At 37.7% G+C, this 121,896-nt stretch overlaps 1 protein-coding gene and 1 long non-coding RNA gene across 2 annotated transcripts; one reads left to right on the forward strand and one right to left on the reverse strand.

Annotated features, from left to right (window-relative positions):
• Window positions 1–2,482: 2,482 nt before the first annotated feature.
• LOC124875880 lies at window positions 2,483–3,248 on the forward strand. The gene is made up of 3 exons (XR_007040159.1): window positions 2,483–2,575; window positions 2,735–2,857; window positions 2,957–3,248. It is a non-coding gene; the product is annotated as an uncharacterized LOC124875880 (long non-coding RNA).
• Window positions 3,249–54,090: 50,842 nt separating this feature from the next.
• On the reverse strand, window positions 54,091–121,566 carry pdlim4 (PDZ and LIM domain 4). Its single transcript, XM_047378913.1, has 7 exons — window positions 121,320–121,566; window positions 108,609–108,760; window positions 90,158–90,239; window positions 71,582–71,847; window positions 69,869–70,026; window positions 63,003–63,141; window positions 54,091–57,986 (listed from the first exon to the last, which is right to left on the reverse strand). Exons 1-7 carry the CDS (start codon window positions 121,410–121,412, stop codon window positions 57,782–57,784), a joined length of 1,095 nt encoding a protein of 364 aa, XP_047234869.1. The 5' UTR covers window positions 121,413–121,566; the 3' UTR covers window positions 54,091–57,781.
• Between the last annotated feature and the right edge of the window lie 330 nt (window positions 121,567–121,896).

The following is a 121,896-nucleotide window of genomic DNA, read 5'->3' on the forward strand; positions in this document are numbered from 1 at the left end:
ACAAATACTTAGAGTAGGTAATGTATACCTACTCTAAGTATTTTATACATTTATATATGTTTAAAAAGTGCAAAGTACTTCTAGTGACAATATTTACTTTTTACTTTATGTTTGCTTGACTTTCAAATGGCACAACAGTCTCACCCAAAAAAATAATAATAATAAAAAAACAATTTGACCAATTAAGTTTGTTTTACAAGCCAGAAGTCTCATCAGACACAGACTGGTGTAAATGTATGGTTCTGGTGCCTTTTTGGTTAAAACCTGTTTGTTCATCATTCAGTGAAGTAATTCGAGGTGGGTAGCCAAAAAACATTTACTCAAGTATGAGTAGCATTATTTCAAATTAATATTGATTAATATTTCTCAAGCAGAAGTAAAAAGTAGGGTGGGGTAAGACTACTCCAGGAAGTGTACTCAGGTACATGTAACTGAACATAACTAGTTACTACCCACCTCTGATTAAAACACAGGCGATATGATGCAATGACTCTGTCTGTCCTTCCTAATTTATAGAAGAGCCAGATAAGTCTTCTTTGCTCAGCTTTGTTTTGACTGTGTGTCTTAATATGTTAATGTCTTAATATGTTAATATGTACCTTTCTGCAGATGCTAGCTGCGGTGTTACAAACATGGGAAAACAAAACTGCTCTCACTGTCTTTTAAATGAAAGACAACAAAATAATTTTAGCTGTGCTACGGATGCCCTCTTGTTAATGAGCATGACTTTTTCAACTAAACTTTGACATTAAATAGGCAACATAAGAGTCTGATTTAGCATAATAGGCAGCTCAACAATCCAATTTTTTATTTTCATTTTTAATTGTATAAATCCTTAGAACAGTGTGACATGAAAAGGCAGAATAGACCTTAGCCCACCCTGTGAAGGCAGTACTGGTATTATCACCTTCCTATTATTTAATTCCTTAATGCTTTAAAACAGGACATCCCAGTGGTGTTTATATACAGCATATAGTTGATTTAACAGATAAATGTGGAACCCTCAGGATCTGTAAAATCTACCCATTGATAATCCTGACTTGTAGCACTCCATAATTCTCTTTCTGACATCTTGTGTCATTTCTTCTGATATTTCCATGATGTCACTCAAAGATGCAGTGTTTTTGAGGTGCAAATACATCCATTTACTTAAATACTGTTTACAGCTGTATGTATCTTAGCATTGTCTATGTCACTTCTTAGCCCATGTAAGCTTTTGAATTTGAATAAATGAATTAAAAGCATAGTTTTAAAAATGGTAATTCATGTTCTCTGTTTTGGCATTTAGGAAATATAAATCATTTTGGTAATTGTAAATGAACTAATATGGGAATAATTTAATTTGGTTGAATTTCAGTGTTTATGTCTCATTTTATACAATATATTCAATAACAAAAAGGGCTACATTTTTGTTCTTAACATTTTGATCATAATTTTTTGTGTCTTCACAGACAATGATTTTCATTTACATAATAATGCCAATTCTGGTTCTGGCAACCTTGGCAACTGGTACGTTTCATACAATTAATGAAGTTTAAAGTTATTGAAATCAAATATTTAATAATAATGTTAAATCTAGGGTAATAAATAAAATATAATTTGGGGAATCTTTTTCTTACTGATCTTACTGTTGTCAGTAAGTAAAAATATTTAAGACAAGTTTCTTATATTTAAAATAGCTATTGTAACAGATCTTTCTGCATTTCAAATAAATATCAATGACAGAATGTTTATCTACTATCTTGTGTCCTTGTGATTTGCTTGTTTTTAATCTTTCTCTGTTGGGAATAATGGAATGCAATTTAACTCAAACTGAGAAAGACTACAAATGTTATGGAGCACTTGGACAACCTCTGATTATTCACCTTCCTGTTCGTGCAAGGATAGTGTTAAAAAAAAATAAGAATGTAGTTTTTAGGTCCACAAACAATACATCTTTTGACAAAAGTTCAAGGTGCAATACAACCTGCAAATTCTTCATTAATGGAATATTTATGTTTGACAACACCATGAAGACTGACTCTGGAGATTATCGGCTAGAAGCATATGATAATGCTGGTATTAAAATTAGGACAATGATCATCATTCTACAGATTTTAGGTAGGAACAAATTTATTATTTTGTGCTATGTATGTAATTTAGTTTATCTTTAAAGGTATATAAATGCATTTTAAAAAATGAATGTGTTTTACAATTAAATCCAAGACACAGAATGTTAATGTTAAAAAAATGTTTTGTTTTTAATAAATAGAAAACAAAGAAAGGTGACAGACCTGGTTGGTACTGCATATGTGTCAATGTGACTTTGAGTTTGTCTTTCAGTTCCAGTATCAGACCCTGCCATGTTTCAGACATGTTTGTCACCAGAAAACAGGACAGTCAACTGTTCAGCAGAGGGAGACAACACAGAGTTTTCTTTTTCTTTAGAAAATAACCCATTAATACAGACTAAAGCTGGCAAAGAATAAAAGTGTCACTATTAGCTTGAATGGTCAGCTGACAGGAAACTTGCATTGTAAGGTTCAGAACAAGGTCAGCAGTAAACAGACTGTTATCAACCTTACAAGCTGTGAAGGTAATGTGTTTCTTCTTTTATTTTATTGTTACTAAGTTCTATTGTTCCTTATCTCCAGAGTGCTGTTTGCTAATAAATTAATTTGTCTGGGATGTGGTTTTGCTCATGCCTATAAAAGAACATATAACAATAATAATTTCTCACCTTAATGTTTTCTAGACACAAGTGTCCAAACCGTGGCTTTGACAATACATGTGATCTGGGTTCTGCTTCTCTCTTTGGCCTTCTTTTCGTTTATTAAATGTTTCAATAAGAAAAGGAGCCCTACAACTCTTAGAGAAGGTAAAAGGTTACAGTTATAGAATGTATGCATGTATAAGTGTGAGCTTTGTTATGTGGATAGGTTTGCTGCACTGATGTGTCTAATTTTACTTCTTTCAGTCAGTACTGAGGTTGCGTACTCAGATGTTCAAGAGACTCGAGCTGCTTGCAAGCTGGAAGGTTAAGGTGCTAACCACAATGCCTAAAATGTCAGAGTAACGCCCTTTGTTTGAATGTTGGATGGCTAAAACCTTTTGTATTTCTTGCCCCCTTTACTTGCTTGTCTGCCTAAAATATATCAGTGTTTGATCTGTTGTGGGATTCTTCTGTTGCAAACTGCAGGTCATGTGATGATGAAAAGAAACAATCCCTTTAACACTTTGGCAGCCTTGACATTTACGTATTTCTTTAACTTTGTATGTGCTATGATAGAAATTGTATTAAATATTTTACCGTGCCACATAATAAATGCTCCATGACATATTTTCTTCCTGTAATAAAAAAAGGTTCTATAAGGTATATGTCAGATCAGACATGTGTATTCACACCTTTTTCTTTCATTCGAAAAATTTGCTTACTCCAAAAGACATCAACTCAGAGCTCCCCTGGACTGTTTTTTATCAACTTCGACCAATCACCGAAATTAAGTGACAGTGAACTGATACTTCTTGTTGCAGCACCCCTAATGATAGAGGAGAAGACCAACTTAATATGTAAACTGTTGATGTTACTTTTCAGTAGGGTACTTATTGTCTGCATGAACATGTTTTTGTTTCAGCTGCTACAGTGATTGTTGAATTTAGAACTTGGCCATATTGCCATCTAGTGATCATGCCAGCCTGAGACAGTTATCAATAAAGAATGATCTAGACGGTCCCCAACCCCCCAGGACTTCCTGTACAAAATTGATATATGCACAAACGCTTGGTGTATGCTCTTTCCCAACCAAGAGTAGAGATGTATCAACAATACCTGCCTTTTGTGCCTGTATATGAAACTGAAAAGCTCAAATAAAAATTTTAAAATCAGACCCAGGGAAATTTTCATGTATGGTCTTGCATATGTTGGGGCCCCAGCCATGGGTTGAAACATTAAAGGTCAGTAAGGACTTTTATGGAACTTTCGAAATAAATTGCATTAACCTACTTCCAGCACAGCCAGGAACAGGAGTAACAGCGGACTTCCAGTGACGTCACTGTTTGAATAAAAACCGCGCTTTTGAAACAGACTGACCTCTTCCACATAGGTCCCCAGTGGAACTGGATGAAGGGACACAGCGCGCTAAGGTCTCTTTCCTGGCAAAAAGACATAACTCTTCAAACTGGATCCAAGAGTGTCATACGATAACACGATCATATGCACTAAGTTAAGTAGGAATGAATTGCTGTTTATGTATCCGGTAATCATTCATCCATGAACGGGGTACAAGCGTGGCTTGACTTTTCTCTCTGAGGTCTACAGAAGCAAACTGTGTTCCAGAGACTTCCCTGCAAAGACCCTATCTCTACAATGCCAAGTGGAGCAGTTTTTCCCAGTCTGAAGGAAGGACAACATCACCGTGGCTACAGCAGTAACGTGCAGTTCAGCCAGCCCAGCAGAAGGAGCTGCCCTACCCCGCAGCGGCGGAGGTTAGCTGCAAACTAACCCTTTGTTCACTATGGATGCTTTCCTCAACTTTGCTGCTGCGGACAACTTTTCCTCAGCATGGTTCACCTAAGAGGTAGTGTTTGGGCGGAGAGTTTAGCTTAGAATGAAATAGTCTAAACATTTTTCATTTTATGATGTTTGGTTTTGTTTGTGTTGAAAACTCAGCCATCTTAGTGCTAGCAGATTAGCTGTTAAGCACATCTGCTCAGTTTATGTGTTCTGTGTTTGTGTTTTTAAAGTTAAGACAAACTTTATTTAAAGGGTGATTTTCAAACACAGAAGCTTGGCCATAACGCGACATCCATGCTTATGCATTTTAACCCTTTTATTAGTGGTATTTTAAAGGTATGTGTTTGATTCTGATGATAAGCTACAAGTTTCTTTTGTTAGCCCCAACCGCTAACAGTTAAGAACATGTGCTTGCCTACTTTGAGTAAGCTAAAGATCATTTACTCAAAAAGGTTGTTAGTTTTCAATCTAGGAAATAATATTTCCCTAAATATTATTTTACTAAACTTGATAACTAAGTAAACACCATTAAGACCCATGTATCCAGAAAGATTTGGGTCTTATTCAGAATAATATTTCTTTAAACATTATTTTAAGAAATAAAGGCAGCTAATTAAACACCGTTGAGAATTGGTCATCCAAAAGGTTGATTTTATTCAGCAAATCCTTATTTAAAATATTATTTTATTAAAATAATGTTTTATCTGATCTTGCATTGTAAATGGTTACTTGAAGGTATACCAATTATTGCCTAAGTTGGTTCCAAGACTAACTTCATTTCAGATAATCCTTGGTTCTCAAACAGAAATATTGCATCACTCATGTCTTTGGACTGTGGGAGGAAGCCGGGGTACCTGGTGAGAACCCACACATGCACGGGGAGAACATGCAAACTCCCCCGGCTGGGAATCAAACCCAAGATCTTCTTGCTGCAAGGCAACAGCGCTACCAACTGTGCCACCGTGCAGCCCTAAATATTAAAGTATTTACCTAAATATGAAATAATATATTCATAATCAAATATAAATGATGGACGAAACATGCATGGCACTAATAAAAAATCCCATCTTCTAAGTAAGATGATTACCAAGGACTTCCCATCACCCTTTTTTTTCAAAATATTCTACTCAAGAGTTCAAGGAGATAGACAAAATTGCACAATACACAATTATGAGCTGAGGGCCACTAATAGAACATGGGTTTCCTTAACACCTCAACAGTGCCACAGGCTGACTGCCTCTATGCCATGCTGCATTGCTTCAGTAAATCACATAAACGAAGCCACAGCTGAGTATAGAGTGCCTGCAGTATATACACATAAGTTTCTATTTTATTGGGGGTACATAATATTAAATTTTCTGAGAAACTATATGTTGGGTTTTTATAGATGTAAGGCATTGTCATCATGCTTGAACTCTATCACACTGTGTTTTAATTAAGCTGTATGAGTTTTACTCTTTGAATTGATGTGCTGAAATAAATGGCCTTTTCTATGATATTCTAATTCTTGAGTTGTTTCACAGCAGTAATTTGAAAAATGTTTGAAGACTCAGGTTTAAATGTATCAGATGAGGATACTGTTTTAGGAAAAACATCTCTCCACACTTGATCGACTGCCATATCCTTCACCTGTATAATCTGCAGATGCTTAAAAGGTAGCCATGGAACAAATGCTATCACTCTCAATCAAATTACAAGGTAATGTTTTTGAAATTTAATCAAAGTAAATGGACTGGAGGGGATCCATAGATAATTAGAAATCTACTTGCACTGGAGTCATAAGAAAATGACAACAAATGCTCAAAAATAAGGGAATCTCAGACCCCCGTTTCCCATAAGCTTTAGATATTCACATTACTCACATTTTTGACCAGTGACAGGTGGTGATGTTTTATGGTTTAACTTAGTCATATATTATAAAATCCAATTGACAAGCTCATAACAAAAGCATTCGACTGTTTATATAAAACTATAATACGAACATTTTTTTTTTACCTAAGGTTCATCTATGAGATTAGAAAAACAACTAAAGAATACTGAATCTGAGAAAACCAAACAAAACCTGAACAGTATCAGTGTCAGAGAGGATTCAATTCTGGGTTTCTTTACAAACTGTCATCTAAATAATATGATTACCAAGGAATTTCCATCACTCTTCTGTTGCAAAACATGCTACTCAACTTTTGACTTCTTAGCCCTAGCTAGAATGAGAACACAAATAATGTGTGCTTTGAAAAGTGCACAACTCACCATGTTTAAAGAGAAGCACATTTCACTCACTGATCTGCAATCCAAAAATATTAACCCTGTGACCTTTGGGTGTCGTTTCTGATTACTATCATGTCTTTGTCCTTCTGTGTGTGTCAACTGCAAGCAAGGATGCAACAAATGTGTGCCTGGATTAGATTGCAGAAGATAACATCTGTCTCAGAGTCTTAAATTTTGTAAATCAAGGAACAGCTATTTTAATATAATCTTCAACTTAAGCTGTGGATCTCTGCAGCTCCTCAGAGTTAGCATGGCCCTCTTGGTTTTTTCTTTAGCTTCTGCTCTCCTGCGCAGCCTGTCAGTTTATGTCTTGGTAGGTTACAAGTTGTCCCTTACTTCCATTTTTGGATGTTGCGTTTCAGGGTTGGGATGTTGGTTTATAGCCAGAAGCTGCTTTAAACATTTATTAGGTGACATCTGAAGGCAGTTAGTGGTACTGGATCCTATTTCAGGTCACCAGAATTAAGAGTAGTAAATACTGTACATACATAATACATTTTAGAGTTTCAATTGTAAATAATTTTAAATACAATACATAATTTTTCTTTTGCTTCACAGTTATTCACTGTTTGAGTTGGATAATCACATCAAATCCAAAAAAATACATGTTTGTGGTTGTAATGTGACAAAATGTTCAGTAGGAATGAACACTTTTGAAAGGCAGTGTAAATGCATTTATGAAGTTCTCAGTTTCTACATTTGCTAACGTTAAAAACCCCACTGCGACATTTCCTAACTTTTGTGCATCAATAAAACGTTCTGTTCTTCTAAACACCTAAAATAAACCGACTGCTATGATACTTAGCAGGAAGCAAACACACAGAGAATGGAAAAACTTGTGGTTTTAACAAGTATCAGAATAGCTTCTCATTTCTGAGGTAGCACTTCCTTTATAAACAACTAAATGGTAAATGGCCTGTACTTGTATAGTGCTTTATCAGGTCCCCAGAAATCCTAAAGTGCTTTACACTACAATCAGTCATTCACCCATTCATACACACATTCACACACTGACAGTGATAGACTACACTGTAGCCACAGCTGCCCTGGGATACACAGGCACCACCAAGCCCTCTGACCACCATCAGCAGGCAAGGAGGGTGAAGTGTCTTGTCCAAGGACACAATTGCTGAGACAGACAAGAACTAAGATCATCTAATTTAGAGGAAATGAAGTATGACAATATATATCAAACCTTTAATGCTGATTGACATGCAAAATAAAAGTCAATTGTTTAAAGTTTTCTTATGTTAACATGCATGTTTGATTGTATAAATGCATGCTGATTTGAATAAAATTGTATTAAATAAATACAAATGTAGATTATTCATACTTGATTTAGTCTCTGAAAAGTGAATAGTCTGACGATGTTACCATAATGAGGTGTTAAAAGAACACTCTTAAGAATTAAGTTTGGCTGTATCAATAAGGATGATTTTAGTTACTTACTGTCGCGTTTCACATTATAAATAGACTACAAGCTTTAATGATCATTCAATATTACTTGTAGCCCACTATAACCTATGTTATTTTTTCTCTGTATTATTCATACAGTATTATACATAAAACTTTGTCCAAAGCCAACATGTTGTGTTCATTTTATGTATTTTATGTCTAATGAGATACTGACCTTCAGTTTTTTACCTGGCTTGATATATCTTTCTGAAAAACTGTAGTGATTGGGATGTTATGTGAAATTAAATAGTGCCTCATTGATGAGCGTATTATATATAGTGGGACACTCACTATATACTGTGACTGCCTGGCACTAACAGCCCATAATAGAAAAGTATTCACTTGTTTTTTAAACACATTTTGATGTTTTTGTCAAACACAAAAGTTAAAGAAATGCCCAATATTCTGTCATAAATATTACACTCTAGGAACTGGGATATGTTCAGTTCTACCTTAATGATTAAATATTAAAGATGAAGATACAACAATTGAGTCGTCATTCACTGAATGGCTTTTTCAGTTCTGTCCAGACCACAGATAAGAGGTTCTGCAATACCTCCCTTCAGTCAGTAGAAAAAATAACCAGCCTGTTTACAGACGACAATCTTCTATAGCAAGTAAGTACAGAAAACTTCAACTCCGATGATTTATACTTTTTATCATAGATCTGCAGACAATCCATTGTTAATGTTTATAGCCCAGCCAGATAATTTATTTCATTGAGGACATTACTTTTATTTTCCTAAGTTTATTTTTCAGTTTTGTTTTTTTTGTGTGTGAATAGTTCAGTTTAAAAATCAAACTAATAACTAAGATTACTAAAATTTTGAAATATGCAGATGCAATTTAGTTGAATGAAATTATTCTATCACAGCAAACTAGATTTAAATATTGTTCCTCTTGTAATTTGTGCAGCCTATTTTTGTTCAAAAGTCTTTCAAAAATTAAATGATTTTATATATTTAAAATATAATAATGTTTACAGTGTAAATCACTATACAATATATTACAATTATTTAATCTATGTCACAACTTGTGACATGTTAAACATGATAGCCATCTTTGTATGTCACCTTCTGAAGTACAGTCAACAACAGAGGTGTATGTCACCTTTGGTAATTCATTATTAGAAAATATTAATAAACATTAAAACATTTTCAGCAGTAAAGAAGCAATTTTTAACTTTCCAAAAATTTGCTAGTAAAGTCTAGTTGCTGTGGCCAGGAAGGCAGTGGCAGAAAAGTCATGCCACAGAGTATTTATAGCCCAAAAATTGAGATTAGTATAATGACACTTGGGTGCATACAGGACTCATTATCGTATATAAATGTTGCATGGATTGATGAATGCAAGCAAGATAAAATGTGCACAATAATATGCATGCATACATCAATCACAACTATGTGAAATAAACATATAAATAGGAAGATTTATAAATACATTTTTACAGAGAAATGTTTGCCCTAACATGACTGAACAACTGCTGACATATTTCAGAATACTGTCTGACAAAAACAATTATATTAACCCCCCACCCATCTCCTATAACAATATTCCCATCACTTCTTGTTCATCAAGAAAACATACTTAATTTTCTACAAAATTTGTTATCCAACTATTTAAAAGTGAAAAAATAGGTGAATTACATAAAGTAGAACCCCCATGACTATCATCTTAAAGAAATTAATACAATGAACATTAAAATTAAAGATAATAAATGGCAATAATGACAGTAATAATACTAATGATTATAGAGTCTTAATTTCGTACCTTAACACGTAAATGTAAGCTATTATGACACTAAATATCCTTGAATTCTTGAATCCTAAAGTCTGATATTTATCTATAATAATTTTTTTATTCCGTGTTTTAAACTATTTCATGTTGGGACTTTGCTTAAGCGTCACGTTTAAACTGTTCCAAGGCTTTACACCACAGACAGAAATACAGAAACGTTTTGTTTTATTTATCTGTTTGATATCGACATATACGTCTTAATTCATAAACTCCGTCCCTTCTCTTGCATATTGTTTGAATATATTTTCTCGCAATTAGTTACTTTCAGCTTTATACATTGTTACAGCTGTTAATAGTTTAACTATGTTAAAATTATGAAACATATTTGTTTTATAATTTAGATTGCATGAGTAGTGGTTTAGTATGATCTCATTACAGAGCCTTGTTAATTACTCTTAGTGCTCTTTTTGAAGAATGATTAATGAGTGCAATGTTCTTGCGTAGGCCCAAAAACTGACCCCTGGGGAGCCCCACAAGCATTGTCCAAACACTGCGAATACACATCACCCATTTTCTGCACGTCCTGATACCCAGTGTAATAAAATAAAATAAATTGTAAAAATAAATTACATCATTAAAAACTAACAAATTCAGGCAGAAGAAACATTTCCAAATGTCAGTTTTTCATAACATAAAACATTTGAAACCAATACTTGGAGTAGGTAATGTAGACATCTTAGAATAGTGTAAAATACTTCCACTGACAATATCTACTCTTTACTGTATGTTTGGCTCAGCAGATAATAAATTAGAACAATTAAGCTTGTTTACAAAGCAGAAGGCTCAGCAGTCAGGTGTATACGTATGTGTACGGTTATGGTGACGTTTTGGTTAAAACTTGGTTTTTTTCATCATTTAGTGAAGTGACTCTAGGTGCGTAGGGGAGCAAAACAATTTTTATCAAATAAGAGTTGGGCTACTTTAAAGTAATATTGCTCCAGTAGAAATAAAAAGTATGGTGCTGTAAAACTACTACAAATATTTTTAAGTCACTCATGTACGCCTAAATGTAACTGAATATAACTAGATACTTTTTGGTTAAAAACTAGTTTGTTCATCATTCAGTGAAGTAATTCGAGGTGGGTATTTACATTTACTCAAGTATGAGTAGAATTAATTCAAATTAATATTCATTAATATTGCTCAAGCAGAAGTAAAAAGTAGGGTGCGGTAAGACTACTCCAGGAAGTGTACTCTGGTAAATGTAACTGAATATAACTAGTTACTACCCACCTCTGACTAAAACACAAGTTACATGATGGAATGACTCTGTCCGTCCTTCCTAATCAATAGAAGAGCCACACTAGTCTACCTTGCACAGTTTTTTTTTTTTACTTTGACTTTGTATAAAGGGGAAATAAATATCTTAGTGCAGATGCTAGTGTTAGTGTTGTGACATTAAATAGGCAAACTAAGAGTCTGAGTCAGCATAAAAGGCTGCATAACAATCTGATCTTTTGTTTTCATTTTTAATTGTACAAATCTTTAGAATAGTGTAACATGGAAAGGCACAATAGACCTGTGCCTAACCAGTGAAGGCAATACTATTATTATCACCTTCCTGTAACATCCTTGCTAAATGCTTTAAAGAAGAATATTCCAATGGTATTCATATACAGCATATGGCTGATTGAACAGATGAATGTGGCACCCTCAGGATCTGGAAAGTTTACCCAACAATGATTAATGATTTTTCCATAATGTCACTCAAGGATGCAGTGTTTTTAAGGTGCAAATGTATTCATTTACCCCGATGTTGTAAATATCAATATCAGAAACTTCCAAAACCATGACATCATCTTTGATTTCTCATATTTAAAGCCCTATTTATCATAGCACAGTTTACACCACATCAGAGAATTTAAGTACACCCTTTCATCAAACTTTTTGACAGGTGGGTGGGACTTCCGGTGAGGGCGGGATTTCCGGTGGGGGGCATATGGGCGCCATGTGGTTGCCACGTGGGCAGGAGGTCACGTGGTCAAGCAGGTGGTGTGTCCAAGGGGGGCGTAACAGTGGATGCTGATTGGTTGTCGTCATTAGGGGCAATATCTTAAATGAGTCAATTAAAACACAGGGGTGTGTTTGTTATAAATAGAACAAGACAAATATGGTATTATCGGAAACTGTTTGGCATCAGCACCAATTAAAAATAGAGGGGGTGTGTTTGTAAGCATCGTTAAACCTTGAATAACCCGATGAAAACAATAGGGCGTGCCTTAGTGTTTACTTTAAATACAGAGTTAAAACTCTGCACTTTACATGCAGCATTCGTTGGAAAAAAAAGGACACCCGTTCAACAATGGCTAGAGTTAAGAAAGTTTATCGTCAAGCGGAGGAGAAACGCAACGCGTGCCAAGATGATGATGATGAACAAGCAACTGCATCATATACTTCCTCAACGGAGATACCTATCGGAATTCCCGTCGTGACATACTCTACCGATGATGAGGATCCAAAATCAACTTCAACAACCATGGTTGAAAATCAGACCTCGGTTCGGCCAAGAGGTATGTCAGTTCTGTGCGAAACCCCAGTGACCGTCTACCAGTATTCATCCCGTGAATTGAATGCTCCTAAGAAATCAACATACTACATCTGCAGGGTACAAAGACCCCCGTTCAAGACTCTGCAGGAAGAATGGTCTTTGGAGCCATATGGCCTGGTTGGCAGCTGGGGTTATATTTTCATGTATGAAATAGGAGAGCTTTGCCTGTATCAATTGGATCAAGACGAGGTATTTAATGGATCACTGGCTCTGTGTACACTCACCCACAGCGACTGGGCTGTGTTAAAGCTTGCAATCCCGCACCTTAATGATAGCCCTGAAACAGTCTCAAGGCAGGAGAGGGAGAAAGAAGAAGAAGAAGAAAATGAACTGTCTCCTCGACCTGTAAAACGGGCGAGAATGTTTCATATACCATCCGATGTTGAAATAGCTGAGAGAGAACCTCTCTTTAGCGCAGTGTGGGGGTCAAAAACCACAGCAAATGGCCGCTGGTCTTTTCGGGCAAGCAGACGCAGGAACAACCGGACGAGTCCCTCAGATCTGTTTGTGTTGGAGGCTTTCAATCAGGACTGCGGCGTATTCAAGACAATGCTGGCTCTGCCGTTTGAAGCTTGGGCAGAGAAGATGAGTGAAATTGGACATCGTCTTTCCGACCTTTTCCAAAAGTCACGAAGTTGGATCGATGTCATGTCAGTGAAAAAAACGCTGACGTTTCCTGTTTTACGTTTAGAACGAACCCTCTTCTGAGGACACGCCCCTTCCTATGATATATACGGGGGGATAACTGCAAGCTCACAGACACTGAGAATCGTATCATGAGAATGAGTGGACCGACACCATACAGGGATCTCTACAACCACCGAGCAGAGATCCACTTCTCTCCTGAGCACGATGAAAGCTTCAACATTGGACCATATCATCCGCCTTCCCCTGACCTCTTCTCACCATCCACCTCAACATCCTCATTCTCAGAGAACCACTACAGTCCTGCATCACCTACAGGATACAACATGAAATATCTACCGCTTTCTCCAGACCTCTGCTCACCATCACCGCTATTCATGGCTGAGTCTGTAGACGCGAATGTCCTGCCTGAAGACATGAAGGTGGTCGTGGAGGAGGAGGTAGCCACCGGCTACTCACCCTCTACCGAAGCCCCTACACAAACCCTGGAACCGATGGAGGACCCTCAGCCTTCAGCAGAGGATGAGAGTAACCAGGAGGACGAAATTGACGGTTGGTTCTCAACCACCCTCATCAATACGGTGAAAACAGCGATACTTCATTTATTCAACATAACCTCTTTGAACTATCTCAGAGAAACCTGCTATGGATGTATAACGAACCACCCAAGCCAGCGTCAACACCATTGCCTGGAGGTACTGGGGGAGGATTATTACCAAGTCAACTTTCAACGCATCGTACGACGACTCGTAACCCCCAAACTCATTCCTGCTATTCAGAATCTTCTGGTACTTCGAAGCATACAAGCGGATGACTTCAGAGTGAAGACGATTGCCAAGACGGTTTTATATGAACTGAAATCGGTACAAGGCATCCACAGTGCAATAGCGCACGTTTATGATCGCATGGTCGATGAGAAACATCTCAAACAACTTAACTCTGTTTCAGAGTGCTATGGACTGACAAACTGATCTCACATGTTTGATGACTTGTTGTTGTATCATTTTTTTTTTAGTATTCCAGTACTTTAGTTAATCTGCATTATATGATTTTTCTTCTTTTTTCTTTTTTACTATTAAATACAATTAAAGTAGGAACATAGTAACCTTTCCCAAAAAGTGTTGTTTAAAAAAGCTAGTAGTGTTTGAATTCATCTGCATTTTATCTGATTTTGTTTTCTGGTTGTTTTTTGTTTATATTAAATAAAAAATAAAAAATAAAAATAAAATAAGGATAAATCTACCCTCCTGTGTGTTTTTTCTCATTATTTAACAAGTAATCGGCAGAGATGGCAGGAAGACGGCTGATGAAGAAAGTATATTATAGCCCTTCAAATCCGGGAAGTTTTGGGGGTGTAGATAGGCTGAGGAGGGTTATGCAAGATGAAACGGGAAAGAAGGTTGCGGTTGAAAAAGTTAAAGATTTTTTATCAGGAGAAGATACCTATACTCTACATAAACCTGCAAGAATAAAGTTCCCGAGAAACAGAGTTTTTGTCACCAGACCATTGAGGCAGTTCCAGGCTGATCTCTGTGACATGCAAGCTCTGGCCATGGAAAATGATGGTTATAATTATTTATTAACAGTCATCGACATCTTTTCAAAAAGGGCGTATGTACGAGTTTTGAAGAGGAAAACAGCCGCTGAGGTGGTAAAGGCATTTGAATCAGTTTTTACAGAAAGTCAGATCCCCAAAAAACTTCAGACTGATGCCGGTAAAGAATTTTTTAACAAGAAATTTAAAGTTTTAATGGAGAAACACGGTATTGAACATTTTGCCACAGCGAGTGAAGCCAAAGCTTCAGTGGTCGAGAGATTTAACCGCACATTAAAAACAAGGATGTGGAGATATTTTACAGCTAACAATACCCGGCGGTACGTTGATGTACTGCAAAACCTAGCTAGAAGCTACAACCATTCCTACCACTCCAGCATTAAAATGAGCCCTATGGAAGTGACCCCAGAAAATGCCTTTCAAGTGTTTCAGAATCTGTATGATGTCAAGTCCAACAGATATTGCAAGGACTCAGTGACAACGTTTAAACAAGGGGATCTTGTCAGAATATCCAAGGTCCGTGGAGTGTTTGACAAAAAATACGAACAGAGTTTTACGGATGAAGTGTTTACAGTCTATGACCGGATACCCCGTTCTCCTCCTGTATACAAACTCAAAGATTTGGATGGAGAACCTATCGAGGGTTCCTTTTACGCTGAGGAACTTCAAAAAGTAAAAATATTTAACGACAAGATGTATCAAGTGGAAAAAATATTAAAACGACGTACGGTCAAGGGAGTCAAACAGGTTTTTGTAAGCTGGAAAAACTGGCCTGAGAAATTCAACAGTTGGATCAAGTTTGATGAACTTCGAAACGTATAAAAAAGGTTTGCACTAAACCTCACAGTTGACACAGCATCATGAACCGTCAGGTAGAGGATGATGGCTTTTACGTTACTCTTCCATCTAATGCTAGCATGGAAGTGTTTAAAAATAATACCAGTTCAAGTTTCCGTGTAAATTTAGCTCAACATATTGATTTAGAAGGCCAATGGATGGTTGCATTAGCCGAGATTTCATACCCTCATACATGGCATAATTTACCGGATTATGATGCCTACTTTGAATGGAGGAAGGTTGGTGATGTGGAGATCAATACGCAAAGGATCAGAAGTGGCTACTATAACAGCGTTGTTCAACTCGAGACAGAGATGGAAATGTTTTTCAAAAAATTGAAATCGGGTTTACGCATTAAATTCAGCAAAGTTCAAAAGAGATTTGCATTTCAAGCAAATAGTCCGTATGAAATACGCTTCTTCAGCACTCTAGCTTATATGATTGGCGTGAAACCAGGGGAATGGATTCATGTTTCTGAACCAAAACTGGCTCCTTTTCCGGCGGATATAAAGGCTGGTTTCTATCACCTATACTGTTACAGCGACGTGGTCAGCCCACAAATAGTAGGCAACACTTTTGCACCTTTACTGCGGACCGTCAAAGTACAAGGCACATTCAGTGATATGATTACTCAGACGTTTAACCCCGCCCACTACCTTCCAGTCTCCAGAAGACATATTGAAAATATCAATATAGAAATTAAATCGGACCAAAACGTTCCTGTAAATTTCGTCTATGGAAAGACCGTCATAAGACTACACTTCAGACCGGTGATATCACAACGTAGCCTGAGATAAATTTTATTTGTATAAACTATTCCAGAGATATGTATATAACCTCTAAGATTGATTGGTTATCATTCATATTACGCTGGTCATTCAACACTGCATCAAGCAGGCAAGAGAGAACATGGCACATCTAAGTCTGAGACGTGATCCAAATCGCTTTGTAAATTACTATGTAAGTCAATCAGGCGGTAATCTGCCAGGGTTTTATGGGGCCCCGGTCATGTACGGACGCGGAATTGGATCATTATTTTCAAAATTATTCCGCTTCGTATCCCCTCTGGTTAAAAAAGGATTTGCAATTGCAAAACCCCATCTTCCTCCTGCTGGGTCATTAACAACCTGAAGAACAAATTCCATGTTATTATCTACAGGTATATTTGCATTCGATTGTACTAAATCATCGAGGAAGTTTTCGAAAGCAGGCAGGATCATATTTCCATCATCTGTAACAGTAAATGTGATGTGACGATTGAGATTTTCACCCACTAATTCCAGCTGCACAACGTCGTTACGTCTGGTTAACGATCTCGCAGCATCGGCTAATTCAATTATAATACGCATGATGTCTGTATAGAATGCTGCTAAATCTGGAACGTTACTTGGACAGGGCGGCGGTATGGTAAAAGGTCTCCTTATTTCATGGTTATTAAAATGTTCACGTTCAACCACAGCTGGAGGATCTCGCTCTATTTGATCAGAACTAACCGCTACTCCCGTATTGAAATTACCCCCGTGATGATCTGCGGAGTGTGACGTAGAGGGGTTATGATGAGTGTCAGGTGGATCATTTTCCTCAATGCTGCTGCTGTGTGGAGACGGTTCGCTGTTCAAATCGGAAAGAGCCTGATTGATTACGTTTAAAACGTCACCGTGCCGATCTGCGGCGTGTGCAGGTGAATCATTTTCCTCAATGCTGCTGTGTGGAGACGGTTCGCTGTTCAAATCAGAAAGAGCCTGATTGATTACGTTTAAAACGTCACCGTGCTGATGTTCATTTATTAAATTTTCACTGTTAGCAGGAGATGCATTAACGGGGATTTCGTTAAGTTCATTAACTAAATTTCTTATTTCATCCAGGGCAAGTCTGATTACTTGATCAGAACTAACCGCTACTCCCGTATTGAAATGACCCCCGTGATGATCTGCGGAGTGTGTCGTAGAGGGGTTATGATGAGTGTCAGGTGGATCATTTTGCTCAATGCTGTGTGGAGACGGTGTGCTATTTTCTTCTGCATTAACGGGAATTTCGTTAAGTTCATTAACTAAATTTCTTATTTCATCCAGGGCAAGTCTGATTCGGTTATCCATTTTCTATGAACATAAGAAACGAAAATAAAAAAAAAACTAACCTACAGAAAAAAAAAAAAAACAAAAAAAAAAAAAAAAACACAGTGATCAGTTCAGTTTAAAATCACCTTGATGTCACCAAAATGCTTCTTTAACAGAATCTGACATGCAGCCAGAAGCGTTAACGATGAGGTCTTATTACGAAGATTCCGTGAGGCTGTAGAGACTGTCTTCCTGCGCTGTCCAGGTCTCGATGAAATCTGCTCCACCATCAACGTTGCCTCTGGAAAGATAAAGAAAAAAAAATAAATAAAAAGATAATAAATATATATATATATATATATATATATATATATATATATTGAAATAATCACATTAAAGCTGAAAAAAAAAAAAAAAAAAAAAAAAAAAAGGGGAATTAAAATTAATTCAGTATGTATGTATGAATTAAAACGTACCGTTCATTAAACCACTCACTAGCGTTGCTCGGGTTTGTAGCGCAAAGAGTCGCTGTCTTTTGGCCGGGGTTAAATATTCTGTAAAAACAGAAGACAATAAAAAGTTATCTTACGCTGCGCAGCACAGCGTTCATAAATAAAACGAAAATAGTTTTTAAAATACACAAGTTTTTTTTTTTTTTTAATCTTACTCCGATTCTTTGCGGTAAAACCTCCAGATTTCACTTCTTGTTGGACTGAAACTGTGCCGTTCTGCTGAAAGCTGTCTTGATCTTTGAAAAGCGACCTTCTGGTGGGCGGATTTAATGTAGCATCTTTGGATGTATCTGTAAACAGGTTTATATGACATTTTTATTGAACTATGCTTAAAATACATATATATATATATATATATTGTTTTTATTTAATTTTTATTTCCTTACCTTGCTCCTGCTCGACAACTATGTCTTCCACAGAGCTCTCAGTCGAATCTGTAAACAGTTTTATCTGAGGTTTAAAACAAAAGTCTCTAATAACACATAAATAAAATACATTCACTCTCAAAGAAAAACAGTTAGTTCTTAGGACTTACTTTCTGGAGGTGCCGGTAACTTATCCGGTGTGTCTTCAGGGGAAATGATGATAATTGGCGGAGGAGTATTCAAAGAATCTGTCGTAATTTCTGTGTTAGAAGAAAGTTCAGATGTAGTTGGGAGTTTTTCTTGTTTGGAGATAATTCGCCTCCTTAATTTGGAGTGTCGATTCCAGCGGCTGAACCCTCCAACTTGATCATTCGGGTTTACCTCTCTCATCAAATCTATAAATTGAAACATTGTCAAGGGTTAACTATAATATATATATATATATATATATATATATATATATATATATATTTTATTGCATTTAACATTTACTTACCATAATCTGATTGTGTCAAGATGAAATCATCAAGGTCATCAGCGGTGGGTTCTATGACAAAGAAACAAATATATATATATATATATATATATATATATATATATAAACAATATATATAAACAAAATTTGAGAACATTCACATGCATTTAATGATACTTACTTACTTACTTACGTTTTAAGATGTCATTGTGCTTTTGTGAATTATCAGAAGAAGAAGCCACAATTTCCGGGTTTCCTGAAATATTTACCGACATTTTTTCTTGTCAGTACTGGTATTTTTCAATGTAACAAGTGTTATGGTTCAATGACATTCAGCATTTGAAGACCCTGACACTGAGGTTAACCAGTGAAACAGAGCCCCAACATTTACACACAGTATTTATACCAGAACATGACAGTGTTATCTCAACTGCAAAGACTATGTTTTTAAGACCAAAACCCTTCTTGAGTTCAAAGGTGATATGTTATCTAAGAAACAGACGTAACTGCCCCTTCCTGACATCGCCCCTAACAGTTGGGATATAGAATAACTGTAACCCTGTAACTCTAAGATGAAAAAGTAAAATGTTTTAGAAAAGCTACAGGTAACTAAAATTATCATTCCTTTTTTCCTAAAATGGAGTCTCTCATGATTCAAAAAACAAACACATCATTGCTAGTCAATTTGTAACTTGGAAACAGTATACTGATGTTCTTTTTTTTTCTGTTAATCTGATATTCGTCTTACCTATTTCAGCTGCCTATGTTTTTAAGACCAAAACCCTTCTTGAGTTCAAAGGTGATATGTTATCTAAGAAACAGACGTAACTGCCCCTTTCCTGACATTGCCCCTAACAGTTGTAACCCCCTGTAACTCTAAGATGAAAAAGTAAAAATGTTTTTTAGAAAAGCTACAGGTAACTTAAATTATCATTCCTTTTTCCTAAAATGGAGTCTCTCATGATTCAAAAACAAACACATCATTGCTAGTCAATTTGTAACTTGGAAACAGTATACTGATGTTCTTTTTTTTTTCTGTTAATCTGATATTCGTCTTACCTATTTTCAGCTGCTTTTCCAGTATGTTGACGCAGAAGCTGAAGGTTTTTCTCGTTCCATCGATGTAGTGAAGCACAATTTTTATTTATTTACTTTTTTAGGTCTTTTCTATTTTGAACGGATTTAGACTGGCTCATATATTCAACAAATAGGTCCTGCTGTAAAGCAAAAATTAACTTACAATTCTGTCAGGTTACACAGTTCCTTTATTAGGATTTCATGTGATAGGTCAACATTAAGTTGATTATACCTTTAAAAATATAAAAGGATGCATGTCTTTTTTTTTGTTGTTTTGTTTTTTAGATGTATTAACGCCTGAAAAAAACATACAGATTATTAATAACACCCTTAAACACACCCCTGTGTGTTTTAATTGGCTCATTTAAGGCCTTCCCCGTAACACCCTTAAACACACCCCTGTGTTTTAATTGACTCATTTAAGGTATCGCCCCTAATGACGACAACCAATCAACATCCACTGTTACGCCCCTTGGACACACCCCCCCTGCCCACATGGCAACCACATGGCGCCCATATGCCCCCCACCGGAAGTCCCGCCCTCACCGGAAGTCCCGCCCACCTGTCAAAATGTTTGATGGAAGGGTGCACTTAAATTCTCTCTCACATCTTAGCCCATGTAAGCTTTTGAATTTAAATAAATAAATAAAAAACATATTTAAAAATTATCTTTTTTTTTCTTTGTTCTGGCATTTAAGAAATGGAAATAATTTTGGTTAATAATAATTTTAATTAACTAATATGGGAACAATTTATTTTGGTTTAATTTCAGTGGTTATGTGTAATTTTATACAATATATTCAATATCAAAAAGGGCTACATTTTTGTTCTTAACATTTTGATCCGAATTTTTTGTGTCTTCACAGACAATGATTTTCATCTATATAATAATGCCAGTTCTGGTTCTGGCAACTTTGGCAACAGGTACGTTTCATACGACTAATAACATTTAATGTTACTGAAATCAAATATTTAATAATATTGTTAAATCTAGGGTGATAAATAAAATATTAGTTGGGGAATCTTTTTCTTACTGATCTTACTGTTGTCAGTAAGTAAAAATATTTAAGACAAGTTTCTTTATTTAAAATAGCTATTGTAACAGATCTTTCTGCATTTCAAATAAATATCAATGACAGAATGTTTATCTACTATCTTGTGTCCTTGTGATTTGCTTGTTTTTAATCTTTCTCTGTTAGGAATAATGGAATGCAATTTAACTGAACGTGATGAAGACCACACATGTTATGGAGCACTTGGACAACCTCTGGTTTTTCACCTTCCTGATCGAGCAAGGATAGATTTCAAAAACAAAGAAGATATAGTTTTTAAGTTCAGAAACAATACATATATTGACCTAAGTTCCAGGTGCAATACAACCTGCAAATTCTTCAATAATGGAACATTTAAGTTTGACAACACCATGAAGACTAACTCTGGAGATTATTGGCTAGAAGCATATGATAATGATGGTAAAACAATTATGACGATCAACATCAGTCTACAGATTTTAGGTAGGAACAAATTTAGTATTTTGTGCTATGTATGTAATTTAGTTTATCTTTAAAGGTATATAAATGATTGTGTTTTACAATCCAATCCAAGACACAATGCTAATGTTACATTTTATTTTATTTTTTTCTAAATAGAAAACAGAGAAAGCTAACAGTCCTGGTTGGTACTGCATATGTGTCAATGTGACTTTGAGTTTGTCTTTCAGTTCCAGTAGCACACCCTGCCATGTTTCAGACATGTTTTTCACCAGAAAAGAGGACAGTCAACTGTTCAGCAGAGGGAGACGACACAGAGTTTTCTTTTTCTCAAGATAATAACCCATTAATACAGACTAAAGCTGGCAGTCTAAAGAATAAAAGTGTCACCATTAACTTGAGTGGTCAGCTGACAGGAAACCTGCATTGCAAGGTTCAGAACAAGGTCAGCAGTAAACAGACTGCCATCCACCTTACAAGCTGTAAAGGTAATGTGTTTTTTTAATGATTCAGCTATGTTAGGTGCTTGAGTTTTGAATTTACTTCTTGCCTGTTTCTCTTCAGTTCCCTGTTTATGTTCTCTAGTTGCTGATATTTTAGTTCATTTACACTAGATTAGGTTTTTTGGTTCATTCTTGCATGTTGTTACATTTAGATATTTCTGTTACTTCACTGTGGTTCTGCTCATCTATGTAATTAGCCTCCTTCCTTTTACTCTGCATTCTCCAAGGCACAACTGCTCCACATTTCATCTGATTAGCTATTCTGGTTAATTGGTATTTTCTCCACCCTGTATCTGCATAAAAGCTGTTTGGTTTTCATGGTTCTTCAGTGGATTCTATTGTTTGCCCACCTGCTTCGTGCCAGTTACTCATGTCCTGACTATCCTTGTATGTTTAGTTGCTCAGCCTCACTAAACGTTTGTACTTACTTTGCTGCTTCCAAGCTCCTATTTGCATTTTAGACCTACAAACAACCCTCTCAACATGACAGTTTCGTTCTTTAATTTTGTTTGTTTTAGTTCTATTTAGTTTATTTCTATTTTCTTTATTTTTTTCCCCCATTGTGCAATTTTGCAAATGAAAATGCTCTGGCAAAGTTGTGGTTTGCATAAAACAGTCTTTGTGGTACATAAAATTTCATATGACTTGATATCTATTTATTTTCCTAGCAGCGGGTTTTCAAACTAAGACCATTCTACCAAGTGTGACCATACCGCTTCTTCTTTTGATTGTGCTTCTTAGTATCAAACTGTGTAAAACAAAAAGAAGCTCCACAACTATCAAAGACGGTGAGAAAAATGTCACTTAAGTTATTTTTTTATACTGAAGGGCACTAAGATGTTTGTTACAAAGACAATATACTGAAAAATCTTACAACATGGATTAATATGATTATTAAAATAACATTAACATTTTAAATCAACAAAATTGGCAATTCATTATGATTTTGTGTCCATTTTTGCTTCTTTTAGACAACGCTGAGGATGAAGTTGTGTACTCAGATGTCAGAGTGACTCGGGCTGCCCAAAGGGTGGATGTTTAGGGTGCTGCTGACCACAGAGCAATGAGTGGATAAATGTCACCTGTGAAGCATGCAACTTTACATTTCAAGTGTAAACATAAATGTTGTAAATTAACAGAGCTTCAAGAGAATGAAACACACAGTGCTCACAAAAATTAGAGATATTCGGCTTTGGGGTGCAATTTATGGAAAACTTGTCATCCAACGTGTCATCTGCCTTTTAGTATTAATTACAGCTTATTAACGACGTCTCATGCAGTCCACAAGTCAAATTATTGTCTGCTGAGGAATGGCATCTTACTCTTCTTGAAGGGTCGCCCTTGGGTCATTGAGGTCCTGGGGTACAGACGTACGAGCCTCTAGACATCAGCTCAGCTGATCCCATAGGTTTCTCTGGAATTCAGGTCTAGAGAAAGTGGAGGCCACTCCATTTAAGGTACCCCAGTCTCCAGCAGTCATTCCCTATTGATGCGACCTCAATGGGCCGGAGCATTGTTGTCCATGAAGATAAATTTAGGTCTGTGTTGTTAATGCACAGTGTCACAGTGGATCCCAGCAGTCAACAGGTTAGACATAGGAAAACCAGTACAGAGATTCCCCCTTTAACCTTTGGGATAAACTAGTACCCAGATCTCATGCACACACGACTAAAAATATGATGGGAATGTGACTCCTTTGTTAAGACTTTAAATTCACAAATTTTCAACTGACATAAATATTGATGAGTTGTACTTGCTTTTATCAAAAAATATATTTTAATTAGATTTTTTTTTCAGAGGATTTAACTTTGCTTTTGAATATACAGAGTATGGAATTTAAAATGTTCATAAATTGCAGAACTGTCCAACATGCCTCGCACCACCTTCAGATGGGTTGAGACAAATGAAGCGCACAAGAGGCGGAATACATGAATAAAAGTTAAAAACATTAAACAGTTGGACCCGAATTCAAATGTTTAGAGAAGGCCACATTGAGATCACCTGTAAAGGTTATAGTTTATTTTAGGTTCAACCTGAAATTTCAACCCAAAAGCTGAATATCTCAAACTTTTTTTGAGTAGTGTAAATGCTTGTGTATCGATTAATTATTAGACATCCATGCTGCAACAACTTCCTTTTACTTTCTAAGTATGCATACAGTAGTACTGTAAATACTAAGTGCATTTCTAATAATTTTTTTATATTCAAATATAATTTTGTCTTATGTAATATGTATTGCTCTTTGCTTTTGAACATAGAGAATATGGAATTTGTAATTTCCATAAATTACATTATCAGATTAGTCCAATATGCTTTCAGATTGGTTTTTATTAAGATGACTTTTTTGTATGAAGATTACAAGATGTTATCATGACTTTATTTTATAGTAGCTTTAGATTTGACAAAACGTATAAAACTTATACCAAATCAAAATGGTTATGAAGGTATTTTTATTAACAGTTTTAAAAGGCATTGCAATATGAAACAAAAATTTTAAAACTTTTTTATGTATGTGAATGGCTGTTTGTCTCCTCTGCCTTTGTTTCATGAGATTAATTTTTTTTTACTGTACAATAAAAAGCGGCACATTAAATTTCTGAATCCATAAAGACAGATGTAAACAAGTTATGCATTGATCTGTGATATGGAAAGGATGAAGGAGATGTGAGGTCTTTATGTGCTTCTTACATATTCTGAACCATTGTCAGCTTGGTCTCATTATCAGGAGGAAGTATATGACGAACACTTAGAACTGTGACAGAACAGCTGAACGTAAATATAATAAATAGCAGAGGGGAAAATAAAACTAGAAGTAAAATCCAAAATTACCATACAGTTCAGACGTCAAAGTGCTTAAGATATTGCTTTAGTTCAATGTTAATTTAACTCATTAAACCTTAGAAACCCAAAGTTAGGTGAACATTTGTTGGACTGAATAGTTTGGTTGTAAAAGAGAATTATTTTGTTCAATAAATTTTCACACAGATAAAGAGAAGGTGTATCTTCGTATTCTGTGTAAAAGTGATGTTCTATCAAAAAAGGTCAGTGCTCGTTTCACCGCCTTTTGGTAAAATGGTTTGATAATACAGTTACATTTAGTGTGGGTTTGGTTGATAATTATTTTTTAATAAATATTCATAATCAAATAATTATAACTGCTCAACAGGTGAAATTCAAGTGTATTTACAGCAAAGTTAAAGTCAAATAAAAACATGCAGATACACACAAATGTAAAAAAAAAAACAACAAAAAAACATAAAAAAGAAAAAAATAAGAACAGGGTACTGCACAGTAAGGACACAGTGTTGGGGTTATCTATTTTGGTCTGACAGACCGACCAGGCTGCGCAGTTCGACATGCGCAGCTCAACAGGCATATCTGGAGAGACAAAAGCTCGCAGGCCATTCGCGGAAGAGCTTGAAAGCTGGGAATCTGTCTGATACAAGAAGGTCAGAAGATTCATAACCAAGACCCCGCTGACACTCTGGCGCAAGTACAAACCCACAGAGGTTTTTTGCCAAGGAGATGAGTTTTCCTCCTTGTTGATTCAGTTGACTTCAACAGTTCCTTGTATTTTCCCCATTCTGGACAGAGGAAAAGCTGACCGTTTTTAAGTTGATCATGGACGCATGACACGCTGGTTCCCTCCCCTTCCCCGTTTTTCTTCAGACCCATGACCCATCCTCAAACCAGTGAAGAGACAAAGTCAACGTCAAAGTTATTTCGTTCTTTTTATATTAAATCGGATAGGTGTATTTAGAGGTCTGGGGAGGATGAGGCATAGTTAGGGTGATTTAGAATCACCAATAGTTAATCCACGATATCAACTTGTTGCATGGAATACTGATTTAAATGTTTTATGCTGAGCTGTTTGATTTGATGTGCAAGTGTAGCTTGATTGTGGAGTGCGGATGCGATCAGCAAAGTGGATGTTCATGTTTTTGTCCGGCTGATCCCAAATCAGCCAGGAGTTAGACGTTGGGGGTGGAGACAGGCAGACTACCCCAGCAACAGCCTAGACTTGTGAAATAATGTGTTTTTATTGTTAAGAATCAGAATCAGAATCAGAAAAGCTTGATGTTTCCTTCAAGTTTAATATGAAAAATTCAGATTTGGATATTAAGAGCTTTGACTTTTGCACAGTGTTTGGTCTACTTACCAAGAACAATATCTTTCTGGATTGAATAATTAAATATATAGACTTGTGTGCTGATTTTTTTCTATTACATCAAACAATAAATTTGAACATTGCTGTATTTCATGCGTTATTGACACAAGTTTTTACCAGTAACAACATTTCAAGTAATGCTCCTTTATATCTTAAGAATCAGAATCAGAATCAGAATCAGAAAAGCTTTATTGCCAAGTACGTTTTTGGACATACAAGGAATTTGTTTTGGCGTAGTCGGTGCAATACAATACAAATTAAACAGTATAAACATATCTACAATATAATATAAATATATGTGCACAGTTTTAAGTGAGTGAGAGTAAATGTAGAGCAGTATAGGATGCCAGAGCGGTACAACACTGCAGGTGATCAGTGTGCAAGTATGGCAGTGCAAGTAAACCAGGAGTCCAAGCTGAGCGTTAATGTAACGCATAGAGTTACAGTTTACAGGTGTCCTGTCAGCAAAAAAAAGGGGGGGTGTGGGGGAAAGGGAGAATGTCAAGGTGGTTTCCGGGCTTTGTTAACAAGGCTGGTGGCAGATGGGAAAAAACTGTTCTTGTGGCATGAGGTTTTGGTCCGGATGGACCGCAGCCTCCTGCCAGAGGGGAGAGTCTCAAAGAATCTGTGACCAGGGTGGGAGGGATCAGCCAGAATCTTCCCTGCCCGCTTCAGGGTCCTGGAGGTGTACAGTTCCTGGAGCAACAGTAGACTGCAGCCAATCACCTTCTCAGCAGACCGAATGACATGCTGCAGCCTGCCCTTATCTTTGGCTGTAGCAGCGGCATACCAGATGGTGATGGAGGAGGTGAGGATGGACTCAATGATGGCTGTGTAGAAGTGCACCATCATAGTCTTTGGCAGGTTGAATTTCTTCAGCTGCCGCAGGAAGAACATCCTCTGCTGGGCTTTCTTGATGAGGGAGCTGATGTTTGGCTCCCACTTGAGATCCTGGGAGATGATGGTTCCCAGGAAGTGGAAAGATTCCACAATGTCAATTGTGGAGTCACAGAGGGTGATGGGGATAGGTGTGGTTGGGTTCTGCCTGAAGTCCACAACCATCTCCACTGTCTTTAGAGCCCATTCTTCCTTGCAAAACAGCTCGAGCTCAGTGAGGTTGGATGGAGAGCGTTCGTGAACAGCAGTCTTCAGCACTTTCCACAGATTCTCAATTGGATTCAGGTCTGGACTTTGACTTGGCCATTCCAACACCTGGATACGTTTATTTGTGAACCATTCCATTGTAGATTTGGTTTTATGCTTTGGATCATTGTCTTGTTAGAAGATAAATCTCCGTCCCAGTCTCAGGTCTCTTGCAGACTCCAACAGGTTGTCTTCCAGAATGGTCCTGTATTTGGCTCCATCCATCTTCCCATCAATTTTGACCATCTTCCCTGTCCCTGCTGACGAAAAGCAGGCCCAAACCATGATGCTGCCACCACCATGTTTGACAGTGGGGATGGTGTGTTCAGGGTGATGAGCTGTGTTGCTTTTACGCCAAACATATCGTTTTGCATTGTGGCCAAACAATTTGATTTTGGTTTCATCTGACCAGAGCACCTTCTTCCACATGTTTGGTGTGTCTCCCAGGTGGCTTGTGGCAAACTTTAAATGAGACTTTTTATATCTTTGAGTAATGTCTTTCTTCTTGCCACTCTTCCATAAAGGCCAGATTTGTGCAGTGTACGACTGATTGTTATCCTATGGACAGACTCTCCCACCTCAGCTGTAGATCTCTGCAGTTCATCCAGAGTGATCATGGGCCTCTTGGCTGCATCTCTGATCAGTCTTCTCCTTGTTTGAGATGAAAGTTTAGAGGGACGGCCGGGTCTTGGTAGATTTGCAGTGGTCTGATACTCCTTCCATTTCAATATGATTGCTTGCACAGTGCTCCTTGGGATGTTTAAAGCTTGGGAAATCTTTTTGTATCCAAATCCGGCTTTAAACGTCTCCACAACGGTATCTCGGACCTGCCTGGTGTGTTCCTTGGTCTTCATGATGCTCTCTGTTCTTTGAACAGAACCCTGAGACTATCACAGAGCAGGTGCATTTATACGGAGATTTGATTACACACAGGTGGATTCTATTTATCATCATCAGTCATTTGGGACAACATTGGATCATTCAGAGATCCTCATTGAACTTCTGGAGTGAGTTTGCTGCACTGAAAGTAAAGGGGCTGAATAATATTGCACGCCCCACTTTTCAGTTTTGTATTTGTTAAAAACTTTTGACACATCCAATAAATTTCATTCCACTTCACGATTGTGTCCCACTTGTTGTTGATTCTTCCCAAAAAATTTGAATTTTATATCTTTATGTTTGAAGCCTGAAATGTGGCAAAAGGTTGAAAAGTTCAAGGGGGCTGAATACTTTCGCAAGGCACTGTATGTTATCTGAGTCCAAAACATGCATCTATGCAATGCAAGCGCTGTGGTGTGGTTTAAAGGCTGACTGGAAGGTACTGTTGCAGCTCTTCATTTCATACCAGGAATAAAAGGGCCATCTGCAACAGAAATAAGTTGAAGGAGACACAAAATGTAAGCATATAGTTGCTCAGAGGTTTTTGCGTTCTTTTGTTTGGTTAACACAACAGATAAGATCCGATAACCGTTCTTCTGTCTCTGGAAAATTTACAGGCCAGACAGGGACAGCAGATCTTCCACTAAAGGTGAGTGGAATTCGAATTCACATAGTACTAAGTGAGAATTGCACGTATAATATTGTCAGTCAAATGACATTTTCAATCTGTGATACATGAAATTTCATGTACATGGTCAAAAATATGGCAAACTTTTTTATTATATTTTGTAATTGAAGAAACTGAAGGTCATAATAATCAAACAGTGCAGTCAAATTCAGTTTATTATTTAAATTGGTTAAAAAGTTTTTCTAAGGAAACCCAGCAGATTACATCAATTCAGTGACTTGCAGCATTCACTCCTCGTGGATGAGCAATATAAATATCTATGTAAATACAGAATGCCAAGAAAAAAAACAATATAAAAGAACTCAAGATTTATGTCAACCGGGTTTTTTTAAATGTTCAGTGGATACTCAATACTTCTCTAAATATTGCATTGGTAATATTCAAATGTCTGTTTACAACAGCTGAGCAACTGAGTTCCTCTGTTATTTTGACTATCCTTTGACTGTCCTATTGAGTAGGAAAGAGGATTCTACTTTTCAGTGCTTTTGACCCACATTGTTTTAGTGTTATCTCAGAATCACATCCGCAATTTTTTGTCTTACGTCAAATCTACAGGAAATGGTGTGTTGCTGGAGATGCAAGCTCAATACATTGAACAGCCTGTATTTTATTTGTGTAGTAGGTATAAAATGTAGATGCCGTTTGGCTGCAATGCAGTATAAGCTATAGCTGGCATATATAGTGTATATATATATAGCTGACATGTAGCAAGCGTGGAAGCTGTGATCTGTTAACACTGAAATTCAAATACAAAACAGGACTTTTTGCACAAGCAAAACACATCACACTGCCACTGAAAGGCCACAAAAGGCTTTTAGGAGAACAGTTGGTACAACATGTTGTTGTAGACATGTCAGCTTCTCTTATGTTTTTTTGTTCTTGTTTTTTTACTTCAGAGCCTTGGGCTTGGAGTTCATTATTACAAAAATGTAGCAAGTAGAAATTTAGTTTAAATTATATAAGTATCATGGAAAGAACTTTTACCATCTTTATTGCTGAAGTGAGCTGTTTACCCTTTATATCATACATTCAGTTTAAAGAGAGACATTATGCATTTATTATGTTTTCCGAAATGCATTTATAAAGTTTTCACAGTTTATCACCCTGCTGTTGTCTGATTCAGTCACACAGCACAAACATACATCCTTCAGAAATATATTGAGCATTTTATTTTAGAAGAAAGGTGATCATGAAGTCAGTAATACAGAATTGTGTTTTTCTCTGGAGTACAGTTTGAATATTGAGCCATCTTAGATTTGAACATAAACAGACTGAAACATTAGTCACAGTGAAAACAATTGAGCTTTGTATCAATATGCTTAAAATGCCTATTAGTACTTATCAAATTGTACCTGTAACTTACAGCTCACAAGACAAAAAACACCAGAATTAACACAGTCAGGAATTTGTAAACAAAATAAACTACAATTTTAGAAAAAGTTAGTATTTTTAAGTGTACATATTTTTGTTGTCCGATGAGCTAACCCCTCCCTCCTACTTCCCTATGTCTAAGGGAATTGCTCAATCCAGCTCTCCATCTAATGGGTCTGGACTTCCCTAAACCTGAAAGATCTTACTAAGCAGGTTTACTGAAAGTTCTGTTTAAGCTGGTGTCGGGAAATGACTTGCCTAGCCTCTGACCGTCTTCATCCAAAAGTCTCGCCCTTCTTCAACTGGAGGTCATCCACACCCTCGACAGTCACTTTTGTTCATGGCTGCTCATTCCCTAATTTACAACTGGCTCTTGATATATGGGTTAGGTTCATTTTAGTAGCTCAGCACGAGCCCCAAGGGCGCTGTTTTAACTAACTTGGCTGAGGCAACCTATAAAAACCTCCTAAAATATCTTAGAATCAGGCAACAAGACTTTTTACCACCAATGAAAAACCAACAATATGGTGACTCAAATAATTGAATGTCCACGATTGAACTAGAATTATATATGCTTTCTTTAATTAGTAATGCTTTTGCAGGGGTCAGTAACAGCTTAAATTCGGCAACACAAAATAATTTCAATAATAGAAATGAATCAATCAACTCAACCTGTCTTTCCCTGATGGTGAAACTAGTGAGTTTAAAGAGGCTTTGAAGACGGAGGCTCATCCATGCACCTGATGGAGAAGATTCTTCTGGTAACAACGAGTGGTTTCTTGAAGGGAATACGACTTAATCTTCAGTCTTCTTCCTTTAAGTGGCAGGTACTGATGCTCCAGGCTTTGATGGTTAAACAGGATCTTTGTTGTTATTTGTCTCAGAAGACAGTAGTTTCCAGAGGCTGAAGAGTTGAAGGAAACCCGGGGACATAAATGAAGTTGATTCAGGACTTTCAGAAGCCTGAAACCTAGAGCAATCAGCTGCGAGGAAACAACCCCGTTTCTGCTCTCAGCATTGTTTTTATAGCGCTTAATGCCTTCACCGGTCAGGCCCTTATTAGGCTTCTTAGTTATTGCGCAATCTTTTCAGCTCAGCTTCTTGATCATTGCTCAATACTTTAGTCATGGTCATTGTGACCTACTGATTCTGCTTCTCAGCCTTGGAGATGCCAATAATAGCCATGCTGGTCTGTAGTCGCATCCTCCCGTCGCTGTCAGCATGCAGCCGGCTCTCGTCACTTCTTGTCATCCTCCAGTTTTTTCTCTAATCTGCTCAGTTTTAAACTTTACACAGTATTACACATTTCATTCTTCAGCCTTCAGCATTCTCTTTAAAACACCGTTGCAAAACCATCACTTCATTCTTTTTATTCATGCTTTACAAATGATTAATGTTATATTTCTTATGCTCAACTCTAATTTGACAAAATGAGACAGCAATGTTGGTATCAACACCAGCTACTGATTCAGGAATATCTGATGCACTAAGCATTTATTATGTTGATATGTTAAATGACTAAGCATTTATCATATTGGTTTTCAGTGTTGTAAACGTAAATGATAATGTTACGAGGGATAGCTTGACAGGTTTAAATTGGATGTTATTTAGCTTAACTACTGTTCCTTTATTCTTTCTTTATAAATGAACCTATGAATGGACCTACAGCATGCACTGGGACGGTCACAGCCGGGTGCAAAGCAGCAGGGATGTGGATGAACTCCTAGAATATGTGGAGTGTAGTCAAAAGGAAGATGAGAGACACCAGACCCATTAATGCAGACAAGTTGAAGAACACTTTTAAAGCAACCTGGCCTCTCAGCACAGCCAGACTGATCACCTCCATACAGTGCTATATTGATTTATTCAAAAGGTGCACTGACTAGCTACTGACTGCATGTACTGTACAGTCCAAGGACATACATCCGAGTAGGCAGACATTTTTGTATTAAAAATCCTTTAATTGTTCTATGTATTATTCCAATTTTCCAAGAAAATAATTGTGTTTGAGTTGTAAGCCATAATTATCAAAATAAGTAGAAATAAACACTTGAAATAAATAATTTTGTGTAATGAACATATTTTATATTATATGGATTCACTTTCACATTTTGAATTGAATTACTGAAAAGAGGGGAAAAAAACCATTCAATAATATTCTGATTTGTTCCTATCTGGACAGAAAAGTAGGGGTAGTTGGGTTAGGTAAGATCTTAGTGCAGCTTTCAAATTAATATTATTCCCTATGTTCATGTTTTTCAATATAGTTTTCAAAACTTTTCCATTTTGCTATATACAGGTCCTTCTCAAAATATTAGCATATTGTGAAAAAGTTCATTATTTTCCATAATGTAATGATGAAAATTTAACATTCATATATTTTAGATTCATTGCAGACTAACTGAAATATTTCAGGTCTTTTATTGTCTTAATACGGATGATTTTGGCATACAGCTCATGAAAACCCAAACTTCCTATCTCACAAAATTAGCATATTTCATCCGACCAATAAAAGAAAAGTGTTTTTAATACAAACAACGTCAACCTTCAAATAATCATGTACAGTTATGCACTCAATACTTGGTCAGGAATCCTTTTGCAGAAATGACTGCTTCAATGCGGCGTGGCATGGAGGCAATCAGCCTGTGGCACTGCTGAGGTCTTATGGAGGCCCAGGATGCTTCGATAGCAGCCTTTAGCTCATCCAGAGTGTTGGGTCTTGAGTCTCTCAACGTTCTCTTCACAATATCCCACAGATTCTCTATGGGGTTCAGGTCAGGAGAGTTGGCAGGCCAATTGAGCACAGTGATACCATGGTCAGTAAACCATTTACCAGTGGTTTTGGCACTGTGAGCAGGTGCCAGGTCGTGCTGAAAAATGAAATCTTGATCTCCATAAAGCTTTTCAGCAGATGGAAGCATGAAGTGCTCCAAAATCTCCTGATAGCTAGCTGCATTGACCCTGCCCTTGATAAAACACAGTGGACCAACACCAGCAGCTGACACGGCACCCCAGACCATCACTGACTGTGGGTACTTGACACTGGACTTCTGGCATTTTGGCATTTCCTTCTCCCCAGTCTTCCTCCAGATTCTGGCACCTTGATTTCCGAATGACATGCAGAATTTGCTTTCATCCGAAAAAAGTACTTTGGACCACTGAGCAACAGTCCAGTGCTGCTTCTCTGTAGCCCAGGTCAGGCGCTTCTGCCGCTGTTTCCGGTTCAAAAGTGGCTTGACCTGGGGAATGCGGCACCTGTAGCCCATTTCCTGCACACGCCTGTGCACGGTGGCTCTGGATGTTTCTACTCCAGACTCAGTCCATTGCTTCTGCAGGTCCCCCAAGGTCTGGAATCGGCCCTTCTCCACAATCTTCCTCAGGGTCCGGTCACCTCTTCTCGTTGTGCAGCGTTTTCTGCCACACTTTCTCCTTCCCACTGAGGTGCCTTGATACAACACTCTGGGAACAGCCTATTCATTCAGAAATTTCTTTCTGTGTCTTACCCTCTTGCTTGAGGGTGTCAATAGTGGCCTTCTGGACAGCAGTCAGGTCGGCAGTCTTACCCATGATTGGGGTTTTGAGTGATGAACCAGGCTGGGAGTTTTAAAGGCCTCAGGAATCTTTTGCAGGTGTTTAGAGTTAACTCGTTGATTCAGATGATTAGGTTCATAGCTCGTTTAGAGACCCTTTTAATGATATGCTAATTTTGTGAGATAGGAATTTTGGGTTTTCATGAGCTGTATGCCAAAATCATCCGTATTTAGACAATAAAAGACCTGAAATATTTCAGTTAGTGTGCAATGAATCTAAAATATATGAATGTAAAATTTTCATCATTACATTATGGAAAATAATGAACTTTATCACAATATGCTAATATTTTGAGAAGGACCTGTATTGTGTATGATATGAAAATAATACCACAGTATAAAGCAATAATACTTTTTTTTTAGACTAAAAAATAGTTCAGTTTATTGTATTTTAACACATTTGTGTTTTACGTTGCAAAACATATTTTCTGTTTAAAAATAAAATACTGGTATCCTGAAAATGCCAAATTTCATGTATTAAAGTTTAAAAGACAGAACAAACCAAGTAATCTTTTCTACATTAGCCGTTATTTTCTATTGGCATTTGTTTCAGATAAGTATGGATGTCTTTTGGAAAATTAGTTGTAGCAAAAAAAAATTGTCTGTAATCACCTTGCAGCTTTATCCTTTGTTGTTGTTTTTTTTTTTTTATATACAATGATCATGATTGACCATTTGGTGGCGACAAAGATCGCCACATCTAACTGAAAGAGGATAACTGGCATGTTTTGGTTATTTGTATCACAGCCTTTTGACAGCACCTGCATCGAGTTTCAGTTTTGTTAAGAATGCACATTTATGAAAGTGTTAAACTGACAAACTGAGATTAGACTATTAGAATCACCAACATTAAGAATAGGGTAGAACATTTTGCGATTTTGCAAGTTTTTCCACTTGCAAGCATGTAGAAGTCTTTCATTTTTATCATAAGTACTCTTCAACTGTGACGGAATCTACAACAAAAATCCAGAATATCACATTGTGTGATTTTCAAGTAATAAATTAGCATTTTATTGCATGACATAAGCATTTGAACACCTAACAAGCAGTAAGAATCCTGGCTCTCACAGGCCCTCCTGTTCGCCACTCATTATCTTCATTAACTGCCCCTGTTTAAACTCATCTGTATAAAAGACACCTGTCCACACACTCAATCAAACAAACAAACTCTGACCTCTCCACAATGGCCAATCAGCTTGGTGAGAACAACAACTGTTGGTGCAAGTATAAGAAAATGGAAGAAGTTCAAGATGTCGGTCAATCTCCCCCGGTCTGGGGATCCATGCTAGATCTCACTTTGTAGGGCATCACTGATCATGAGGAAGGTGAGGGATCTGCCCAGAACTATACATCAGGACCTAGGCAATGACCTGAAGAAAGCTGGGACCACAGTCTAAAAGAAGACCTTTAGTAACACACTACGCCTCCATGGATTATAATCCTGCAGCGCATGCAAGGTCCCCCTGCTCAAGCCAGCCATGTCCAGGCCCATCTAAAGTTTGCCAACAACCATCTGGATGATCCAGAGGAAGAATAGGAGAAGGTCATGTGGCCTGATGAGACAAAAATAGAGATTTCTGGCCTAAACTCCACTCGCCATGTTTGGAGGAAGAAGAAGGATGAGTACAACCCCAACGCCACCATCCCTACTGTGAAGCATGGAGGTAGAAACATCATTCTTTGGGGATGTTTTTCTGCAAAGGGGACAGGACGACTGCAGCATATTGAGGCGAGGATGGATGGGGCCTTTTATCGGGAGATCTTAGCCAACAACCTCCTTCCTCAATAAGGGCATTGAAGATAGGTCGTGTTTGGGTTTTCCAGCATGACAACGACCTGAAGCTCACAGCCAGGGCAACTAAGGAGTGGCTCCGTAAGAAACATCTCAAGGCCCTGGAGTGGCCAGGACCTTGAGCCTCGATTGGGTTCAGTCTCCAGACCTGAACCCAATCGAAAATCTTTGGAGGGAACTGAAAGTCCATATTGCCCAGCTACAGATCTGAAACCTGAAGGATCTGGAGATGATCTGTATAAAGGAGTGGTCCACAATCCCAGCTGCATGGTGTGCAAATCTTGTCAAGAACTACAGGAAATGTCTGATATCTGTAATTGCTAACAAAGGTTTCTGTACCAAATATTAAGTTTTGTTTTTCTCAGGTATTAAATACTTATGTGATGCAATAAAATGCAGATTAATTACTTTAAAATCACACATCGTGATTTTCTGGTTTTATGTTTTAGATTCCGTCACTCACAGTTGAAGAGTACTTATGATACAAATTAAAGACTTCGACATGCTTTGCAAGAGGGAGAACCTGCAAAATGGGCAGTGTATTAAATACTTGTTATCCCCACTGTACATATATACACGTTACCTTGCAAAAGCATTGATAACCGTTAAACTTTTGCACATAATGTCACATCATAACCAAACATTTCAAAGTATTTTCTTGTGTTTTCGTGTGATAGACCATCACAATTTAGTGCATAAATGTGAAGTGAAAGAAAAAGGACAGTATTACATTTCTTTTGGACTTCTTTTGGAAATCTGAACAATGTAACTTGCATTCATAATTTGCCCAATTTCTTCTGATATACATAAATAAAATACAGTCCAACCACTTTCCATCAGGAGTCAGCTAATTCTTATAAGTGAGGAATTTAACCTCGGTAGAAATATGGCCAGAAATATGTCTGTTTTGTGAAGGCCTCAGATTAATATTCTGAATCTATAGGGAGTTGAAGATCTAAATTGGCTACATATAACTTGTTTGAAGATGTTTGGAAACAAGACAAAAGTTGGAACTGTGTCTTAGCTTTAGAAATTGCTTTAAATAAAGATTGACATTTCTTAAAATATCAACTGCCAATACCAAAAATCTATAAACCTGACAGCTGCCACCATTGGAATTATTAGGAAGTAATTGGCAACGTTTCTTCAGTCAGTTTTCCCTGTGTGTTCAGAGAATATGAATGTCATCACATGTATTAATACCAGCTCACTGCATTATATTTCATTACATTTTCACTGACCTTAAGGAATAAATGCCATGTCTGTCATTCTTTCATCTCAGAGAGTGACTGTGGAATATGGACATGGGTGGTTTAACATGCAAGGACTGTAAACTCACCCACACATCTGTGGAACAAGACCTTATCCTCACATCATTAATTACCCCTCACAAAAAACTCAACTGCAAACCACATCATTCTTCTTCTCTGGAGCTGCCCTGCTTTATTGATGTTAGGGCTGGAGTCTCCTTTAGTTTAAATTGTGTATCATATTTTACACTGTGCATTTTTCTTTTCTTTCCCATCTTCATTCATTTTTTTTTTTAACATCTTTGCAAAAGTACATTTTACTATTCTTAAAAAAACGTGACCCTGGGGATAATCTTTTATTCACACCCTTTTTATGAATCTGGCAGTGGTTGTATTTCCAAAGAGAAATTCCAATGATTAGTAGAATCCTCAGTCAATCATCTTTCCATATGCACCAAACTGCGGTATGTGCCAGCATTCACTCAAGGCCAAAATATTTTAAGATGATTTTACACTGAAGTCATGAGGAATAGGGCTCAGGGGTTTTTAACTTTCTCTCCTTGCTACTCCAATTCTCTCTTTCCCTGCTCTGTTTTTTATAGGGTGACTGCAGAGAAAAGGAGGGCTTCCCTCTTATGCTTGATGTCCCAGCTTTGAAAACATGTGGCCTGGGAGTAATTGGGTTACAACTGCAGCAGTCCAGTGAGCTGGCCCTGATTTGGAGAATGACTCCATTTACTTTTGTCTGACAGCCTGCCGCTTCCACAGCTGCAGCTTTTATCCTGCTTTTAGGCTCATGCTTTGCCTGTATATAAGTGGAAAAAGGCCAGATGAGAGAGTGGAATAGTCCTGTATTAAAATAAATACCCACATTCAGCAAATATGGTGGCAGAATGGATTAGGCCATTTTTAGAAACAGTATCTGCTAAATGGCACATTGTAATTTTAAAATGGTGTAAAGCAGTTCCAGTTAATTTGGAAATAATGCAACCTTATCAGATTTTTTTTTACTTTACCAAAAAGCTAAATCTCAAATAAAGTGGAGGATAGAAAGCCAAGTTCTGCTACTCGCTTGTCCAGGGAGTGTGCAAGTGCACTCTTGTGTATTTGTAGAAATGCTTATTAATGTACAAAGTCACTGTCAAATAAATTTAAATTAAAGTTTGTCATTGTATTAAACAATATAAACGGAATACACTGCTCTGTCACCTATGTATGTTTTTATGTAAGTCTGAGAAACTGGGTGAGATTTTAAACTTGGTAATTCAGCAAAGGTGATTAATCTGTGGAAAAATGTGAGCTTTCTTCAAATAAAATACATTTGTTTCAAAAAAGACTTTGCTTTATTATTCATAGCCAAAGTTCAATTCTCAATTGAGCCTTCAGGTGTTGGTAAATAGCATTTTTAATGGAAATTAAACGAAAATTCAACATGGAAAACTCACTATCACCTCCAGCTTCGTCTAATTACTCCTCCATGCGGCTCTGCTCCACCAATCAGTGTCAAGTCCGCATTTCTTCCCGGCCAATTATCCTTCAAGGCTCCGCTTTAAAAGATCTTCATCCATGGAACCCAGCTTCCTCTCTCCGCTCTCCTGGCGCCCAGCCCGCTCCTCGGCCTCTCCCACCAGGCGTTCACCTCTCTAACGCCCGGCCTAGCTTGTCTCTAAGTGAGATGCATCACTCCATTTCGTTTTCCATCCCTTTCTCAACCTTCACATTCAGGCATTCAGTGTTTCTCACTTCTCTTTTGCAAATATTTTCTCCACTCAATCTGCATAAAACAAACTGATTTGAGATGGATTAGTTATTCTGTCTGGCTGAATTCCTCATTCATATTCATATCATTGGCAGGTTTTAACTCTAACATCTCATTTATGTTGGGAATCTGCGACACTGTAGGAAGCCATATTTGCTCAGTAGAGCAGATCTATCTTTGTATCTTTTAGAATGGTGGCACTTGCAAAATTAAGTTTGCACACTTGCAGCGTTGTGCATCTGCCCCTCGGTGAGCCCCTCAGAGAGTCAGAGGTATGGAAGAAACAATAACTAAGAAACAATAAATCATTTAGAAACTCTTCCACTTATCAGTTAAAGTTTAGAAAAGATTACACCTTTACACTTTGCCTACATCAATGTCCTTATGTGAGGGTGTGCAATATTTCCTCATAGTTGCTGAGAACAATAGATGATGCACTAGATAACCTTTCTTCCAAGTCAATATTTTAAGAATGACATTTTATCTTGTTGCTTTCTAGGTTTTTTTTGTTTTCGTGGTAACATTTCAATACACCCTACCAGCTGATCATCTCTTTCCACATTTGTGAAATCAGAGGTCAGCTTGCACATCTTGCAACAATGAACAGTTCACGAGCCAAGGTTGAGGCAGTGTTTCCTTCTGCCATCCATCTTCCTAACCAGAAATGTTTCTACCAATTAAAACAGGCCGAGCCCTTCCCAGCCTTTCTCCTGTTTCCCTTTTGCAGCACAGAAGCTGTTTGACCTTGCTCAGCTGAAAATACAATTAAAGAGCATTTAAGGTCAGTGAGCACGGTTTTCAGTGTGACGTTAAAACAGTTTTGCCCAAGATGGTATTTAAATGTTTCAGGGTATTTTCTATACAGCTAAGTATACAGCTAAGAATCTCTTTGATAAATAATTATAAATAAAAAAAGGATAAAATGGTAAAAAAAAAAAAACACAAAGCACAAGGGACATGGCAGCACTGCTTTATTGTCACACACCTGCTTTTTTTGGTGCTTTAGGTATGCTAACTTCTTTTGCATGAGGCTTTTTGCTTTCAATAAAAATCTTATAAAAAAAAAACAAGTAGCTGAAAAAAAACTTCTCAAAGATATACTATAGCTAAAGTAAGAAAATACTTAAAATGCCATCATTTTCATGGAATTTCAAGTTAGAATGAATTCTGGCCAGTATGTTGCAGCCAAGCTTGGTCTTCAGCAGGGTCACCATCTGTTGTGGTACACACCCCTGTTCTGTGTCACGTTAACAAGCTGATTGAACAAACCAGCCTCCGCCAATCAATAGTCACCACTCCCCAAAAGCAAAATGACATCACATTGTCAAAATAAACAAATAAATTAAAAATATAAAAGATGCGTACAATCATGCACAAATAGGAAAAAGAAGAAAAGTTGAAGGAAAACAATTATTCCCATACCTGGTAATTATAAAGAAACTAAGCATACAAATGTGAGAAGGCTTCCTCACTGGTTCCTTCCTGTGGGACCAGTTGTCCAAACCGGCTGTCATTTGTAGAATGGAGCATCAATCAAATCTGTCTGAACAACTAAAATATATGTGAAAACTGTACAGTTGATCACTTAAATCTTTGCAGCACTAAAAGTTTTCAATGGCCACAAACCTTGCCAGCTATTTTCATTCTAATTTTAGCATCTACTTATTACTGTAAAATATTGGAGACCACTTGGTTTGGACTACAGAATCCTTTTTGGGTAGTGTGAGTTATTTTACTGCCCATTATGTGCTTTTAGTTCTTGTTATTGTTATTTGGTCTTGGCTCCAACAGTATGGCAGATTTTCTCATTGATGTTTGCCGATGACACTTGTGATGTATCACAACTGTACTGCATTTGTCCAGAATTGAAGCATTATTTGGGGGTTTTAGTTAATGCTAGTGTTAGAAAAGGAACATCCTTAATGTCTTTTGAATATTTCTTTTTAGGAGAGCTTACCATGTATTTTGGTGATATCAACAAACATATGTTGTGAGTCTTCATGGTAAAATGAAGAATTACATCTCATTTTGTGAACTGCCAAGCCCTAACACGTAAATGGTTTGTGTAGCTGCCACTGATTGTTTTGGATTTGTATCAAAGTGCACAAAGGAGTAGGCAAATCTTGTAGCTTACATTATTTCATTTTAAGAAAATAGTGATCAAACTTCAGATGAAACATGAAGGGGACATCAAACCAGAAAAGAATACAAGAGGAACCCACTGAGCACTGGCATAACAGGACAACCAACTGGCAGACAGGAAAGAACTGCCTAAAATCTGGCAATGAGCCGAGTGAACTGAAAGCTGTTTGCTGAAGAGGTGATTAGTGAACACAAAGCAGGTGGTTGATTGTTAACAGACTGCAGCTTAAGGGGAAGGCAAGGAGCAGATGCCATGCAGTAGATTAACCCATACCAAAAACTGTCTGAATCTGTACATCACATTTTTCTCCCTTTTTTACAATTAAAAAGGTTATTTTCAGTTCTATACATCCTCTAAAGAGTTGAACCGGGTCATAAGGATGAACAAAATTAAAAAGACATAGATTATTGATGATGTGAGATGAAAAACAGAATCATTTTAAAAACAAGTAGGTTAATAAATGCGTGAGAGCACAATAGTTGTTTCACAGTTTGGGTAAACATAACAACAGATCAATCATACTGCTTTTGGATGTATGATTTATAGCTCTATCATCTATCTACTAATTACTACTCTGTGTTGATGCACAACATTTTAACTTTAACTCACATTAGTTTAAAAATCCTCAAACACATCATCTCCCAACTGGAAATGTGAAGTTTTATTTTGAAAATAAATCAACCTTTGAAGTGATTTTGACTTGAAAAGAAGAGACAAGACTACAGTGAGATTTCTGTTCTTATTTTAAGGCCATCAGTCAGCTGGAGAATGAGGTCGTTCATCTGGACTGCAGATCCTGCTTTCATTCATCAACTTTTATGGCCAAAATTTACTCTTGACTAAAAGTGAAAACTAGCAAGAGTTTAATGGAAGTACTTTAGAGTGCTCCTATAAAAATGTTATAACATCAGTTGTCCAGTTTCAAACATCTTTAGCAATTGCAGTACGATGTCCTTCTGAAAACAAAGTTTGATAAATAAATTGCTTCAGTTTACAGTAGTTACTGTGATCCTTTTCCAAGAATAACACATTTGCAGAAATTAATAGCTATGCCCCCCTAAAAATGTAATCATTAACCTCTGAACAAAGAATGTGACATATATACTAGGTCAGTCCATTGCTTCTTTTAAGTAATACTTTCCAGACTTCAAAAATAAGACCACCATATTATTTCAAAAGTCACTTTATGAAAACAAATCTGGAAAACCTCAGTTCTGTGTGAAGGCCAGCATCACTGTACTACACACACAAGTTAATACCTGCTGCTTTCCCAGCCGTCCTATCACGGTTTTACGTCCAGAAGTATCACATCTGCACAAGGATGCTTCCTCACAAACACAATTTATGGAATTCCAAGAAATATTGGAGGATGAAACACAGACCGACAGTCTCTTTAATCATCTTAACAGCAGGATAAGAGGATACAGGTGAGTGGTTTTCTGTGCATATTCAGTGCTGACTGTGGCATTTGTGCAACAATTTACACTGTATATACAATTATTTACACTATGTCTTTGTAAGTCATCCACATGAATCCATAATCTGTGGCTTTTACAGATCTCTGAACTTATCACGATGAGGTTTTAATGCACGTGTTAAACTCAAGGGCTGTTATCCTGCAACCTTTTCATGGGTCTCTGCTTAAACACACCTGAAACATATAATTAGGTCCTTAGCAGTACTCTCTAGAACTTGATAACATGCTGAGGAAGAAATCAGCCATTTGCTTCAGGTGTGTGGGACCAAGGACATTAAAAAGTTTCAGAACAACGGCCCATAAGAACTAAAGTTTGGCACCCCGTTCTAAAGCATGTTGACCTGAAATGATTAAAATGTCATACTATAAGTTATATAAGCTTCTCATTTTCCCTCCCTCATAATCACTTAACAAATACATTTTGCATTTGAACCTTTGAACTATCAGGTTCCCTTGGTCTTTCAGTAACTACATGAGCAATTTGGAGCTGTGTCATCTTGTTTTCCTCATCTGGGAACCCTATCATAAGGCCTGATTATAGAGCATTTTTCAGTAGCCAGTGACAGGATGGTCACTAGCTACTGAATGGTAGTTCTTCTTTCAAAAGACATGCCAGTTTGAAATGCTGCCAGATCAGCATGTTTTCTAACTTCATCTTTCTATTTTCACAGTTAATGTATAAACAGGTTTTGACAAGATTGCAAAAATAAATCATTTATGAACTGGAACTGTCCCTCAAAGATACTGTAGTTTTCTTGACAGCGCTGGTTATCTTTTGACACAACATGATATAACCTGAAACCTCTATTAATGAATGTATATTACATACTCTTTGCTAAGTGTATGCTGGTTCCTTAGGGCACCCTCGAGGGCAATTCAGTGTTTGCTGTATAGCCACCCAGAACCTAGGACAACTTTGGAAATAAACATTTCCTAGAACCTCTAACAAAATGATCATATGTGGAAAGCAGATTAAGTGTAACAGTGAGCTGTTTCACATTTTTATGTGTGACACAATCTGGCCTGTGGTTCTGTAAGCCTCATGTTTACCTCCAAGTAGGTTAGCGGAGTTTCCCAGCTGCAAGTCTAAATTTGATTTGCTGAATTGGAAAGCCAAAAGAAAATTTGGACTCTAATACGCATAAATCAAATTGAAAGTTGTAAATTTAAGTCATAAGACTAAATATGAAAATGAGCTCATGGTTTTGGGTGAAATGATGTAGCTCTGTGGCTTCATGCAGACTATTTCCCACATGTCTCTGGATGCATTCAACATTATGTCATCTTAAAACAACTACAATTATACAATCCATGAAATTGACATGCAGATTAATAGCTGTAAACTGTGTGGGAGTGACTGGTTTCAGAGCCCTCATTTCTCTTCATTTAATGAAATATGCACAATAAGGCAGAAACAAAAGTCGACTGCTTATGCCATGCCTCAGGGTTTTTGACCTGTTTTGTTAGTAAGGCTCTAGAGAAGCTGAAGCCTGTAGTAAAAATCAATTGCAGGACAGTCATAAAAAGTGAAAAAAAAAAATGTTTAAAGAAAGCACAGCAGCAGCCAATATTATACTTGCATGAAAACTAGCTGCCTGTTAAGTCAAACATTAAGGTGTGCATTAGCCTGTGTTGTGATAGTAATTTAGAGATTAATTGACTGTACAATTCTAGCCAGCTATGCAAAACTACTATATGTGCAGGCAAGATAGAATCGAGATTAAATAAGGCAGTTAATGGACTAAAATGATGGAAATGTATGTCTTGGACTGTTGCCATGCTGATCTCATATCTCAGTCCTCTGTTTTTGTTAGATTTCACCTCATTTCATTATAGCTGGTGGGATTTGAGAATGTCAGCTATGTTTTCTAAATTCTGATTTTAAAAACATTTTCGGCCCAATTTTTCTTTATTTCAATTCAATTTAATTAAATAAACATTTTTATATAGCGCCAATTCAGAACACATGTTGTCTCAAGGCACTTTACAAAGTCAATTTAATAGAATCATACAAACTGTTTTTCTAGTCAGAAACATAAGCCTTGTCCAGCGAACATCTATATGAACTCCAGGAGTATTGGTGAGCAGCAAAGATAGCAGGCAACATTCTCGGGTTTAGCTTCAGAAATGTCTACTAAAGGCTGATAGTGAGTCCTTGTTGCTGAGTGATACCCTGCTGTTGGAGGACACACACATTACTAATACAGTATGAAATACACTTAGGAAAAAAAATTATCCTTAACTCACATCTTGTTAAAATAATTAAGACTTAAAGCAGTCCTCCTACCAATATACTTACCTTTCTCTTTCCACATGACTAACAACCAAAAGTATTTAGCAGATATATAACAGAAGCCAAGTCTTCCTTATCATTTAATTTCATATTTCGCCTTCCTTTTAATTTGTCTGCATTGATATCTGCATATAAAATTGAAGACTTATGTCTCTTAGAAAAAAATGATGGCACTGCAGCAGGAATACTTGATTTTCTATGAATGAATACTTCTCTTTGGCAAAATATAACAAAAGAGGTCTCAAGGTAATCTTGCAACCAAACTGATCCTTTCATGGGGTTTGCATGTTCTCCTCTGCATGAATGGATGCACTCTGGCTACTTACGATTTCGACTGTTTTCTTCCAAAAAAAAGGACAAATGCAATGATTGTTTCAGAATCAATCATGGGCAATGTGCATCCACTCAAGACTGTGGAAATGGTGGTGGACTTTTGGAGAACACCACCCATCTACAGTACAGACAAAAAGTTTGAACACACCTTCTCATTCAAAGAGTTGTCTTTATTTTCATGACTATGAATATTGTAACTTCACACTGAAGGCATCAAAACTATGAATTAACACATGTGGAATTATATCCTGAACAAAAAAGTGTGAAACAACTGAAAATATGTCTTATAATCTAGGTTCTTCAAAGTAGCCACTTTTTGCTTTGATTACTGCTTCACACACTCTTGGCATTCTGTTGATAAACTTCAAGAGGTAGTCACCTGAAATGGTTTTCACATCACAGGTGTGCCCTGTCAGGTTTAATAAGTGGAATTTCAAGCCTCATAAATGGGGTTGGGACCATCAGTTGTGTTGTGCAGGAGGTGGACACAGTACACAGCTGATAGTCCTACTGAATAGACTGTTAGAATTTGTATTATGACAAGAAAAAAGCAACTAAGTAAAGAAAAACGAGTGGCCATCATTACTTTAAGAAATGAAGGTCAGTCAGTCTGAACAATTGGGAAAACTTTGAAAGTGTCCCCAAGTGCAGTCGCAAAAACCATCAAGTGCTACAAAGAAACTGGCTCACATGAGGACCGCCCCAGGAAAGGAAGACCAAGAGTCACCTCTGCTGCGGATGGTAAGTTCATCCGAGTCACCAGCCTCAGAAATCGCAGGTTAAATGCAGCTCAGATTAGAGAAAAGGTCAATGCCACACAGGGTTCTAGCAGCAGACACATCTCTAGAACAACTGTTAAGAGGAGACTGTGTGAATCAGGCCTTCATGGTAAAATAGCTGCTAGGAAACCACTGCTGAGGACAGGCAACAAGCAGAAGAGACTTGTTTGGGCTAAAGAACACAAGGAATGGACATTAGACCAGTGGAAATCTGTGCTTTGGTCTGATGAGTCCAACTTTGAGATCTTTGGTTCCAACCACTATGTCTTTGTGCAGCGCAGAAGAGGTGAACGGATGGACTCTACATGCCTGGTTCCCACCGTGAAGCATGGAGGAGGAGGTGTGATGGTGCTTTGCTGGTCACACTGTTGGGGACTTATTCAAAATTGAAGGCATACTGAACCAGCATGGCTATCGCAGCATCTTGCAGCGGCATGCTATTCCATCTGGTTTACGTTTAGTTGGACCATCATTTAGTTTTCAACAGGACAATGACCCCAAACACACCTCCAGGCTGTGTAAGGGCTATTTGACCAAGAAGGAGAGTGATGGGGTGCTGCGCCAGATGACCTGGCCTCCACAGTCACCACACCTGAACCCAATTGAGATGGTTTGGGGTGAGCTGGACCGCAGAATCAAGGTAAAAGGGCCAACAAGTGCTAAGCATCTCTGGGAACTCCTTCAAGACTGTTGGAAAACCATTTCAGGTGACTACCTCTTGAAGCTCATCAACAGAATGCCAAGAGTGTGTGGAGCAGTAATCAAAGCAAAAGGTGGCTACTTTGAAGAACCTAGAATATAAGACATATTTTCAGTTGTTTCACATTTTGTGTTCAGTATATAATTCCACATGTGTTAATTCATAGTTTTGATGCCTTCAGTGTGAAGCTACAATATTCATAGTCATGAAAATAAAGAACTCTTTGAATGAGAAGGTGTGTCCAAACTTTTGGTCTGTACTGTACACCCCCCTCACCATCCTCAACAACACCGTGTCGGCTGTGGACCACTTCAGGTTCTTAGGAACCACCATCTCTGAGGACCTGAGATGGTCTTCACACATAGACACTGTTCGAAAGAAGGCCCAGCAGAGACTGTACTGCCTGAGGCAACTCAAGAAGTACAACTTTCCACAGGAGCTGCTGGTCATCTTCTACACTGCCATCATTCAGTCTGTCCTGTCTTCATCCATCTCAGTGTGGTTTGGCTCATCCACAAAACAGGACAGGTCCAGACTGCAACGAATAATCAGGACTGCAGAGAAAATAATCAGGGCTGACCTTCCTTCCATCCAGGACTTATACAGGTCTAGGGTCAGAAAAAGAGCTGCAAAAATCTCTGCAGACCCCACACACCCTGCACATAAACAGTTGAGTTTTACCCTCAGGCCGCCGCTACAGAGCACTGTTTACTAAAACCAGCCGCCACAGAGACAGTTTCTTCCCCCAGGCTGTTTCTCTGTTGAACAATTAATAGAGTACCAAACAACAGCATACAGATGTTGCAAATGCACCTTTTTTATTTATATATATGCATATTTGTGTAGTATATATATGTATATTCTTTAAAACAAAAAACAATATATGTACAAACTTGGCAATAAAGCTGATTCTGATTCTGACAAAGATGCCTGTGGGTAGGACACCAAAGCTGGCTCTAGCCCATTAAACCAAATCCGCCTAAATCCGGCCCTCAGTGCGCCAGATGGACCTAATTTCTTTTTATTTATTGAGCCTGTTATCCAGCTTTTAGATCATAGCTTTCTTTTATAACAGAGGAATGCCCCAAATTCAGGTTATCTGCAGGGACAGCGATGTGGTAAACTGTCTGTAAGCACAAGCTTTGCACTGGCAGATAAACATAAAAAGACCATAAATTTATACAATCACGACCCATGCTGGAAACCACAATAGGTGAACAAGACAGTGATGAAAATACAATCAGACCTATAGGACTATATATTCACCTGGAGGCAGATAACTAAATTGATACAGGTCGGCTAATTACAACAGCTGTGTAACAGCTTTCGCTGTGGTGAACTATACAGGAAGCAAATATAAATACATGGAGAGACATTAGCTGGCATTGTTGGACAGTTGCACATAAAAGAAAAAAAGGGTGAAATGATTAGTTTCAGGTATACTTGTAGGAAGATTATATGTTTGCAATGGCCAGTCATGGACTAAATGTCTGTCACTTTCTGTTTTTCTCTTATTATTATTACTGAAACTGATCCAAGGCTTAAATCAAATAGTCTTCGAAGCAACCCAATGGCCAAGCAGGATGTTAATATAGACTGCACGGCTGGTGATCGATACTGTGACATAATCTGTGGAAAACCTCCACTTCTCGACGAAAACAGTATCGTGTCCAAATGATTTAGAAAAACTTTATATCCACTCAAGTGCACGCAGAACCACTAAAATGTAAGTATCCCCGTCTGTCTCTCCCAAAAGGTAAAATGCCATAGATAGAAAAGAGATCAAACACTGAAAGAAAGAGTCAGCAATTATTTCTTATAGGGTTTGTGACTCGCCACGCTTTCTGAGATTTTTTTTCAGAATAATGCAATGGTTACTGTTCAGATATCAGAGTCCCTGTTGTTAGGGTTAGTGGGGGTTACTGAGGCCGAAGACAGACAACATAAATATGAAGAAACAATTAAATTATATTGTTTTTTTTATAGCTGATCCAAATAAAAACTGTTTGATAAAGTCACCGTTTACGACAATATATTATTGGCATTCTTTACCTAAACTGCAAATTCATTTTCAGATTAATTTATGTCATCCAGAGCCAAGTTCTGGTCAGAGCACTAAAACATATGTTTGGTTTTCACATTTTTTTTCTTTTTGTTTAAACAGACTTGAGAGGGTAGATATGTGTTGCACATGTCTGAATTCCAGCTGATATTGTAGTAAGGTCCACCTGGCAACTTGTCGCAAGTCACTCAGGTAATTTATATACTTTGAGGTAGCCCGAAGACCTCCATACATATACAGAAATTATATATTCTCAATGTCTTTGGCAACTCTCTAATGAATAAATACAGTCTGCAAAACCAAATCAATCTTTTCTTGAAAATTGTTTTAGAAATCTCATCCAATGTTTGTGCATTTTCAGTAGTGCTAAATCTATTAAATAAACCTAACAGACAAGTTGTCAGGACCGTTTCCAAGCACATCATTTTTATAGGGTTGCAATTTTTCTTTCTCTTCTGCCTGACAATGTAGTATAAATAAATTCAGTTCAAAACAGGGTCAAATGGGGAAATAATTCTGTTACAGTTGCACTTTAAGCACTCTGATACATTTAGTCATGCAGCATTAAAACAATGATGATGTCCACAGAATGGATTCTGAAATGTTTCTTGTCCATACAATGACTTGTAGGCTTTCAAATTCATGATCCGAACTGGAGAAGCTATTCAAGTGTGTGTTGAAACTTCTTCAGGAACAAGAACTGTTCTGGATAACTCTACACCTCTGTATGGTTGAAGTTTGTTCTTGGATGCTATGTGGAAAAAAATCATCATTTCTTGAGAAGTCAATTTTTCTTGCAGAAGAAAACACCAAATTAATCAGCCACAACATTTACATGCCTAATATTGTTTAGTTGACGCTGTCATTGCAGCGGTGAGTCATCAGGGCATGGACACTTAGTGCCCTGCGGCGTGTCTGCCACCACAATGTTAGGCTGTAGATAATTTAGGCCCTGCTGGTTGTGGGTGTAGGATCAAATAGAAGCTCAGTGTGAGCCTTATCCCTTCAAAGGGCCAACTGGACCATGAAAAGGGTTAAAAAGAGGAGCAAAAATGTACATAAGACCCTTAAGAATCAAACTGAAGGCCTGGTAATCTATCAAAAGAATGCCATTACAAACAGCTTGTAAGGGACCTAAAAATCGTTCAACATTTTTGTTGAGAGACAAATGTATAACTGTTTCCATTAGTATTTGCAGTTGTTAATTTCAGTAAATGTATTTATGGACCCAAGAACTCTTCCACAATATAAAACACGTGCTTTCAATGCTTTCTGTTCTTTTGGTAATGCTCTTTGACCACTTAGTCTTCTTCTAGAAGATTTCACAGGGGTGGAGCAGAGAGATATTTGACCATTCTTTTTTTATGCAGTGTCCTCTCAGCTCACCTTGCAATTTTCCTATATGTTCCAGGTCTAGGAACTGAGATGGCCATGTAAGAAGGTTGATTTTATGTCTGATTAAAATACTCCTGTGTTGATATGGTCATATGTATTGTATTATCGTACCTGTTGATGACTCATTGAGAGGGTTTTAGAATTGTATTTAAGTTTTATTTGAGTTTATCACTCTAACTAGGTTCACAAGGCCTGAAAGAAGATAAACTGGCAAACATCAAAGATTCTCTGCCATATTGACCAGTGGATGTGGGGCTTGTCTCACATATTCATCTTTTCTTTCATGCCACACCAGCCTGGGCTTTTTTATTCTTAAAAGCTTGGTTTTAGTGTTCCAAACACTCATTCGCCATATACCGTATATGGAGACTAATAGTTGCTGTGGGGACCTGTTGACCCCAAAACGCACTCCTTGCTACAGTTCTCTAAGTTTAGGTAAGCCGCAGTATTTTCTTGTACCCATTTCCTGACAAACGAAGATCAACACACATCTGCCTTACCTTAAAAATGTCTAAGAGGTATGGCCTCCTCTCTCAGGCCATATTTATATCACATGTTCGGTTACATTGATTTTGGAAACTGATGGGGTTGCCGATTAGTGTGATTTTGTTCAATAAAAAAGAAAAATCATTATGAAGCAACGGATTATTCAAAAATTTCCAGAATTCAGTTAAACTAGGGTTATTTGTAATTGGACATAAGTTGTTTCGATTTGTCAGATTGTCGTGTATCAGCTCTTTGGTCAGGGGAGTCAACATTTAACTTTTTCGTAACTGTGAGGAGACGGCTGAGCTATTTATTATGGAATAACAAGCTAACCAGTGTTGCACAACGACCTATTTGAGCCAAACACGCAATCTCTCCTTCACTGCACACACTGGTAAACATGAACGGTATCTTTTTGTATCTGATCAGTTCAACAATATTAAATAGCTTGTATAAATCCTTTATTACAATAATGTAAATCCTCTAAATATAAAAAACTGTTGGGTGCTGTAAAGCTAAACATGATGACAGAGGTCTGGACCATTGCAGCCTGATAAGAACTGCTTGAATTTAAATTTTGTTTGCTGCTTATTTGGCCTTTTGATTATAGAATGCATTTTATGAGAAGGCTTAGAAACCTGTACGTGCAATCTTTTTGACCCAGACGTTGCAAATCAATCATTGCAGCATACTGGAACCACATGTAGCTTCAAACCTGGAATGAATACTATGCTCTATAAAGACAGAATGAGGTACAAATTAGAAAACTTGAGATTTCAGGTATTTTTGTCACTAAAACCAAAGGAAGAAAGGAATTGTTCTCATTTCATTTTTTTTATTAATTAAAGTCCACAAGTAAAATGTAAATTCACTTAGAATTGATGCGAAAGATACATAGAAGATTAATACAGTAAGTTAAACTAAATTTGGTTTAAGATTCTTTTTTTTTTATTTCATTTGTGTATTTAGACAATTTTGAGAATGTAGAAAAGTATTAGGTATAAAACAAACAACATAGCTGACCTTTTCATTTTTTCCACAGAGGTCAGTAGTAAGAATTTGACCCCAGCTGAAACAACAGCGTGATGAAAACTTCACAAGATTGTGAGTGAGTTATGCTGCAGACTGCAAAGCAAAGACCTGTTTTTTAGTGTTTATCTCCAAATTGAACTAAATGTTTATAGATGTCAGAGGAGCTGGGGTTTTGCATGCCAAGTTCTCCTTCACATGTTTTTGTAAATGAATGGCTGAACGTTTAGGAGCACAGAAGGTTTTGCCATGGTCAGTGCCTCAACCTAATGCAGTAGTGGTTCTTACTCTGAGCGAGCCCCAGTTTTTGCAGGGGTGGGATAGAAGGCTGTGCAAAGCAGGAGTTCAGGTACACCCAACCCCATTATCCAAGAAATTACTTAAATACAACCTGTCTAACAACTTGAGGTATGCTAAAAGATTTTACAAACCAACATATTATGTTTGGGTTTAAATAAATTAAAGAAAGGATGAAAATCAAAGTCACTTTTTCACTTAACAAAGAAAAACATTATTTGAAAACTGCTTTTTGTATGTACTCAGCAAAAAAGCAAAAATGGAAGAAATCTTTAAGGGGGCAAATACTTTCTCACAGTACTGTGCAACAGTACCTAAGCTGCACAATTTATGAGGCCATAACAGTTTAATCAATGCCTGTTTGTATTTGTTTTCTTATATCTTAACCACCACACATTTGACAAAAACAAAAAAGAAGCACTTCCCAGACCATATATATTTGTTTCATGGAGTTTCTTCGGTTAATCCATTGTTTAATGTTGACTGACTGAAAGTCACATGATAAAATTAAACAGGCAGATTATCACAGTTCTGCTGTCTCAAATCTGTTTGTCTTTTGCCTCACAATCACTGATATCAGAAATGCTTTGCTTTTCCTACTAATTACAAAATAAAATGACTGGTCGAAAGACATTTGTGAGAAGGTTTGTGTACTAGTTTTTAAAAGAAATAAAGAGGGGCTACTATATTTCTATTTAAGCTGCTGTGCACAAACAAACATGTTTAAAGAAACATATTCTAGTGTCTTCTATAGGGCATAATTGGGAAGTTAAATGAAATAACACATGGTTTTAAAAATATTTTTCTGATAAAAATCTGGAACATGTACCCCCTTTTCTGATATCTCTAAATAAAATCTTCTTTTGCTCTTAGAAGCCATGTAACTAGTTTTTAAGATGGTTACAGCTAAATATAAAACAATCCTGGAATAAAACCTGTTAAAGGTTGCAAAAGACTTGACACTGGGGCAGAGGTTCACCTTCCAGCTGGACGGTGATCCTACAGCCAAAGTGAAAATAAACTGGTTTAAACCAAAGCATATTTGTCAGAGGGGCTAAATCAAGGTCCAGACCTAAATATAATTAAGAATGTGTGGTAAGACTTGAATATCACTATTCACAAAACACTATCTAATCTAACTGAGGTTGAGACGTATTTTAAAGAAGGAGCAAAAGTATTCAGTCTCTAGTACTGGAAGGTGGTTCTCTAAGATTTGGACTCAGGGGGACTGTGTACACACTTTTCAGATATTTTTAAAACTTTTACCTTGTATCATTCAACTTCCACTTCACAATTTTGCAAAACGTTCTATTGGTTTATCACATACATTCTCAACAAAATACATTCTGCTGTGTGCTTTAAACATTACAGAATGTGAGGAAGTTCAAACACTATTACTTTTGGAAGTCACTGTATTTCAGTGGGCACATTGCATGCCCTTTTGTGCATTTTGGTAATCAGAAATGTGTGCCAGCTCAAACATTTTAAGGCCTGCAAAAATCAACGATTTCCCAAACACGAGCCAAGACACACATATTAATCCAGGAATATTTTTTTGTTTTGTTTGGCCAGCCCAACACATCCCTGGGAGCCATAGGCCACCTGACGGGAGCCCACCACTCTGGGATGTGGCCCGAGACCCCTCGCAAACAACACCCCACCAATGGGGGACAGTTCAGAGACCCCCAGGTTTTTACCACACCTCCTGTCCATGCCGAATAAGACGCCGGGACAAAAGCAAAAGAGGAGCACGCCGTGTGCCCTGAGCCAAGCCTCTGTACCCCATGGTGTTTGCATGTATGTTTGTAGTACACCCTACTAAGAGGGGGCGGCCCCCACCAGTTCCTCTATGGCGCATTCAGAGACACCCGGGCCATCCCCACACCTCCAGTCCCTGCCGAACTAGCAAAAGTGCTGGAACTTGAGCAAAAGAGGACAATGCTGTGTGTTATCTAAAGTGTATTAAAATTGGGGTTGTGGTTGGGATGTGTGTGATCCCACTGCTTATTAAAAGCAGTCTCCCCCATCCAAACCCCATAGCCCTGTCTATAATGTACTCAAATTGAGGTGCAGGACGGGGTCAAACATAGCAGAGGGGGGCACTGCACGGTGCTACAGGATTAAATGAACGTGTTGAATAAAGTTGACTACATAAAATGAATTAGATTGACTGTAACTGTAATTGTATTGAGCACCTATTGTGATTGTTTTCTAAATGAATAAAGTGAGTAGAACTGATGTAACACATCTTTTTAATCCTGATTCTGTCATTCAGTTTCTTGAAACAGTTTCTAAATATTATTCTACAAATTTCTGCAGTTTTTCCTCTTTTTCAGCATGGTACTCCATGCGCAAGCAGTCATCAATGGTAACTAAAACACATGGGTAAAACCACTTTAATATGATTGGTCCAAGACTCAACACTTAAAAATATACTGCACCAATTACATCATTTCAAACAGTCCTTTTTTAAAACAAGGGTTAACTATTGTAAGACAAGATCTGTGTGGTTTTATTATCAGATTTCTGGCCTCTGTGCATGTCTCAGGAATTTAGTTACAAGACACAAATACTGTAGCCTCGTGGTCTTTACATTGTGAGGTATACAGAAACAAACGTGTCACAGACAAGGTGTAAAATGATTGAAGGGCTTCTGTTTTAGGAAACATTTGTAGTAGAAAATCCTTAAGTTAGGTCCAGATTTTAATGATCACATCATAGAATTGCAGCTTTAATTTTATTTAAAACCAAGAATGAAGAATAAATGGCAAAAAAAAAAAAAAGAAAATGTGTTGGCAGGACAATAAGTTAAATACAAGAGGAAAAAATACAAATGCTTTGAAGAAAATTTTAAAAGATCCATGAAATGCAAAAGGTTTGTGACTGACAAGTTACACTATGATAACGCAATCCCAATAGAACAAAATATGTACAAGACCAAAGGTAAAATGTGGTAGGGTTAAAGTTTTCACATAATTTAAACAAATTACAAGCAAATAAGCTAAAAATAAATGTGTAACTACTGCAAAACCCATTTTTATTTCAGATTAAAAAATAGTTTTGTTAGTAATTTTCTAAAAGTAAGAATGTCATAACTCTTGTCCACTCATTTCACTTCACTATTCACAATAAGATAAGACTGATGGTCACAAAATTACATTGTTCTTTCTTCTTCCAGGAAAGGAAATGACATGTCATCTAACTAATTTTTTCTCCCTCACCCCCTTCTGACACTTTCACCTGTCTCCTTAGAGGAAATGTTGAAATATATTTCATTTACTTTATGACCCTGGCTCTAATCTGGCTCAGGAAATCTTGGTAAGATAGGGACAAAAGCTGTGCATATTTCCAATTTCTGTCTTTTTTTCTTTTCCAAGGAGATGTCATGGCTCCAAGAAAAACTGAAACAGTGGGTATTACTCCCACATTTTGCAGGCGGTGGGATCCCATTTTACAAGTTTTTAATTTTATATTAAGCCGTTTTCCATAGCTTTGTGTCTGGTCTCAAATGCACACAGCCATATTTTTAAAAACTGTCAGAAGAAGTAGAGGATACGTGTCAGCCCGAGGAGGTTTAAAAAACACCCAGGGAGCTCTTGTTTTTATGAACAGGAATTTTTCAGAGTGATAGCTGAAATTTCTTTCCCAGTCAGGTGCAAAAGAAAGAAAACATTCTCAGAATAGTCTTTTTACTCTGCTCCAAATGACCTGGTTCCAAGCATTAGGACAGAGAGTTCATTTGTCATAAAACTCTGATTTCTTGTCATTTTCTTGTCGCATATTTAGCTTGCTTTTAACCACATTTTAAGTTGTTTATTAACACGTTTTAAACAGGTTATTCTGTGCGGGGGTATTTAAGATACAACACTTTCTACAGTCTATGGCAACCATGGCAAATATGTTTATAAGCCAATCAATATCACCCCTTAATTTCCTTCTAGAATAAATAAACTGAAGACATTTTTATGTGTACTTTACTTTTTTAAGATTAGAGAGATGGGTAATGTTAAATTCTTTATCCATGATGTCCTGTTTCCCTAGGATATAAAAGCTAAGTAAGAAACAGTTCCATTTCCCTTCTCCAATCTTCAAAATGGGAAAGACATGAATCATGTGTTGATGTTCATAGTTTAGGAAAGGCTAAAAAATTTGCTAATTGTTTGAGGTAACATTTATATCAACATAGGCTGAGAGGGTGTTGACCAAAAGAATATCCCTGCTGTGAAATCAACAACTTCAAGCTTGAGCGAAATTTGCAGCTGTCTGCATGGACAGGCCAAATGTCTTCTGGAGAAAAGCTTTATGATTAGGCAGGACAAAAGTTTATAATAGGATGTTTGTTTATAGTAGTCAAGATAATGATTTCAAACCTAAGAGCACTATACAAATTGTTATGCATATTGGTGGCAGCATCATGCTCTGGGAGTGTTTTGTGCTGCCAACAGAACTGGTGCAAATTTGGTATAATAATGAAGGAAGGAGGACTAAGCCCTAATTCTTCTACTTCACCTTAAATCAGCAGGTTGATGGTAAAAACATTGACACAATGTGGTTTTCAACGGGACACTGATCCAAATCATTAATCAAAACCAACTGACATTAGGCTTAAGGAAAGCCATTACCTCAACTATTCTCTGGTCTATGCTTCAAAGACGTGTTTAGGTTTAAGAGTGGGGCTAGGAAACCATCTAATTTCATGGAGGGTCACCTATTTTGCCAAGAAGAAGGGTCAAACATCCAGCCAGAAACCTACCAGAAGCCTGATCATAGCTATGAAAAACATGTGTTTAAGGTGCAACTTACTAAGTGACATTTAAACAAGTATTACCAGTAATGGATGCATTGAGCTGTATGCATAATTCTGAGCCTATTTGGGATAAAAAAAATCTCAACTTGTCTATCCAGTTCTTTTCCTGAACACCCCCCTCCCCCACCGCCAAAAAAAGCAAATCCACTACAACCTTAAAAGCCCAAAATCACCATGACACTTATGGACACTATAAGCAGATGTAGACCTCTGACTGTTTTCAGAACCACGACTAAAAAGTCTAAAACAACTGGAACTGTGACAAACAAAGCTGGATGAGGGCATTTAGAAGAGGAAGGTAAATGAGATAAAGGCAAAAATCCCAAACACGCTGTTAGTGAACAGTAGTATTGTTTACACTCTGAGATTATGGTACTGCAGTAAGTAAATAATTAATCTATTTTAAGGCTGTCGAATGTTTTTACAAGAGGTAAAAAAAACAAAAACTGTGTAGGGCAGTGTAGTGCTTTCTGTACACAGAGGCATTTACCACAAGGTGCATTCCTGTAAATCTGGTCTCCAAGCTTCTTATTGACATTAGTGACAAATACCATGAGAGAGCTGTCGTAAAGTGGGATAATAAGAGAAAAACAGCATTATTTACAGAACTGAAAAGTAAAAACTGCCAGTAGGTTAGAAACCGTAGGTTAGAAACAGCATTACAATATTTACCTGTGACACTGTTAAATGACAACTGCACCACTTCCACCAAAACATAAACCACAGATCACTGCAAATTACATGGAAGTGCAAGGTGTAGATCGGTGATAGAAAAGTAGAAAACATAAGTAGTTTTTGAAATAAGTTTTAGATGTCTTTTCATTTTTGCAATGTGCACTTGTGAGTTTTCTAAATGACATTAAATATTAGGCTACTGAAGTGCCTGTGATTGCACATCTGAACACTGTTCTCTGAGTATGAGCGCAGCTGATTCTGTAGTTTTCTTGGATTGGGTTCAAGCAAAATTGATGAATGATGGCGGTTTTCAAATTAATGGTTTTTGGAGATTCATCAGTTCCAGGCCTTAACCTCTCATCATATTTCAATATGCACTGCATTTATCAAACCTGTCAGTGTGAGAGTACTGATCTGGGATCACTGAAACTTCACACAACTCTCTCCAACCAAATAAGGCAAAAGGGATCCAACATCAGCAGTCCTACTTGACAAGGCCTGATCAGTGCTGGCTAGGATGCTCAGTAGCCTCATTCTACTATATTTTGGTTTCCCATTTCTGTTACAAATAAAAGCCAGTTTCTTCATCTTAGACCAGCTCCACCTTGGAGTTGGGGTACACAGCCACAACATCATAGCCCTCAGGTGGCTGGACACGAGCCTTGGCGTGGGTCTCGCAATACAGATTGTCTTCGATAAAGAAGTAGCCTCTCTGCTTTAGGTTGATGCCACAGTCGTCACACATGAAGCAGTCTGGATGGTAGAGTTTGTCCCTGGCCTTTACGATGGTGCCACTGTGCAAAAGTCAAGAGAAACACAAGGGGTTAGCATTTGTTTCTTTCTACAAATGTTAGTGCCTTTGCAATCCTTTCCCTTTCATCAAAGATACATAGCTCATGCCTCATGCTCATTTCTATAGCGCATATCTAATTACAGCACTAAGTCCGTCTGTGTGTAGTATCTAAAGGTAAATGTTTCAAACTATATGTTTTAATAATAATGCTTAATAGTAATAGTAATGCTTAAAGTAGTCGCCTTTTGCTGTAATGACTGAAATGTTAAACTTTGGCCGTGTCTCAATGCACCTCTGGAGAGTTTTTTCAAGACTCTTTGGAAAACTATTTTAGGTGGCCACCTCATGAAGCGAATCAAGATAATGCTAAGGATTCAAATTTTGAAGAATGTAAAACATACATTTTTTTTGTTATTTTACAATTTTGTTTACTATATAATTGCATGTGTGTTCATTCACAGTTTTGTTGCCTTTGGTGAGAATCTGCAATGTAAATAGTCATGAAAATACAGAGACCCATTAAGTGAGAAAGTTTATCTAAAACGTTTGACCGGTAGTGTACATACTCCTATTGCCAGGTTTTTGTGATATAAAAAATAAGACTAATAAATAATTTCAAACCCTTTTCCATATACAATGACGTTTATTTTGCACCACTGATCTGAAAAACAAACAAGTGTCTTAGTGGAAGAAAGTGCAATCACCTTGTTGCCTTAGTGTGGCGCCCCGCCCCAAACTAAAACCTGTGATTCTTAATCAGCATTCAGTCTTGTTAAGTTCACACCTACCATCAATAATATTGACTCTAAATAACCTAAAAGGAAGTTCAGCTGTTTTAGAAAGTTAGAAAACGTATTGAAAGTTTTAGTTGGATTTTCCTGACTTTTCACATTTGCATCCTATTTCTGAGGTTTTAAAGTATCAGAAGAATCTCATTGTACAAAGGTATCAGTCAGGAGAAGGACAACAGTGACATTACTAAATCTGGACCTTGCTCCAAAATTATTGAAAGGACAAGGACAGGTTGCGTTCCACCTGCTAGCACCATTTTATGTATTCTCCACATGTCTATGCTAAGCAGTATGTCTACAAGACAGACCTTGTGGGAGCATTTGTTGATGTTTGATGAAACAAAAATGTTTTGGAAACAATTCCAAAAGGTATATTTGGAGCAAAACCAACACCAAGAATCACCAAAAAAACACTGTCAAACATGGTGGTGGCAGCATCATGCTGTCATTTTCGGTTTCCTTTAGAAGGAAGGTTTTTTTATTTTTCTTCAAGGAGGTAATTGAGATAAGTTGCTAATATCAGCCAGTTTTGATGCAAAACATTCAGGTTTCTGCTAGAAAGATGACAATTAAGAGGGATTTTATTTTTCAGCATCACGGTGAGCCCAGGCATGTATCAAAATAAACATAAGACTGCCTAGTCAGAGAACCTAATCAGAAAACTAAATTTGACACATAATCTGTGGGCTCATTCAAAGAGTCAGGAGGTTGGATGCTTGTTTGGTAAGACAAGCATTCAGTCTTGTTTTACCAAACAAGACTGAATGCTGAAATAAAATCAAAAGGTGCTTCGACAAAGTATTAATTTAAGGTGTGGACATTTATGCAACCAGGTTAATTCATCTTTTTTATTTTTTTCAGACAGATGTTTGTTTTTTGGTTGAATTGCACAGGATTGTAGGATATGTCACTTCATATTTGGAAACGGTTTCGGGAATAATTTATCATGGTTCATTTTCTTTAGGGGTGTGCACCCTTTTGAGAGCCACTATGTCTATGGGTGTGTGCTTATGTTTTGGTAATTAGGTGCTTAAACTCAAACAATTCATTTCAGGCCTTAACCACCTCATTGTGTAGCAGCTACACCTTTATTTTTTTTTAGAAATTACAGGGCTGCACTATTGAAATACACAAAAATGCCTACCTGGGGAGTGCTACACTTCATGTGCAAACAAAAAAGCTTTTGAAAAATTGTTGAGTTGTCTTAGGGAGGTGACATCATCACAGTGACTAAGTATGAACACTTTAAAAGGTAATAAGTTATGATAACCTGACACAGTTGTTTATTCAAACAATATCTATGCAAATCTTCCATTATCTTCATTTATAGCAACTGAAAAGCCTGCACATATTTGGATATATAGCTTCCCACATGTCATTTATCATGGAAGTTCTGAAAGGACACATTATGAATGTGTTTATAAGCAATAGTATAAGTATATTTTTCTAACTTTTAGTCAAAACCTCTCATCACTCTTAAAATAAGTCAAAACCATCTACAGAGGTAAATTTAAGTGAGATATAACAACTTGTTTGGGATAATGCATCTTGAAAATCTTGATAAATGAAATAGTCTTGAAAACATCTTGTTTTGAGTAATTTCTTAAATGAAACAAGCTTTTTTTTTGACATTTCAGACGAGTTTGAAGGTCCTGTGAGGTTTGTAAAACATAAAGTCTTGTTTCAAGAAATTTTTTTTACTTGAATTAAGACAAATGTGCTTTTTTGATAATCAACAACGATATCAACAACATGCCCAACTCACAGTGGATTACAAAACATTCGATAAGTGTGGCTATTTTTAATACATTTCTGTCAAACCAAACATTCAAGTGATTTGGAAAAATAGACAGCTAAAATAATATTTTATTCTCTGTTCTGTTGCACTCTGGACAGATTCCAGCATATTATTCCAAAGGTAATGAGTACAAATACTGTTCTATACTACAGTAATTGGCAATACTCTAAAACATCGTTTGGTCCAAATACCCAGACTCACCACTGAGACAAGACTGACATTTGATAATATCTGTGAGGTCATATTTCACTGCAATGTAATTGCTGTTATTAAAATTCACATAAGAGTATGGTGTATAATCAATACGCTTGTCTGCATCCATGAAAATATTGGCTTGAGCTAGGGAGGGAAAAATACTAAGATGAAAACAGGTTGGAGAAAGGTTATAATGCTGCGAATGCATTTCTTAATGCAAGTCAGGAATGCATAATTAAAGGTAATTTGTCTTAAAATGCAATGTTGAAATCTTAATTTAAGTTGGTTTTGGAGCTGGATCTAGAGCATTGCCACAATTATGAAACTAAGAATGAGTTAAAGAAATTTTAAAACAAGAGGATGACATTCAAGCTGAAAAAAAAGATGCTACCTTTGAGGGGAAGGACACTACTTTTGGGCATCACAAGCTTATTATGAGATGCAAAAGCTCACAATTGTAGTAAAAATACTGCTCAGAATAAGTTTTTGTGGCTAGTTTCAAGATTCTCTATATGTACCTTGTGAGGCTTTAATGCAATGTCTTATTTCTAGAAATGTTGTAAAGTTAATTTTCACTTGTTCCATCGGCAGAATTCTTTGCTTATTTCAAGCCATAAAATCTCATTTAAATTTTTTTACTTATTTTTGAAGAGGCATTTTTTCCAGTGTACTGTGCAAGGACAGAGCTTTGTGTTTAAGGACACAGAACAATACATAGCTTTAAGTAAGATAAGCTGAATACCTCCCTTTCTACACAACAGATTTTAAGACATTAATCGCGAAATACTGTGGCATGAGTGTTGCAGCATACAGATGCGGACAACGTACAAAGGCGCCACTGCAATTATAAATAAATGTAATTGCTATGCAAAGCTGCAGCTACAACCCAATATTAATGTTAAGCTGCTCTCATGCTAACTAATGCAGACACTCTGTCCAAAATTCAGTTTTTCAAAAAAAAACTTTGAATTTCAAAGACCAATACAAAAATATCTTTAATGCAGAAAGCCTTTGGGGTCGCCTACTCAGTCATGGGGAAGAGTGCAGACTTGACAGTGTCCCAGCAGACAGTTAATGACATTCTCCACAAGGACATTAAACCACAATTGCTAAACAACCTGGCTGTTCACAGACTGCTATATCCAACCCTATTAATGAAAAGTTGAGTGAAAGAAAAAGGTGTGTTAGAAAGTTTAATACTTTACCATGGTTTTCTAATTTACTGAGGTGCATCTGTGTAGAGCATTAAACATTTAGACCAAGATGTTGAGGCAATCACTGGGTTAGGAAAAAAATAAAAACACATCAGGATGTCACAGCAAATGTACCTGCTTCTGCCCTTGCGGAGGTGTACACTGGAATATATAAAATATGGCCAAATCATATTCGACACACATAGGTTATAATTGTGGCAAGACATTGTTTCACAAAATGCCCTTAATTGCTTTACTTTTAGACGCACATAAAACATGTTTTCAGATACGTCAAGATGAGACACAGTGAAAGTGCAGCTTAAGAATTATTCTGTGGACTCTACCATAGTGATCATTAAATAAGACTCCTGCTTCTTTTTTTTTACCCACAATTAAACCACACATGGCTGGCTGTATAAACTCCGTCACAAAACTCTATTCATGCTCCAAAAAGCTGTAAAATGCAGAGATTATAACAGGCTTTTGTGCCTGTAAGCCCCCACAATGTTTTCTTGTCAACCAGTAATGGAAACCTGTGACATCATCGCCTACCTGTGGCAGCTTTTATAGAGAGGAGGGGGTTACTAGGGCAAACAGACTGTGTGTCTGTAGGGTTATGCATCTACATGTAGGCATGCAACTGCGAGGTATTGGGTACATGGGAAAGGGTGTGGATTGTGGCTTTAATTAATCATTAAAATAAGCTTTCTGAGAAATGATGGCCTGTTGGTGCAGGTCGACTGGTGTGAGTTAACCTCTCTGATTCCAGCCAGAGTAAAACCTTGACTCACCTAGCATAGTTTAGGTCTTAAAACTTTATGACCTCAGGCGACGTGACAAAACAGGCAGGAGATATATGATTTCCAGATGCAGTTTAAGCGTTTCAACAGTCAGACCCTTATATCTAAACCGTGATATTCATCATAGATTTTTTTCTGTGGAGCGTTTAAATACGTTGAGTTAGAAAACAAATTTTATTAACAAAGTATAATACAATTTCTTTGCCCTATTTTTTGTACTATTTTATGTAAAATACTTACACAATGCCATTACAGCAGCGTGTGCACTGGGGTAGCTTCTGTAGACCAGACATGGGACTGGGAATTGGGCTACCCAGTTTTGGTATCGGAGATCTGACAGGAGACCTTAAGCTTCTCATTCTTTCTGTTGGTGACAAACCTGTTGGCAACAAAATAATAAATATAACTTTGCAATGAACCATAAAATATTTAGATGTCAGACATCTTACAAGCAAGCCACTCATACTATAAACATGAAACATTTTTCCAAGCAAATAACATAAACACCTTCTCTGTTGATCTCTGGTAAATATTTACCTTACATAGTTAAGTTTGGTTTTCTTGATGTGATTTACTGGTAAATAATCTCCCGATTCTGTCAAATTTGTCATTAGGTTGACTGGCGCTCACACCTCACAGTTGAGCCGGGAGAATAGTGTCTTTAGCTTCTCCTAAAGTCTTGAAAATGCTCACTATTAGTATATCTGTATTAAGCTGGAAAATGTGAGTTTTTCTGGTGTTAAAATAAGTTTGAATAAGAGTTAATTGCTGTTAGAAAAGCAGAGTGCAAGTTCTGTACCTCTATAACAAGTTTCTACAAATAATGTTTAGCCTGGCAAGATGCACATCTTTTCTTTTCTTTGAGCTTGACTGCAATTGCAGCAACATGAACTTGGAAAGAGACAAGGCATAATAAGTGATTAATGCTTCATGTACCATTGCTTTGGTACAATAAATCTATTATATTAGTCTTTACAAGATATGTGATAAATGCATTAAACTACAAGATGTTTCTATTGTGCAACAAAACTACTTTGTAAAATCGCTGGCTACATGCTGCTGTCTACATTGAACACAATTAACCGTGCTGAGAAGTAAGATTAAACAACAAAACCAGACAATTCTTTTTTTTTATTTAAGACCAGTGTATGTAGTTCTTTTTTTTTTTTGCTCCTCGGCAAGCTGAAACAGGAGACCAGAATGACACCCTGTTTTAGACTGTAAGGCCTAATGCTCCTTTTCACATTTGAATAGAGGGAAAGTGTTGAAATATAAATACAAACTACTTGTCCTCCACATTCTTCTTCACCTTACATCACTCTTAAATTTCACTCTCCTTTCTCTCTGTACTCTTTGTCCTCTCCATGATTCTCATGTGTAGTCTGTTCAAGTTTGCGCAGTGGCATTTCCTGGTAAGAATACATCAGTCAACTTGGCAAAGCCAATAAAGGGAAGATATCCCATGCTGAAGAATCCGCAATTTAATCATTTTGCCATTATGCTACAGTAACATCAGTTGTGATGAAATTTATCTTACTGGCAAGAGTGATTGGAGCCAGCTTCTTCATGTTTTTGTTAACTTCAATTCAAAATCTCGTTACAATCCGTTAAAGCAATGACAAGTGATAGGGGTTGGTGATCATGGATAGTGATCGTAGTGGTGGAGGCGGGTTCCCACAGATGCTGTGTTTAATGAAGAGCTATCAGCTTGGATCATCAGGTTTTTAGTTATGCCTGCTTATAGAGTATGAAAGTGTCGTGCTTTATGCTGGATATCTGATCCACTTCGGTAGTTGAAAGTGCAGTAAGACAGATCAGAGAAGCTCATGCCTTTTTTTTTAGTGATGATGTGCCAGCAGTGGATATTCAGGCCAACAGGGCCGGTACAGCTATTAACCACAGTTTAATTATCCTGCATCTGGAACTGGGCTTAAGGTACCTTCCATCCCTCAATAATAGCAGGCATGTAAGTACACTAACTGCCATTAGTCATTATAGGTGGCTTTAATATCTCTACTTCATAATAAAGAACTGTAATGGGAAAAAGCTAATGTGCTGGACAATTCTAGTGTGACATTCTACCAATTAGGATGACTAATAAATGGTTTCCAACCACACTCAAATGCAGAAAGCACAATGAATGAGGGCTTGTTTCGTCTTGCTTGAGTTATAAATATGAGCTACAGATTGTCAGATGGTGGGTCCGCATACAGTGGTCTGGTTACAGTCCATTGCCTAACAGAATGACATTAACTGACTTACGGTACTTTGGTTGCAACACACATTTTGCTTGCAACATATATCTTACTTTCTGTAACACTCAAATCGCATGGTGTGTATTTTAGCATAGCTTAGTAATATCATAGTAATATCAACCAAACACGTTGTATGACAGCCAAGCACAGAACTTTTTACACCCATATGGTCCATCCATATTTAGTTTATATAAAGATGTTGGAAGTTGGGCCTGGTCAGCTCATTTGAACAACCCCTACCACCTTTCAAACACATTTAGGCAACAATAGATGGCTATATGAAGATGTCTTTTTGTCCTATATGTTTAGTTCAAACTGGTTAAAAAATTTTTTAACGTTTTTTCTTATTTAATGCTAATTTACAAGTACATGAATTATGACTTGCTGTATACAGCTGCTAACCCACAGCCTTCTCTCTAACAAGGATAATTTAGTTTTTCCGTTTCTGTAATAGTTTTTTTTTTTCTGTTTAAAAGAAATGTATTGAAAGCTAGCTTTCAGTATTTTCTTGTTTTGAAGTTATACTTTAGATGGATTTGAAATGAGACCCAAAAAACCAGAGGTATGAACCAAACTATAATTTAGGTACAATAAAATCCAAACTTATACCTCTGGCATAGTTAGATTTAAAATTATATTTATTGAACCAAAAGTAATCTCTTAAACAATCATAGTAGATAATAAACAATGTAAAAACAATTTTGATTTCTGCAATAAAACCCTTAATTTAATTCCTTGACCTGCTGTTTGCATGTGTCAACTGGTACTTTGACGAATTATGATGTTCAAATTTTTGAGGGTGGAACTGCTCCTTGTCATCACCTTAATCTTTAGCTCTCCACAGAATCTCTATCAGACTGCAGTCAGGACTGTGCCCCTCCTAAACATTAATATTACTTCCAGTCACAAGAAACATGCTGGTAAAATTAAAAGATTCCTTTGAATCTAAATATGTCGGGGGGCATGAATGATCTTGAGCTCAAGTATATACCATTAATAGTTATAATGTAATATTACTCTAAACCTAGAGTTATCACTTGCCTCCTAAATTTCTGTCTGAGATAGATAGGTTACTGCATTACTCCAATAGTAAATTGCATTTGTGAAAACTTCCATAAAACATGCAGGGACAGTTAAGTACACATTTAATTTCCTAATATGTTACAGATAATGAAGACTTATTTCTGCAGGAGTTTTATCCCAACTAAACTCCTCTGCATGACATTTCTAGCAGACTGATATAAATGAGTGAAAAATAATCACACATCTAGTGAATCCTCCTCTTTTTATTATATCTTTTCATGATTTATATTTTTGTGAGTTTCTTCTTGCGCAAAAAACAGTGTTGAGCTATTTTCTTAAAGTAACAATCCCACGTTGCCGTTAGCAGCTCCACTTAGAGACAGAATATTTATTATTACAGCCACTCCACCTATATTTCTATCACACTGGGTTAGAGCCTGTGGAATTTCACGTTAACTGACACTCTTGTTTACTTTAACTTTAAAAGCCCCTTAAAGACAACATGACCTCTGTAGGAGCTTACGCAGTCGGTGACCAACTAAAGAGATTTAAAAGCCCGACAACGAAGCATGCATTAAACAGAACATTGATTTGACTTAAACAAGAATGCCAAATGTCAACTTGACTTGTTTCTTCATTAGGGGGACTATTTAAAAATGACAAAGACATGGGCAACATCTTTGGCTAGATTTCAGATTCTCACACAGATTAAAAGACACAGAAACCAACAAAGAGATCTGCAGCTTTTAAAAGGGTCTCCATGTAAACTTGGAGCAAGTTACTATTTCAACAAGGGCTTTAAGTGTCAATCAACCCTTCAGTCCCCCAAGCTGAAAGACAACTGGCAGCAGACAAAGAGGTGGCTTTTAATCTCTAAAGTCCATCAGTGGTGTTAGATTGACTCTGCCTCCAGTCGCTTTCATCTGTCGTTAACATCTGCCTCCTTTTTCCATGTTATGAGAGGTGATAAATTAAAGAAACTGTGCGGTTTGGCTTTGCTCCAGGCCTCACTGCAGGAGCACTTTGCTTTGTTACTGGTGCTGTGAATTATTCTGTCAGCTCTCACTTCAAAGGTAAAGCCTAAAATGTTGTGACAGTATTTAAGGCAGAGAAAATCATGGAGATTTCTTCACACTAAACCTGGGAGATACAAACTAAGCAAAACATTTTCTTTTTTGCAGTAGCATACCATCTGTCATACTTTTAAAAACAAATGAACAAATGTGGTAAACTCTGAAAGCATTTCTAAAATGTAAAGCAGTCTTAATACATATATATATATATATATATATATATATATATATATATTAATATATATATTTATAAAAATTTTTTTCCCTTAGGTCCTTTATTGCATTCAGTTATTGTTCCACTAATCCTTGTTTCTCAGTGTCTATTTTGATTATTTCCCTGTATTCTGCTTGTAGTATATTCTCTCCAGTTAACTAGTCTTATCTGTTCAGAAATCCCTCCATTCCAGTTTATATATCCTCCCGAAGTTATTTAGCTCCCCAAGTTTTTCAGTCATTGTCAGATCCTCCTATTGCCATCATTTAATGTATTGCTGGTTCTTTCACTATGGTTTTTTCCCTTTTGGGTCATCTTTTTTTTATCATAACGTTCTGTTTCCCTGGTATATAAAAAAATATGTGAGAAAGGGTATTTTCCTTTTCCACTTTTAAAAATGGGAAAGACAACTGACATGTGCTGATGTTTATTAGTCAGGAATTGGCTACAGAAATAGCTTGTCTAAACTTGCCAATATCTCTTTATCTACAGTTAGAAAAATAGTAAAACTTTAATGCAACTGGATGAGGAGCCAACCTTATTTTGCCACCAGACACAATAAACTGTTCAAAGCTCACTCTAAAACTGCAGCAAATGTTATTTGTGAAAATACTGAAATAAAACACGTTTAAATCAAGGCTTTTTACTTCTCATTGGGGGGGGGGTTGATACAATCTATTAATTTATAGGAACGATATATTAATGTTTCAGTAGACAGCCATAAGTCCTCACAATGAAAATCTGTACTTGTCATGACCCACTCGTGTTTGTGTTTTGGTTTTCTTTTGTGCTTACTTTCTCATCATCTCTGTTTTTTATTATTGTCATCACAGTCTTTGCAAATTAGCTCATTGCTTTGTGTTTGTTTCTTATTCACTTCTTGTTTTCTGTTCCCTGTGCATTTTAATTAATTTTCTCAGATCTTTTCCCTCTTGGTTGGTAAGCATTTTGTGTTTTAGCTCAGCTCCCTTGGTGTTAATTAGTCTCCCTCCCTGAGTTTACAGCTCTCATTCCTCCTACAACTGTTCCACATCCCGACAAAAAGGAAATTATCTGTTTAATAATTCTCATGCATTAATCCCAAATATGTCATTTGTTCTATAAAGGTTCACATCTCAATTTTATGATTTTGTTTGTTCATTTTACATACATGTACAAAGACACACGTATATGTTTTTTATTCTTTATTTAATTAAACACAAGTCAGAATGTGTTAGCAAATTAGAAATTATCTTGTGTTGCATGCTGTAATTTCAACAAGCTGGGTTTCAAGTAAAAATATTTATCATCTAACGAGACCATCAGTGGCAGTAATGGAATAAAAAATCCAGTCAATAAACAAAAATGATCAGAGCTGGAAAGGTAAAATTATGGGGTATGATTTAGGTTGTCATCTTGGAATCAAAACCAAATGTTTTTTGACATCTTTTCGATCTGAAAATGTACAAAAATGACATTTATTTAGCATGACTGATGCAGTTGAATTTACCACGCCACTAATTGTAACTAAGGTTAAAGAAAATACTTTTTCCCAAGGATCTGAATGTGTTAAACCTTGAGAAAAAAACATTAATGACTAATGTTTTATGTTGCTGGTGTATAAATACACTGTGGATTAAACACACTGAACTCCTGTCTTATAATTACCTCTCCCATTCCCTAAACCTTTATCCAGCTTCAGTGGTAAACATGGACCATGAAGAGAGGGTTTTAGTTCCAGGGATTAACCTTCTTCTGCTTCTCTCAGCATCACATGACTCCTCCTCAAATGCAGGAATGCCAAATAGTTGGACAGGACAGCCATATTTCTCACTTTTATTGTCTTCTGTGAAGTTGTTTTTGCAGTAAATTGCCTTACCAATACTTCCCTTCCCAGCATTTTTATCTGTGTCAGAGCTATTTCAAAGCATTTACTTTCTATTTTCTTTAGTTTTTGTTTTTTTTAGGTCTACTCTCTGTCTCTCTGCCTCTTCCTATCTGTCTTTTAACTTGGCTGTCTGCATTTTTCTATAAAAGGAAAACTATGCCACTAAGATAGAGGAGCTTCAAACATTCAGAGAGATGTTGCCTGTGTGAGAATCACAAGCCACATCTGCAAAGCAGGAACTATTTATTCCCAAATGCCTTTTGTTTATGTGTACTGTTTTAGAGAAATGCATTGATGTATCTGAGCCTAACCAAATGCTTATTTTATGCCCGCTTAGCATTTCGACATAACTGTATTGTGATAGTTGTTAACAGTGTTGCGCTGAAAAATAATTTTTTGCATTTGTTTTTTTTAACTCTTAAAGCCACAAATTGAATTTTATAACTAACTTTAAGACATTCTGTTTGTCATTCTGAACAATTTCCTGATATTATTATGGAGACAGGAAATAACTAACTTCAATAGAGCACAACTGTATTCTTCAACCTTCAACCATCTAAAACTAAAATAAGACTTTCCAAATCCTCAGTTTATGGTGATCGTTTTGGAAAGGTTGGAATAAAGCCATGGCCATTTGTTGCTCTACTATCATGTACAAACACTTGAATTCCTACCTCCATCTTCAGCGTCCAGGATCTCCTGGAGGTATTTGAAGGAGCCAGACTGTTTAGGCGCAGAGACAGGCTCTTCATAGTCCTGAAGCATCTTATAGACATCTGACTGGGGGTCGAAACCGTTATGGCTCACTGGGGATTGAGGAGGAGGCTCTGGACTGAAAACCACATGAGAAGCGTGACTCAGTAAAAGTTTTTGCAAAGCCACCGACAGATGATGATCAGAAGACGGGTGAAGAATGACATGTTTAGTGATGAGTGAAGAAGAGAGAAATAAATCTCTAAAGCATCCTGGGTTTTTTTTAACACATTTTTTCCTACAGCCAAAAGCTGAATTTGAAGCATTTTTAAAAACTGAACAAACACAATGTTTGTCAAATACATTGAAGATCTTCTATCTTCTAACATTGTGCAGCACTAGTGTAATGTATTTTCATATTTATTATTTTTTACTATCTATCTACAGTCGACTATCAGCGGATAAAGAAAATGACTTTGACAGACAAACACCAATACAAAAGTGGAGAAAATATTTTTTCTTGTAAAATTGTGCTTTTCACCTCAATGGATGCACCAAAAGCAGAGGTGTTTCCATTGCACTCTAAACTTGATTCCATATGCATTAGGTCTTAATCCCAACAGCCCCATGCCATGTCTGTGCTTGCTCATTCATCTACCAGATTACTCCCAGACCTCGCTGGCCAGATTTAAAGCTTCAAACTTCACGGAGATGGTGAGCAAGGCTGTCGACAGATGTGTGCAAATCCAGACACACTTAACAGTGTGTTTGTCTGCAGAATCCTATTCAGGAGCATTAGTATGTTTTATACAATGGAAAAAACCTGAGCTCCATTGGAAGTGAAACTGGATGTTAGACAAAAATAACAGTAATAAGCTCAGTTGGAGAAGGAGAGTGATAGAAGTCAATAGATACCATTGAAATTGTTTTAAATATTGTGTTTTCCATTAGGTGCAGGGTGAAGTCCTGGATAGGATTAACAGGAACTCAGAGTTCTGCAGAGGATGTTCACCAGGACAAAGAAGATATACATACATTTATGGCCCGCTGGAAGGAACACACAACAGCTTATAGCTTTTCCAGGCTATCAGGGGTTATCCACACAAGTGCGTTGAAGGATATCCAAAGTGTGTCTGTTTTAGTGTCCACACATGCCTACATCTGCAATGTGTGACTGCAGCTCTGTTTTTAAATAAAATTATACCTTGAGCAGTTTTAACAAGCGAAAAGCTTGATGGATTTCAGAGGCAGTCACTGGAGACATGCTCCTATTTCCTTGTGTGGTTTTCTCACAGCCATGGTGTGCAATGAGGCTCATCTGGGAAATCTCACGGAGAGATGTTCTGAAAGCTGACAAGCCTTAACAGCTAGCACGGACATGGTTCACTGTTCTCCATTCTTACATGTTACAACAGGAAAACAACATTGATCTTTTTGTTCTTTCTTTAATCTGGGTTTTATATGGAACAAACACATCAAAATAAGCCCTCATTATTTTGATGACAGCCCTGCAGATAAGCACAGAAAAACAGAAAAAAAAACTAAAACAGCAAAAATGAGGTGCAAATTACAAGAGACTGAAACACAAAAACACAAGACACCTTAAACAGCTAATCCACATGAGCTATTGATCCTGTAAATTGTGGTTTAATGTTTGTACTTACTTTATGTTAAAATGACTTGTACTGTCTTACCTGTGTGTGGCACTGAGGCTGAGACCCCCCATCTTGCCTGGAAGGGATCTGTCCCCGTTGCTGCCATTGTGAGCATAAAGCCCTGCTGGGTTGTTGTACTGAGCATGTCCAGCTCCATTCCCATTTCCATAGCTGTGGCCATTGTTAGGTCTGGTGTGTCCATTATTCAGGTGAGTGGACTGAGGAGCAAGAGAGGAATGCGGTTCAGAGGTGTATGAAGGTTTACGGCTGTAACTGCCAGAACCGCTGGTGATAGGACGGAAATTCTGTAAATAGAGGAAAAAAAAACAGGAATTAAAGACATGACAAAATGGATGTCTTAAATATTTTAAATATAACAAGAATGAATGCCATACATAAGAAAAGGAAAAAGTGGCATTGTTGCATGGAGAGCTTGAAAATTCTTAGAAAAGTTTAATGGCTTCATATTTGAAAGCTCATATTGTGAATTATTACATTACATTTTCTCATATGGTTGATATACTGAACTTATTCAGCGGCTTTCCAGGCATACCAACCACTCAAAGCTTTTTACACTTTAGCCACATTCACGCTCACAAACATACACTGATACTATTACTGTAGGCAATTTTAGGTTAGGTGCCTTACACACTGACAAGTGGCAGAAAGAAGGTGGAATCGAACCCACAACTTTCAGATTGTAAGACGACTACTCCCAATGAGCCACAGTCGTTTCTATATACAGGGGTTGGACAATCAAACTGAAACACCTGGTTTTAGACCACAATAATTTATTAGTATGGTGTAGGGCCTCCTTTTGCGGCCAATACAGCATCAATTCGTCTTGGGAATGTCATATACAAGTCCTGCACAGTGGTCAGAGGGATTCTAAGCCATTCTTCTTGCAGGATAGTGGCCAGGTCACTACGTGATACTGGTGGAGGAAAACGTTTCCTGGCACGCTCCTCCAAAACACCCCAAAGTGGCTCAATAATATTTAGATCTGGTGACTGTGCAGGCCATGGAAGATGTTCAACTTCACTTTCATGTTCATCAAACCAATCTTTCACCAGTCTTGCTGTGTGTATTGGTGCATTGTCATCCTGATACACAACACCGCCTTCAGGATACAATGTTTGAACCATTGGATGCACATAGTCCTCAAGAATGGTTCGGTAGTCCTTGGCAGTGACGCGCCCATCAAGCACAAGTATTGGGCCAAGGGATTGCCATGATATGGCAGCCCAAACCATCACTGATCCACCCCCATGCTTCACTCTGAGCATGCAACAGTCTGGGTGGTACGCTTCTTTGGGGCTTCTCCACACTGTAACTCTCCAGATGTGGGGAAAACAGTAAAGGTGGACTCATCAGAGAACAATACATGTTTCACATTGTCCACAGCCCAAGATTTGCGCTCCTTGCACCATTGAAACCGACGTTTGGCATTGGCATGAGTGATCAAAGGTTTGGCTATAGCAGCCCGGCCGTGTATATTGACCCTGTGGAGCTCCCGACAGACATTTCTGGTGGAAACAGGAGAGTTGAGGTGCACATTTAATTCTGCCGTGATTTGGGCTGCTGTGGTTTTATGTTTTTTGGATACAATCTGGGTTAGTACCCGAACATCCCTTTCAGACAGCTTCCTCTTGCATCCACAGTTAATCCAGTTGGATGTGGTTCGTCCTTCTTGGTGGTATGCTGACATTACCCTGGATACCGTGGCTCTTGATACATCACAAAGACTTGCTGTCTTGGTCACAGATGCGCCAGCAAGACGTGCACCAACAATTTGTCCTCTTTTGAACTCTGGTATGTCACCCATAATGTTGTGTGCATTTCAATATTTTGAGTAAAACTGTGCTCTTACCCTGCTAATTGAACCTTCACACTCTGCTCTTACTGGTGCAATGTGCAATCAATGAAGACGCCACCAGGCTGGTCCAATTTAGCCATGAAACCTTCCACACTAAAATGACAGGTGTTTCAGTTTCATTGTCCAACCCCTGTATATGTTGATGACACAGAATTTTACTTGTGCTACTGGCTGTCAATATGGACAGAGAGTGGGAGGGCAGAGTGGACATATAAGAAAGATGAAGCTCGAGGCCATGGAGTCGGTGGTAATAATAATAAGTAGAAGAAGAAGAAATATTATAAAATATTACTTTTAAACATTTAAAAATAGGAAAATATCCAAAGCTGAATTTAGAAGATTAAATATCAATCACAAATCATGCCCTCCCCCACCCCATCCCGGTCCGTGAAAGCAGACAGAACCGAGGGATATGACTTCCTTAACTCATTGCTAACAAAGGCCCGTAATAACACGTTTATTTAATTCAACATAAATGTGCTTCGTATGGAGCCTGTGAAGGAACGTTGAGGAAGAAAAATAAATAAAAATCTCTCATGGTGTTTTTTCGTTTTGGTTTAACTGCATAAAGATTCTCTGCAGTCCCATGCAAACATGTAGCAGACAACTAATCTGCACCACCTTTTCCTCGCAATATAGAAGTGCTCCTCAGTGCATCAAGACATTATGGTGTCGTCCCATTAGACATTTTTGCATGACAGTTTGCACCTGCCTTTCAAACGTGCTAAATATAGATACAGAAACTGCATACATTTGTGCATTTTGTTGATTAGGATATGTTTTGCATGAAGGCAAACATGCTAAAAAGTTTGCGCCCACTGTTTTGCTGATATTACACACAATTCCATTTGCATCTGGTTTGTAGATCAGCTTTGCACGTGTTTTTATACACACAAACCTTTTGAAGATCAGACTCTGAGTGTCCATAATATCAGCGAGTGGATTAGACAGAATTTCCATTAGCCAAATGCAGAATATACAGAAGCAAGTGTTATTGGTCCCAAAAATGCCCTGTTACACATACGTACTCTGCTAGATTAAAAAACTCCACCGAGCATGTTAGGAACCGAGATGTTATTATAGTCAGATCTAAATTTTACCAACCAAATAAAGTAAACCACAACATAAGTTGTGAATATTGCCAGACTAAGGGGTATCCCATAAAAACAGGAAATAGAAAAACCAGTGCAAGCTTATATTTTCAGTCAGTCAGATTTTTGTGACGGTAAAAAAAAAAATCAGTCAGCGACAGCTGATCCTCATGCTGCTGTGTGGAAAATATCACACCCATCCTAAGGCACTGTCTTGGACCCAAATGCATTTCAGAGTTGCTTGACAGATATGAACCATCTAGACCTCTTGGGTCATCAGGGACCTGTACCAGGATCAGAATTAAACCAGGGAAGTCAGAGTTTAGTTTTTATACTCCTTTGATCTGGAACCAAACCACTAAATACCTGAGATGTCCAAAAGTTGTAGGTTCCTGAAAACATAACTGTTTACTTATGGGAAGAAACTGAATTTGAATTGCTAAGACTGAATCTATATTTGTGTAATTTGAAATTAAATGCATTGACTTGAAACTGAATTTCACTAAACTGAAACTGAATATAATGGTTTAAAACTGAACTTGTTTGCTTTGAAAATGACTTTGCTTTGTATTAAATATTCAGTTTGATTACTTTCACTTTCAGGTCTGAAATTCAATTTCAGTTCCAAAATTCAGTTTTTTGTGTCACACATCCGGGTTCTTGAAGCCACAGATTAATCAAACACAGATTTACTGATTCACGGATGTCATTCACTATTTCTGTGTCCAAATTAAGGTCTGCATCCTTTGAAGGACGCATTCGTAGGCCGACAACGTCCTGAATGAGGTGACAAATGCTGTGTAATCTCCAAGGTTCCAACAAATTCGTCCTTCTTTTCCCCAGATTTGAAGGATGTGCCCGGTGTATCCTCCGTGGCCCACCCTATCCCATGATTCATTGCGGGTTGAAGTAGATTGTTGAAACGGAAGTATCAAAGGCCGGAGGAGAGAGAAAAGTTGTGAATAAAATTATATTGCGAATTCTGTGAAACAACTGAACTTTTACAATGTTTTTAGACGAGAATGTAGATGTGTAAACCTAAAATATCTGATCAGTTTATCAAGATATTGCTTAATTGAACAAATGCGCCGATGTGTTCGTCCGCTGCCCCAGCAGCCGGCTCGCCTCGCCAGCTAACAACTGTCCGGGAGGTTGAGGTGCGCTAAACCCCGAGAGAACAGCTGACTCCCGGCACAATGTTTTCAAAATCCTGCTGGGTTTCCCCAATGGGTGGAAGTGAGACAGATATAATTCAGTCAGATGAAATCTAATATTAATGTTTGGTTTATTTATAATAATAATAAAAATTGCAAATAAACTGATTTAAACTTTGTTCCTAAAGTTAATATGTTAGTGTTTAAGTTGTTGAAAGCTTTACAAATAAATTAAACAAATGGTATTTGTCATCGGTGTATTTTATCTAGTGTTAGATTTATATTTATGAACACAAAAAATATTTTCAACATTTAAATGGCTGAATAATGAACAAGATCATAAAACAATAACATTTTAAAAACAAAACAGCATTATAAGCCATCAGTAATATGTAAAAGGGTAAATAAAAACCATGTAGTTATTTATAGTAGAGACAGCGTTATTAACCTTCAGGCTCCATTTGTTCGGCTTCACAGCTCTGCGCTTCACGCTAACACGGTTGCTAGGCAACAGAAGTTACACTGAGATAAGGGCAAGAGAAACGCAGACCGACGCAACACCGGCGGCAAACTAGGCTAATCTGGCATGTTTAGCTAATAGCTACAGGTAGCATAAGTGTTACTGTTTGATCATCATTTGTTTACATGACGCTTCTTATAGATGCTCATTTGATTTGGTGACTGACATCCGCCAAACTCACGTATGCTGCACTGCTGCAGCTCAACATGCCATAAAGGAAGTTTAACCTGATGTGAAACGTAAATCGATGAATCTGTGTTTGATTAGTCTGTGGCTATCCTCAAGGACCCGGATGTGTGACACAAAAATCTGAATTTTGGAACTGAAATTGAATTACAGACTTGAAAGTGAAAGTAATCAAACTGAATTTTTAATACAACTAAATACATTTTAAAAGCAAAGGAATTTAGTTTCAAACCATAAAATTCAGTTTCAGTTTAGTGAAATTCTTTTCAAACCAATGCATTTAATTTCAAATTACACAAATACAAATTCAGTCAGAGCAATTAAAATTCAGTTTCTGATGGCACAAGTTTATTCCCATATTTATTGCAACTTTCCCTTTAAGGTCAAGTATTATTTTTTTTTAGCATATTTTGGTGATTTATTTGTTTAAATTTACATTATACAGTAACATTTCAGTGGATGCTTGAATTTCTCTGTGACTGTTTAACACAACCTTTATAAAATTTCTTTCTTTACTGCCTTGTATAGCACTTTCCAATACCTTGTGTATGAATGGTGCTACAATAAAACTTGCCTTGTCTGGCATAGACACCTTTATTACTCCACTAGATATTTAGTGTTTTTGCTGAGGTCAACGCCCTTTTCATGCATTTGCACAAACGCAATGGTGATATCATCGAGCTGCTCTGTGTTTACTGCAGCTATCAGCGCACTTAAGAGATAATGCTTGCTTTGCAGCCTGGCTCATAAGTCTCAAAGACAGAATTTTCCAGATAAAGTCTTACTGCAATGCTCACGTTGATGTCACCACTTCTGATAGCATTTCAGAGCTTTAAATTTCTAAGATAGCCAGCAGTTTTTGAGGGACTAAACAGGGCTGTGCATTATCACAGCTTCAGAGTTTTTAAACATTTTAGCTGAGATGGAGAAAGTTGTTACAAGTTCAACCGTGCATCATCATGAAAGACAGACTGCTGTAACTCCAAGCCAGTGGAATAAGAGTGTGTGTCTATGCATGTGGTAGGTCTGTGTTTTAGGCAAGTTTAAAGTGCCTTAGCCACACATGTTGGAGGCTCACTGCAGCCAAACTTCTGTTATTTCAACAGATGGATCTCCTGGATGTCCTCTTGTTCTCAGCCTTCTCCTGGACCACACACATACACAGGTTTTTAGTAATCATGCAATCAATGCTTTCAAACTGTATTTGGATTCCCCTCTACAGTAGCAAGCCAATGTTCTTGACATAGAAATCTGTCTAGAATGCATACCCCTTTGTCAGTCTAAAGTGTTTAACAGCCACTAACAGGTTTTCTTCCAGGATATCCCTGTATTTAACTACACCCAACTTCTTATCAAGTCTGACCAGCTTCCATATTCCTGCTGAAGAGAAGAATTCTCACAGCATTATGCTGGCACCACCATGTTTCCCAGTGTCGCTTGTGCGTGTCGAATGATGTAAAGTGTTATATTTACTCCAGGTGTAGTGTTTTGGATGTAGAGTAAAATGGTTTATTTTGGTCTTACCTGACCAGAGCACTTTCTTTCTGATATCTCCTGTGTGGATTGTTACAAGCTGCAACAAGCCTTTTAATGGCTTTGTTTTATTACTTTCTTCTTACCATTTTAACAAAACCCAGACTGGGGTTTCAGGGCTACTTATCCCATCAACACCTGGATTGTTGTAATGAGCATGCCACCTGAGTTGTGGATCTCTGCAGCTCCTCTAGAGTTACCATGTGCCTCTCAGCTGCATCTCAGATTAATGCTCTCCTCACCCAGCCAGTTTAGGTGAGCCATTCACTTTCCATTTCAGGATGATCATTTAAAAAGTGCTCTGTGAGATGCTCAAAGCTTGTGATACTGTTTGATAACCTATCCTTATTTGAAACTTCTCCACAACTTGAACTTGAACTCCTCAAGCTTTAGCTTCACCTGGTTTATATTCTGTAAGAAATTTCATATTAAGCACCTTTTTGGTAATTTCTTTATTGTATTTGCACTGATAAACAAGAAGAGCGTAAATTAGTCCTTAGGCATTGTTCTGTTTTATCTGGATAACATTATGCTTTCTGATATTAAATAAAATCTCTTGCCTCACTTTTCAGATGTTCATTTGTAACAAAAAAAAAGAATCTTTCTTACATTTTACAAAGATACATTAGTTTGTGTTGGTGTATCAATAAATCCCAATAAAACACCTTTGTGGTTTTAAAGTGACTAAATGTAAGAAACATGAAGAAGTATAAATTATTTTCAAAGGGCAGTTTAAAAACCACAAAGAAACAAAAAGTTCTCAGTGGCTCACATGCCACCCCTCCAACCCTACACACTCAGGAGTGATTAACACAATGGAACTAAACCGGTCAAACTAGATCCTGCTTGTTATCTAAAGCTTCTTATTCTCACGTTGCAAACCTCATGGAAATCATGTGAAACCTCTACTTCGATGTTTTTATGAGTTTGCTAGTTTTTGCTAGTTTAATTTTGTTCGAGAGTAGTGTGAAGATTCTTTGAATAAATTCAAACCTGAACTCAGGTTTATGCCACAAATTGAGCACTGGCATGAATTTGGATGTTCTTTTTTTGTCTAATTTCTACTTCTTACCAAACCCTTTTTTCCAGTTTCAGAATATTCAACTTTAGTTTCACATGACTTTTGCTTCTGAGTGCTGTCCTCATGTGAACTTTTTCTTCATCCCCTTAAATCTTTCTAGATCTCTCAATTTCCTGAGAATATATCCATAACCGAGTCTGACTTTCTTTAAAAACAAATGGCTGTCCCTACATGTCTTTTTTAGTCTTCATTATTTATTTCTCATACGTAAACAAGGTTAAATCTCCAGATAACAATCAGAAGAATAACTGATACAGTCAGGCAAGCTTAGTCATGCCTTGGCTTTTAGAATAGGGAAGAGGAAAATTCATGAGAGGGGATTTTGTTTCATGTTGCAGTTGAAACTTAAGAGACATTCGATTAAAGATACCAATCTGTGCAAACATAAGTGGAGAGCGACAGGTAATCCTTTGTTAACTTATATAGTGATGTTTTCAAAAGAAAGATAAAGGATATAGAATCAAATTTTGTTTTATAGACTAAGAGGGAAATGACCGAGAAGAAATAAGAAAAGTTTCCTTGCTCTGCCCATGGTTACAGATTTGCTAAAGATTAGATGCTGTTATCCTTGTAATAAAATTAATAAAGGTGAAGGATGTGCTCATATCTTCCAGCTACGATTTGCAGCAATCTTCTCGTGCAGAAATACAGTACATGCTTAGCTGTTTACCCGTTTTCAAGCAAACACACCTGACTGAGATGGGGTGACTCCATCTGTTTCAACTATTCCTTTTGTCTTTTTATTCTTGCTGTGCTCTTTCCGCTCTTGCTGTCCACGCCCGTTCCACAGATATTTTATTTTGATGGTAAATTTATAAGGCTGCACATCTGGTGCGTGCCTTGTAAAAATGCCAGTATGGTTACATTCAGAACCTGTAAGTCCCATTAAGCTGTAGGAACAGTACAGCAGCTTGCTTTCTTCAAGTTCTCTGCAGGGAGTTTACCATCCCTTAGTGGGATGCATTTTTTTTTATTTTACTACTGGAGCAGAGATGTTAAATGAGGCTTTTGTTTAAAAATAGAAATTGGCCTTCTTTTGCGCTTACATAACAGTGAAATTTGTTGCAACCTGCCATTTTAAAGAAAAAAAAAGACTGAACTGCACTACTTATTTTTTAGGCCCAGCTTTGTCCAATGTTTATAAATCCATGAATCCACATGATTTCATTAGCATGCTTTTCACTGGTAGCCAAGCACGGCTAATGTTTCAGGAGGACTGGCACTGTAAGGGAGTGTGTACACAAAGAAAGGGCCAAGAAGAGGGATGGTAAAGGGATACAAGTCTGTGTTTGTCTATGTCTACCTAACATACTTGGAAATGTGTTACTGAGGTCATTTAAGCCACAACACACTAAGGTTGTCCACTCTATAAAAGACAAAGAGATGATCCGGTCAATGCAAGGCTTTAGTGGCAGACAACAGTGCCTTACACCACAACTACAATTGGGTCATGGCATGGTAGACAGACTCCAGCAGAAGGGGTGATTTGGAGCCGGGCGACAGACGTTGGGGGTTGAAAGGTGGAGCAGCTTAAATGAAATCATATGTTTGTCTATAACTGGAAACTGAAACCTCAGCCTACTTGCCTCACCACACACACACACAAATACACGAAAAGTTCATGACAATGCAGAAATAAGTACTTCCTTTCTTTGTTCACTCCTGCATGGTTTAATCCTGCTGGACATTCAAAATTAAGCTATTCAAATTTCTCTCTGCACTACTAATCAAACACAAACCAAGGCTTTATAGTTCCCTGGGCCTGCTCCCTGTATGCATTGCAACTAAGACTGACGTGGGGAAAAGCAAATGATCATTCTGGCCTACTAATTTTGTAAATGCCCTACTGATATTTATTTATTCATTTTTTAGCAACAGTTTCACTGTCATGGGAAAAAAGAAAGTCTACCCTTCCTTATTCAATACAATTTGAAAAGAAAAGTAGCTGCCAGGAGCTGCTGATCAAATTCAATAGATTAACTAATCATCAGTCACTGTGAGCACCTCCATATAAGCATGAATCTTGGCAGTTTGCTTGTCTGTAACATACAGTTGTACATAAACAAAAAGCCAAGAAATGACATCCGCAAGGACCGTTGAAAAGCAATGGTTGCTGCTAATAATTCTGGGAAGGGTTTTAAGATCATTTCAAAATTATTCAAAGCCCATAACTATACAGTAAGTGATAATTTTCACAAGTGGAAAACCTTTGTTACAGCTGTCAGTCTTCCAAAGATTGAACAACCTGAGCAAATCCACACTGTGCAATGCCCCATCTTAGAATCTACTGGCCTTAGCATGTTATATGTCAAAGCTTGGGACAGTACAATTAAAAAAGACTGAACACGTATATGGTTTGTTCTCTTCTTTCTTTAAAATGTTTATGGCAACATGATTTAAGTTTGGTTTGCAGCACCTGAAGGCAACTCCAAGGTCCATTGGACAGATGGGACCAAAGCAGAGATATATGCCTATAATGCACAGCAAAAAGGTTACCAGAAATCTGACACAGCATATAAACAAATCCCAAGAAGCATGATGACTTCGACTTGTTTTGCAGCCATAGGGCTTGGACAACTAGAAGTCACTGAATCTGGCACAAAGTCCTCTGTATAATAAATTATTCTCAGTGAAGAAAAAAATGCTAATTTAACACTTTATTATGTTATTTTTTGGGCATACCAAGTAGTTAACGTGGTTACTGAAAGACCGGTAATCCACTGTCATTCATTCAACTTCTGAATGATTACAATTTAAAGCCACAGGCAATCCTTCCATTTTTCACTAAACCAGCGTTAAATCAAAGCTATACCAGTTCTTGATTTCAATTAAAGTTAATACACTCTGATGTGTCAGGATCTGGAGTTTTGTGTGTGTTTTGCTGTTTTGGATTTTTGACGTCTGGAGAAAGGTCTCCTATTTTTGTGGATTAAGATCCAAGATTCCTGTTTACTTCGTCTGGAGAACAACCAGCTGGCAGCTTCCTGTTTCACCATCATCTGAACCAAGGCACAAGGGTAACCTGTTCACCCTCCAACGCAAGTACCTCCTTCCTGAACTCCTCATCATCCCTCACAGATCTCTCAAGCCTTACCGGAGAAAAGTCTGTGCCGAACACTCTAACTCCGAATCCCTCAACCCCCCCCCTGGCGGTTTCTATTACTCCAACATAGTAAGCTTCATCTCACAACTTATTGATCACGTTAAGTGTAGTGTTTTGATTTATTTATTTCATGTTTTCTATAGCATTTTGATTCACCTGCATTTTCTCTTTCTTTGTACAGTTGGCAATTTACCAGTTCCTGCACTTTTCCCATTTTAACATTGTTAAACCAAATAAATCTTCTTCATAATCCAGTCTCATCTTCTGAGTGTTCATCTGTATGTGGGTCAGAACTATTTCGAGCATAATGACACAATGTGGGTTTGCTATTAGAAAATGGACCGAGAGGGTGAAAATGGGAACCTTTCAGTCTGTACAAACATGAAAATGAGAGATGTCTAAATCAAATACATCTAAATTAGTCCAGACAGGTGCAGCCTTTTTACCCATGAGCAACACACAGTTTTTAATGACTCCATCTACTCCACAATGTGCCGACAGCTATGCAGCTGACACTGATATGGACATTTCAGGGGATTACTGGATGGTTAGTGAACACAAATACACACATAGACATAAATGAGGGGTTGCAGGTGTGATGTCAAAAAAGATTAATTTGTGAATTATTGAACCATTTGATACACTGAACAGTCAAGCTCATTTTGGTCAAAAGGCCTTTTACATCCTGTGAAATAAATGTGCGTCTTTAAAGTACCTGCTTCTTTAACAACAAATACTTCAAAATAACTGCATTGTTCCACTGACAAAACAATGTGTTTTTATGTGCCGACTTTTGTTTTAAAAGGATAATTTAGTTCCAGGCAGAGCAGGAATTATGGCCTGCAAGTCATGCAAGGAGTTTATCTGTCAGCTCCTATTAATGTTTGCTTGGAGAATTTGCTTGCAGTTGCCAACCCCTGGGCTGAGACTGGAAGCTTCAAGTGACGTGTGATACAGACCTCTCGGCTTCCTCATTGTGAGGCCCCATTCTTTCCACAGGGCCATAGTTCTTGACCACAATAGCTAACAGTATAATGATAGGTTAGATGCCATGAATGACACTGAGGAACTACGAGCCAAAAGGACTGCTGTTTGACTTAAACACTGACGGCAGGAATTTACCACTTACTTGAAGTTGCCACTTTATAACTTTGGTGTAGAAACGTTTTCAAATATGAGTAACTGATACATTAGTATGACCATACTTGTGTATGAAAATGTTGAAAATGCTGTCATGAAAAAAGATGACAACCACGTAATTAAAAAACTGTTATAAGAGGAGATATATATTTCACAAAACCTTTTTTTTATCTTTTAAACACATTCCCTTTGTTAGCAGACTCAGATTTTTATCTGACAATGCATTCAAAACTGCCACTGTATTATGCATCATAGCAAGTTAATATTAGCTGGTGAATTAGTTGGGTTATCTGCCAGGGTAGCTGACCTGCAGTCTACTGCTTAACAGACATGCAACTTGTAGCTTGCCAACTGTAAATACATTTAAGTGTTAATGTATAATAAGAGTGATGGCCGGTGCTTCTTTAATTTTTTACACCATGACAAATTTTGTAATTGTTATTACAGCCAAATATGTATTTTCTTTTAAGTGTGGAAATATTGTAGGAACCTTGTGTCAGTCAGGTGACCAGGAGTGTGAAGACACGAGTGGTGGAGGAACAGTGGTGCATTGCCCAATATACTTACAGAGGTAGAAAATGCCAGCACTTTATCGGTAATCTCATTACGAGGACTGTAAAACATTGGAATAAGGATCGTGACCAGAAAAAACAAGATCCCAGACACTACAAGCAGATGAAATGTGCTTCCTTCACAGGGTTGCTAAACTCAGCCTTAGAGACAGAGTGCAGAGTTCTGTCATTTGATGGAAGCTTAGAGTGGATTCACTGCTCCTCAATATCATAGAGAGTCAGTTAGGGACGTGTGGGCATCTGATCAGGATGCCCTGTAATTGCAAGGCTTTGAAGGTTTCTGAGAACATCCCACTAGGAGGGGACCCCAGGACAGACCAAGATCTCATTAGAACTGTATATCCCTCCTGGAGTGGGAACATTTTGGGATTCCCAGGAACGTGCTGGCGAGTGTTGCTCAGAAAACTCTAGCTTTCCCTACTAGATCTGTTTCACCCACTGTTGGATCTCAGCTAATGCATTGGATGTTCAACTAATGCTGATGTATTAGCAGTTTACTAGAATATGTTTGCCCTAAATTTCCAGAAAGGTGATATTTTATCATAGTAAACAATGTAGCAAGACCTCTTACGAACTCCAGGGTAATTTCAGCTTTTTTTTCTCTCAAAATGCCAAGTGTGCTCTGTTAAACACTGTTTGAATTTAAAAAAAAGTTTCTCCACTCTTTTACTGAGACATGCCAAAATGGCCACTTCATGGCGAATATGTAATTTGGATTCATGATGATGCAGACTAAAAATCTGTCACTTAAAAAGGAGTGGCAAATAAGTATGTAAAACAAACATTGCAAAACATTGAACAAAAAGGAAACACCCAACAAAACAGAACAATTTACTTAAAACCTTCCTGTTAAACCCCTACAAGCAATTTATGATGGCCTAGCCATGACACCTTATCATTACCTCATCCTTACCACCCATCTTTATCACAATAATTTCTATTTTAGGAAGTTACGTATGACATCCGGTAGCCTGTGGTCACTCTTGCCAAAGTATGAGCACAGTTCCTTGAAAAAAAAAAACATCATATGTTTACACTGTTTTATATAAGTACTCATACTTTTGCTTGGTAGTTAGCCAAAAACTACAGCATTTCCTCTAAAAGTTTTATGAGACAGTCCCGGGCTTACAAGGTGAAAGGAAACACCTCACAGCTTCCATGTGTCACTTTCCTGCTCAGTAGCAAATTCCCATAAGTCAGGCTGGAATTTCCAAATGTTTAAGAATGTAAAAGAGGACCTTTTAAACAAAGAATACTGAGAAGAATGCCATCTGTTAATCTGGGACTCTATCTGCAGGAATAAACGCTTCATCTCCAGATGTCAGCTAACAAAATACAGGTCCTTCTCAAAATATTTGCAGATTGTGATAAAGTTCATTATTTTCCATAATGTCATGATGAAAATTTAACATTCATATATTTTAGATTCATTGCACACTAACTGAAATATTTCAGGTCTTTTATTGTCTTAATACGGATGATTTTGGCATACAGCTCATGAAAACCCAAAATTCCTATCTCACAAAATTAGCATATTATTAAAAGGGTCTCTAAACAAGCTATGAACCTAATCATCTGAATCAACGAGTTAACTCTAAACACCTGCAAAAGATTCCTGAGGCCTTTAAAACTCCCAGCCTGGTTCATCACTCAAAACCCCAATCATGGGTAAGACTGCCGACCTGACTGCTGTCCAGAAGGCCACTATTGATACCCTCAAGCAAGAGGGTAAGACACAGAAAGAAATTTCTGAACGAATAGGCTGTTCCCAGAGTGCTGTATCAAGGCACCTCAGTGGGAAGTCTGTGGGAAGGAAAAAATGTGGCAGAAAACGCTGCACATCGAGAAGAGGTGACCGGACCCTGAGGAAGATTGTGGAGAAGGGCCGATTCCAGACCTTGGGGGACCAGCGGAAGCAGTGGACTGAGTCTGGAGTAGAAACATCCAGAGCCACTGTGCACAGGCGTGTGCAGGAAATGGGCTACAGGTGCCGCATTCCCCAGGTCAAGCCACTTTTGAACCAGAAACAGCGGCAGAAGCGCCTGACCTGGGCTACAGAGAAGCAGCACTGGACTGTTGCTCAGTGGTCCAAAGTACTTTTTTCGGATGAAAGCAAATTCTGCATGTCATTCGGAAATCAAGGTGCCAGAGTCTGGAGGAAGACTGGGGAGAAGGAAATGCCAAAATGCCAGAAGTCCAGTGTCAAGTACCCACAGTCAGTGATGGTCTGGGGTGCCGTGTCAGCTGCTGGTGTTGGTCCACTGTGTTTTATCAAGGGCAGGGTCAATGCAGCTAGCTATCAGGAGATTTTGGAGCACTTCATGCTTCCATCTGCTGAAAAGCTTTATAGAGATGAATATTTCATTTTTCAGCATGACCTGGCACCTGCTCACAGTGCCAAAACCACTGGTAAATGGTTAACTGACCATGGTATCATTGTGCTCAATTGGCCTGCCAACTCTCCTGACCTGAACCCCATAGAGAATCTGTGGGATATTGTGAAGAGAACGTTGAGAGACTCAAGACCCAACACTCTGGATGAGCTAAAGGCCGCTTTCGAAGCATCCTGGGCCTCCATAAGACCTCAGCAGTGCCACAGGCTGATTGCCTCCATGCCACGCCGCATTGAAGCAGTCATTTCTGCCAAAGGATTCCCGACCAAGTATTGAGTGCATAACTGTACATGATTATTTGAAGGTTGACGTTTTTTGTATTAAAAACACTTTTCTTTTATTGGTCGGATGAAATATGCTAATTTTGTGAGATAGGAATTTTGGGTTTTCATGAGCTGTATGCCAAAATCATCCGTATTAAGACAATAAAAGACCTGAAATATTTCAGTTAGTGTGCAATGAATCTAAAATATATGAATGTTAAATTTTCATCATTACATTATGGAAAATAATGAACTTTATCACAATATGCTAATATTTTGAGAAGGACCTGTATTCTCCAAACATAAAGCCAGATCTTTACAATTGACATTTTTTTTTTATGTTTTTGCAAACTCAATCTTTAACTGAATTGCCATGCTCATAAGTTAATCGCTGTTCACCATTGCTGGGCTCATCAGTGCAAAAAAATCTGAGCCAAACATATCACATGGCACAAAGTTTGAGTCAGCCATTGAAGGCAACAAATGTGTATATCATTTCTACAGAGACTCAGGAACAATCAGCCATGTGATGCGTTGAAGATGTATTGAAATACAGTATCCAAAAAGAAAGAGAGCTCTGATCTTTTAAGTGACCCCAGGGAGTGGATGTTTCCTTCGTTCATGCTAAGAAGATTCCACCTGAATGTGACACTTAAGTGGCCTGCACTTGGTAGTTTCCAGCTATTCAGGTTCATTTTATTAAATGAGATGCCTAAGAGCATTTTTAGAGTTCGCTGAAGGAGAAAGAAAAGACCGGATGAGATGTTACAGAGATACAGAGAAAGGAAACGGAAAGAGTTGGGAAGGAGGGAGGGTTTGCTACTCTCATGTTACCACCAGGCAAAGTGCTTCTGTCATGCTCATCTGTGTTTGTATAAACTGATGCTGATGGTCTGCCTGACTTTTGTCTGGTATTTACTTTAGCTTTTGCATGTTAAACTGACACCTCAGACTGTACTGACTTTTAGGAAGGCTGGAGGGCAGTTGTTTTTGCAGGAAATGGTTAACAATTTTTATCTTCTCTGAACAAGAGATAATAAAAGGAATAGAACTACACAATATATTAAATATAATCTAATCGAACGCACAATATGAAGATATCAAAGGGCTTCTTGGTTTGTAATATTTGCTGCTCATAACTTTACACTGCATAGAAATAATATGTTGGGCCTACTGGATGGAGTCTGACTGCAGTAGATACACCTGATACATATAACAGTGTTTGATATGAAGAAGTTCACAAAGAGTGTTGCAAGAAACGACAGATAAGAAAAGCAAGTGAGCAAAATAAATAGTATCATGTTGTTTACTGTTTTAATCTATCCCGCAGTGCTAATAACTCCATGTAGTAATATCTAATGATGTTCATACTATCTTCCACTCTCAGCTTTGTGAAATAATTAGTAAATGCTATGTTTATTTTTTTCTAAATATGAATGACTACAGTCCCTATTGTGTACTGTTTGTACCTAGTTGCATTACTCATTAATGTCCACTGTAAAAATGGCTGGTGACTGAAAATGTCACCGAAAACAGCCTGGCTGCTGGAAATGGTTGATTTTAAACTTGACCTGATTTATGGTCACACCACACCTAATACTTTGCTCTAAAAACAACACGGTAAAAGTTGGCAGAAGAAGGCTTGAAGTTAGGTTTGAGCATTAGTTTCCAATATTTGCGAGATGTTTTCAGAAGTAGCACAAAACGTGCAAAAAGCTCCTATTGTTTGTCACTCAAAAACAGGAGTGACAGTTCAGAGGACAACAAGAAGGCTGAACATTTTACAACACTGTTGCTCTATTTTGTTCTTTTGAGTATTCACCGTTTGTCTGTCATGGAACATGCTTGATTTGGAGATGTTGGCAGCCTTTTGGAATCTAAGAGTAAAGATAAAGTCAACGTTCCTGATGGAATGTAGACAGAGTCTGTTGTTTACAGTTAGGAAAGCTGATTGCTAATGTAAGATGCTTGACAGACTGAATATCAAGCCCTTCATCATGGTGTCTTTGTCTTAAAATATAAAAGCAGGCATAACCAACAGAAATGTTCACATTGTTTCACATTAGAAGCACAAACTCCTAAGCATGTTCTTGGGATTTTATGGGAGTGACAAACATAAAGTTCTGCATTATTATGAAGCAGAAGGAAAACCATGGATTTAAAGAAAAAAACAATATCTATGAAATATTTTATTGTGACAACAGTTAGGTTTTCAATTCGATTTTAAAGTAGTGAAAACATTTTGAATATTGTTAAAAACTCTTCTTTTTTTCAAAATTACAAATCAGCTAAAACCAGTATGGTAAATTGGCCACAAAAAAGTTTTTTTTTTCTATGTCAGTGATGATTGTGGTGAAAGATTTATAGAATGACTGTGCTGAATGTCAAAATACATTTCATCCCAACCTAATTTCTCATAGCAATAAATACCACAAAACATGGTACTAAAATTTTAGTTGATATCGCCCATCCATACTGCCACAGTGACTAGTAATAAAAAGTCAACGCAAGTTTTTCTTACCTTTTGAAAATAATCATACATCAAAGGACACTACGTACAATAGGGTTTTTTCTACACATCACTTGAAGGTAACTAGAGCACAGTTTGAAGCAAGTCAGTTGTATTTATTCTCTGGCTTTGCCTCTAAATATTAAAAGTATTGCAGCACAATGTATTATAAGCCGATTAATAGTGAAATCACTTCAGAGAAAAAACTCCCCTGGAAAGCTGCCAGAATTCCTGTTGAGAAATCAACTGATGAAAATAAGAAGTAACCATTAGAAATGATACTGAAAGTAATACTGGACATTTTTCAACAAAGAGCCATAATAAAAATCCTCTTTATCTTTTGCTACAAATGCAAGTCAGGCTTGGTTCTACCACAACACAATCCTTGACAACTAAACAAGCCTCGCATCTGAAAACACATAATACTCTTATTGTGTGTTTCCATCCTACAAGATTCTCACTCACAACATATGAGCACACATGCTTACACCCAACACACATCTCTCATTCTCTATGTGCTCTGAAACGGGACAGCATGCCAGAAATTGGGGAAAAAAACTTGGAAAAAAATCATCTGGTGGAGTTCATCATGCTGTGAATATCCTTTTGGCAGCTGATCATTTGGAGAACAATCAAGACACTATTTCAACACTGTTCCAGCGAACAGTGGGACGCATTCTCTCATTTATAACCGAGTTAATGACAGTGTACATGCAGCTTGTGGATCGGGTTTTGCGCATGTTTCCATAGATTCTGTTTGCTGTCAAAACAAACTGGAACCGCTCAGCCACCAAGTTGTAAAGGTCACAGTTATGGCCAAAGACGTGACATACCTTCTCTTGTGGCAGATGTAAAGGGCTGTAAAAGACACAATCACTGGCAGCTGATTTGAAAGCATAAGACAAGTTAATCTTAAATTAGATTTTAGATAAGAAAAATCAGACATCTTCTGTTTTCTGTTGTCAAATAGTTGGTTTGACTATTTTAAGGTCTTTCCTAACTAATTCTTTCCATTCACCAGGGGCTAGTGTGTCTTGTTAACAGCAGTTTCCTATCAAGGCCTGATCATAGTGAAACTGTGTGTTGAGAAAGTGAGGCAAATGAGTTATGACAGCTTCCAAGTTTATGCAAATTTCAATCTGATGACACATCTCAGGCTTGTTATTAGGGAAATCCAGAGAAGATGGTGGTTACCTGTGAGTCAGGCTCCATGTAAGGACTTATCTTGCCATCTTCACTGACTGTCGGTGACCACACTCTGTCTCCGGATCCCGATCTGTAAGACAATCCCCATGAGAGATGGTGTTAAATAAATCTTCTGCCAATGTATACCTTAGAGCTGAAGCGTGGAAAGATTTCTGCTTAGATAGATGTTTTGTTTTTATTTTTTTGCTGACAATATTGCTTCTGTATTAAGTGTAATTTTTATGAGTGTAAATTTCTGAAAAGAAACTTTCCTTTTATGCTTTTAGCATTACTAAGGTCGGAAAAAACACTTGTCAACACAAAGTAGTATAACTGTTAAGTGGAAGGAAAACAATGTGGTTTTACAGTTTTCTTTACAAATATTTGCTAAGTGCATTGTGTGTTTGTATTCAGCCCCCTTTACTCTGATAACCCTAAATAAAATCCAGCGCAACAAATAGCATTCAGAAGTTCCAGTTTGTAAGTAGAGTCAACCTGTGTGACTCTTATTTCTCTTCAAAAGAGTATTGCACAAACCTACCAAGATAAGGCTGTCTACATAAACTGACAGGCCTGAAATGCAGCATTAATTAGAAAAGCCGCCAAGATGCTCGTGGTAGCTGCAGAGAACATGTGGAAGTATCTTGCAACAGGACGACTTGTAGTCATGAACTTCACAAATCTGGCCTTCATGGAAGTGTGACACGAAGAAAATGTTTTGGCCTACATGCAAAACGTTACATGTGGGGAAAAACTGACAATGCACATTATCCTCAACTTGAAACTGAAACACTATTCCAACTGGGAAACATGGTGGTGGCACCATCATGCTGTGTCGGCATGTATTTTTTTCAGCAGGGGCATGGAAGCTGGTCAGACTTATTGAGAGGATGGATGGAAAAGCTGGACAAACGATAGTTGTAGTAGCAGTAGCAGTAGTCATAGTTGTAGTGGTAGTAGTATTGCACAGCACACATTTCTGAGTTTTATTTTTATAAACTTTGACAACAATATTGTTTTTCTTTGCCTATCAGAGTTCACTAGTTGTGTTTGTCAATAGCCTGCACTTGTGTAGCACTTCCAAGTCCCCAGAGACCCCAAAGCACTTTACACTACAATCGGTCATTCACCCATTTATCCATTTATACACACATTGACACAGATAGACTACACTGTAGCCACAGCTGCCTTGGGGCACACTGACGGAAATGAGGCTGCCATACACAGTCGCCCCCTGACCACCATCAGCAAGGAGGGTGAAGTGTCTTGCCCAAGAACAGAACGACTGAGACAAACAGAGCAGGGGTTTGAACCAGCAACCCACCGGTTACAGGACGAACCTCTACCACTGTCGCCACCGCCACCAAATGGGTGGATGTGAAAAAGATTAAAAGGTATTATTGCAAGGAACTGTAAGCTGATTTTTACATTTGGCAAGTTTTACAAATGGAAAGGGATAACAATTACCTTTTAATCATCCACCCAGACACACAGTGAGAGTAATGTAACAGCAAATGCTTCTCTGTATAAGGTATTTTGGGTCACAGCTAGTTATCACTACTATTGTACAGAAGTAGTGATAACTGAATTACTGCTATCTAGGATTGCTCTTCTGTTTGTACTAATAATAATTAAGGCCATCTGCATACACTTACAAAAAAGTGCGATACTCATGGAATGATGGCTAGGGTGAAACACATTATTTATTGCACTTCTCAATGAGCCTTCTGTGTACACATAGGCAGGTGTTCACATATTTAACTTCTTCCTTTACAAAACATACAGTGGAATGCTTCAATAAAACCAAAAATGTGTCACCTTTTCCAGATAAAACATTGTAATTTACTAAGAGCTCTCTTGCAGTTTTTTTTTTTTCACTGTCAAGTTACATGTAAAGAAGACTGAAGAGGGATTCTTTGGTTCATCTGGATTTGTGTTCCCATAGTGTTGAATGTTGAGAAGGGAAAGCATGCAGCTTCCTAAAGGGTAACACTGGAGCATTATGCTAAATAACAGCATGTGTGTGAGTGTGCACACAATTTCCTCCATCTTCAATCCATCGCTGCTTCTATCATCAGAAGCAAAAAGGCGATTGATGGTGAGTGTGAGCATGCAGTTGCTGACCCCCACAGAGGGTTGAGGCAATGTCGAAATAGATGAGATCATTGGGCTACAAGCTGGCACAGAATTGGTCAGGTTGAGGCAATGCTCCAGATATGAGCTACGGAGGTGTTGCTATCATGGACTCTCTTATGAGGTGCCGAGTGTCTGCTTAATGAGCAACAGCTACAGAACTACGTAGGAAGAACGCTCCCACCCTTCCTCTAAGACCTCCATGATTCAGAAGCAGAAAGCCTTCATTTTCTCCCAGTTTGTTTTGTTGCAGTAGTTACCACACAAACAGCCTATTGAAAGATATGAAAGTTCAAATTCAAGCCTTCTGGCACATTTTGTCAAACAAAACAGGCTAAAGTGGAAAATGTGACAGAATGACCGGGTTGGATCTCGCACTGTTGGGTTCAAGAAACCGGGCATTACTCTGAAGATGTCTGTTGTTTATGTGCTTGACCTTTCAAAATAAAAACTCCACTTGGAAGACAGCTGATGCACAGCTGGACTTGCTCTGTAATAGAACTTCCCTTGTTCACTGAAATACAGAATGACAAAACAAAACATAGTTGTTTTTCTAAATCTGAGCACATGTAGTACAATGCACTATAAACTCACTTGAGAGGATCTGTTACTATACATATATATTCAAATATACAGAATAAACTGTACAAATAAAAAGTGTAATGTGCGTTCATATTTAGACCTCCCTAGTCAGTACTATCTACAACTACCATGTATTTTGGGGTATCAACTATGCACATGTAGAGACTGAAATATTTGGCCCTTCTGCTTTGTAAATTAGCTCAAGCTCAGTGAAATTAGAGAGCATCTGTAAACAGCACTTTTCAAGCCTTGCAACAAATTCTCAATAATGCTTCGGTCTGGACCTGGACCCTGATAAGCTTCCTAGTACCTGCTTAATAAAAGCATTCACACAGCATGACGCTGCCACCACGTTTGATCATGAAAATTGTCTGCTATGGTGTTGTTATAGTGTTACATTTTTACCGCATTTATTTGCATGTAGGCTAATAAATGTATTTTAGTTTAATCTGACCAAAACACATTCCTTAACATGTTTGCTGTGTCACCAACTGTATGTGTCACAAACTGACATTAGGACTTCTAATGGTTTTCCTCTTGCCCCTCTTCCATAATGAATACTTTTGCAAAGCTCTGTAGGTGTTTATCAACTGTTGCAATGTTTCTTCATGATTTCTCTTTAATTCCTTCTAAGTCTTTGTGTCGTTTTGCCCCAAAAGGACAAATCAAACCTCAACAAAACCATGTTTTTAAGAGGAAGTATACAAGAGACCATGGTTTATCAGATTGCAGAAGATGAGATGTTTTCAATTAAAATGTAATTTCAATCCTGTAAAGACTCAATAAAAACACAAAGATGCTGATTAGAGAATTAGAGAAGTTAAATAGCAGAGGCTTATTTCTTTGGTGCTCGGACCCCGGAGGACACATGAATGCTATGAATGACATGATCTTGAATGAATGATTTAGGATTAGGATTAGAGATATCCCCCCCCCCCCGGGATCTGATACTGGTGATGGAGTGGAAGCCCGATAATAAGGGAGTTGTAAGGAGCTCGGAAGCCAGATGGTGGCAATGGGGTGGAGGAAGGTCGAAGCTCGGCGGGAGAGCAGGGAGATCCATGGTTGGGGGTCCTTAAAACCGAAGCCTTGAAGGGTGATTGGCTGAGGAGGAATGCAGACTTGACGCTGATTGGTTGGAGTGGAGACGAATGATGGAGTCATAGTACAGCGCCGGTGGTGGGGGTGAGTCTTCCAGATTGAATTTTTGTCAAAACTCCATTTCACATTGAGTGGGCTTATCTACCTAAATATTTGTTCACAGCAAACGTATGCACTCTTGTTTTAGCTTCCTCCCACCAGCACCTGTTCTGTCAGACAAGATCAAAAGCCAAACAAAGAAAGGGAAGAAAGTGCAATTTGTAAATCCAACATCCAACGTGTATAGTGGAGATTGTAAAAAAAAAAAAAAAATTTAGACATGAAGAATTTGTTGTTAATAGCCTCAAAAACAGCATTAGATCAAATAAATGGAAAGACTGAATAAAGGAAAAAGAGTAATCAAACAAATGGTTTTGGTCATATTTTCCTCTTTCTTGAGTTCAATCTGGCCTGAGTTTACTTTCGCTGCCCTGAATCTATCTTTTGAGGAGGAGCATGAAAATTTAACAGGCAGCTGGCAACCAACTGAATTCAAATAAGGATGTTGGTGATCAATGATCATTCCAGGCTTAGGTTCATACATTATTTACAACAGATCAAAAGCATGAAAGAAAAAAACAGTTTTCGATCAGATAAAACTGGAGCTGCTACTTTTTCAATTGAAAGAATTCCAATGTTCTCTCCCTTGAGTGGTATATATGTCAACTACTTTTAAAAGAGCACTTTTGGATGTTCCTTAACAGAAATCTGGTTGTGAGTGATGACAAGATCAAATGGGCCAATGATTCGGCAACACAGCCTCTCATTTACCATGAATGATGCAATCATAACCACATAAAAGAGTTTGGGTGACATGTGAGAGGACATATGAGATGATGAGAAGCAAAGGCAGCAGTGCTGGCAGTGAGCAGATCTGTGAGTAGCTAGCTTATTTAAAAGTTTCTCTTTGTTTTGCCCCAGCAGGAATCCTGTGCTTCTTTGGTCCCAAGCAGTTTTCATGCTTAATTCCTCTGCTGTGACTCACAGGTCATAGAGTCAACATGAGTCAGAAAGTTCAAATCCTCCACCAAAGGGAACTCTAACCCCATCTCTGTTTTCTTTGATTCTTTCCAAATCCTTGGACCCTTCTCTTGTTTTAATTTCACTCTGAAGATAATGATGGGATTTATTTTTAATATGTAGTCATGCTTTGTATGTTCTCCTCACCTAAAACCGTTTGATCCTTGATTTATTACCCACTGCCACATGTTTAAACTCATACTTATGTAACCTATGTATAAAGGCAGCAGAAAACCTTTCTGGTTAAAAAACCTTTCCAAAATAATTCTTACCTGTTTAACCTATTATGGTGCAATCATAAACCCCAAAATATTTTATTGGGATTTTATGTGACAGACTAACACAAAGCGGTGCATACTTGCGAAGTGGATTGAAAAGTATACAGGATTTAAATTTTTTCGCTTACAAATAAAAATAAAAAGGAATGTGACATGCATTCGTATTTAGCCCAATTAACTCAAATACCTATAAATAAAATCCAGTGCAACCAGTTGTTTCCAGAGGTCCACTAGTTAGTAAATGGAGTTCCCCTATGTCTAAATTAATCTCAGAATAAAGATATACGTTTTGTGTCTATGAGTTGCAGAAAATTAGCACCTCACATCACCATAAACACACCATCCCAACTGTGGTGACAGTATCATGATGTGGGGATGCTTTTCTTTAGCAAGGACAGGGAATATGAAATCCCAATAAAATACAGTGAGGTATGTGTACACATTTTCAGTGAACCAGTTGACCTAGTTGCTACTTGAGATAATTTGTTATGCTTTACCAGCAATTTTACAGCCATGTAAATATTCAGAACAAAGATGAATGACATATTTTTAAACTTACATTTCCCTTGACTGGAATCATCTGCTCCCAATAAAAAGGAAGTGACTAGAATTTCATTTGTGATGCTCTATTTCTTCTGTGTTAAATGGTTCCACTAAAAACTCCTGATTATTCTGAATATCCTGGACTTTGGTTTGGAAAGCGACCCTTTAGTGCTCTTTTGTAAATGGAAGTTTGTACAGTTTAGAGGACCAAAACTAAAGGTTTCCTTTAACCGAGCTCTGCAGAAGCCAAACCCAACTGATTGCAATGCTGAAAATAATGCATGTTCAGAAAAGTAGCTTTATGTCATTTGGTGTAAACGGATGTTTGAATCTCTAAACCACCAAGTACAATTTTAATGGGAACAGAAGATTGTTCAGGTTTCACAATATGTTCTTGGATGACATGAACAAGACACAGAAATCAGTGTCACACAGTCCGTGCATAGTGACTCATTTCTTTGCATTTTACTCCCCACACACAACTCTTTCCAAAGAGACTGACCAGTGATGGAAACATTCATCCCAACCACCATCATCTGTCTCTCATGCTCTGCAGCCAAAAAGCTCTCTTCAACAAGCTCTGGCAGAAAGAGGGGGACTGCAGGGAGGTGAAGGCACCATAAAAAACATGGGAAATAGAAAAAAAAAAAGTTGAAGAGTAGAAAAGAAATCAGTGGGGTGAGATTTGGGTATTGAGGGGGAAACAATAGTGGGGAATGTGAAGGTCATGGACAATGAACTTGTGGAGAACAAAGAAGAAGGAGAAACGAGAGTGGAAATGCAAGTAGAGGCTTTCCACTTCAGCTTGTTCATGTGTGTAAATGTCTGAGAATATGCAGACATCCTCCAGTGCCACAATGAATTTGCACACACTACATGAGAAGAGGGATTCCTTCATTTTTCCTTTTGCAATGGGACAAGGCAGTGGGACAAGTCCATGATGTAACAGAAAGAGTGACAAGCATGCATCAGGAGAAAAGTATGATGAAAAATGGAAAGATATGGTTCATTGTTGACATTGGAATACTCTTTTGGTTTTCTTCCCTGTGTTTCCATTCTTTCAATCAAAATTTCCTTCAATTCTTCTTTTTCCTCACTAGTTTTCTAAACACAACCAAACCAATGACATGTCAAAAAATAAAGTCATCATCAACAGAGAAATTAGATAACCATCAACTCATAACATTGATATATCTCAGCTAAAGCTAATAAAACTACTTTTGTACAATCCCTTTACATTGAGCAAATATAAATTTGACCAGGGATAATAAGTTTAGCATTTCATCAGGAGTTCTATGATAAATCCAGATCATAAGATGCGATACGATGCGTCAAGACGAGACGAGACAAGACAATACATGAGTCTTGGATTCACAAAAGTGAGACCTGACAGGAATTTAGAAATATTTTTGGGGAACACTTAAGAATAGCCATTCTATTTTGATGTCACAAATAGAATCAAGGTTTCACAAACCATAACTTGTAATATCATTATTGTATTCTATAAAATAAATCATTTCTTACCTCAAAATAAAAGTCTGTGAAAAGTATCTGCCACCTCTTACTTTACATTTTCTTCTTTTTGTCTTCTTTTTTTTAATATTATGATTTTATTTATCAAGCAGAAAAAGCTGTCCAAACCAACCTGACACCTATGTGAAAAAAGTAATTGTCCTTCCTATTAAAACATGAATTTAGTGGTTAAACACATATTTTGGTTCAATTTCACTAGCCATACTTGAGCCTGATTAGTACCAGATCTGTAGAATCAACCAGTTAACTAAATAGAGTCTGTAGCTGTTGTCATTCTAAAAAGATGTTAAAATGCAATACACCATGCCCTAATCCAAAGAAATTACAGAATAGAAAATAAACACTTTCACACAAATCTCAGTCTGGAAAAAGGTTACATAGTTATTTTTAAGGCTTTGGGGCTGCAGTGAACCACAGTGAGGGTCATCAACCAAACAGAAAAACACGGAACAGCAGTGAATCTTCCCAGGAGTGGTAAGTCTCACAATAAGACCTCAACGACTCATCCAGAAAGTCACAAATTAACCCAGAAAAACAATTAAAGATCAGTGTTTGTGAGTCAACAATAATAAAAGATACTGGGTAAAAATGGCATCCAAGGCCAAAACTACTGCTGACCAAAAGGAACAAAAAGACTGGGCTCATATTTGTCCAACAATATCAGGAAGATCCCAAATACTTTTGGGAAAATATTATGTGGACCGATGAGACAAAATGTGATATGTTTTTTGAGATGGTTAAAACTAACAAAGCATTTCAGAAAAAAAAGAACATTATATCTAAAGTCAAACATGGTGGTGGATGTGTAATGGTCTGGGCAGGTTTGCTGTTTCAGGATCTGGAAAACTTCCCATAATTGATAGAACCTTGAAAATCATGAAGGGGAATATTTGGCCATCAGTTTGTGACAAGTCAAGGGTTGTGTAGCAGCACAGTGATGAGCAGCACATCACCTCTTCATGGCTCAACGACAAAAAAGGTGGTGAATATTTTGGAGTTACCTAGTCAATGTCTGGAATTAAATCCTTAAAAAGTAGATCACAATTTCTCCTATTAAAATTAGTTTGATAATCTGAAACATTTAAGTGTGACAAAACAAACAAAAATAAGAAAACTGTTGACATCAGTATTACATCCATAATTACTTACCTTTTTCATTATATTTCAAGACTTCTTATTCTTTTTGTCAAGTTTTAGTTTCAGTAGCCTTTGGTTTAGTTTAGATAACATAATTTATATATATAATATAATATATTATAAAATACTTTAACAATATTAATTACATGCTAGACTGCTCCATGTCTCAACCTTTCTACATTTACTAAGTGACAATGTGAGAAAAGTACCATTGAGAAACATTAAAACCTTACATTTCCATTTCTTTATTCCACACTGTTAATACATTTCTATTGTGGACCAATGTGGCTCTTATACAGTTTCCTCTTAGACTTGGGCTGCACAATTTTAATCAGAGCCAGACAAATACCACACTGACTTTGATGGCACTTTAGACTTCCGGTATGTCCTAAAATATGTTTTGGAAAGCTTAAAGAATGTCTGTCTAATAAAAGCAGACTAAACAAAGCAGTTAATTGTGGGATTGTTTTGTAAGATTATTACAAAACTAAACAGATAACTAAAACTGGTCCCTCTATTGGTCTTAATTAGGTTTTTAAGTTTCCGGAAGGACCTAAGCAGAAATCTGATGATGCTCAACGCCCTTAAAAAAGCTCCATAAAAGACATAAAAATGTGGGTTATGAAAGTTAAACATGTGAACCCATTACAAAGAAACATTCTTAAGTTACCCAAGACCTCAAATTCAGATGTGCCCAGTGTACTGTAATTTTGGTTCACAGGAGACAGTGTAGACTCATATATTTTGTCGATGAGCTGCTGCACAAAATTACAGGTCTCCTATTTCTTGTGACTGTTTGGAGTATTTTATGACATGGTCTTTTAATAAGGGCTGAGAACTGCTGTCCTCTAGAATATTATTTTCTAGTGAGTCAGCATGTGCTCTTTCAGTCACTTCCAGTTTATTTGACTCCAGAATGAATGGTCGCAGTAAAATACTCCTCACTTCTGTGGGCCACAGTTGAAGACTGTTTCCAATAAGCTCAGTTCCAAATGTCACATCTCTTTGAACGGATAATATTTTAAATTTTTATTTTTTTTATTTTACCACTCTAACATGACAAAGATAGTGTCATGATGAATAATAACTCCTGGCTGAAGTAACCAGAGGACATACGTTCATGTTGTTGCTTTTTACAACTTGGTAGGGGTCTAATGAGATCTTGTGGCAGGAGAAAACATGGTGCCAGCATTTCACTTTTACTGGTGAAGTAAGTGTATGCTACGATTATGAGCCCTAAATATGAAGGTGGTTGAAAACTGACACCCTGTTTTAAGTTTGAGAATCTTATATCAAATGAAGTAGTTCTTGTGTTGCTATGCTGTGTTGACAAAGTTGGCTAATGAAGACTTCTATTTGGAACGTCTGACAATACTCAATTCTAAAAGCATTTTAGAAGCCTCCTCTGAAACTATTTTGGGTCTTCTGCACCAAAAATCTCCAACTGTTTATGGGCACTGTGAGAATACAGCGACTGGCTAATCATTAGCTGCTAATGATGCTAAAGTTAGCTACTGTTTCGAAGCTTCCTGTAAACACTAAACAAAAGGTCTATTTCATGTTTTTTGATGAGTCTGGACTGCATTTAATAACACTTATTTCAAAACCTAAAATACCTAGACTGCTCCAACCTGACCAGGATAATTCAACACTGAACTAATATTCTTTAAAACAGAGTACAGGTCCTTCTCAAAATATTAGCATATTGTGATAAAGTTCATTATTTTCCATAATGTCATGATGAAAATTTAACATTCATATATTTTAGATTCATTGCACACTAACTGAAATATTTCAGGTCTTTTATTGTCTTAATACGGATGATTTTGGCATACAGCTCATGAAAACCCAAAATTCCTATCTCACAAAATTAGCATATTATTAAAAGGGTCTCTAAACGAGCTATGAATCTAATCATCTGAATCAACGAGTTAACTCTAAACACCTGCAAAAGATTCCTGAGGCCTTTAAAACTCCCAGCCTGGTTCATCACTCAAAACCCCAGTCATGGGTAAGACTGCCGACCTGACTGCTGTCCAGAAGGCCACTATTGACACCCTCAAGCAAGAGGGTAAGATACAGAAAAAATTTCTGAACGAATAGGCTGTTCCCAGAGTGCTGTATCAAGGCACCTCAGTGGGAAGTCTGTGGGAAGGAAAAAGTGTGGCAGAAAACGCTGCACATCGAGAAGAGGTGACCGGACCCTGAGGAAGATTGTGGAGAAGGGCCGATTCCAGACCTTGGGGGACCAGCGGAAGCAGTGGACTGAGTCTGGAGTAGAAACATCCAGAGCCACCGTGCACAGGCGTGTGCAGGAAATGGGCTACAGGTGCCGCATTCCCCAGGTCAAGCCACTTTTGAACCAGAAACAGCGGCAGAAGCGCCTGACCTGGGCTACAGAGAAGCAGCACTGGACTGTTGCTCAGTGGTCCAAAGTACTTTTTTCGGATGAAAGCAAATTCTGCATGTCATTCGGAAATCAAGGTGCCAGAATCTGGAGGAAGACTGGGGAGAAGGAAATGCCAAAATGCCAGAGGTCCAGTGTCAAGTACCTACAGTCAGTGATGGTCTGGGGTGCCGTGTCAGCTGCTGGTGTTGGTCCACTGTGTTTTATCAAGGGCAGGGTCAATGCAGCTAGCTATCAGGAGATTTTGGAGCACTTCATGCTTCCATCTGCTGAAAAGCTTTATACAGATGAAGATTTCATTTTTCAGCATGACCTGGCACCTGCTCACAGTGCCAAAACCACTGGTAAATGGTTAACTGACCATGGTATCATTGTGCTCAATTGGCCTGCCAACTCTCCTGACCTGAACCCCATAGAGAATCTGTGGGATATTGTGAAGAGAACGTTGAGAGACTCAAGACCCAACACTCTGGATGAGCTAAAGGCCGCTTTCGAAGCATCCTGGGCCTCCATAAGACCTCAGCAGTGCCACAGGCTGATTGCCTCCATGCCACGCCGCATTGAAGCAGTCATTTCTGCCAAAGGATTCCCGACCAAGTATTGAGTGCATAACTGTACATGATTATTTGAAGGTTGACGTTTTTTGTATTAAAAACACTTTTCTTTTATTGGTCGGATGAAATATGCTAATTTTGTGAGATAGGAATTTTGGGTTTTCATGAGCTGTATGCCAAAATCATCCGTATTAAGACAATAAAAGACCTGAAATATTTCAGTTAGTGTGCAATGAATCTAAAATATATGAATGTTAAATTTTCATCATTACATTATGGAAAATAATGAACTTTATCACAATATGCTAATATTTTGAGAAGGACCTGTATACGATTTCTGAAACTTAATCAATTTTTGAAAACACTCAAAATACTTTTCATTGCTGTTTTGGCATTGGCCATCCTAGAATTGGTCGAGTGTAAAACCATAGTATATGAAAAATCAGAATCAGAATCAGAATCAGAAAAGCTTTATTGCCAAGTACGTTTTTGGACATACAAGGAATTTGTTTTGGCGTAGTCGGTGCAATACAATACAAATTAAGTGTATAAACATATCTACAATATAATATAATATAAATATATGTGCACAGTTTTAAGTGAGTGAGAGTAAATATAGAGCAGTATAGGATGCAAGAGCAATACAACAGTGCAGGTGATCATTGTGCAAGTATGGCAGTGCAAGTAAAGCAGGAGTCCAGGCTGAGCGTTAATGTAACGCATAGAGTTACAAGTTACAAGTGTCCTGTCAGCAAAAAAGGGGGTGTGTGGGGGAAAGGGAGAGTGTCAGGGTGGTTTCCGGGCTTTGTTGACAAGGCTGGTGGCAGATGGAAAAAAACTGTTCTTGTGGCGTGAGGTTTTGGTCCGGATGGACCGCAGCCTCCTGCCAGAGGGGAGAGTCTCAAAGAGTCTGTGACCAGGGTGGGAGGGATCAGCCAGAATCTTCCCTGCCCGCTTCAGGGTCCTGGAGGTGTACAGTTCCTGGAGCGACAGTAGACTGCAGCCAATCACCTTCTCAGCAGACCGAATGACACGCTGCAGCCTACCCTTATCCTTGGTTGTAGCAGCGGCGTACCAGATGGTGATGGAGGAGGTGAGGATGGACTCAATGATGGCTGTGTAGAAGTGCACCATCATAGTCTTTGGCAGGTTGAATTTCTTCAGCTGCCGCAGGAAGAACATCCTCTGCTGGGCTTTCTTGATGAGGGAGCTGATGTTTGGCTCCCACTTGAGATCCTGGGAGATGATGGTTCCCAGGAAGCGGAAAGATTCCACAGTGTCAATTGTGGAGTCACAGAGGGTGATGGGGGCAGGTGGGGCTGGGTTCTGCCTGAAGTCCACAACCATCTCCACTGTCTTTAGAGCGTTGAGCTCAAGGTTGTTCTGGCTGCACCAGTCCAACAGATGACCCACTTCCCATCTGTATGCGGACTCGTCACCATCAGAGATGAGTCCGATCAGGGTGGTGTCGTCCGCAAACTTCAGAAGCTTGACAGACTGGTGACTGGAGGTGCAGCTGTTGGTGTACAGGGAGAAGAGCAGAGGAGAGAGAACACAGCCTTGGGGGGAACCAGTGCTGATGGTCAGGGAGTCAGAGACGTGCTTCCCCAGCCTCACGCGCTGCTTCCTGTCAGACAGGAAGTCAGTGATCCACCTGCAGGTGGAGTCGGGCACACTCAGCTGGGAGAGCTTCTCCTGTAGCAGAACTGGGACGATGGTGTTGAAGGCAGAGCTGAAATCCACAAACAGGATCCTGGCATAGGTTCCTGTGGAGTCCAGGTGCCGGAGGATGAAGTGAAGGGCTAGGTTGACTGCATCATCTACAGACCTGTTGGCTCTGTAGGCAAACTGCAGGGGGTCCAGGAGGGGGTCGGTGAAATCGGACAGGAAGAGTTTCTGATTTTGCTTTTACCAGAAACATTAGTAAAATCTTGCCTTGTTATCAAGAAATCACAAAATTTTGTCTTTCCTCTTTATGTTAGCTGAATTTATTGTAATAATTCTAGGTTTCTAAGTAAAAGAAGATACTTTTTTTTTTTTTACTGAAAAGGGGGTCCAACAATATTAGTTAGATCGGCAATATTAATAGTTATATTATTACATTGTGTTTCAGAACATTATTGATTTTGTAGGTTTATTATGATGTGTTTTGAGTTATGAGGCTTTATCTAGCCATTGAATGACATGTAATTTTGTTTTATAAGATGTTGTGTCCTTACTCTTCTATGTACTATGATGATGTGTCCCCTCTGAGTTTCACTGTGTTGTCTTCTGAATTGAATTTACAGGAACAATGCATTTAATATTAGCCCAAAACCACAATCTTAACAAGGAAGACCCCATGTGCCTTTCTCAGTAAGTCTTACTGATTCACTATTATTATTATTATTATTATTATTATTATTATTATTATTATTACTACAGGAAAATCTCATTAGGATTAATAATCTCCTTTACAAGAGAATCTTGGCCAAGACTGGCAGCAGTACACAATTACATGACATTCACAACAAAAAAATAGAATAAAAGAAAAGAAAACAATTAACACCATCATAAATAGAATAATAAAACATCCATCAGCTAAACTGTTTACAGAAAAATAATTCCCTTTCAAAATCTTTAAAAGTTACTTGAAATACAACTGGCAACAGCAGCTTCAAGACTCCTTAGTGTTGCTTTCTGTCCTGTTTTTCTTTCTCATAATTCCACTTCTTAATGTGTTTCAACACAACTCTTTCTCTCTAGGATCAATTAAAAATTTTTTTCCAATCATGTGCATCTATCTTTACCTCCACTTCATCACCTGTTCAGTTTAGGAACTTGTACTGCAGCGAAATGTGCATGCCTATCTTTCAAAGACGCCTTATCTTTCTGTCCAGCAGCACAGGGCAGTTTACTCTGTAATTATTTAACCAACATTGTGCAGATAGGTCACATTCCAGCAGCTCTTTCCAGCCTACCTCTTGTAACATGGCCTGCTATTTTGAAAGGAAAATCAGGGAAAATGGTAAATAGCATTGCTATATCTGATGGATCAATTTAAACTCTAATTAAAATAAATTATTTTAAAGGCAAATACTTGCTTTAAAATCTGCCCATATGGACAAGTAACCTCACCTTTACTTATGATGACAAAAACAAACTGCTTCTCTAATCTAAACCTGCATGTACTTATTACAGGTTCCCAAGTTACAAGTGATATTATTATCTGGGAGAGCAACGATGCATAGTTGCAGAGACAACATTATTCAAGATATTGGGTTCATGAGAAGAAGATGAGATTAGAGTTGTAGTAATATCTTGGAAATACTAAGAATCAGACCCATTTTTTATTTTGTTTTTACCATTAGAGTAAACATGTCACAAACTGTGTCTGAATGGATCTGCAGTCCAATATTAATGTCTCCATATAATGAGGTCTTTAAGCCCACCTGTTTCTAGGGTGGTCCTAATACCAAACAAAAAAAAAAAAAAAACAATATTCGAAATGCTTTATTTGTGTTCTCCCAAATAAAACATTTCTAAGATTTCATGAATCTCAAACTGTGTTATGAAAAAACTCTGTAAAGTTTATGATTATCCAGCTAATGTTTGACTTGTCTAGGTACAGTAGATTTTGAGAAATGATTAATTGCAGTTCAGACTGATAAAAAACTGTGATATAGCCCTTTAGTTTAGTTTGGCTTAAAACTGGTGGGAGATCTTCAATGGCTAGTAAACCCAGTGTTGTTTACCAGCCTGACCAGAGGTCTTTTTCAGTCGACTCTGTCAATACAACCAGCCAACACAAGAACGACTTCCTTTCTTATTTCAAAATAAGAAGTAAAATTTTGTGTCATTTTAGTATTGCGAGATCTGCAAGCACAACAAGTGACACAAAGTCGTAATACAAAGCTTAAAAATACTGTTGAGTAAAATTAGTTCCAGTTATTGCTCTATGGTTGTCCTGCTTTTTATTCACAATTAATTACTTTCTAGATGTTAGTCAGTCAGTCATTTTCAACCACTTCTTCCAATGTGGGTCACAGGAAAGCTGGTGCCCATCTCCAGCAGTCTATGGGTGGGAGGCATGGTACTCCCTGGACAGGTCGCCAGTCCATCACAGGGCAACACAGACACACAACCACGCACACACACAACTGTGCCACCGTGCAGCCTACTTTCTAAATCTATTTAATATTTTAAATTCAAACTGGAAGAGACATATAGAAAAAGAAATATAGCTGTTTTTTGTAGTGAAGGGTATGCCTCTGAAAGAATACCCATTAAGTTAAAAAGCAGTTTTTGCAGGTTATTATTGAAGACATATGTTTACTCTAAAATGTAAATCATCTTCAATGATTGAATGACCTTCTATAATCCTACAGTGTAGGTAATTAGCCTAAAGTATTAAATAGTAAGTGTAGGGTGCATAGTCTTTGCACTATTGAGTTACTGCAAGATGTTTTTCAGTTTGAGTTTGAGCTAGGCCAGGAGTAACATGATCACTAGTTTCTAGTGTACAAGCAGTTAAATGCAATGTCCATTTTCCCCAGCAACCGTAAAGAAGCTTCTCTGGTCATTGCATTGATTGTTACTTCACGTATGCTTCAATAAATTTACAATCCCCATGTGAAAAACCACTTAATGCTCCACAGCTTTAACTTGATTTATGGTTGGAGTATCCCCATTACAGATAGGTGAAGCAGAGAAGGCTGTTGCATGGTAGACTGCACAATTTAGAAAAAAAGGAAAGTCTTTTTTCTGAGCATGTAAATTTCTTCTCATCTGATTGCTCTCATGACTGTGTCAACTTCATATTTTTAGCTTTCTTTGGCAAACAGAGAAAGACTTTGTTCTCTGCGGCCCTAAAAGGAGAAAGCCAAAGCGCCAGTTTGCCAGATGTCACTCGTAACTAAGGCTGAAACCACACTGTGTTCTTCATCTAAGAGGACGACGTTCATTGATTGCCAAAATCACTCCGCACTTTCCAGTACTTCAGCAACCCAAGTAACCATCTAATAGAAATGTGGGAAGCAACTTACATTTCAGTTTTTCCTTGGTTGCAACCTTCCAACCACCTTCACCCCCCTCTGTCATTAACTGTTTAGACCGATGATTTTAATTTCAGAAACATGTCGATCATGTCCTCTTGTAAAGTTCAAACCACGGAGGCACTGTAAGAACACCTCTTTTAATTATAAGGTCTTTGCATTAGCTTGTAAAAAAACAAAATGGAAAACTAGTGACTAAAACAAAAATCTGTTTTTTTTATCCCTATTCACAGCTTAGAATTAAAGGATATTTTACTCTGTTTTTCACTTAACCTTACATAATTAAATTCTAGCTCTAATGTGTTCCATCTGTTAGAAGATAGATTGATCGATCTCTTGTTTTAGCTCATAAGGTAGTGAAATGTAATGTAATTAATTCGTAAAGATCTGGAGTCTGACTTATTATGTACACAAGCCTAATTTACTTTGATCGTGCTCTACAAGAGCACCAACCAGATGATTTAAACTGTTGTAAATATGTCTTTCATTATGACTAAACTGTGCCTGACCCAGACCTTACAGCGTGACCAGAAATAGAAACAATCTGCATTTCTGGACATAATTCTGGAGTAACTAACCTTTGTCATAAAAAAATATGTTTTATACTCAGTTTGCTAGACAATTTGCTATTTTTGTATAGCAGTCAGAGGGATTTTAAGCCATTCTTCTTGCAGGATAGTGGCCAGGTCACTACGTGATACTGGTGGAGGAAAACGTTTCCTGACTCGCTCCTCCAAAACACCCCAAAGTGGCTCAATAATATTTAGATATGGTGACTGTGCAGGCCATGGGAGATGTTCAACTTCACTTTCATGTTCATCAAACCAATCTTTCACCAGTCTTGCTGTGTGTATTGGTGCATTGTCATCCTGATAGACGGCATCGCCTTCAGGATACAATGTTTGAACCATTGGATGCACATGATCCTCAAGAATGGTTCGGTAGTCTTTGGCAGTGACTAGCACAAGTATTGGGCCAAGGGATTGCCATGATATGGCAGCCCAAACCATCACTGAACCACCCCCATGCTTCACTGTGGGCATGCAACAGTCTGGGTGGTACGCTTCTTTGGGGCTTCTCCACACCGTAACTCTCCTGGATGTGGGGAAAACAGTAAAGGTGGACTCATCAGAGAACAATACATGTTTCACATTGTCCACAGCCCAAGATTTGCGCTCCTTGCACCATTGAAACCGACGTTTGGCATTGGCATGAGTGACCAAAGGTTTGGCTATAGCAGCCCGGCCGTGTATATTGACCCTGTGGAGCTCCCGACAGACAGTTCTGGTGGAAACAGGAGAGTTGAGGTGCACATTTAATTCTGCCGTGATTTGGGCAGCCGTGGTTTTATGTTTTTTTTAATACAATCTGGGTTAGCACCCGAACATCCCTTTCAGACAGCTTCCTCTTGCGTCCACAGTTAATCCTGTTGGATGTGGTTCGTCCTTCTTGGTGTTATGCTGACATTACCCTGGATACCGTGGCTCTTGATACATCACAAAGACTTGCTGTCTTGGTCACAGATGCGCCAGCAAGACGTGCACCAACAATTTGTCCTCTTTTGAACTCTAGTATGTCACCCATAATGTTGTGTCCATTTCAATATTTTGAGCAAAACTGTGCTCTTACCCTGCTAATTGAACCTTCACACTCTGCTCTTACTGGTGCAATGTGCAATCAATAAAGACTGGCTACCAGGCTGATCCAATTTAGCCATGAAACCTTCCACACTAAAATGACAGGTGTTTCAGTTTCATTGTCCAACCCCTGTATTGCTGTTGTTTATCATTTTTCAATGCTCATGCCTCACACATAAATAAAATAAAATAAAAACTAATTGGAGCAGCCGTTCCTCTGTTGCACCTCTCCAGCTGACTCCATCATTGCCCATTTTGGTATTAAAGTCCCAGAGGAGAACAACATAGTCCCCAGTTGGCATCCTCTCCAGTACACCTTCCAGGGACTCCAAAACGGTTCTGAACTGCCAGCCAGAACCTTAGCACTTGCAACTCCAAGCCACACATAGGTGACTGTCATGCTAATTTAGGTTCTAGAAAGACTTCAAGCATGATACTGTTAGGCAGAGTGGAGGGTTCATACCTGATGATGTTGAGTGTGAGCTGCTGAGTGCATGTTTTAATCTTGTTCTGAGCCTCCATGTGCGTCATCTGATCTGTGCTGTCACCATTGATAGCTAGAATGGTGTCACCTGGACACAGGTCACCTTGAGCCGCCTTGCTACCAGATGTTACCTAAAAATACCAATGCACAGACAAATGCAAACAAGTTATTTAGCAATCACAGGCAAGAATTCAAAAGAGGGGTACCCGGCAATAAAAAACATTGACAATATTTTATCAAGGAACAGAAAATTACAATAATAAGGATAAAGATGAAGATAAAGATACAATGACACAGACAAGACATTCAGTCTATCAGGCAATATGTAGGCCCCCCAATGCTTAAGCATTTGTACAAGATGGAGAAGAGATTGATACCAGTCATGCAAACTTGATTTTTATTATTTGAGGCTTGTACTCAAATATATCTGCATTGTACATCGATGCATTGCTAGTGGAGACAGTGTAAGCATTTTAAACTTTTTAACTTCATAATTTCACACAATGTTTAAGGGAACTGACTGTTTCATTTAGGGCATTTTTTGAAAATAAATCTCATTAGTTATCAATAATGTTTACTAAATTGATTCTTTGCTAGTTTGTTTTAAAGCAGATGTTATCTTAGAACATGTTTTGTTTTTTGTTTTTTCTTAAAACTGTATTGCAATAATTACTCTGATTCTTCAATAAAGAACAAAAATGTTATGTTTTTTTATACATATGATGCAGCTCTACAAAAGAGCAACAATTGAGTATTGGCAAAAGGCAAAAAGATTAAAATTGAAAATAAATATAAGCTTAGGAGTGCCAGCACAGGTAAAATGTATTCCTCTTGTTCAGCAATGACGAGTGTGATTATTTCACAACAAAAACAAAAAAGGACATTTTTAGGGCATTAACTTATCTTTATATGGCTGGTATTTTGACATAGCGTACCAAACCACACTTATGAGCTGTTTTATGATCAACCACACAATTGTTTAAGGTAGGATAAAAAATTCTATATGACCTCGTAATCTTAACAGATGCAACTGATTTAAAAATGTCTGCTTAGTGTGTTCTTTCTTCGCAGTCTTTTTGTGGCATTGCATATGACATATTTCCACACTGCTTTAATTTGGAAGAATTTCTTTCAGCAGGTCATCAGGGCAGAGTTCTCGCTGCGAGCCCGCATTCCTGAAACCTGTATGTCTGAGGACATTTGAAGCTTACTGGGAGGCAGAGGGTTGAGAATGAGAGGAATAAAGGGGAGGGTTGGTGTTTAACCTTCACATACACACCAAGTAACATATGAGTTCAATTTGCATGATTACAAATATGTACAGATGTCACTTATGTTCCCAAGTCTGTCTGTGGCTGAAAGGAAAAAAACTGCTAATTCTTTCCTCAGTAATAGAATGGAAATGTTATACCACAGGACTCAGAGCCAAATATTACTGTTACAGGAAGGAAAGAAAAACAATGGCATCAAGTAAGGTGTTATTGTGTCTCCAGTCTTCTTCCATCTTCCAAATATTAGAAAATGGCATGAATCAGTTTGTAATTTACCTAAAGTCAAATGTGAAGACATTTTTAGACAAGAATACTGTTTCTGTACTAAAGTTCCTTTCTCCAATCACTGATAAATCATGCAGAGATTCCAGCTCTACACAAATTGTCCCAACTAAGATTTCATTGGTATACTGGTCCTTCTCAAAATATTAGCATATTGTGATAAAGTTAATTATTTTCCATAATGTCATGATGAAAATTTAACATTCATATATTTTAGATTCATTGCACACTAACTGACATATTTCAGGTCTTTTATTGTCTTAATACAGATGATTTTGGCATACAGCTCATGAAAACCCAAAATTTATATCTCACAAAATTAGCATATCATTAAAAGGGTCTCTAAACGAGCGATGAACCTAATCATCTGAATCAACGAGTTAACTCTAAACACCTGCAAAAGATTCCTGGGGCCTTTAAAACTCCCAGCCTGGTTCATCACTCAAAACCCCAATCATGGGTAAGACTGCCGACCTGACTGCTGTCCAGAAGGCCACTATTGACACCCTCAAGCAAGAGGGTAAGACACAGAAAGACATTTCTGAACGAATAGGCTGTTCCCAGAGTGCTGTATCAAGGCACCTCAGTGGGAAGTCTGTGGGAAGGAAAAAGTGTGGCAGAAAACGCTGCACAACGAGAAGAGGTGACCGGACCCTGAGGAAGATTGTGGAGAAGGGCCGATTCCAGACCCTGGGGGACCTGCGGAAGCAGTGGACTGAGTCTGGAGTAGAAACATCCAGAGCCACCGTGCACAGGCGTGTGCAGGAAATGGGCTGCAGGTGCTGCATTCCCCAAACCTGGGCTACAGAGAAGCAGCACTGGACTGTTGCTCAGTGGTCCAAAGTACTTTTTTCGGATGAAAGCAAATTCTGCATGTCATTCAGAAATCAAGGTGCCAGAGTCTGGAGGAAGACTGGGGAGAAGGAAATGCCAAAATGCCAGAAGTCCAGTGTCAAGAACCCACAGTCAGTGATGGTCCGGGGTGCCGTGTCAGCTGCTGGTGTTGGTCCACTGTGTTTTATCAAGGGCAGGGTCAATGCAGCTAGCTATCAGGAGATTTTGGAGCACTTCATGCTTCCATCTGCTGAAAAGCTTTATGGAGATGAAGATTTCATTTTTCAGCACGACCTGGCACCTGCTCACAGTGCCAAAACCACTGGTAAATGGTTTACTGACCATGGTATCACTGTGCTCAATTGGCCTGCCAACTCTCCTGACCTGAACCCCATAGAGAATCTGGGGGATATTGTGAAGAGAACGTTGAGAGATTCAAGACCCAACACTCTGGATGAGCTAAAGGCAGCTATCGAAGCATCCTGGGCCTCCATAAGACCTCAGCAGTGCCACAGGCTGATTGCCTCCATGCCACGCCGCATTGAAGCAGTCATTTCTGCAAAAGGATTCCCGACCAAGTATTGAGTGCATAACTGTACATGATTATTTGAAGGTTGACGTTTTTTGTATTAAAAACACTTTTCTTTTATTGGTCGGATGAAATATGCTAATTTTGTGAGATAGGAATTTTGGGTTTTCATGAGCTGTATGCCAAAATCATCCGTATTAAGACAATAAAAGACCTGAAATATTTCAGTTAGTGTGCAATGAATCTAAAATATATGAATGTTAAATTTTCATCATGACATTATGGAAAATAATGAACTTTATCACAATATGCTAATATTTTGAGAAGGACCTGTAAATGAAAGCAGTGCCAGCTCCCTTGTAGCTATCCCAACTGAATATCATCCATCTACCTATTGTAAATATCTGCTTGGGTCTACTCAGGGTAACAACAGGCTGGTGCCTTCTCCTGCCATCAGTGAGTGAGAGGTGGGGTGCCATTTGTACAGGTTACCAGTCCATCACAGGGCAAACACAAATGGTATATGAGACAAACTGCCATTGATGCACACATTCACACTTAAGGTCATGATTGAAAGAGCACAGGCTGCCGAACATAAATGAAAACGTTGCACACCTTCAGCACCATGTTCTGATTAACCAGTGGCGAGAGTATCATTAGTCTAAGTTTATATAGATCTGCTGCAATGAGGAGTGGTGCAGCAGGTCATTACTGTTGAAAGCAATGTCTTTATTCAATTATTCTCTGTGCCAGGACAATGCACTGCTTAAGGATAACATCTACCTGTCTTTTTTTTTATTTAGTTATTTTTTCTTTTAGTCTTTTTGCTAACAATATACTGCAGCAATCTAATTTCCCCTTTGAGATTATTACAGTCTTTCTCAATTACGTTGATTCCAGAGAGCCGATAATGAATGATTAGAGGGATTTTGGTACAATAATAGCTGAAAAAGAGTAATTAATCACATAGAGATTTGATCATAAAGTTAATAGCATCCAAATTGCAAGACCAACAACGTCTAATTTTAAATATAACAAGCTTAAACGAGCTAATTTTAAGCAAGGGTTTTCTCTGGGCTACACAGATGTTTTCTAAATCAACTCCTTATGCTTTTGTTGGCCATCCATCTTTGTCACTTGGTGCAAGTAGGTTGAACTCATTGATCTCAATAGCAGAGTCCCCCCACTGCTTTACCTCACACCAACTCTATTTTTTTTTTTACTTTGACAGCTGTTCTAAGACATGTTGCTTCTGGATCAGTAAAACCCTGACTCTGAAAAACAGATATTGGTATAGTAATTTTATCCACTGTAAATAACACGTAAAAATCTGGAATAATGAGCAGAAGTCAGGGAGAAAAGGATTCGGCTCACTGCTGTGTTTTTTTTAAAGCAAAGACATACAAGTTCATGCTTCATGAAGCACTAATAGCTGACTTGTGTGGTTCAGATGTGGAATTTCTAATTTACAGCCTGCGACCGCCCCAATGTCACTAACTCAGTTCCGGTAAACACAGAGGGCAGTGTGGGGAGGCTGCATAATTTTGTATACGCAAGACTGATTCTGGGAAAGCTGCACTTGCAGAAATTTGGCGTAAACAACTGCACAACTATAAACTTGTTAATTAAAGATCAAGTCTTTGCAAGAACCTTTCTCAGGATGGGAATGCAACGGGTTTTTTTGTTTGTCAGTGCATCAGTTGACGAGACACTAACCGAAAGGTAGAATTTACTTTGCTCAATCATTGTGTCCTCCCCAAACAGAATTCCCTTTAAACGTTTGTGTGAGCTTTGGATTTGTGCCAGGGTTGTGTCACAGTGGAACAAATCTCAATCACCCACAAAACACACTCACACGTACTGAGTTATATCTCAGACCAAGACCCTGAACAGCACAGCAGGAATCACAGACACACACACATACCCACATTGGTATGCCAAATACCACAATGGTAAAGCAAAAATAGTCACCAAAGGACAAACTTGTCTGCCCACAAAGGACCCTAAAGATGACGTAGACATACAGTTCATACAAAATTATGGTTTTCTACATATACAATTTTCATGTCATCTTATGTAATTACTTATGTCTACGCAGTGTCATTAAAAAGTAATTTTCTGCTCACAGATTTGTTCTGTTTTTAAGTCTTGTAACCAGAATAAATCAAGCAGTTTGCAAATCCTTTGTTTATTCATTAAAGACAAAAAGCTCTCTGAACCAACCTGGCCCTATGTGAAAAAGTTATTGCCTTTCTCCTAAAATCATTTGTTAACTGTAATAAATCCATTTTTTTTTTTACTTTTTCTCCACTAGCTACAACTAGGGCTGATTATACCCAGAGCTATAGAGTCAATAATGCCTTACATAGAATGTGTCTGTCAACACTGAAGTAAGCTCAAGCGTCTCAAAAAGCAACATACTATGCTCTGTTCTAAAACATTTGTAGAACAGATGAGGAAAAAAAAAAACACTAACATCTATTAGTCTAAAAAGAGTAACAAATCTATTTCTAAGGCATTGGGACTCCAGGGAACCGCAGTGAAAATCATTACCCACAAATAAAGTAAACTTGGAACACCCAGGACAAACCAACTTACCAAAATTACTTCAAGAGTGCATCAAACACTTCTCCAGGAGGTCTAAAAAGAACCCAAACCACATGAAACCACTACAGGCCTCACTTGCCTCAGTTAAGGTCAGTGTTTCTGGTTCCAAAGCCAAGAGACAGGGCAAAAATGGCATCCATGGGAGCTTTTCATGGCCAAAGCAACAGCTGAGCAAAAGAACAAAAAGCCAGTCTCCTTTTTTTATATTCTGAGAACAGATGAGACAAAAGTGGGCAGTTTTGGAAGGTTTACATCCTGTAACATTTGGCATAAAACTAATGGACATTTTCAAAAATGGACTTCATATCTACAGTCAAACATGGTGAAATAGTGAGGTCTGTTTTGTTACTTCAGGAGCAGGATAACTTCATATAATTGATGGACTCATAAATTCTGCTCTCTACTAGATTATCCTAAAGGAAAATGTCCCGCCATCAATCAATGACCTCAGATTCAAGCACTCTTGGGTCTTGTAGTAGCACGAATATCTAAATCATACTAGCAGGTCCGTCCTTTGAAAGGCTTAATGTAAACATCAAAGGGACAAATACTTTCTTAAGGCACTGTACATATTTATTGATAAACTGTAGTTTTATCAGCAATGAATCCTCTTATCCTAACAAAATAGCAGTAAGTACGTCACAGTAGAGATAAGAGGCACATTTCTCACTGCAGGTGTCAAACACACAACTCTTAAGCCCTGATCTCCATAGTCATCAAAGAAATCTTAATTCATATGCATAAGAAACATCTCCCCAAACCAAACTTAACCAAAGTTAAAAACAAACAGAAGGGCTAGGAAGTGCAAACCGTATGTCACCCAGTGTCATCATGTAGCTCATTAAGGCTTGGTGAATACTAAGTGGAGGAGGGTGGTTTCACTTTGAACATGTGACAGTAAATTACTTGCATTGTGCACAAAAAAGAAAAAGAAACTCCAAGCCCATGAATGTTTCTGCATGTTTACATTGTGCTGAGCACTTAATAAAATCAGATGAATACTTTCACCCTGATGTGACATCATCCTAGGAGCAAAGTCTCACCACCATCGCTTCTTCCCTGTCTCTTTTATCTAGATCAAGATATAAACCGTTGCAAACTGCTCAACTAGACTACATCTGCAAAAATTGCTAAAAACGTGCCAACCCAACTCCCACAATAATAGCAATACTTAATTTAAAAACACTATAGAAGCAAATGTTTCAATCTAAACTTGCTGTCTGAGGTCTCACAGTGACCGGCAAATTTATAAAAAAATAACACTTTACGGTTATTTATTTGAATAAATATTGCTCTGATACATGAACTCTACTCTACTTTGATGAATTCCACAGATGAGACGTTTTTAACTGCGTGGGAACACTGTTGCACTTTTCAGTGACAAAGAAAGTAATTCCTGACAAAGAGTCTGATGCCGTTGTTTGTTTGCTGGCCATGAGATAAAAACCATGGTTATGACCTTAGAGACACTTTTAAAAGCAAAGATACAGTCTTGGTGTGAAGTTCCGATTGGTGTGTGACTATAGATGGTATGTTTTCAATCTGAGAAGGTTAATTTCAGTCATTAAATTGTTGTGATTTGATTTGACTTTGGGGTGAAAGTCAAGTCAAAGTGACTTGTACTTCCTCCTTTAAGACTTCAACATTGACTTTGAAAAAAACAAATCACTTGTGAACATCAAAGTAATCCTTATGAAGACGATTTGTCATGAGATAAATAGTAATTATGACTAGTTTTGAAGACCTATTTTTGCACACCTTCTTTTCAGCATATGGTGTTTCTTAAAACAAGAAACACTATATGTTTTGTAAAAGTTTGTAATCCTTACATTGGATACGGGAAACAAACATGTTTACTCATTTACAGTTACATCATTTTATGATGCCAGAAATGGAGTAAAATCAATCTTCTAAAGCCCTTTATACTAAATCTACATCAGACTATATTTCACTTTGTCTTGTTTATGTTTAAATGCCACAACTGCTTATTATCAATAGACTACTTCAAAATCTGACAAAGAAATCAGGAAAATGTTACCTTCTTCTATTAGCAAGGGATCATAAGAACCTTTGCAGCATTTCAAAGAGGTGCCATTGTTTCACATACTTAATGACAAGAACATTCTCAAAAATACCATTATCCTTCCTTTATTTGCTGTTGAGATGCAACGTCTGAAATTATTACTTACTGTGAATCTTAAAGATGACTATTATAGTCATCACAGTCCAAAACTATAACCCATGAGGTTTCAGGTCAAATTTTCTGTCTCTGGTATGTGGCAGATATGAGAAAACTTACTTTGAGAGATTACAGGGTACAAAGAACATTGAGTTTCAAGATATAAAACGGCCAAAGAACTCAAGGTTGTACTTGTCGTTAACTGATGCTCTGTTATTTCAGAGCAGGAAAGCAATGTCAAACATGTGGCTACTTTACAGATACTAAACAACCAGTTTCAGTTTACCCTCGTATTGTAATCTAATAATATGTCTGAAATCTTGCACCAGAGACCTGATCTTGGACCCCTTGCTTGTTCAGATGTTTAAGGTCAGTCTAGCCCTGAGCCTGTTCTATTACTGCAGGTTTCAAGTGTGTTTGACATTATGTTTAATACCCAAAGGCTTTCAAAAAAGTCAATGATCAGACCCCATGATGGAGGAAAATTGGAATCTAAATGAATCCCATTTACCATCTGTCATCGTGACAGCCAGCTGACATACAGGCTGAAATAATGATTATGCATGCTGCTTCAATCAGCAAGGAAGAAATAATGAATCTCAGCTTCATGGCATATAATTTAGATTACATGTGTAGATTACACATGTAACAGAGAGACAGAGGGAAGTCAACATCTAATGACATATCAGTTTGACACCAAGATTTATTTGACAACTTTTAAATTAATTATGATTTGCTATTAGCAATCAGGAAAATTTACTTCAGTATCATTTTAGGTTTAGAAACAAACTAACAATAAGCCCAGTTTCAGGTTTTCCAGTGACAACAGAATCAAAAAGCATATATCTTGAATTCATGAATCAACTACTAAGCATATTGTGAAACAATCCTTTAATAAACTTCCACAAAAAGTGTCTAATGTTTAAACTAAATAAACAACACATACCTGAAATAAATAACAAAAAAGTATAGAGGAATATTATTTATTTATGTTGAAATACTGCCAACGATTGACAACTCATTTTCGCATTTAGCGAAACTGCAGCCAAACAGAGGCCCCCCAAGTTTTTATGTAAAATGTGTTAAAAACTGGGTCAGTCAACCAGACTTTATCTTTGATCAGTTTCAGTATGTTTTCCATCAGCATATATGTAACTTAAATGTGTCCTCTTCTGCAAGTTAGAATTCTTGTGGACTTTGCCGCTACAACAGTTAGTTGCCATGGAGACAGAAATGAGGCTGGTGGACAGACATTACTGACCAAGAAGACATCAATTTCTTAGACAAAGTATCAAGACATATTAATATCTTCCAGACATCAGAAATGCAATTTTATTTTATCAAATATTTTTGTATATATATGAAATGACAATTAAAAAGACACAGAGACAAGAAATAAAACTTTTCCTAAAATACCTAACAATGAATGTAGAGATGATGTCTTGAGAAAAACTAGGGTAAAATGAAGGGAATGACTGTTTCACTATTTACCAAGAAACATGGCTGAGCTTTGCCATAGAATGTATTTCTAGCTGGCAAAATTTCAAAAATGTGCAACATTTATAGACACCACCTTAAGGTTTGCCAAAATATGAAACTGAAATAGGCAAACATTGACCCCATAACAAAAAAAAAAAAACACCAGGTGTTGGAGAATGTTGAACACAGCAGAAATCTTCCCCTTATTTACCCAACTCACATCTGAATTCCTGTTCAGTTGTTGACTGTTTGCCACCTGGCAGAGAGGACAAGTTGCCTGTGTCACCTTCTACCTGGATGTTGGCGTGTCACTGATGTACAAGAGGGTTTATCCTACATGTGCCACATTCAGCAGATCCACACTAAATCCTTCTTCAGTTATATCAGGGATTTCTACATGTTTACCTTTCTCTGTCTCTAGGTCTCTCTCATTCACCCATGACACAACATCACACACACACAAACACACCATTGGGACAAATGAGTCAAATAGGCTCAACATCAACCAGCACAGTTTCTAATGGCCTGGCAGGGGATTAATAGTCTTTTTTAGGAACATAAACACCTTAGGTTAAGAACCAACTGCTGCCATCAAAACTTGTTTTCTGATATTTACAACTTTCCCTGTCTCAGAGTGTGGTTGTTTGTGGGCATTTACTTTAACGAGTGAGCCATTAAATGTTTGCTTTCATTCATGCTAAGTTACTGTACAGTAAAAAATAAAACAATAAATATGATCTTATTGCCTGAGATCTGGCAATTTTAAAGCATTATATTACCTATTAAAGTGTGGCCTATCTCTTGAAACACTATGATGTTGCTGTTCAAACTGAGATTTGCAAGTATACTGGTCATTGAGCTTGAAACGTAAATGTATTAGAGTAGGCTATCTATGACTCTAAGATATTTGGTGAGACTTGTGTGATGCAGCATGCAGTTTTAAATGGTAAAGAGGTGGTAAGGTAGAGATCTCATTAAAAACTGCAATATAGTTTGCCAACACAGCAAAGGTCAGCTAGAAGCCACTTTGGCAATGAAGCCTTGTTGTTGAGATGGAAATAGTGAATCAGTTATCACATTCTGACTGTAAAACACATTTTGCAAGCGCAAAAGAAAGTCAAATTATTATGTCACATGGTCAATGAATTGATGTGCAATGGTTGGTAGACAGGCTGTTGTGTAGTGGTGTCTAGGATTTGGCTGCAAACATGCTGCATATTTAAGCCTCTGACATTACACATTGTGTTAGATATGCTTCCTTTTCAACAGCTGCTTCCTTGTCTAACTTTCAACCCAAGATTTTGAAATTAACCAAACATCCCCATAGCGGTTCCATGTCAACTATGGGTTTTTGTTGCTATCTATGCTCTGCAACAGTCTGTAAAGTGTAACCTGCAATTAATTGTAATGTTGCCAACAAGACAAGGTTTTGCAACACTTTTTGTGCCATGAAGCATGCTGCGAATGCCATGCTTTTTATGTTGGCACCCATGCAAGTATGCACAAATTAAATTGGTGAGAAATTAAGTGATTTATTGCACTGAAACTAAAACTTGTCTGAGATGCCCTGAGGCTGCACTAAGCCGGATCTTCACATTACAATTCTTCTTCAAAGGCCGGAAGCCTTCTACCAACAGAAACCCACTCCTGCAGTTCCCAAAGTAAACATTTTATGAAATAGACCCTTTATTGAAATATTTCATTTTGTGGTGTCGAGTTCAATTACCTTTCCCTGTGATTTAAAGAGCTATTGGTGCCACAATTGCAAGTGAGTATCACTGATGTGAGAGTGATGAAACCACAAACCTGATTGTGTATATTTGTCAAGACACTCACAGCAGCTACATTGTGGCATCAAAACTGTTGGTATGAAGAGCACAGAGCACATGAACTGACCCAGAGGGTCTCCTGTTTGTCCTTTAGAATCTGTCAGTCGGCACCTGTAAATGTTAAAATTACACCTCTAGTTTGAAATGCTTGAACCCTCCAGTTAAACGTACGGTTAGCGGCTGGTAATACAGCTGAGGAAAACACCTGGAATCCCTCAGCAGCACGACTGAGCACTGATGAAAAACAAATGTCAGCACCCCACCTCCCTCTGTCCCTCCTGTAAGCCCCGCATTACTAGGCTGTGTTTTCCCTGGCTAGGATGAACTAATGGCTACTGCCAGACCCGATACAAACTGTGACTCATGACCTAAATTGTGAAGGTCAGGGAAGTACAGGAGGATTTGAAAGTATGCCCTAAACTACTTTTGTCAATATTTCAAACAATGATGAATGAACATATGTGGTCTTACAAAATAAGATTTCTAACACATGAAATTAGTTTGAAAGGGTTATATCATATGTTTGGTCACTAACTAAGTCATCACCACTAACATTACACATATAACAAGGTTTTAAAAAGTTATTTTCAAAGCCAGTAAGATTTTAAGTAATATATTTTTGGTCATTTTCATTACTTAAAAATGTGTTTTAAAGAAACTGCAATTACTCTGGTGTAATTTGGTCTGGTCTGAACAGTACAAATGTTGTGAATTTTATGCTTATCTCAACCTAAGTTTATTCTAGTGCTATAAAATGCATTGAAAATGCTCTCTTTTTGTTTTTAAAGGAAGGGTAAATGGTACATAAAGCTGAAATTGTACTTTGGAGACTGTGTTTAATGTAAACCAATGTAAAACAGCAAAATAACCCCAAATTCAGCATTAAATTGGTAGCTTCAAAACAGATACCAACTGCTGAGTAACTGATTTGACCTGCATTCGTAGCCCCCCTTACATTATGCTGCTCTGGGCAGTAAGCCATACTGCCTTCATGAAAAACTGCTGATTGACTTTGTGTTAAATGTGTATATGTAAGTGTGTGTGTGTGTGTGTGTGTGTTTGTGTGTAAATAAGCCTGTTAATAAAAAATATTTAGAGTAATATAGAGGCGAAAGTGGAGGAGTGCCCTCAATTCCCTCCAGTTGTATGGTTTTGCAGGTCTCCCACCTGCTGCTACCTCCCAATTCTAATCAGTTCAAGTGAATTAAATCCAATCACGCAGACAATTTTAAAGTCAATTACATACTGTAGCCTACATTATAAACTGATCCACAATTATTGCTTACGGTTGTTTCATTGTAAGTCATATCCTCATACTATGATTGTTTTCAAAACTCACCAATAGACACCATTTCGTTACGTTAAAATATTAAAATGTAGACGGTCATCCCGTCTTCTGTTTAGGCTGTTTAGATTTAATGTATAACTTATTGCGCTGGCGAGTCACCTGTCAAAAAATTAACGGCACGATCTGTTCGTTTTGGAGCATGACTCATACATTTACTTACAGCTTTTTAATTATTAATAAAATGTTGAGAACTTTCATTTCGTCATTAAAAATATTAAAATCCCTGAATGTCTGCATATAAAACGTTTGCTGCCAAGGCAAGCGTACGTGTTTCCCTTTTTTTGCACAGCTCAATGAATGGACTCGCACAAGCAGGAAATGTCACTACCTACCCTGGAGATGGTTAACGGTGTGCTAAAATCCCGTCCTCCCACCAGGCGAAAACCCCACGGAGAGGGTCCCTTAAGTGTCACGGTATGAGACATGTTGGGTATCTGGGCTTTTTATTTTTAAATAAAAAGCTTACAGGACAATGAAAGGGAAACGTCCAGTAAAAAAAGCGAACGTGAAGTAGTCAGAGTCCTCTCCCCAGCTGCTAGGCAACGCCGTCCCGGCTCTGAAAACTTTGCTGCTCCGCTCCTGATTCAAGTTTAAGTAATAAAGCCGCCTCTGACGTCGGTGGACGGGCTGTCCCGCCCGCCTTCATCGTATCTGAAAGCGTGAGAGTGGGAGGAGGCCAGCTCTGATCTTACCAGTCTCTGAATTCATTAAGCCATAGGCGAATAAAAATGTATTTCTCCCTCTATGTCACAAGACAGTTAAAACTATACACTGTGGAAGACCTTAACCTTGTTTTTCAGATTTTCTGACATCAACACCCCACTCCTGTTTTAGGTTAGCTAGGAATACCAAAATTATTTGTATCTGCCAAATGCAAGGAATATTGAGGGAGAGAGCCTTTTTTTGTGT

This window comes from Girardinichthys multiradiatus, chromosome 11 (genome assembly GCF_021462225.1).
Source record: "Girardinichthys multiradiatus isolate DD_20200921_A chromosome 11, DD_fGirMul_XY1, whole genome shotgun sequence".
Classification (NCBI taxonomy): Eukaryota; Metazoa; Chordata; class Actinopteri; order Cyprinodontiformes; family Goodeidae; genus Girardinichthys; species Girardinichthys multiradiatus.

Bases quoted from the DNA above. Each gene is read 5' to 3' on its own strand.
- pdlim4 (XM_047378913.1), bottom strand. From the start codon at position 121,412: ATGTCTCATACCGTGACACTTAAGGGACCCTCTCCGTGGGGTTTTCGC. The intron at 71,848-90,157 runs GTAACCACCATC...CTCTATTTACAG, and splicing joins ACATGGAGCCTGACTCACAG to AATTTCCGTCCTATCACCAG. The intron at 63,142-69,868 runs GTAGGAATTCAA...TGTTGCCAACAG, and splicing joins CCTGGACGCTGAAGATGGAG to GTTTGTCACCAACAGAAAGA.